The sequence below is a fragment of the Peromyscus leucopus genome, chromosome 5, assembly GCF_004664715.2.
Source record: "Peromyscus leucopus breed LL Stock chromosome 5, UCI_PerLeu_2.1, whole genome shotgun sequence".
Lineage (NCBI taxonomy): Eukaryota > Metazoa > Chordata > Mammalia > Rodentia > Cricetidae > Peromyscus > Peromyscus leucopus.
Window position 1 is genome coordinate 124,577,246 of NC_051067.1, and position 142,625 is coordinate 124,719,870.

Here is a 142,625-nt window from a genome sequence, read left to right on the forward strand (position 1 = left end):
ACTTTTGAGACAAAGTAGCCCAGGACCAGCCCCAGAGAGACAGAGCGCAGTGGTCTAGAAGCACTCAGTAGGGTCGCCCAAGGTCGCTCAGCTGGTGGCTGCACTGAGTCATGGCTTTATTATTGGCACAGAGGAGGGAGCAGGAAAGTTAAGGTAAAGTATTTTCTTTCCAAGTGAAAATAGCTCCCGGATCCTGGTTTGGCGGATTGCTCACTGCGAACATGCGGAAGGAACGAGCCCGGAGAGGAAGGTGAATGAGAGACTAAGTGCAGAAACAGCCACTAGTGGCATTTCTGGGAACAAGCACACATCGATGCCGCAGGAGCGCCTATTCCAGGATACATAAGCATGTCACATATAATCGCTATCACCGTGACAGTGTCCGCTCCAACTGCTTGCTCACATGGGAGTCGGACAACTTTTGCGACATCACTAAACGATCCCGGAACGTCCGAGACCGATCCACGGCGCGAGTAGGTAGGAGCGGTTTGGATGAGCACACCCTATCTGAGTTGCTGTCACTACAAGTCCCAGCAGCCCTCAGGGCAGGTGAGGGACGCGGCTGCCAGAATCCGGGTGAACTACAAATCCCAGCACGCAAATCACAACCGTCGAGACTACCAATCCCAGAAGGCATCGCGCGACACACAGCATACCCTGGGATTTGTAGTCATCAGAGCAGCATTAGCATCTATTCACCCCCCTCTCAGAAAGGACATACATTCCTCAGATTGCCCACGGGAGGATTTACCGCGTTAGCAAAAATCACGGACGTGAGAGGGGAAATTAGGGTCCCAGGAGTCAACTCTCGGAGTACAGGAAGACAACTGCGCATGTTCGCCAGAGTCCGTCGGCGAAAGCGCGCGCTACAGGCGCCCGGAGCAAGCCCCACCCCCTGTCCGCCTGGCTCCGCCCTCGAGCCCGGAGCCCAGGGAGCCTGCGCTGAGGGCGGGGCGCAGGGCGCGGGGAGGTGCTCGCAGCGCCTGCGCAGAGCGGCTGCTTCTCTCGCGAGGACGGACGCCATTATCGCATCTCCCCGACAAACACCACGAGAATTCCGCAGCCCACACGGTAATTGCAGCTCCCGCAGCCGGTCGCGCCTCCACTCCCCCTTCCCGCGGGGCGAGAGCGAGAGCGAGAGCGAGATCTCCGTCCGCCCCCGCCCCGCCCCGCCGCCAACCGTCGCCAACGGCCGCGGGCCGCACGCCCGGCTGGGTGGGGGCCAGTGGGCCGCGGAATGTCCGTGCGCCGCCTCCGCGCCTCCACCCGCCCGGGCTGCAGGCTCCGGCTGGGCGTGCGGGGCACCGGGAGCGAGCGGGCGAGGCCCGGCGGCCGTGCTCACGTTCGGCTCCGGAGCCTCGGCGCCGCCCAGGCCCGCGCCCGGCGGCCCTGTCACGGCCTCGGCGCGCGGACGCGGTCTCCCGCGCTCGGCCACCCTAGTCTGTCAGGGCAGAGCCTCGCGCGGTGCTCCCGGGCCCTGCGCACCGCCCTACCGCCCCAGGCGGCCCCTTCTCCCGGTAGTTCTTGGCTCTCTGCCTCGCTGGCGCATCCGCCTCCGTTCTGCACTCTGTTTACATCGGGGCTGATAGTGGAGCTCTCTTCCCCACCTAGCGTCACGTCCCTATCCCCCCCAGTCTTGTTTTCTTCCTGTTGTTTGCTAGCGGCCTTTGTTTTTCTGCTCCTGGTGACATTGTAACTTCTCGAGGATAGTGTTAAATCTTCGGCTTCCTCCACCTCTGCTTTGTCCTTTTCTAATCTGGGTCAGTGACTCTTAAGGCCCGCTCAGGTAGGTCCTGATGTCTTCCCTGCACGCCTGGTTAGTTCAGGACACAGTGTTTCAGTCTTCGCTTTCTTCAGTCCACAGGGAGTCTCTGCCAAGTCCTTCCTTTCTGGTAACTCTTTCCTCCCTGGACGAATTTAAGGTCTTCTTGGCATTTGAACGTCTTTCAGTTTGCAGGTATGCTCAGTAGGCGTGCCCTTGTTGAGCCTGGGAAATTCTTTTGAGTCATTAGAGAATTTATTTCTCTGATTTTTATTCTTCTAGGGATTCCTGCTATGTGTGACACACATTTTGAGTAGACTACTTGAATCTCTTCATCTTTGTTTCTAATCCCTTTTATTCTCATTCCAAGAGAGCTTCAATTTATCTTCAGCTCTCATTTTTTTATTTTGCTGGGTACAGTGGTTCAAAGACTTGATTCCAGCACTTAGGAGACAGAGGCAAGTGCATCTTTGAGTTTGAGGCCCATCTGGGCTACATAGTGAGATCCTATCTTTGGGGGGGAGGAAAATCCAAATTGTAGTTTGAGTGTATTTGTCCTTTTCCTTTTGTCCAATAGTTTGTTTTATGAATATATTTTCTCCTTCAGGCTGAGGAAACTGTATTAGGGGTTCTTTTCAGTTCTTTTTATCTGACTTCTTGTTTAGTGCCACTTTTTTGGGGGGTGGGTGGTAAATGTTAGCTTCTTGCTTTGCATGGCAGGTCTACCTCCTTAGGCAGGTAATTATTATTGCCTAAGCCTTAGGCCTTAAGGCAAGAGGAAACTGGCAGAGGTCCCTGGGCCTATGGAGAGGGTTTTAAAAAATGGTTTTCCCCTCTAGTGACTTGGCAAGCTTGTTTCCTTGTTGCTGACACCTTTTATCTGGGCTGTTTATCTTCAAGGGTTTCCCTTTGCTTGGAAGATGTTCTACCTGCCTGTGAGGTGGCTGTGAAGACTGCTGAGGCCCTTGGTGAGGCCTAGAGCCCCACTCCTGTGTGCTCCAGGCCTGCTGTTTCTCTTATCTAGATTAGACCCTCTGTCAGAAATTGATGACGTCTTACTGTGTTCTATTTTCTTGTGGGTTTATTGTACTCTTTATATTAAAAAGTATTTTAGTGGGATAAGGAGAGATTATTTACAAGGCCACTCACCTTGAACAGGAATTCCAAAGCCTGTTGTCTTCAAAGCATTTCCCTCCCTCCCTCCCTCCCTCCCTCCCTCCCTCCCTCCCTCCCTCCCTCCCATCCTTCCATCTTTGTGATGTGTGCCAGAGCATGGTCTCTGTGGTTGCCTCCAGTTGAATGGATGATTCTGGCTCTGCTGTATCGGCAGTGCAGCAGGATGCAGGCGCCTGGTCAGACACTGAGTGTAGGTACTTCATTTCACTTGTTCTGTAGTGAGCACTCAGGTTAGCCACTTCACTTTTTTGCTGGTTCACTGACCCAGAAGTGCACGATGCAGTGTGTGTTGTACCCGTAGCACAGGGGTAGCAAGGCAATGCATTGGGCTGGCATACTTGCAAGCTGTACTTAATGAAATAGGCTGCATCTGCTAGAGTCTTATAGCAGAGTTTAACAACCCATGCACTCATGAGCACTCTTAGGCCCACCTGCAGATTCAGTCTGCCATTAAGAATTTGAGAGAAACTATTAGTGAGCTTTCTCCCCTTCATTTCCTCTCCTGATGTTGACATCTTATACAAGGAACTATCCACAGAAAGCCAGAAATGTATCTAACAGCAAGGATACCTGGATTATAGACCTTACACAAGTTGTAGTATTCCACTGACATCTTTTTTTGTTGTTTGTTTCAGGATCTAATTCAGCACCTCATACTCTATTTAGTTGTCATATCTCCTCCAGTCTGATATTTCCGTCATCCCAGAGTATTCTCCAGTGTTTATAAGTCTTGACAGGAAGAAAAGTACTATCTCTGGAAAAAGCCCAGCAAATAACTGTACCTCCAAAGCAAATGATTGAGGCTAATGTGGCCAGTAGAGACAGTGATGTCAAATACCCCAAAAGATAAACTAAGGACACGTCAGTTCTCTACTAGAGATGCAATATATTCATGAGAAAATGGTAGATGCATATGGGGAGGGGGGGGGATGTTCACTGGAACTCTGACCAGTACTTCTCCAGGTGAGGGACTCAGAATCTACATGTGGTCAGGGTGTGTGTGTGCACACACACTGACACACTGAAGAGCCACAAGCTTTGCTCCATGAGTAGTTAATAGGTGCCTAAGGGAAGTGGAGGCTCCAGGTACAGATTTCTAGATGAGTCCACAACAATAGTTTTATTAATGCCACCCCATGTAGCTTAGCCTGTATTCTCAGAATCAGTTATGCTATAGAATCCTAAGGTGCATAGTTGAATTCCATGATGCAAGGCTGACTGTAATACCCATATAACTTAAAGGGCCATTGTGGTGATATTGTGTTCCCCAATATATTGTGCACCCTAATTTATCTGGGGTCAGAGAACAGAACAGCCACCAGACAGACATAGAGACCAGAAAATGGTGGCACTCACACCTTTAATCCTATCACTTGGGAGGCAGAGATCCATCCGGGTCTCTGTGAGTTTAAAGCCACATTGGAAACAGCCAGGCATGGTGACTCACGCCTTTATCCCAGGAAGTGATGGCAGAAAGCAGAAAGGTATATAGGGTGTGCAGACCAGGAACTAGAACTGGTTAAGCTTTCAGGCTTTTGAGAAGCAGTTCAGCTAAGATTCATTTGGCTAAGGACACAGAGGCTTCCAGTCTAAGGAAACAGGATCAGCTGAGGAATTGAGAGGTGAGGAAGCTGTGGCTTGTTCTGCTTCTCTGATCTTCCAGCATTCACCCCAATACCTGGCTCCAGGTTTGTTTTTTATTAATAAGACCTGTTAAAATTCATGGTACAGGCCATCTCATTTATTACTAGGGAAAAAAAAAAACATTTCCCTTGGAATAAAAAGATTAGACAGATGGATGTATTGAGGGCCCCAACAGGAATGTGTTAGGCTGAAGTTATATCTGTAGTAAATGTTACAGTTTCTCTTCATAAAATCCCTCCCAGGGAATTGGTCAGTGGAAGTGCTCCTAACCACCCTGCACTGTTGGTTAGCAAGGAAGAGAGTTAGGCCAGCTTGGCACTTAGAACTCACTTCATCATCCCAGGCAGAAACTTGCAGTGAGATCTGGTAGCTATCTGCCTTGAAATACAGGTGGGAGGTGTTGCTCCCTTGTCCTTAGTTCTCAAGGGCAGATCTAGAAACTCCAATGGACACTGCCCTGCATGCATGGATGTAGTCTTCAAAGGAGTGGGGCTTGGAATTGACACTGGAACCTGGTGGAGCTGGTGCCTCCAGAGCATGGAACCACCATCAAGGAGGGTGAAACATTGCTGAAATAGAGTGGATTTGATGCCTCTCTTGAATTAACTTCTTCAGCTTTTTTTCATGCCTTACATAGTCAAGAACTGTCCGGTTTGATTACATCTATATTAGCCTATGGTGGAACAAACATCTGCTTACCCCAAAGGAACCTCATACTGGTGAAGGTTCTCTAGAGTCTCAATGGTAGGGTTCTCTAGAGGAAGCACCTAAATGGTTGATTGCATATAATAGTGAGCTTTGGAAGAATTAAGTCTGGCAAGAGACGCTAGAAAGGGTGAAAAGATAGGAAGAGGTTTTGGCATGTCACTGAAAAAGTTGAAAAGATGTGATGGAGCACATATGTGATATTGACTACCATTGCCTTTCTCTCAGGTCCTAAGGAGCATTAAAAGTTAAGGATCAGTGGGGCATGGTGGTGCACACCTTTGATCGGAGCACTCGTGAGGTAGAGGCAGGTGGATGATTTCTGTAATTTGGAGGCCAGCCTGGTCTACATAGTTCCAAGACAGCCAGAGCTACGTAGAAGGATCCTGTCTCAAAATAGAAACAACAACAACAAAAAAAAGTTGAGGATAAACAGTGCATAGAAAGTAAGTGTGAACTGGTGGTGGCATACGCCTTTTATCCCAGCACTGGGGAGGCAGAGGCAGCTGGATCTCTGAGTTCAAGGTCAGCCTGGTCTACAGAGTGAGGTCAAGGACAACCAGGGCTACAAAGAGAAACCCTGTCTTGAAAAACAAAAAACACAACAAAAAAATTAGTGTGTGGGAGGAGCTAGTAGAGTGTGAGGAGGGCAGATAAAATCTGGACAGGTCCTGTGCTGATAGACCTGTCAGAACAAATGCCATTTCTGTAAGAAGCTGCTGTGACCTGTTTTCCTTTGCCTCAAGATAGAAAGTTAGTTTAGTCCTGTGGAAGCTGGAAATAGGTTTGGATTGAACTGAAGTGAAACTGGTGTGTGTATACACCCTGCTGCTACAAACTGGGTTTCCTTTGAACGTAGACAAAACCCAAAGCCATCTTGCCAACAGATCCAGGGAAGGAATTCAGCTGTCTTGCAGTTCCCAAGGGCTATAGGTTTCCAGGATGGGGACAGTCCCCTTCAGAACTCAGCTTATGCATTGACCAGAGCTAGGGATGGCTTGGAATGAAGATCATTGCTGCAGACCACATTCTGTGCTTTGGATGCATCTCTGAAGACATCATATAACTTCCTTCATGGGATCAGAATGGATCTCAGGCTGTGTGACCAGTTTACCAGCCGAACATTATTGGTCAGTGTGAAGTCATGCTCATGTGCCACGTTTCAGCCAATGACAGGGCAATATCACTCCTGACCTCAGAGTATCTTAAGTTCTGTAAACACCCTGTGATGTCTGTAAAACCAGCAAAATCAAGAACAGTAGCTCCCAGAGCCTGTCCTTCTGAAATGACGTGACTGACCACCCTTCCAGGTTTGATATTCCATGGGTTTTAAAGATTTGTAGGATTCAGATTATTCACATTTTTGCAAAGTAATGGTTTAATGTTTACATATATTTACAATGTGTTTCAGAATTCTATAATTTAGATTTGTCTAAAATGCAGCTCTGCCTTGTAAAGAAGGAAACAGGAAGAGAAAGGAGATCAAGGATGACCACTGCTGCTGGGCTCACAGGTTGATATCAGTAACCCATTCAGCTCCACCTGCTTCTGAGTGCTCCCAAGATCACAGGAGTGCTATTGCTTGGCTCCTTTGCCTCGTGGAGATACATCATTTCTTCTCTCATCCCCATAGGGATCCCTCCAATAGGAAGTAGAGGAGGAGCTGAAAGAGCCCTGCCTCTTTAGAGGTTCACAGTTTTAGAGGTGTGCCAGCACCTGTCCTGCTATTTCTCAGGCTCCTAGTGGTTTGAAGTGTCATTAAATACTGGTGGAACCCCAACTCAAAGCCTGGGATCTTTCTGTTATAGGCAGATAAGAATTTATGTCTGGCTTTGTTGTCTCTCTTCACTGGTCAACTCCATCTTGCACATCAGAAGTTGAGTGTATATGTTTCCCAGGAAATTATCTACACTCCAGAGGCAGACAGTGGTTGCCTTTGGTCTGGGGTTGTGGTTTGTGAGGCCTATGTCATCCACAAAATGTTGATACAAGTTGGACACAGGCTAGGGTGGGAATGGATTGGCAGTGGGGACATTTGGGGTATAGGTGTCCTCTAATGTGCTGATCAGTATTACACTCAGGCTTTGGCTATGTGCCACCTGTTGCAATGGCTCTTTGGGGTGCATCTGGGTCCAGGCTCTCACCTGCTGACTTGAGCAGCAAGTATAAGGAGGAAGCTACTGTCTATTTGGCCCTGGCACTGTCAAGTTCTTCAAGGATTAGAGTTTATTCTGGAAAGATGAATACATCAGGGATAGCTTTTCAGAATGTGACTTACAGTCACCTTCAGACCCAGGGACCACCCTTTCCTATCACTTCAGATCTGGAGACCACATTTTCCTATCATTTCAAACCTGGAGGGCCACCCTTTTCCATCACAGCTTTTGTAGTTTGAAAAGCCCGAGGTCTTTTGAACAGGAACAGCGTTGGGATATTTGCTTTAACTAGTCCCAGGAAAGGGCTGTGTAGTTTCCACCTGTGTTTTCAGGTGTCCACTCTCAGAGAAGACAAGTTTACTTGCATCATGGGGTCCCTTGAGCTTTCTATACTTAAATAACAACTTTTAAAAACATGGGAATTCTCTTCTACAACTTCAGTGCAGTTATCACATCAGGGGTTTTCATTTCTGCTGCTTAAACACTAGATCTTACATTTGACTGATTATCCCAGTAATGTCTTTAATTGCAAAAAGATTCCTGTGTGTTGATGTGGATGTGAATGGCTCCTGTGTTGGATGTGGTTTTCCTGGGTTTTTGCTAAACCTTGTATAATCCTACACTGGGGCCTTCATTCTACAGAGTATAAGCTCAGAAAAATACAGAGTCTATACATTCATTGCTGACTTGGAATGGCCATTTCCTTTTGAGACCTGGGAAGATTCAGGGGAGCCTGGTGGCAGAGGCCACAGGGTTGAAGTCTGCCTAATCTGACTGTTAAGTACAAATGCAGGGTGACTTTCATGAACTGAGAGCATGGCCTTTCCATGTCTTCTGTTTCATTAATTGAAAGGTGAAGGAGCCTGGACTCTAGTGCCCATATATCCTCTTAGGCTGGGTAGCGTGGTTTCTGGAAAGTCCCTGCAGCTCAGAGCTGGACTGTTCATTGGTGTATGCAGTCTCTTCATCCTGAAGATTATGGTAAAGAAAAGAAAATGTCCCAAAGGCAGAAAGATGAGTGGATTTGGGTTTTTAAGGTTTTTTTTAAATTTTTTTTAATTTTGTTTATTAGAAGAAAGTCTTTCTGTCTGTATCCCTGCCTGGCTTGGAACTCTGTATAGACCAAATTGGCCTCCGTATAGACCAACTTGCCACAGCCCCCTCTTTAGCCTCAGTGCTGGGGTTATAGGCATGCACCACATACATGATTCTGAGTAACTTGTTTTTCAAATTTTAACTCTGTGTGTGCACATGTGTGTGTAGATACACGTCAAAGAACAACTTTCAGGAGCTTCTTCCATCGTGTGGAATTCAAGTATGGGAACTCAGGCTTTGTGGCAAGTACTTACCTGCTGAGCTGTCTTGCTAACCCTAAGTAATTCTTTTTACTGCAACAAGTTTTCTTGTGAGGCAAACAGATTCTTGCTGTATGTTGCTACCATAGCTGAAATTGATGAAAAGCGTTCTAGTCACCTTCCTTTACTCATGGTCACTGGAGCACTCCATCCAGATACCTGGTAGCTTTTGGTGGGGTTGGGACCTGTGAGAGCCTTGTAGGTAAGATGCCCTGGAGTGTACTTGGTCCAGGATACCCTGCTCTGTTGTAAAGCAGGGAAAAGCTGTGTCCTGGTTCACCATCTTTGGCCATTGCCATGTGTTTGGAGTGATCAGTCAGTGGCATATTATATACAGGTTCTGGCATGGGACATGTTCTGGTTTAATAAAGACACTACTATTGAGATGGGGTCTCCAAGCTAGAGTATCTTGGTTTTTTAGTTGTTTTTGTTTTGTTTGTTTTTTTGAGACAGGGTTTCTCTGTAGGCCTGGCTGTCTTAGAACTTGCTCTGTAGACCAGGTTGGCCTTGAACTCAGAGTTGTTTATCTGCCTCTGCCTCCCAAGTGCTGGGATTAAAGGCATGAGCCGCCGCCGCCACCACCACCACCACCACCACCACCACCACCACCACCACCACCACCACCCATTGAGTGTCTTATTCTTACACGTGCTGTGTGTGTACATCCTGCTTGCTCATTTGAGCTTCTCAGATCTGATCCTGTTTTTTTTTTTCTTTTTTTTTTGGGGGGCGGGGCAATGTTCTCACTATGTAGCCTTAGCTGGCCTGGAACTCATGGAACTCACCATATAGACCAGGCTAGCCTTAAAATTCCAGAGATCTGCCTGCCTCTGCCTCTAGAGTACTGGGACTAAAGGTGTAGTCCACCATGTCTGGCCAGATATATGAGTGTTTGCTTTGGTCTAGCTTCAACTCAGTGCACTAGCATTATAGAGCATACAGCAGAAGAATACAGTTGCTGTGGCTCAGGTTGGTATTAATGCCTGGAGTGTAGGCTTATGTAGTAGAGATGAACGTGTACGTTGGGCCCTGTAGTCAAAGTTTGAAGTATGTGGAGGTGGTTCTGTTGGTTAAGTAGGTGCAGATAATAGCCATCAAGTAGCATCTCTTTGGTCCAGGTCACTGATTCTAAAAGCCATGGTTCAAGGTAACAGTATGAACTGTGGTCTGTTCTTCTCTAATCCAGGCTGTTCATAATTTGTGGAAATGTGACTAATAACCTTGCAGTAGGCCCCCCTGTTGGTGAGCCCAGTGTGCAAACACCCCTGCCTATTGCAGGTTAGATGCTGGAGAGCAGGGTGCCAGCGGTTGGGCGCAGCCCAGCAGCTCTTGGATGTGCTGTATGGCAGAAGCAGCAGATAGCATAAACACAATGGGTACTGTGTGCTCCAGTGAAACCATATATGGGGGCTGAAATTTGAATTTCATCTAATTTTTATATCCCAAACTACAGTAGTTATTTAAATTTTTCCCCTTAATTGTTTTAAATGTAAGATAACTTTTGGCTCATGGGTTACACAGAAACCGGTAGGAGCTGGACCTGCTCTGTGGGCCTTGGTTTGCCACTGTGTGGCCTCTATGAAGTTTGTGAGTGAGGAATAGGCTGAGGTCATAGGTAGGCCAACTGGAAGGGCTGGAGCCACTCAGAGCTATGGAAAGCTAATGATGTGGGTGAATGGAGCCTTTGAAGGAGCTGGTATGGGCTTGTGGGACAAGCAGCGATCAGAAGCTGCCGACAGGTACAGTTCCTGTTCAGTCATGCATGGTTTGGGAGGCACACCAAGTCTGCCATCAAGGTATGCCATGGAGGTGTGACTTGTGTTGGAACCAGGGCCCTTGGCAGTTGATGACCTTGGGTAGCGTGTGAGCAGAGAAGGGATGCTGAGAAGAACCATAAGGAGGGTACCTTAGGCTGTTGAAGGGAGCATGCCCAGAATGTCCAGCTCCTGCAGGCTTCCTTCCCAAGGAGCTGTGGGATGGTGGTCCCCCTTGAGCAGCAAAGTTGGGAAGAGCTAGTGGTAATTGAGGAGAACTTGACTCGAAGTTCTGGAATGGACACTCTGAGTACTGCAGCCTGGATCAGATGAAATGCTGGGTAAAGAAGGCACAGGGGAAGAGATAGGCAGAGATGGAGGTTGATTCAGTGTCCGTGCCTTCAAGTGCTGTGGTTATCAGGATGGCCTACAGCCTCCGGGACAGCTGTGAGGCCAAGAGAATGATGAGAAGTTGTTTATCTTTTTCTGTGTCAACATTTGGACTGATGGTGCAGAATTGGTGGTGGGGAAGATGGCTGGTGCTTGAACACAAGTCAGGCCTGTGGCACCATGCTGTGTTCTTGTGTTCTCTGCAAGACAGTGGAACATCAAATGTCATATTTTTACCCAAGAATGTCCTTGATGGGCTAGAGAGATGGCTTAATGGTTAAGAGCACTTGCTGATGTTCCAGAGATCCCAAGTCAGTTCTCATTACCCCCGTCAGGCGGCTGACAACTGTCAGTAACTCCAGTTCTAGGAGATCTGATGCCTCTAGTCTTTGAGGGCACCTGCACTCATGTGCATATTCCCACAGGAAGGGCATGCACACACACAATTAAAAGGAATAGAAATATATGTTTTTAAATGATTGTTCTAATGTTGCAGTAAAGCCGTTAGTACTCACTTCATCTTAACACTGATGACATGGACAGATGAGAGCATTTGCATACTGGGATTGTTCCCAGGATACCCCCTGTAGTAATGGAAGCTGTAAGCTGAACAAGCTGCTTTCTCATGGACCACCACAAAAGAAAGCCTGACCAACATGGTTTTCTTACAAAATGTACAAAGCCTGTCACTCCTAAGGAGGCTGTTATCAGTGATACAAATTGAGTTGTCAAGTGGGATTGGAAGTTTTAGGAAGCTGTATTTACTGCTGTGAGCCCAACAGTTCCTTCCAAGAGGAGTCAGTGCTAATGTTAACACACAAGAGGTTTTGTTTATTTATTTGGAGATAGGGTTTCAAAACATAGCCCAAGCTAACCTTGGGATCTTCCTGCTCAGTCATCTGAGTGCTAGGATTATGAGCCTGCTTGACCATGCCTGGCACAATGCTTTTAGTATCGTTGTATATCATGAATAGCATCTATAGGCTGCGTATACCTTAGGGAGTAGGTAGGACTTTCTGAATGAAAAATGGAAGCTTACACTTGCCTCTGAAACCCACTTGGCAAGCAGAACAGATTAGTGGGTTTTGAGGATATCAGGTGCAAAGTTTCCAGGGGTGGCAGGTTGCAGTTAGACTTAAGAACTAAAGCAAGCTGGGCGGTGGTGGCACACTCCTTTAATCCCAGCACTCGGGAGGCAGAGCCAGGCGGATCTCTGTGAGTTCGAGGCCAGCCTGGGCTACAGAGTGAGTTCCAGGAAAGGCACAAAACTACACAGAGAAACCCTGTCTTGAAAAACAAACAAACAAACAAACAAACAAACAAACAAAAGAACTAAAGCAAATGCTGAGTTTTAGGGTCACTGCAAAGGAGTATATCCACAGCTGTGTGCAAAAGCTGTTAAATTTCTCTCCCATTTCTAGCTGCATCTCCCTATTAGGCTGGCTGAAGTTCTGCCAGGCTACGAGTAGGATCTGTAGAATGCAGCTGTAGCCTGGAGGTTAGCAAGTCTATAAAAGGGCAAGACATTGTCACTTCTCATGACGCCTTTGTTATTTTGGAAATTGTAGTTCTTTTTCATTAAAATGTTAATAAGTATATAAAAAATAAATTTTCAGTTGGGTGGTGGTGGTGCATGCATTTAATTCCAACTCTCAGGAGGAAGAGGCAAGCAAACCTCAGAGTTTGAGGCCAGGCTGGTCTATAGAGTGAGTTCCAGGACAGCCAGGGCTATACAGAGAAACTTTGCCTTGAAAGAGGAAAGATAAATTTTCAATGACTTATTTTAAAAGAAATAACACAATATCCAAACATATTCTGATATGGTAGCAAATGTGGTGTTGCAGGAGGTCCTAAACCCAAAGGTCAGAGCTGCTGCCGCCTCCCAGCACACCAGCCGTTTCACCCTTCAGTGGGGTTGTGCCCATGAGTGTAGTGTTTAGGACCTGACTGGCCACACACTTAAGTGGAACCTTCCATCTCCTAGGTACTTGGGTTTCTTTCTCTCTTTTTCCTGAATATTTATGTATTGAGACAAAGTCTCATTATGTAGCTCTGGATGGCCTGGAACTTGCTATGTAGGCCTGACTGGTCTTAAACTCACAGAGGTCTGCTTGCCTCTGCTGCCTGATTGCTGTGATTAAAGGCTGAACCACTATGTCTGCCCTGGTATTTGGCTTTCTTTTTTTTTTTTTTTTTGGTTTTTCGAGACAGGGTTTCTCTGTGTAGCTTTGCACCTTTCCTGGGACTCACTTGGTAGCCCAGGCTGGCCTCGAACTCACAGAGATCCGCCTGGCTCTGCCTCCCGAGTGCTGGGATTAAAGGCGTGCGCCACCACCGCCGGCTTGGCTTTCTTAAGATCATCTTTAGCTATGCCTTTGTGTCCAGAAGACTGTCTGGCACCGTCACACATCTAGCCTGTAGTCCACTGCCTCGGAGAAAACCATCGAGACAGAAATCATTTTCTGGTTGAGGCTTGTTGTCCGCTTGTGTTTTGGCTGGGCAGGTCTGTGGGTGGTATAGTGTTTGTGGGCCTTCCTCAGCCAGCTATCTCTCCGGCTCCTATGGACTTGTTTGATGAGGTATTTGTGTGGGGGCAAGTGTGAGAAAGTGACACATTGAACCAGTCATTATCAACCTAGGAAAGACGTGACCTGACTCAGGTCTATTTGTTCTTTCCTAGTTTTAACTTGAAACATTTTTTAGAGGCTCTATCTCAAAAACAGTGCTGCCTATATTTTTCCAAGGGTAGGGCAGGACCCCTGGAAGAAGTAGTTCTTGCCTTCTCTGTTTTCCTCACAACTGACCATCACTTGTAGTCTGACTGCTATTTTCTAACTCAGTTTCAACTCCCTTATTCTGTCTGTGGCGTGCGTGCATGCATGTGAATGGCAGAGATAACTACTGGGTGTCCTCCCTCGGTCTGTCTTGTGTTCTGAGTCGGTGTTTCTCACTGAACCTGGAGCTTATTACTTTGGTTAGACTGACTGGCCAGGTAAGCTCTGGAGATCTGCCCCTGCCTCACCAGCCCTAGGGGCCTTTCTGTGGGTGCTGAGGATCTAAACCCAGGTCCTCATGTATGTACGACAAGCACTTTACCACCTGAGACATCTCCTCAGCCCTCATCTCCTCTTTTTATACTCCAGGTCAGATGTGTTTTGGGGAAGAAGCAAGCTGAACCTTCCCATGTGCTTTAGTTAATAAAATGAATCCTGTTGCTAACCTCCTGGCTTTTGGATTTTTTTGTTTTGTGTTTTTGTTAGTGCTCCTGTGTCTTGAAAAGACAGGGGTAATCATTGATGCCTCAGTAGTTTCCATGTTCCTGTAGACTTGGCTGCCTGAGTACCACTTTGCTACTTCTTTAAGGGGACAAGAAGTGACACTTGCTGTCCTAATTTAATTAGTTTAGTTTTTGAGACAGTCACTGTGTAGCCTAGGCAACCTAGAATTTGCTATGTATGTTGACCAGTCTGGCCTTGACTCACAGACATCCACCTGCCTCTGCATCCCAAGTGATGTAATTGAAAGTGTGTATCACTGTCTGTCTGTATCCTGATTTTTATGGCACTGTGGACTTGGCATTCCAACTCTCATGGACTCTGAAGTCTCCTAGCGCAAAGCAGTACATTGGGAACACTGTGGGACTTGGGGCCTAGAATCCGTTCTTTCCACACCTGCAGTAGTTCTGAGTACCTTTTCCACACACACTGTGTCCTGTCTACATCTGCTCTTCACTTGTACTTGCTAAGGGCTGCTCCTGGCCTTATGGCTTTTTGCCAACAGTGAAGCATACTTTTTCTTCTATAAAGTGAGGCCAGACAAGCCGTAGATGCGTTCCACAGCCCCTTCAGACACATCAGGAACACGCTAGGCTTTTCACTGGTGGCATGAGCAGTGGGCTTGGTAGACACACTGCTGGACAGGCATCTGGTGACTGGCGTGTCTTTCCAGTGCAGGGCTGTGTGTCTGGCTCTCTGTCCTGCTTCCTGTGGAAATAACCACACCAAGCCAGATGTGGCGTGAGGGCTCCTAGAGAGGCTTGATGTAAGAAACAGCTCTGAGATGCCTGTCCTCGAGGCTGACAGGAAAGAGGCCATTTGGACATCCTGTATGATGTGGTTCATGCCTTGACCAAGCATCGCAGTGGGGAGTGTGCTGGAGTGCAGTGAGTCTTTGCTGTCCTTTTTTCTTGCTGCCTTCATTATTTTTTCATGTCACGAGAGCTGATACTCGGTAGTGTTTCCTTTTTTAACCTTTCCCCCTAAAATGAAGCTTTATACTTTTTTTTTTTTTTTTTTTTTTTTTTTGGTTTTTCGAGACAGGGTTTCTCTGCGTAGCTTTGCGCCTTTCCTGGAGCTCACTTGGTAGCCCAGGCTGGCCTCGAACTCACAGAGATCCGCCTGGCTCTGCCTCCCGAGTGCTGGGATTAAAGGCGTGCGCCACCAACGCCCGGCTGAAGCTTTATACTTGTAAGTAGTGTTGTGTACCCCCCTCACCCCATCCTGTGCTGGTGATTAAACCCACACCTCACCACTGAGCTATAACCCCAGTCCTCTATATTTTAGACAGTTTTTTTTTTAATTAGCTATTTTTTTTATATTTAATGAACATTTTTTTCCTTTTATTTTATTTTACAATACCATTCAGTTCTACATAACAGCCATGGATTCCCTTGTTCTCCCTCTTCCTGCCCCCTCCCCTTCCCCCCAGCCTACCCCCCATTTCCACCTCTTCCAGGGCAAAGCCTTCCCCGAGGACTGAGATCAACCTGGTAGACTCAGTCCACGCAGGTCCAGTCCCCTCTTCCCAGATTGAGCCAAGCGTCCCTGCATAAGTCCCAGGTTTCAAACAGCCAACTCATGCAATGAGCACAGGACCTGGTACCACTGCCTAGATGCCTCCCAAACAGATCAAGCCATTAATTAGCTATTTTTTTAAAAAATTAATTTTTGGTTTTTCGAGACAAGTTTTTCAGTGTAGTTTTGGTTCCTGTCCTGGATCTCACTCTGTAGACCAGGCTGGCCTAAATTCACAGAGATCCACCTGGTTCTGCCTCTTGAGTGGTTTTAAAGTTGTGCACCACCACTGCCCAGCAAGACAGGGTTTTAGCCCAGTAGACCTTGAATTTATTCTTCCATCTCAGCTTCCCCGAAATAGATTTTAAAAATTCTTGTTTTAATACTTATAGTTTTCTTTTATGGATGCTGCAAATATTTGAAAATTTAAAAATGTTTGTAGTTAAATAATCAGTCACTATTCTTCATTGCTGACTGTGGCAGGCACTGACTGGTCCATTGACAGTCAGTTTGTCCCTCACATATAGCTAAGCAGTTGAGTTTATGTAGTTAACTGTAGTGCAGTCCTGTGGAGACCAGAACACAGGCACGACAGAACACAGAAGACCTTAGTCCATCATTTTTAATTTAATTTAATTTTGTGTGTGTGTGTGTGTGTGTGTGTGTGTGTGTGTGTGGTGTATTTGAAACATAACTCCATAATGCAGCCCTGGCTTGCCTGGAACTTGTCATGTAGACCAGGGTGGACTTGAATTCATGCATCTGCCTACCTCTGCCTCCCAAGTGCTGGGATTACAGGTGTGTGCCACCATGCCTGGCTTTAGTTTTTACTGAAATGTGATAAACTTAATTTTTATGGTGCTGACACAATTGTATGTATTAATGAGACACAGTGTGACATCTCTACAGTGTCGCGTCTGCACTGGCCAGCTCAGGGTAAATGGGGTTCTTACCAGTGGCTTCTCAGTGGCAATGCTGATGTCATTGGGATCTGTGTCTGGCATGAGCACAGTGCCTTCCATTGGGCCCTTTGCAGGCATATATACTGGGTGCAGCATGGGCCAGGCTGTGTGCAGGCTGCTCAAATGCTCCACTGGGGCTCAGCTTTCAGCAGGGCATGGGAGGCAGATGCTTAAGCAAAACAGATATTTAAGAAATATAGTAAGCCAGAGGAAAATGCTCATCCACAAGGCAGGATGGGACTGAAAAGGTGGGTGCTGGTCCTTTAGGAATGACTTAGTGTCACTGAGGAACCCGTGAGAACATGTGGGAAAGGGGCAAGGGGCCACTAGAATTCTGGCTGGAAGGGCCTAGACTGGGGCTGTTCCTTATGAGCTGGGGGTGGAGGTGGGTGACTGGATAGGTCCAGTGAGTGAGCCAGGAAGAGAGCCCAATAGGGATGCTGCTGGTGTGTAGCTATCTGCCGAGGGCACACAAGCTGTCCTCATGCCTTTGCAGCATGTTAATGAGCCAGGGAAATCTTGTCTGTGATGTGGCCCTTGAGTTGCTGTTAAGAGCTCTGGAGCAGAAGGTGGAGAACCCTGGGGAACTAACTGCACATGAATCCAGGTGTTAGGTGATGCCTCAGTGCATGCAAAGCTGGAGCCAGAATCTATAGGATGGCATGGAAGAACCACCCAGGCATGAGGCTTTGGTCCAAGCAGCTGGATAACATGGGCTACTGCTGACAGTTGAGACATTGGGAAGACTGTGATCGGTACCTGGAGTTAATATCCTAAAAGAGATGTCCAACGGCCTGTGCTGGTGCTTCGTGAGGCCGAGCTGGGAGAGTGCTGCAGCGTCAGCTAGATGTGTGAGACTTTTGGCTGAGTACCAGGCCTGCAGTGCCCATTGAGCAGAAGGCCCTGCCCTGGGTGTCCTGGCAGCGAGTTGATAGGGAGCGGGCTGAGATGGAAGAACAGTGGCCCAGGGGGAAGAGTTCTGCAGGAAGTGGGGTAGTCCTTGGGAGGCTGGTGTGTGGCATGTGGAGAGCCTTGTGGGAGAGAAGCCAGAGCCCTGGAGCTGGAGCAGCCTGGTAGGAAGGAGGACCGTGAAACTCGGAGGAGAGGAGCTCAGAAACAGTGCAAGGAGGCAGGAAGTAGAGCGACTTCACTGAGTGCCCTAGAGCACTTGGCACCCTGGAGGGGCCCTGGGAGTGGGGCAGGAAAGCAAGGTTGTCTGTGGAGCTCTGGCTGGAGGGAGTGAAGGAAGTGTGACTTGCTAGTCCAGGAGTTCTGAGGAGTTCAATCAAGGTGCAGAGAGGAGGTCTGAGGAGTCGGGGGTGGGGGAGGATAAGGTAGAGGGCTAAGTGGGATGGATTAAAGAAGGCCTCGCTGGATTGCTAGATTAGTGGCTTGGGGCTCTGGGTTTAAGACCCAGCATTGGGGAAGAATGTCTCAGGTGTCGTTGTGATTTGATGCTTGTGTTAATTCTGTGCACCGAATTACTCTGACCTAGAAAAACTGTGTCACTGGCAAGCAGTAAATAATACAAATAAGTCATGTGGAAAGTAAACAATTTAGAGTGCAGAATCCAAGGGGAAGGAGACCCTGGATCTCTGCCTCCCCTTAGGTTTGAAATGTCCTATCTCAAAGCCCCGTGTACTGCTGTGTGCCTCCCATAGGCGTAGAAAGACGTACACATGCAGTTCCAGTGGAGGGAACGGCTGTCCTCCTACACGCTGACCTGGAACTTTCCACTGGTGTTCCTTCCTGTGGTGTATTGGGGTGGCATGATTAAATCCTTCTTCCATGTTAACATGTGGCTGAGCCACCCCTCATCTTCCTGTACCCCTGCTGAGCGCTTGGGTTGTGTCTTTGGTGGACTGCCCTCTTTCCACGTGCACCATGGGAGCTCCAGGACTCTAACTGGTAATTGCATTCTGAGTCTTTATTGAACATTAGTCTTAGTCCAGCTGCTTTATTACATTAGGACTGGATACTCCCCAGGCCTTCTGAGAAACGGCAAAGCTAATTTGCCAAAATGGCAACTGCACGTACCACTCTCTGTTCCAGTTTTCTTGGGCTTCTTGCCCTAGTTTTTTCTATCAAAACTTTCCCTGTTAGCAGAATTTTAAATGTTTTTATCCTGGCAACAGAAGCATTTGGATTAGCAGCTAAGTGGGCAGTGGTGTCCTCATTTGGAGGAGGTCAGGGTTCAGGGTTTTATGGCCAGTTCAGAGTGTTTCTTAAGCCACTCGCAGAGCTTTTAAAAGCACGAAGATGCTGCCATTGGCCCCTTAGGAGAGGCAGGGACTGCTTATGGAATCTGTGAGGTGGGGCCGTTGTGAGTAGGCTACAGGGCCAGAGTAAGCAGGTTTAGACCAGGCGGTTATCTTACTTTCTCACAAGGTTGTCCATAGCAGGTGGCTTAGGAACGGGGGGAGCTCCACATATGTCGGGAGCTGGCTCCTCCCTTCTAGCTCTTTGCTCTTCCTGGGTTTCCATGTTTGGGCCTGGAGAAGGCCAAGGCTGTAGGCCAGTTCTCTCTTGAGGGTTCCCAGAGGCTTCCACACCTGTGTTTCCTTGGGTGGACTTGTAGGAGTGTCCAGTCTTTTGACATTGTGACAGACATTGTCATCTATGAAGTTTATACACCAAAGCCATGTAGTCAAGTAAACCTCCCCCAAACAAAACCTTGCTGTGTTAAGTAGACTAATGATTTTGTATTGGGCAGCATTATTGCTCTCCTGGGGTGGATGTGGCTTGTGGGCCATGGGTTGGAGAGGCCTTGTAACTGCACTTGCTGCAGGTGAAGCTGGGAAGGTGAGTCTGTCCGGTGGCCATCTGCCCTGAGATACTAAGGTAGGCGTACTGGTGATTCTAGTATCTGTGCAGCCTTGAAAATGGCAAAGATTTGCCTGTGTGTGTGTGCATTTTCCTGGAAAAGGCTCTATGGTGCATTTCCAGTTCTTTGGGTTTGCTAGAACCTGGACTGTGTTCAATCTAGTGCTGAATTTGGCTGGTCGCCTTTAGGACTGTTGCCTGTGCCCAGAGCTAATGCTTACCCCTTCAATAGTCTTTGCTTCTCAATTTGGAAGCGAGAAGACAGGCTTTCTGTATGGCATGAGGTACATTATCTCTCAGCCATTGCCGCTCTATACTTCCAGTTCCTCCTTAGAAACCTTGGGAAGCTGTGGGCACAGAGTTCCAGGGCTATTCTACCTCACCTAGGGGAGCTGCACCTGACCCCAGGCTCTGGGACAGTCCTCAGGCTGACATCGAAGACAGCAGAACTGATTGGAGTTGGGATAGTGATGTCCTGGTGTTACCCCGATGCTGTCAATGTGTGTATCTGATCACTTTTTTTTTTTTTTTTTGGTTTTTCGAGACAGGGTTTCTCTGTGTAGCTTTGCGCCTTTCCTGGAGCTCACTTGGTAGCCCAGGCTGGCCTCGAACTCACAGAGATCCGCCTGGCTCTGCCTCCCGAGTGCTGGGATTAAAGGCGAATCTGATCACTTTTTAGAAACATATTTTAGAGGCAGAATACGGCAGGAAGAGGAGAAATAGAGTGGTCTTTCCTCCCATCTATCTCAGGCCATTGAGTCTCTAGACTGCATATGCTGTGCATTTCTATTCTGTCCCCTTCCCTTCTGTTTCTGCTCCCAGAGAGCAATGCTCAGAGCCACTCCTTGCACAGTGCATGGTATCCCACTGCTGCTGCTAAAGACTCCAGCTTGGGTTCCACTGTGGTTCTTTTTGAGTGCATCTTCACACGGTATGTGTACTTCACACAGTATGGAAGGTTCCTGTGTCCAAGGAGATTACTCAAGGCCCCTGCAAGCTATTGGGCTCAAAGCCTTGTCAGATGATGTGTATGTTTTCAGTTACCCAGCAGGTGGAGCATCTGTCCATGTTTTGGCTTTTTTTTTTTTTTGTGACACTGATTTCTTATGCTCAGTTTCAGATTTCCTAGTCTTTGCTATTGCTGTGTAAGAAAGAATTGGCCTATGTGTAGCAAGTATTATTTTTCCTAGTTTCAGTTTTCCCTTAAAGAACCCTTTTGATGAAATCAAATGCAAACAAAATGGCATGTTAGGGTGTGGTGACTTGTGCTGATGGTTGTTGCATCAGTGTTCTGCGGGTGTCACTCACACATCTCGCCATTGCACGGCCAGACTTTAACTGTTGTTTAGTTTCTGCCCAGTCCTTAGTTTTGTCAACTTTTAAAGTCTACTTTAATTTCCTACAGACACCTCGCCCCCCATGATCCCTCCTGTTACTGTGTTAATTAGATGTGTCAGCAGTGGTGCAGGACAACACAACTTTCTTCTTTCTCTCTTTCTCTCTTTCTCTCTTTCTCTCTTTCTCTCTCTCTCTCTCTCTCTCTCTCTCTCTCTCTCTCTCTCTCTCTCCCTCCCTCCCTCCCTCCCTCCCTCCCTCCCTCCCTCCCTCCCTCCCTCCTTCCTTCCTCTCTCTCTTTCTTTCTTTTTTTCTTTTGTCTATCTCATTTCTAGCAAGGTGAGACCCTGGCACCCAAAGTACTGGTGAGGAACAAAGGTCATGAATTTCAAGGGTCTCTTCAACTCACTGCAACTGTTACACTTAGTGACTGCCAGCTTTTTCTTGTTTGCCCAGAGTAGCTCCTTGGTCCGGGTGTCCTGGAGATTGAGCCTAGCAGTGTTTGTGGTGTCCTTACTAGAAGTCTTGATGGCTGCCTCCTTAAGATGGGAGCCCAGTGCTTTTCACAGTCTTACATGTGGTCTGACAAGTCCAGGCTCAGCTTGTGTGGTTCTTGCCTGGAATATGTACTGACCCGTTTCTTCAAAGAGTCTGGTTTCCTTCTGCTGAGGACTGGATCTTCAGCAGCACAGCCAGGCTCCAGAGACACACACTGCTGCAGGGCCCACTGCCACCACTGCCCTGCCTATCCCTGGACAGGGCAGAGTGTGGCAACATATACCCCATCCACGTTTGCCCTTCCTGTTCAGACGGTACCCAGACATAAACTGGATCACCACTGTGTCTGCTTCTCCACTCTCAGGAATGTGCAGCAGGATTGGAGTGCTGTAAGTAGTTAGTGTTGACCAAGACATCCTCAGCTATCTGCAGGGGACTCCAGTGCCCCTTGCAACAGTTACTGAAGACAGTTATCATGTATTTTGTAGTTGTGTTCTCCTGTTTGAAACAGTTGTTATTAGTGGGGGTGGGGCGCAAAGGGCCCTCCTCCCTCTCCCAGTCTTCCTCACAGTGCCCAGTACCCTCAGCTGACTGTCTCTTCTACTGATTTTGGTTTTCTGAAGTTTTTTTTTTTTTTTTTTTTTTTTTAATAGATTCTCTATTTATTTGTTTTTGTTTTTTTGAGACAGGGTTTCTCTGTATAGCCCTGGCTGTCCTGGAACTCACTCTGTAGACCAGGCTGATCTCAAACTCTCAGAGATCCGCCTGCCTCTGCCTCCCAGCCCTGGGATTAAAGCACACGCCACCTCTGCCTGGCCTTTTGCAGATTCTTTACAATGGGTTTGTGTATAGGGGTGCTGTTCCAAGATACTTTATGTGAATCAAATTTGCTGCCTTTATTTAGACTTGATGGTGATTTTTGTTTAGATATAAAATTCTTGGCTCACATTTCTTTCTCATAGTATCATTTTATTATTTGATTGTATGTATGAGTATTTTGTCTGCATGTATGCCTGTCTGTTATGTGCACGCAGTGCCATGAGAGGCCAGAAGTTGGTGTCAGACCCCCTAGAGTTGAAGCTGAAGATGGTTAGGAGTTGCCATGTAGGTACTGGGGATGGAACTGGGGTTCTCTGGAGGAGCAGTACTTTTAACTGCTCAGCCCCTCTCATGGTGTCTTAAATATTTTGATCCATTTTCTTTTGCCTGGTTTGATTGAATTCTCTTTGTGTTGTAAGCCATTTAGTCTTTTGCTTGGATGTATAAGGGAAAATTCTTTTCCCTCTAGGTGTCTGGTGTACCTCTTTTTTTTTTTTTTTTAATGTACCCTTTTTAATAAGTGGTTTCAGCAATGCCTAGCCCCACTTCCACTTTCAGGAGCCCCTCCCATTCTTCCTGTCCTGGCTGTGGAACCTAAGGCTGTGTGCTTGTTATTGCTTAGCTGTGCCCCACCCCCAGGAGACTCTGGGGTAACAGTCCTGAGATCTGTTTCATTGCCCTGGCTTGCTCCTGTTGTTTCCCAGTACACTTTTGGGTCTTCTTCACCTGCTTTCTGTATTGCAGTTTTGAATATCCCTGTACTTTTTTTACTCCCTGTGTTCCTATTTATTTTCCTGTTGTTGTTTGGACTCTACCTGTCATATTTGTTTACTTTTGAGTTCTGTCTATTGTGGTAATATTTTGTGGGACTGGCAGGTGAGAGAGTGAGAGAGATTTGTTGTGACTGCGAGCTGGGCAGTACCAGGAAAACTTTTAACTACAGTCTATCTTGGTCTTTCTGTAACTTGTTCATTTGCAGCTGTGTATTTAGCTCTGTGTTGATGGACCTGGCCTCAGTTTCATGTTGGAGAGTACGTTTTCTGGCGGCTTAATCAAAGCATCACAGGAGCTAGAAGAAAGTCACAGATGGATCTGCTAGGAGTTCTTGCGGGCGGGGTGTCTGGAGGGCCATGCAGCTATGACACTGGTTGGTTCACTGGGATGTGATAGTCACCGAGGAGGCTGAGGAACCATGGGTCACAGGTCGTGATTGACAGAGTGCTCCTGTAGGCAGCTGAGGCCCACTGGAGATGCTAGGCTTGACGCGAGGGCTCCAGACCTGCTTAGGAAGGGGTGCTTGGAGGTGACATGAGGAGTGAGTGGGGAAGCGAGGCTCAGCTGGGGCCATCTCTTCACTTTGTTCTTTAAAGGAAATAAAACCAGCTAGCTATTTGTGTTTCTGAGCATTTCTGAGTGCGCAGGAAACATGTGGAGCCCTGTAGTGAGGCACCTGCAGACTTCTGAGACCCCTGGCTGCACAGGGCTAGGGATCTATCTGTTCTGCACTGTGACCACTAATCTTCCCTTGTGGTTCTTGGCATTTGTTTTGCAGGTGACAGAAAGCCCATACCTCGCGACCTTTGGATTCTTGCTTATTGGTGTACCCCTCTTCTTGTGTTCTGGATGATGTCAGAACAGGACCTGGCGGATGTGGTTCAGATTGCAGTGGAAGACCTGAGTCCTGACCACCCAGGTAGAGCTGTGAGACAGAAGATGAACTGTTGCTCTCTCTGTTTTTCCAGTATCAAAAACCACTCTGCTGGACTTTGTTCCCTCAGTAAAGCAGACGTAACAGTGATGTTAGCTCTGTGTGAAAACTCAAATCATGGGATGTAAGCAGTGCTGTGAACACACACACACCCACACACACACACATACACATACACACATACACACATACACACACACATACATACACCACCTTCTTGCTCCTCCATCCTGGCCCCCAGGTCTGCTTCAGCAGTGCAGCACCCTTTTCCCTTGAGAACTTGTCACCTATTCCATGATGCCATCTGATGTTCCTGCCATGTGTGGCACCTTGGCCCTTACTTCATTCACCACACCTCCTGTGTGCAACTTGATGCTGCAGTGGGCCATGCAGATTTACTCTGGAGGGCTGGTAAACACAGTTCTTCAGTGACTGTGGCATTCTCTCCACAGGCTTACCCTAGTTTATTACCTCCCCAGATGCTGTTTGACGTGCTGTGCACTGCTTCTCTTCTTTGTGGAGTCTGGTGGGGAAGATCTTTCTTGCACATGCATCTGGGTGAATATTTTTGCAGGGTTAGGTCCCAGAGTAGAGCTGCTGTGTGCATGTAACATTTTGGTAAGACACTAACAGGTTTTCCAGAAAAACCATATTACCTCATTCCTATACTGACTGCTTGAAAACAGATACCCCTAACTTCAGCTAAGGCCAGCTGTTTTCTTTATGATAGTAAAAGCATAACCGTTTTGAAACCTTAGCCAAGTCTCTATTTTAAGGAGACTCTACAAGAGTGATAATCTGAATTTAAGACTTATGGGGAGCATCATCTGTAAAAAACCTTTGTGCGCGCGCGCGCGCACACACTCATTTCTGCAAAAAGGAATTCAGGCCATCGCTCTAGAGGCATGCAGTGTGTTGCTAAGAGAGATCTGTAGATGGTAGAATCGTGTCCTCTCCAGTGTGAGTGAGCACACAGAGTCTGGAGAAATGCACAGGCAGTCAGTGTCACCTACCTGTTTTAGGCAAGGAGGTGTGAGAAAAACTAAAGCAGTGAAATGAAAACATTCATGCATAAAAGGTCAGTAAAATATTGACCTCGGAATTCTGTAATCATAGATTAGTAGATCTATGAAGGTCATCTGTGACAGACCAGAGCAGTTGCTCAGAGATTGAGAGCTCTTCCTCTTCCAGAGGACCTGAGTTCTGTTCTCATGTTAGACAGCTTATGACCACCTGTAACTCAAGCTCCAGGGGATCTGATGCCCTTTTCTGGCTTTTGAGGGTACTTCCACACATGTGGCATAATCCACATAGATGTATACACATAAATAAAAATAAATAATAAAATATAATATACACATAAATAAATAAATAAATAAATAAAAATTTTCTTAAGAAAAATGATTGTTAGCTGGGCAGTGGTGGCACACACTTTTAATCCCAACATTCCGGAGGCAGAGGCAGGCGGATCTCTGTGAGTTTGAGGCCAGCCTGGTTTACAGAGCAAGTTCTGGGACAGCCAGGGATACACAGAGAAACCCTGTCTTGAAAAACCAAAAAACTTAGATACAGAGAGGGAGGGAAGGAGGGAGGGGAGGGAGGGAGGGAGGCTGAGAGGGAGAGAGGGAGGGAGAGAAGAAGGGAGGGAGAGGGAGAGAGAGAGAGAAGAAGAAGAAGAAGAGAGGGGGAGAGAGAGAGAGAGAGAGAGAGAGAGAGAGAGAGAGAGAGAGAGAGAGAACGATTGCTCCTGTGTAGAGAAAAGGACTAGATGGCACAGGTCAGTAGAAGTGCAGTTTGCAGAGATCATGTCACAGTGAGCACGGCTCCTCTTTGAGCTTGTTTTGTACTTCATTTCGATGAGATTAGGAAGTTGGGGTGGTACTGCAGAGGCTGAAATTGGGGTTACCTTGCTTATCTGACAGCAGGCCTGAAAGGTCAGCAGGAGCTGCTGGTGGGCAACTCTTGCGTGGCTGCAGCTTCCACACAACTCACCATGTTGGCTATGCTAGTTTGGGGCATATATGACATGCAGCGAACATTGTGACTGTTGGTACATATGTGCCTCTCAGCCCCATGTTGGGAGTGGGCCTGGGACCAAAGGCTAGGTGAGGTTGCTTTTGATTTTGCAATAGGTTAGCCAGCAGACACACTAAATAAAAGCTGGGAAGAAGTCATGGATGAAGGTTTAGTGTGGGGTTGTCTCCTGGACTCTGGAGAGCATGGATTGGGTGGTCTGATGTTTTTGTGGGGTGAGGGAGGGCCTTGTTTCTGCCAGCACTGTGCTTGGCTGTGGTGGTAAAGAGCCCTGACAATCTCGCCATGTTCACTCTAGTTTCTGTCTCTGTGGTTGCTTTTCAGTTGTTTTGGAGAATCATGTCGTGACAGATGATGATGAACCTGCCTTGAAGCGCCAGCGACTAGAGATCAATTGCCAGGATCCCTCTATAAAGGTACCATCTGGGTCCTGTGTGCATTGTGTCAATTTTCTACCGTCGCCTTGGGCTTAGAAGAGCAGAACTGACCCTCTTGCAGTCCTAGAGTGGCAGGGCCATGCCTTCTGGAATTCCAGGGGAGGCTCTTCCTGCCTCTTCTGTGCTGTGACCTCTAGGTAGTACCAGCCTTGTCACTAAAGTCTATGTCTGAGGCCTATCCTCACCCAAGCCTGGATGATCTCATTTATTTAAATACATCTGCAAAGACCCTTTTTCCAGATGACGCCACAGTCAGGACCTGGGCTTGTAGCATGGAGATGCCACCGAAAGGCTATATAAAAGCACAGGCCAGGTTCCTGGCAAGAGGAGAGGAGGAAGCATTAGATTGGAGGGCAAATGAGATGTCTTCCTCTGTGTGCTGAGGGTCGCTGTGGCCCCCCGAGTTCTGAGGTTTGCTGGCTGGGGTTGGAGGCCCCTCGGTCAGTCAGTGAATTGCTTCTGGATTTGCTTATTTGGGACTCAGTGTCTGCAGAACTGGAGGTAAGTTATTAGCACAGGAGAAGTTACAACAGCAACTTGGTGATAGCAGTCCTGTCCACATGCTTCCTCTGTGTCGAGGGCATCTGCTTGAGATGCTCAGTTCACTCTGGTAACCAGGAGAAGCAGTGCCAGTTGCAGTGGGGTACTGAAAAATCTGCTCAGACCAGGAGTGATGATGCACACCTTTAATCCCAGCACTCAGAAGGCAGAAGCAGGTGGATTTCTATGAGTTCAAGACCAGCCTGGTCTACAGAGTGAGTTCCAGAACAGCCAGGACTACACAGAGAAACCCTGTCTCCAAAAAAAAAAAAAAATCTGTTTAGTGAAATCCAACTTCAGACCAGTGGACAGAAGGACGGCAATATATTTCAAAGTAAAGTGTGACCCTAGTTGTATCACATTTGTAAACAGAGAAACAGACCAAGTGGAAAGGGAACTAGCTGTCTGGGTTCTGGTGGTGCTGTTAACTGCACACTTCACATGCATGCTGTCACATGTAACTATGTGTTGTCATGGGATTGGAAGACATTCACATGCCACTTTGGCAGCTGTAACTCAACAGACAGGTCGGAGCTGTTTGTGGTCATCCTCACTTGTGGAGCAGTGTTAGGAAAACATATTATTTCCCCTCTTTCTTTGTAGATTTGCTAGAGACATTAGTTAGTCTGTAATAGTGATTTTTTTTTCACCCAAACTCTAGACAGAACATTTCTCATTCAGAGTTAAAATAATGTTTTAACTATTAAAAGAACTTGGAAGGCAAATAGTTGATGTTGTCCAGTTATAAAGAATAGTGGTCCACGGTCTTGTCTCAAGAACTGTCCACCACTTAGTGCTCATGATGCATCTATCTCCCTGCACTGTTGACGTTGCCTCCAGTGATGACCAGGACCCTTGGAGATGAGTCCAGTGCTGCTGCTTGTTTCCTCCGGCACACAGCCCTGGTGTTTGCTTCTGTGGAGAGTGGTTAGCAGGGGAGGGTCCTCTCTTGAACCTTTTCCTTACTGGTGGTGCTGTGCTGCCATGAGCAGAGGTAGATGTAAGGGTTTGGGGTATGTAGGACATTTCTGTGGCTGCTCCTAATTGCTGCACAGAGCAGGGGATAAAGCAAGCTCAGAGTTCTTGCGAGCCAAGGTTGGCTGGTCAGAGTGCTCTGGACCCACGCATTCATGCTTTTCTGCACCTAGACTTTGGTGATGTGCTATATGCCACTGTAACTGTTGTGATTTGATAGTATTCTGTAGTTCCCTTTCAAATGAGAAGAGACTGGCCCTCATGAGCTCGGACTAGGTGCTAAGAGGCAGGCTGTTCTGACTGCCTGTGTTCTGAGGTCCAGGGTCAGCCTGAGCTGGAGCCTCTACTCTTGCCAGCTTGCACCTTCCTTCTTATGTGTCCCAAAGGCTACACATCTCCTCCAGTCGACTCCTTCTCATTCTGTTTTCTTCAGATGTTGCTGGCCGTATTCCTACATTTCCTGTCATTAATCAGCACCCTGAATGCTGGCCTAGAGGTCTCTTTCACAGTAGAATTCCTATGTGTGTCATGCATCTGGGGGCTCCAGACAGGACTGGCAGTTGAGGGAGTGAATGAAGCCTTTCCCTCTGGTCTGCATGTTCTTGTGTTTAAACATGGCTGCTTGCCGGCTTATTTCAACTTGGTAGTTGCTCCTTTTGTGGGCCACTAGGTGGCATGCTTGCTATTTAGAAGGTCCTTGGAAGGGGTCATTGCCAGATTTCAGTGGCGTATACCTGTGTCGAGCCATTTTTTTTGTCGTGGCTGGATACAATGTGAGAGTGTGCAGAGTTTTCCAGGCTGTTTGGATGTTAGGTATAATCTGTCATCATAAGAAAGATTTTGTAGTTTTAGCGTGTGAATCTACTGATGAACACAGTGACAAGCTTATTACTTCATGACCTTAATGCAGGTGAGATTGCAAAAGGGTCTTGTTTGATTCAGAGGGCTGGGCTTCTCACTGAATACCTAGGCACTGCTCAGGGCTTCTCACTGAATACCTGGGCCTAACCCAGGGCTAAATTGGGTGGAGTGAGGAGCCAGCTGTTTAGGGTCCATGGACTTGCCCCTTGCAGTGTGAGACACCCTCTCTGAAGCTTTTCTGTTTTCACTTCCAGTCTTTCCTGTACTCTATTAACCAGACGATATGTTTGCGGTTGGATAGCATCGAGGCCAAACTGCAAGCTCTGGAGGCCACTTGCAAATCTCTGGAAGAGAAGCTAGACCTGGTCACCAACAAACAGCACAGTCCCATCCAGGTCCCCATGGTGGCTGGTTCCCCACTTGGTGCCACCCAGACCTGCAACAAAGTACGATGGTAAGTATGGAAGAGCCAAGGCTCCCCAGGCCATCCTGGGAAAAATGCTCCTGTGCCAACCCAGGCGCCACTGTTACTGATCTGCCCTGGCCCCGGATATCTGCCCTGGTGGTTCCATGGTACTGGTTTCACTTAGACCGAAACCAAACACAGGCTCTGTGCTGGAATGACCTCAGTCGCTCCAACTTTCTTCTTGGCTTAAGCAGATGGACTCATCTTTCCTTACACCTGGCCGTGAACTTGGCCCATGTGTGTTGCTTCTTTTCTTTTCCTACCTCTGGCTGGTCATTGCCTACGTTTTCTTCAGTGGTGGTGTTTATGAAATTTACTTGATCATAGCAAACTTTCTGCTAAGTCTGATACTTACATTGTGCCTAATTTTAAAATAGAAGATTTGTAGTCTCCTAGAGAGCTTTGTGTGGTTTGTACTCTGCTGGCATGAAAGGTTCATGCTTGGCTTGGTGGGATGGAAAGGTGCCTCAGAAGGTGTCCTTCCAAAACCTGGGTCCATATGCAGTGTGGCATGAGATCCTTCAGGACAGCAACACCCACCCAGTACTCCTGCTATTTTTATTCTTTTCTACAGTGTCTAGGAGGAAGTCTGCTTGTGGTAGTGGGCACAGTGTTATCTTTGTGCTCCAAGGCCTACAGCCTCTTACTGTTGGGTTCGGGAAGAACAGAACAGTAGGGTGGCAGTGGGAGCCACAGCAAGGCTAGCGGGGCACCAGTGGCTTTGCCGCAGTGTGGGCCTTTGCTGGATGCCACCTTGCCCATGGGTGCTGGTAACTAGAGCAGCAGTAGGTGCCTTGTGGATTTTAAGGACTATGGGAAGGGAGAGTAGGGGTTACTTTGGATGGTTTTGAGGTACTCGAGAGTAGAAGTATGACTGCTTGTCCTTTTCTGAGATGGTTCCTAATGAGGCGTGCTGGGCTCTCAAGAGCACCCAGCTTCACCCTTCGCCCCCTCTGTCGTGAGGAATTTGGGTGTCTAGCTTCTCAGAGGAGGCAGGGTTGTTCTTGTGACTGAAGTGGGCTGCACAGCTCACCATGTCTCTCCCCACAGACACTTGCCAGTGTCTGTGCAGGCTTCCTGTTAAGCTCGCAGAAAGACCGATTGCCTCTTAAGGCAGTTGTTTTTGAAATGCCTCTTTGTCCCCAAACATAATGTTCAGAAATACAGTTTTAAGTATGGAGTGGCCTACCCTACAAGAGGGAGGTGTGGAAGGACAGCAGCACGGGGTAAAATCTGTGCTTCAGCATGCAATGGATGGCAGAGATAAGCCTCACGTGTCTTCTGGTGTGAGGCTTGGTTGTAGGCACCAACCAGCTGGCAGTGAAATGTTCAGAATGGCGAATTCTTTGTGCCATTTCCAATGATGCTAAGTGTAATTCTTTCTAGACTGACAATTAGTTGAGTTCCTAGAAAGTTCAAGTTCTATAAAAACTGTGCAAGGATATCTTTTGTCTGAAGTCCACATGGGACATATGGTCCTCATGTGAATGCTCAAGACCTAGGCCTTTGTGTGGGAGGGTTTCGTGTTAGAGGAGATTGTTTCAGGCACTGAAGGCCACCTTAGCCTCTTTGCCCACAGTCAGACTCTGGTAGGTGGCATCTTCCACGGTAACCAGGTCTGTCATACTGACTCCAGCGCTTCTGAGCCTGCGCCAGACAGCACCGATGTTGTCAGAGGGAGACAAAGGGCAGTGGTCCCCTTCTCTCATAAGGTAATGCCTATCTGGGGGATAACACCTCAGTCTTATCACTCCTGGAACAGGCTGTCTTCAGGACTGGGGAAGTGTTGACACCATCTTTTTCTCTGTTCTCGTTCTGCCAGGTTATGGGAGGACCTGGAGTGGAAGAGGGTGTGCCCTTGTGGCCTGGCCTCAAGGGCATATGTTTTGGAATTCTGTCTGTTTGGGAGCGCCGGGTGTCAGGGTCACCTGGTTGGATGTTCCCAGGTACCAGACATTTCCAAGACCTAGTTTTGTCATTAGAAAGATAGAGAGCTGGGACACTACTACTTGGGTGTAGTGGTGACAGGGACCATGTTCTCTAGAAAGCTGTTAACAGGAAACCTGAGAGCAGCCTGGAAGATGAGAGCTGAATCCCAGGATTTCAGTGAAGGATGGTTGAAGTCATTGATGAGAAGAAATGAGAATTGTTCCCACAGAACCTGGGCAGTGGGCCACAGACTGGTTTCTAGAAACAGCTAAAAGGCAGTATCATACTGGATAATAAGGTACTGTGCTCTGTTTACCTGGGGCTTTGGATACTTAAGAGAAGTGCATAAGCCGAATGATCTTATGTCCAGATCATATACTTTTAACTTAGTCACCTGGGACCACTACTCACTGGCTGTGAGTGTAACTCACAGGACTAACATAGGTGTCTTCCTCAAAGTCTTTCAGCTCTAAGGAGGCCTCCAGAGAGCACATAGAGCCAGTCCCTGAAGGACAGACACTGCCTCCCATTTGGAGAGACTGCAGAGGTCTAGATCTAGCAGGAGGTGGTTCCTAAGGCCCTCTCTCTGCTCTGGAAATCTATGCCCCCTGCTGGTCATAGCCCACCTGGTTGGACAGGCTGAGGCTGCTGTGGGCTCCAAGGGGGTGCTCATCTAATTGTTTGTGCTCCTTGGCAGACAGAAGGCCATGGAACACTGCCAGCCACAGCTGGCATTGGGTCCAGATTTTCAGATTCTGCACCTGAATGAGTAAATTCAAGGAAAAAAAAAAAAAAAAAAAGAAGGCCTGTTTTCTTTGATGCCGAAGCTTAATCATGATAAAAATATTTGTAAGGTTCCAGGGATGGGGTTTCATCCTGCAGTGGCAGTTGGCTTCCAGAGATGGAAATGGACTTTAATTCTCTTGCACCTGGCTTGAGTCTCTCCTGCAGGTATACCATTTGACTTTGAATAGTTGTACTTGTAGGGGTGGCAATGAGGTATGTTAATGTTGAGGATGTTTGGAGAAGCTATAGGTGTTGAAGCATCTACATTGTTGTGGAAAGCCTGTGATTTGATTAGCCAGTCTTTTTTAATGCTGGGCTTGAAGCATTCCAATAAGGCCAGTAATGTGTTACCTGACCAGAAGGCAACACCTTACCGGGTCCGGGGCCAGCACTGGCATCTTTTTTCCTTTTTTCTTTTTTTTGTTTTTTGAGACAGGGTTTCTCTATGTAGCTTTGCACCTTTCCTGGAACTCACTCTGTAGCCCAGACTGGTCTCAGAACACACAGAGATCTGCCTACCTCTTTCTCCCTAGTGCTGGGATTAAAGGCCTGCGCCACCACCCTCCGGCTCAGCACTGGCATCTTTATACAGATGGCACACAAGTTACCTTCCTGCTCTTCTCTGCAGCTAGACACAGACTGGTGAAGGAAGCCTGTGGTGTATAGCATAGCTGAGCAGAGAGTGTTGGTACAGCTGCAGGTCAGGAGCCAATGCAGGCAGTAACCAGAGTGATAGCATGATGCCTCCAGGGTTGTCTTCTAGAACCATATTACTTGATAACAACTTTTAAAACCAGGCATTTCTGTTTGTTTTTGACTAAGACTATTAACTAGGACAAAGTTTGTTTCTTACTTTTAAAAGCAATAGATCTACAGAGCGAGATCCAGGAAAGGCACAAAGCTACACAGAGAAACCCTGTCTCGAAAAACAAAAAACAAAACAAAACAAAAAAACCCCAAAAGCAATAGATTTTTTGCTTTTAAAGGTTTAAAAATATTTTAGGACTGGAGAGGTGGTTTAGTGAGTAAGGGTTCAGTCGCCAGCACTGTGTAAACCCAACGTGGTAGCATATGCCTGTCATCCCCACACTCAGGAGGTACAAAGCAGACCAGAGTTTAAGGTTGTCTTTAGCTACACAATGAGCTTGAGGTCTACATGAGACTATGTCTCAAAAGCAAAACCAAACAAAACACACATGGAGGGGGAAAAAACAGTTGTGATTGAATGAAAGGTTTTTTGTATAATAGTGGTTTTCAAAAAAATTTTTTTTTCTTTTTCGTTTTTCGAGACAGGGTTTCTCTGTGTAGTTTTGGTGCCTGTTCTGGATCTCGCTCTTGTAGACCAGGCTGGCCTCAAACTCACAGAAATCTGCCTGGCTCTGCCTCCCAGGTGCTGGGACTAAAGGCATGTGCTACTATCGCCCAGCTGGTTTTCAAAATTTAAAAAAAAAAAAAAAAAAAGTGATTTAAAACTTCCCTCAGGGCAGTTGCACAAAACTTAACTCTTTTCTTTTCTCTTTAGACTTTAGAAAACTTTAGAAACTTTAGAAGTGTGTGATGGAGAATGGTTTAAACTCCCTCTGCCAATCCAACTACATATATTAGTTCCTAGGGATCTTTCTTAGTTCCCAGGGATCTTTTGTTTCCTATTGAAGGAAGCTCATGGGGAAGCTGATCTGGCTCCTATCTTACCTGCTTCTTGGAGAGCTGGTCTCCTGCTGAGCATGTCTTCTGTGAGTGCTGTGGGAACTTTATGTTTCCTGCTTCTGTTTGGGGCCATCTGCATTCTCAGAAGCCTCTACTCAGGCTCAGAGTGTGGTAGGATCAAGATAGTGTCTGGTCTCTCGGCAGTGATGGGCTTGTTTACTTCTTATCTAATTTTGAGTTGTGGATGTTTCTGTTTAATGTCATGCCTGATCTTCCTGCCTGGCCTGTGCTGCCTTGCACAGCCATACACGTTCCTCTGTGCATGTCAGGGCTGAGTATTAACCAGTGGGGCACCGGTTCACACACATGAAGCTTAAGGAGTCCTTAGCAAACCCTGCTAACTCAGAGAAACGCTCCTTTCCCCAAAGCCAACACAGCAAAGTGAACTGTCCTGATAGATTGTGAATGTTCTGACAGCTCAGAGGACTTCTCCAGAACCTGCAGAACCATGTTCTTTGAAGGGAACTGTGCCGGCTCCAGGTTGCTCTGGGAAGAGTTGTCATCATGACCATCATGGGTGGTTTGAGTAACAAAGTGAATCTCTTCATCTATGTGTCATGTTTTTATTTCTCCTAGTACAACTCTTGTACATTTCTTATTGTTTCTAAGTATTTCATAATTATATGTGTAGTCCAAACCCCTTTGCTGAGACACGGTCTCATGTATCCTAGACTGGCCTCTGACTGCCTCTGCCCCCACCTTATGAGTGTTGAGGTTTATGAGGTGTTGGGGCTCAAACCCAGGGCTGTGTACATGCTAGGCAAGCTCTCTACTGACTGAACTGAATCCCCAGCTCCCATAAATCTTAAAAAAATTATTTACATGTATGTCTGTGGTCTGTGTATGAGTGTGTGTGCCCTTCTAAAGCCAGAAGGGGGTGTTGGTTCCTCTGAAGCTGGAGTTACAGACAGTTGGGAGCCACTTGATGTGCTGGGAACTAATCTTGTGTCCTGAAAGAACCATGACTCCATCCCCTCCCATGAATCTTTTACATTTCACTTTCCAGTTGTTTGCTCGTTTCTCCATTCACCTCCAACATTGGCATGAAATCTGGCACATACTAGGTAGGCATTCTATCTTTGTGGCATATCTCCAGCCCCTAAGTACATTTGTTTAGTAGTTTTTCTTTAGGTTTTGAAAAGAATTGAGTCTGGTATGCGGTACACATTTTTTTGGCCAGTTGTGTTTGTTTTTATACTGTCTCTGGGTCTCTGGGCTATCCTGCTTCTGGTTCCTGGCCATCCGGGCAGTGTCAGGTGTGGTCTTCCTCTCATGGTACACAGTTTTAATCCCAACATTTAGGAGGCTGAGGCTAGAGGATGCTGTGAATTGGAGGCTAACCTGGCCTATGTAACAAGACCCTGTTGACTGGAGTTTTCCTTCTCCTCTTGGATTTCTCTGTCTTTACTGTGTCTGCTGTGTGCTCATTTCCATATGTTCTGTCCTGTGTTTGCCTCACTCCTGATTTTTGTTTTCTGAAGATGCTTCATAGGGTTAGTTCTGGTTCACCTTCAGAAGATCTGTCCCCTACCCTTTCCAACATACCCTTTATTCTGATGTCATACTGCTAGTACCATGCATTATAAGTATTAAAGATAGAAATTTGCCAGTGCAGCCACCTGGATCAGTATTTCTCATTCAGAAGGCCTCAACTCACATCAATCTTCTGCTTAGTCTCGCCATTCTGGGATTACAGACACGAGCTGTTGTAATTGGCTTAGTGGGAGACTTTTCTGACATTAGTGTCTCCATCAAAAGATGGGGATAAAGAGGAAGGCTGGAGTGCTGTGACTGGGGTGTTTCATGGTCAGTGCTCAGGGTTCTGCAAGCCTCAGTGACCCTGAACTGTAAAAAATCATGTTACTTGTTCACTAAGTGCCCACTGGCATGCTGGCCACACCCAGGAAACCCGCTGGATTTCAAATCTCCTTCATCTGCAGTGCTTGAGGTTGACTTCTGACTGGTGGGTGAAGCGGCTCTGGACATCCTTTGCTTGTTGGGTGCATAGTGCTGCATGCAGGCTCTGATGCTCCAGCTTCCTGTCTTCCTTGGGGTGTTGGCCAGCAGCATGAAGACCCCAGAACCCCAAGACACTTGGCTCAATATGAGCCCAGTCTTGAATTCATGTGGGCCTGAACCGAGCAGACTTGTGGCTTGAGGTCTTGAGGTGCTGGCAATGCATTCTTGTACAAAGTAGACAGAAGGCTCCTGTGGGGGGGGGGGAGACACCACCGTAAACTGGGCAGTGCATCAGGAAAGGAACAGGTGTGAAAGGAGGCGATCCAGCAGAACTGCGTCTCCCAGGTGTGTTCTGGGGGTGTGTGTAACTTGGAGGTTGTTGTATAGTTTTTGTCTTGTTTTGATTTTAAGCCAGAGGTCTCATGAGAATTACACAAAGAAATTGTAAAAGTAAAAATAGGTCCTAGGTTCTCTTACTGGGGCTCTGGCTTCCTCTCTCAGAAAATTCTGATTTGTGAGAAGTAGTGTAAACTTAGCTTCTTATTTTGTTTTAGAAAGTTGCTGTTATAAGAGAGTGTTGGGTTCATATCTGACTTGTGCCTTGCCAACTCTGTGGTCTCAGGCAGGTAAGTTGTCTTTCTGAGCTGCTGTCTGTGGCAGAGGCATTAAGGTGCCCTGCCCTGTCTCTATTTTGGGTTGTAGCATCTATGGAAGATACTGCAGCGCTCCATCTCATACTCTATGTGTGTTTGCCTGTATAAGTTTGTGTGTGAGTGTAAGGCACTGTGGTGCCCCATCTCATGGTGTGTGTGTGTGTGTGTGTGTGTGCGCGCGCGCGCGTGTGTTTTACTCAGTGTCCCATCTCATGCTGTCTGTGTGGAAGGCACCATGGAGTTTTTGTCTCACAGTACTAGGAATGAGCAATACGCTTCTCTTGAAGCCTTTGCAGTCAATGCTTGTCATCTTTCTAGACCCCAGAAGGCAGGCCAGACACTGATTGTTGACACTCCCCTGACCACAGTAGGGGAAAGGGACTTGTTCACAACCTGTCCCATAGCTGCTGCTTTGCCACTGTATAGCGCATGTTTTACTACTGAATATTATTATGTGAAGGCAAGAATATTCAGCTTGTGTAATCTCCGTTACAAATTAACATCACTTGAGAATTGAACAGTTAGGCCATGTGTGACTGTACTTGTCTGTAATTCCAGCAGTTGGGAGGTGGAGGCTGGAGAGTGGAAGCTTGAGAGTTTGAGGCTCACCTTGGATACATCATAGCAAGATGCTGTCTCAGACCAAATCCCACCTCCAAAAGTCCCAACAGTCTATGGGTCATACTGTTTTCCTTTTTCTTGATTTTCATTAAGTCTTATAAAAAGACATATTTGTTCTGAGTGTTTTTCCTGCATGTTTGTAAGTGTACCACATGCCTGTAGCACCCATGGCTAGGATAGGGCATCAAACCTCCAGGAATTGGAGTTATAGGTGATTATTACCCACCATGTAGATGCTGGAAACTGATCCTAGGTCCTCTCAAGAGCAGCCAGTGCTCTTAACTCTTAAACCATCTCTTCAGCCTTTATTTCACTGTTTTTATTTAATAGAAAAAATAGCAGCTATGGTAGACATATAAATAGTTAATTCAGGATTGTAAAAGAATGGGTGGAGATCGTAAAGAGAATTTAAAAAGAACAAACCAAGGGTGGGGGGTAGACAGCTGGCTCCTGGAGCAGAATAGAGGAAAGAGAAAGTCATACTGTGGGACAGCGCAGGTAGTAACAAGGGCAGAAGCCACTCTGTGCACAGTTTATCCTTTCTACAGTTGGCACTGGAGCAGAAGCGGACCTGGACAGGATCCCCCTTGTAGATCTACTGTCAGATCTAAGCTCTAAGGTCACAGGAGGTCTTTGGGGCCTAGAACTAGGCAAAGGATCCTTCAGTTTGATGAAGGAAGGAAGGAAGGAAGGAAGGAAGGAAGGAAGGAGGGAGGGAGGGAGGGAGGGAGGGAGGGAGGGAGGGAGGGAGGGAAAGCAGGCAGGCAGGTTGACCTGGGAAAGCTGAGAAGAGCATGAAAAGAATAGCATAGACAGGTAAAGATGTTCTGAAGCCAGAATGCTCTAAACTCAGCAGTAAATGAACCACTGTGTTACTGTGAGGAGACTGGCCTGAGGGTACCTGCAAGTCCTCAGCTTCTTGGCCACCAGGATATACCAGTCAGAGCAAAGGGGGACCTTGTGCCCTGTTAGATGTGGAGAGGCAGGAGCTCCCAGGTGGGCAGCAGCAAGGCCAGGTCTCTGGAAGCTGGGTGTCCTTCCTGTGTGGCGAAGCAGCTGTGCTCAGGACCATTTATGCTCAGGACCAAGGCACAGGAGTTTGTGGTCATGCAGAAACCTACAAACACTCTTACTACTTTTCAGTGGGCAAGACTGATTAACAGTGTCATGCTGTGGAACAGTCTTCAGCCATAAGCAACAGCTGTGGATGGCCTGCAAGTCCATTTACATAACATTCTTCAGGATCAAACACAGATGGTTCTCTAGAGAGATCCCAGGAGGTGTCAGCAAAGTTCTGTTCTGTGAAGGGACATGATTTGGACCTGTGCAGGAGACCACACTGCCCTGAGCCACACAGGTGCACATGTGGAAAGTGCTGACATCTGAAGGAGACAAAGTTTTACTCATGCATTGTTTCAGGGTTATTTGTTACTGTTGCTTTGGCTGTGGGCTGCACAGGTTTCACAGCTGGGGGCAGTGTTTACAAGCCTCTGTGAACCTCTAATTACTTCATAACATGAGTGTATGGGGCTTCTGTGTACACATGGCTGTTTGTTTAAATGTATATGTGTCAGATCCCACGTGGTTTATTTTATTTTAGAAGTGTGAATGCTGGAGGCTTCACAGGACCATAGCAGCAGGCAGAGATCTCCAGGGTTACTTTGGATCCCTGTGGATACTTCATCATGGTTTAGTGGACAACTGTAGGTGCTACCAGAAAATAAGTAGAATGACTGAGAAACAAAATTGAATGGCATGTAGGTACTTAACACTTGCATTTTGGAAAATCTGCTTTGGTTCTGGGCATGTGTTGATACTACATGGTGCTGCTGTTGTGCCTATTGATGTGGGTACAATGGTATGTGGGGATGCCGGTGACCATGGCAGGTGGCTGGTTTTCATGTGTATGGAGCACCCTTTCCTCTGGACAAGGACACTGGACTTCCAGCTAACACAACTGGCTGCATCAAGTGGCAGTTCTTCAGTCCTGGCTCTTTAGAGCAGAACACACTTTAGACATCTCTGTGCCATGAAATGCTAAGAGTTGACACTGTGACTGCAGTGTGAAAAAGTCTCTTGAGAGCCAGCTGCTTGTCCTGCTCATTTGCACCCTCATGCTGCCTTCAGGGTGTTGCTGGGCCTGGTGGTTCGTTGGGCCGTGTTCTATTCTCTCCTAGAATTTTTTTCTTAAAGCCAAGCCTCAAGGCCTCTTGTTTCGGTCCTGCACTTTGCCGAGGGCTGCAGGTGGCATGTGTGCATGTTTTCCTTTGCTGCCCAGGGGCTGCCTGCTCCACTCTAGAGTGCAGTTGTAGAACAGCACTGAGAAGGGCAGCTGTGAGACCCTCATCCCTTATTGTTTGGGAGGGACGCGGTTGAAAGAGGTTGAACTAGGCTGGGGGCTGGTTCAGTGGGTAAGAACTCACGCTTCTACAAGCATGAAGTCTGAGTTTAAATCCCTAACACCTATGTACAAAGCCAGACATGGCTGTACATATCTTGTAACCTCAGCACTGCGGGGTTGAGGGCAGGCAGATCTCTGAGCTTGCTGACCTGCCAGCCTAGCTGAACAGACTAGCTTACCAGCTTGTTGTTCAGTGATAGACCCTGTTTCAAAAGAATAAGACAGAGAGCAGTAGAGGAAGATTCCTGATGTCCTGCTCTGGCCTCTGCATGCAACTCACATCCCTGTTGTGTACACACACACACACACACACACACACACACACACACACGCGCGCAAAGAAAAAAGAAAAGGAAGCTGGTTTTCATGTAAACCTGTTGCTGATATGGCTTGCAGGTGCATAGGGCAGGAGAGTGCCTTAGCCTGGCCTACCCATTCTGTTAAACATCCACAGCCCAGCCTGCCCATATTATGCATTTGTGTCAACCAAGAATACTAACCAACAGGAAACGGAAGAGTCCAATCTCCAGTTTACTTGTCCCTGACTAGACCCCTGCTCTCTGATGCAGGCCCTGGATCTGACCATGTTGAATGACGATGTGCTCTGACAATGAATGTTGTTGTTTTAAGGTCTTCTTTTTCTTGTGATTCTTTTGTTCCATAGCGTCGTCCCCCAGACTACAGTAATACTCAACAATGATCGGCAGAACGCCATTGTAGCCAAGATGGAAGACCCATTGAGCAACAGGGCACCGGATTCCCTGGAAAATATCATTAGCAAGTCAGTAGCCACCACCCCCCACCTTCCCCTGCCACTGTCATAAGTGAGCATTCCTGAGCCAGGGCACAGTCGGAACCCATGTCCATGTCCGTGATCACAGGGTTGACTCTGTTAGCCGCCGCCACCACCACCACCACCACCACCACAGTTCACAGGTCAGGGAGGGCCAGCCTGGTGCTTAGTGATGGTGGGTGAGAGAGCAGAAGGGGCGGCAGCTGTGAGGACTCTGGGCTGGATCTGCTGTGTGAAGATGCCAGAGTATTGCACGTGCTCAACTTGCTCCTTCCATCCATTTGTCCTGCAGTGGTCCTCTTCTGAGTTTGGTAAATGATGTAGATGTGATGAGTTTGTGAACTTTAGTCAGAGATGAAAGTGTACGATGGCCATGTCCTGTGGGGGCCATTGGTGTGGGGGGCCTCTGCCCATTGGCTCTGGCTCTGTGCCTCAGGAGGTTTGTCACCTTTTGGTTACCAGCAGTGTTCTCACAGATTCCTGTCATGCTTTTTTTTTTGTCTGTGGGATGTGGCTCTTTCCAGTTTTTTTTTTTTTTTTTTTTTTTTTCCGGCTTCTTGTCCTGGTCCAGTTCTCTAGGAAACAGGTCTGGGGTGTGATGTGGGGGTGCTGGAGGCCAGCCAGGCTGCTGGGGAGAATATGGGTTTCCAGGCTTGCACTGAGGTCATGGGTGTGGAGTGTTGAGGAGCCAGTTCACTGTGGATAGTTGTATGGGGTCAAGTCCAGGAAGGACCTGGTGTGGCCCCTGCCTCTGGGGATGACTAGAGTTTTAAGCCCCCTGTGACTTTGCTGGTGGGAAATAGAGCTTCGTTTCCTCTGTAGTGTGTAATAGGTCACAGTCCAAAATGTTGACAGGTCATTCAGAAGACAAATCAGGCTTGGGTCTCTTTTGAGTACTTTCTGCTGCTAGCTGTTGGCTGCTGCTGCACTTCCGGGCCCGGTACCAAGAATGGCTCCCAGGGGACTCCTAGCGTTCTTGATGGCCTTGGAAGCTGCTCCTAGGATTTGTTTTTGGGAGTCCTGGGGAGTGTGGAGGTGTTTTGGAGGCTGAGTCATCTTGGGTGTCTGGCAGCAGGGATGGTGGATGGATGGGGGCCTCTCTAACACACGATGGCCATTGTGCATATCAGCCTGGTTAGGATGGCCTCTGAGATCTGAAAGCGGGATTCTAGGCTGAGTCTCAGTGAGTTATGATTTTATTTATTTTGTGCTGTTCATATGTTTTAAGCAGTTGCTTTATATTCTGTGTCTTCTCGGCCTCAGGCTGTCTCTGTGTTATGTTGCAGCTCATCTCCATGGAGGGTGCGTGTGGGGACACACCGCATGTTGGGGGACCCACCTTGTGCGTTGGTCTGTGCTCACCTAGGCATTGGGATAAGTCCACACAGCACAGTGAGTCAGGGCTAGTCTCAGTGTGCCACTCATGTCCCTCTCACAGCGTGGGCTGCTGTGTTTGTTTCCCGCCAGCGCTGTTCCTGGGCGTCGGCAGAACACAATCGTGGTGAAGGTGCCAGGCCAGGATGACAGCCATAATGAAGACGGGGAGAGCGGGTCAGAGGCCAGTGACTCTGTGTCTAACTGTGGTCAGCCAGGAAGCCAGAACATTGGAAGCAACGTCACGCTCATCACCCTGAACTCCGAAGGTACGTTACCAGGGCTGCTCTGCTTGTCAGCGCGGCCATAGTTGTCCCTTTGTGCCGTTACTTTGGAAGAACCCGTAGCTTATGGTTGCTAAGGAGTGATACAGAAGTGATGAAGTTAACGCAACTGGGATCCCACAGTGGCTTCAGCGCCTGTGTCTTTCTCACGTTCTGTTGGCTTTATGCTCACTTTCCCTTGATCGCACAGAAGTCGATTTCTTCCATGTCAGTTGGGGTTTCAGAGTGATTTCAGTGTCACTTATGGAGCTGCCTTTTTAGATGGCCTACTTCCTGAGGAGGAATAGCTTTCATGACCATGTACCGCTAGCCACTCACTGTCCTTGGCATTTCTCTGCAGGTTTCCAGAGGCTGTTGCCAGGCTTAGGGAGTACAGTCTCCTTGGGCTGGTTTGCCTTTTGCACTGGTGATCTGTAAGGCGCCAGGAGGAGCCAGTGCTGGGGTCTGTCTTCCCCAGACTCCTGCTCATGATTTCTTGGGGTCCTCATGGTGGGACAAGCTCTTCTTCCCTGATGAGTCTAACGTGCCCCCTTGCCTATTCCTTGGCCTGTGGTCAGCCTATGTGCATTTCAAAGACTTTGTGACACTTGGAGCCCTTGAATGCACTTGGCTTCTAAGTGACTGTAATGTGGAGAGAAAGGAAGGAAGGAACTCTGACAGACTTAGCTCTGTGTGAGAATCCTAAGCTTATACTTTGTTTACCCATGAGACTGTGTGAGGCTTTGCTTCCACATCCAAATTATTGGTTTTTTCCTGCAAGCACATTTTTTTTTTCTACTTTACAATAATTTACTCTTTGTTACTTTATCTGAAATACTAGAAATAATGTCTTTCAAAATTGCAGTGTTGGGGTTGGGGAGTAAGGACAATACTTTCTATGAAGCTAGATACCACCCAGTTGATCATTTTACAGCACACATTTTAGCAGTTGCTAAAATTCGGATGTGACTCTTTTCAAATGCTTGTACTGAGAGCTTGATCCCTACCCATGGCTCTATTGTTCAGAAATAGAACTTACAGGGGGTGGGCCTAGGGGAGGAGTTGGGCCATTGCGGGTGTGTCCTGAAGGAGAGAGTGGGGTCCCGGCCCCATGTGGCCTTTCCTTTGGTGTCCTAGCTTTCATGGGATGAGCAGCTTCTTCTGCCACATGTTTCCACCATGATAACTGGCTACCACGGGCCCAGTGGTGTGAACTGAATCCTCTGAAAGCTTTCCGTCTTAGAAACTGTTTCTGTTACAGTGACAGAGGCTGGTTTAGTGTATCCACATGTTTATACATTGCCACCTCTATCTGAATCCAGAGTTTTTTTTATCATCTCCTCAAAGAAACCTCAAACTGTCCTCCTCATCCTCCCACCCAGCCCTTTTAGCTGCTGATCCTCTTGTGTGTAATGAGAGTTCCTGTGAGCACTGAATGTGACTGGGTCATGGCATCCAGGTTGCAGGCCATAAATGTTCCTGTCCTCCCTCTGTAGGGAAAGGGGCTGCATTCCCTGTGCCCTGGTCTTTTCCTTAGACACACAGGGGCTGTATTAGCAGTGCTTCTCCCTTATATGGCAGGAACTGTATTCCCCATACCCTGGCTCCCCCCACATAGGACAAAGATTGCATTCTGTGTACTTTGCCCCCTCCCTTTGTATGACAGGGACTGCATGGTCCAGGCTCCAGGCTTGCCCTCATGTGACATTGTTGGTTGACAGGCATTTGGATCATTTCTGCTTTTGGCTGTTGTATGTTTTGAAGTGTGAACACTTGTGTGTAAGTTTTGGCATCCATGTGGACTCAAGGCTAGGACAGCTGGCTACTTTAACACTAACTGAGAAGAAAGGTACCAATCATTCCTTCGTCAAGGAAGCTGCATAAGGACCATGCCTGTAATAGCCAAAGAAGCCTGGCTGATCTCCCTCCTTTCCTGTGGGAGCTGTGCAAGCTCTGGTTGGTCTGACCAGCTTCTTAGGCCTGGTATAGACCGCTAAGGAATATAACCTTGATAATCCAGGGAGTCTGGATTATCATAAGAATATAATTTTCCCTTTTGAATCTGACTTGGTGATGTGATGGGTGTGACATACACTTGGGGAGATAGCAGATTGTGTTGAAATGAACTCAGGAAAAGGAACCATGCTAGGCACATTTCCTTTGTTACTGGTGTCCTAAGGAGGAACAGAAACAGGTGTCGGAGTTCAGGTTCTCTAAATAGAGGCTGCATCTCTTAGTAAGATGTGTTGTTAGAAGAGACTTTGAGCAGTGTCCTAACCATACTAAAAGCTGCCTGTGTCCACAGTCGTGATGCTGGTGGGCAGCACTAGGAATCTCCATTTTCCAGTGCTAGGACTCGATATTCCCCAACTCATGATTTACTTTTGAAGAAGAGGTCATGGTTCAGAACCATCTGGCTTTCTTGTTCTTTGGGAGAGGTAGATCACATTGTCTTATTAGCAGTGTAAATGATCCTGCTGATCCATGTGCTGGCACAGTGGTTTTCTAAAGAGTGTCTATAGACAGGTGGCATCATTATTGATTGTTGCTCGTGAAGGTACTAGGAAGACTACCAAGCAGGACAGGGTCTCACTTCAGACTCATTGCTCTCTAGTCCTGACAGTACTGGCCTCTAACCTGTGGGACTCAGAGTCATGATCTTGTCTCCTTGCTCATCAGGGAGTGTTAGGCCATCTGGCTCATGCCATAGAAGCATTATTGATATGGGGTGCTTGGATAAGCTTGTAGGATTTATTTAGTCTTTTTGTCCCCTATGAAGAGCCAAGAATTGCAAGCTGACAGATGCTTTTTCTTATCTGAGTATCTGTGTGCCTGAGGTCTGAGAACCAGACCTTGAAGTGGTTATTACTTAAGAATTCCAAATGTTTTATATAAAATTTGAAATCAGTTGGTTATAGCACAAAGGCACCATTTACTGGTTTGTTTTGTTTTTAGGGTACTGGGGATTGGACCTAGGGCCTTTGGTAAGTTCTCTACCACTGAGCTATATCCCAGCCCTCTTTTCATTCTTTATTTTGAGACAGTATCTCATTAAGTTGTCTAGGCTGACCTTGAATTTGCTCTGCATCCAGGAATGATAGGCCTTGAAATTTGAGTCCTATGCCTTAGCTTTTGAAGTAGCTGGGATGACAGGCCTGTGCCATTTCATTGTAGTTTAGTGTTTTACTTAGGTAATTTTTAAGTGATGTAAACTAAGTTTGGGTGAGGTAGACGGTGCCTTCTAATTGGAGCAGTACTTGTTAAACCTAGTTTTTTGCCCATGTCTTCTGTGGTAGTCAGGTCCTCCTATATCTCATTCTTGAACACTGAGAATGTGAGGGGCATAGTCATTCAGAGGCTAAGTTGGCTGTGTGACATACAAATTAGCTAAATGAATCAAAACAGATCTGTTAATTAAGGGATTTAGTTGGGTTTCCTTTCCCACAGTGCGGGCATTTGATAATTCCTAGAGGATGGGCTAATCCTCCATGTAAAATGCTGAACACTTAATTACATTGAGGAAGTATTGTGTTTCAGTTATCACTGATTCAGAATGCTCCTTCTTCAGCCCATGGTTTCTGCAAGTGTAGTTCCATGCCACATTCTGCTGATCAGTCAGGACTTACTGACAACCTCCTGTGACAAATGCCCTTTAGGTCCTGCACTGTGAAACTAATGGTAGCCTGGACAAGCTCCAAATGGCCTGCAGCTTAGTTTTTGCTGTTTTCCTTTATTGTGACCAACCTCTGAGATGCCCAACCATAGAGAAATGAGCTGATGGCAGATACATGGATCTTGCTTTTGGAATAACCACATGGTATAGGGTAACAGAGCCCTTCTTGGTTGTGGTTAGTTTTCATATGCTAAGAAATATTTGTGCATTATTGGTTAGAAACCACAACTATATAATAGAATTGTTGATCTAAAATAGCTTACTAAAAAAAGAAAAATTAAACAAAAATCATATATATACCAAAAAACCCCTTTGAAAAGAAAATGGTGGAGTATGGCATTTCTGAATTGAATTTGTAGTTTATGGAATGAATTTCAAAAATTCTCCACTTCGCCGTAGAAGTAGCCTCTGGTTGTTATACTTGTACTCTCGTGCGTGGTTGGCCTTCCCGTGGTTCAAGGCATATGCCACCTTCCAGCCTTTTGCTCTCTTTCCCATGTGGAACATTGGTTAGATACCTAGCCATCCATGTGTGGATGGAGATTATGTCAGAAAATCTCAAAGTCTAGCTGCAGCTATCAAGAATGGGTATGTGGACACAGATGTGGCCTCATATTCTATGGGTGCTCCTGGACCCCTTTGAACAGCAGATACTTATAAATGCACAAGAATAAGGTGTTTTCTGGACTACAAAGAGGCTCTTCTTGCCCACTTGCTGGAAGAACTGGGTTAAATAAGTATGATCAGCCCTTGGCTGGGTCTGAGAACATTCTGGGCTTTGTGTGGCAGTGTGGCCTGGAAGGCAGTGGATGCTGACTCTTGTTTCTTGTCTGGTAAGTTCCAGGGGACTTCATTCTGGTTATATTCATTTTCAGAACAAGTATCTCATGGAGCATGTGCCTTAATTTGGTAAATTGTTTAGGTTGGCTTTACAAATGCCACATGAGAATTAATTTTTTGTATAGATGGAAAAATACATTTAACACTAGTTCATGACTATAAGTCTGTTGTCTAAAAACTTGTATGTAGGAGGCTGAGGCTGACCTCAGGTAGCTAATTCGACCTGAGGTCTGTAGTATTTGAACAGCCCTGAAGCCTCCACGGATCACACCTTCTCTAGGTTTTTATTTATTTATTTATTTTTTTAATTACCCTTCTGCTGGAGAATGGCATATGCCATTGGCCTCCAGGACTTCAGCAAGAATGGCTTAGGAAACCCACAGGTGTGACTGGTGCTCTTGACTAGGGACAGGGGCGTCGGTGAGACAGGACTGTCACAGAGCCCAGTGTGTCCAGCGAGGTATGCAAAGGTAGGAACGACTCCCTTGCTCTTGTTCATCTGAGCTGCCCCCAGGGACCTTCCTCTCTTGCTTCATGTAGCTGATGCCTTGGGCCTTGGATGTGAGGGAAATGACAGAGGTGAGGCTGTGGTGGTTATTGCTGGGGGGGAGGTGGGGGAGGTGAGGACTCATCTTGAGGCGGCCCACACTGTTGAGGAGTGGCGCAGTGGTAGTTGTTGCACAGCAGATGTGGAACAGAGTGTCTTTCTATGCTCCACGTGACCTCAAACTCAGCCTAGGCAAAGACTTGCCCAGGCCAAGGCCCTGGAGATAATACAGGATCTGTACCCCGGTTGCTTGGACTCAGGAAGGAGTTACTCCATGGTCTGCTTTCCTTCTAGAGCGAAGTGGAAGCATAGACCCGGACTGGCTCTGCACTGGGGCTTGGTGGGTATGGTGGGGGGCGGGGATAGAGATGTTCCTCTAGGTATTCCTCGTGAATTTTATTTTTCTGGAACTTAAGACACACTAAGAGTAGCTGCTTGTACTCTGACCTGATTTAAAGAAGAGCAAAAAAAAATCCAAATTGCTGGTGGAAGCTTTTCATTTTAACAGTTTTCAAAAGTGGTGATGTCATTGAAGATTTATATGACTGGAAGAGAAAGCATGTTTATTTTGCTTGTACTATAAAGTAAAACTACAAGAATGCATTGTTCAGATGCTAAAATTGGATTAGCATTTTAGTAAAGTAAGTATACTCCTCCTGAATTTACAAAAGGTGTGTTTCAGATAGCGATGTGAGTGGACACTGTGTCTTGTTCGGTGTAGAGACATGATTCAGTGTTACCAGTGGGCACCTGGGTGGACTCTATGGTAGTCTGCCCAAGGTCAGAGGGCACCAGATCTTTGTGTTAGTGGAAGTTAATGCAGGTAGCTTCTGTGGCAGTTCTCTCTCCTGTTCACTGTCCCCCGTATCACTGAATGACAACAGACCTAGGCCTCTCTTGACTTGAGGTGATTTTCCTGTCCCCACAGGGGACACTTGCTGCCATACTTGCTGCCACTAGTTTTCTTGCTTAGCTCACTTAAGCTTCTTGCTTAAGAGGGGACTGTACACCCACAATTCATGGTTCGTTTAGTGATGTGTCTTTAGATCATCTTCACTTTTGCTTTGTTTTGTTGTTTGTTGAGATCAGGTTTCCTTATGTAGCCTCTGCTGGTCTGGATCTCATAACCCGCCCTGCCTCAGCCCTCCAAGTTCTGGGATTACAGGCATGTGCCACTATGCCCAGCTCCACTGGATTTTTTTTTTATATGCATGCTGGATATAGTGGTGACTGGGTGACTTCCAGAACAGGATCTGTCTCCAAGAACCATCTCTCCACTTATATTCCATTGATACCATTGAGAAAGAGATTATTTATTCATCTGGTTCTGAGTTCCAAAGTTCAGTTCTTTCCATCCTTAGCTATAGCTGAGAGGTCATGCCCATGCTCCACCCCGCTAAGGTGTCTCTCCATAATGTTCTGTCTCCTCCACATGGATCCTCCTGCCCCATTCTCTTTCTTACAGGGTTTCTCTGTATAACAGCCCTGGCCAGCCTGGAACTCGCTCTGTAGAACAGGCTGGCCTCAAATTCACAGAGATCCTCCTGCCTCTGCCTCCTGAGTACTGGGATTAAAGGTTTGTGCCACCATGCCCAGCTATCCCCGTGATGTTGTAAGACAGTATTGTGATAAAGGGACCTGACAGAGGCTGTCTGGGAGAGGTGCACACGACACTGACCTCAGTGTGGTCAAAGATGTTGGGCCTGTAGATCCTGGAGACTGGCAGTGCTTGGACTCTGCGGCACCAGCACACTTATCCCCCTTTAAGATTTCATTTTCAGTTCTGTAATCCCAAGGGGCTCCTGGTATTTGGGCCCATATCTTGTTTGATGTATTCTTCTACAATCAGGGTGGCTTGGGCCTGCTGCTGGCTACCACCAGTGGCTATATCTCAGCTCTGGTGTTCCTGGCAACCAGATGGAGGCTGGGAGCTTGGCTTAGGAGCCCCAGGGAGCTTATATTTGAGCTGTGTGCTGTGCTGTCTTAACATGCTTCTGAGCTTTGCTGAGACTTGTCTCTTCTTTCAGAGGACTATCCCAATGGCACCTGGCTGGGCGATGAAAATAACCCTGAGATGCGGGTACGATGTGCCATCATCCCCTCCGACATGCTGCACATCAGCACTAACTGTCGCACAGCCGAGAAGATGGCACTAACGCTGCTGGACTACCTGTTCCATCGAGAGGTGCAGGCTGTGTCCAACTTGTCGGGCCAGGGCAAGCATGGGAAGAAGCAGTTGGACCCCCTCACTATCTACGGTATCCGGTGTAAGTTCACACAGCTGATAATAGCTGAGGTGGTCAGGGAGCCGAATTTAGACCATATTTCCAGTGCTGGGGGTGATGCCAAGCTCAGTGGTCATCACAGAGATGGGAATCTGGACTTAGGATTTGCTTGGCAAGATGTTGTGTGGTGCCCTGTGCTGAGAGGGACACTTGGGAATGTGCTTCTCCAGGGAGTTGCAGATTCCAGTGTCAGTCATCCTTAGGCTGCTCTTGAAGAAGAGAGAACAGAGGTGGGATTCCCTCCTGCCCACCGGCCACAGTGCTCCTGAGTTGCCCATTGGCATGAGTGGAGTCTGTTCAGGGAGGTCTTGGCCTTGGCACTGTGATGTGCTCATGGGCTGATCTGGCTGTGTTGGAGGCTAGTAGCACTCTAGGACCGATTTTAGTGCCCAACATGATCTTGGTGTTGTCCTCCTGTTTGAAGAATACTACTTGCTCAAGCTGGTTCTCTCTCTGTCTCCCTGGTGATACTTGGAAAGCATGTAAGGAGCCCAGGCCTCTTACCAGTGACCCAGCCTGATGCCCGACCTCCTAGACTGTTCATTCCAGAGCTCCCATGCAGGATGATTCCTGGGCTGGTCGTGTGTTTAGTTTTACTGGGGCCACACCTTTGGCTTTTCCATCATCCCAGAAGGGGCAGCTACTTTGTCCTTACTGAGGAGACAGCCACATGGGGAAGTACTGGGGCTGGAAGGTAGGTATTTAACACTTTCCTTAGAAAGAGACTGGTCTTGGGGCTTCAGAGTGTTGGACCAGTGTGCCCCATATTTAGACACCCTGGCCTAGCTGCAGGGGCGTGTAGTGGGTTGGGGAGAAAAGGACACGAAGGCTATGAGCATCTGCAGAAGAGTCTGCCTGTCTTCCCCAAACCATGGTCTGCACTTGTGTTCACTTGGCAGCTGAATTTGTGGGTTGTGTGCGAGGGAAGCAGTGCAGGCTGTTAATAAGGACGTACCACACGGACTCCTTCCTCCCTTGGGTGTGTCCCACCCCTCAGAGGCTACTGATGGGGCTAAACCTACCCAGCCTCCTACCCCAGCCCATCTATCACCAGTACTGTGTTAGTGCTCACATGGAACCATTGAGTGTTAAAAAAAAGGATTGTTCACCTTTGACCTCCAGGTCTTAACTTGGCTAGTATTACCTCAGACTTTGTCTCTATCCCTCCTTCAGAGTCTCATGGTAATGCCTGCTGTTGGCCTTATTCAGCTAGTCCTGTTAGCTGTGGTCTTGTCTCTAAGTGCCGTCTTCACAGTGGAAGATGGGGAAAGAAATAAGCTGTCCTGTTGAGTTTGCTAAGGATTGGTTAGCTCCCCAGGCTTTGAGTCATCAGTGAAAGTGTGTGCAGGAAGAGCAGTAGTATGCCTTTGAATGGCTTTGAGTGTCTTCCTTGGGAGTGCACTAGGCATGGAAGTGGTGCTCTTTCAAGTGAGCATATAGGCTGAGTTGTTGAGAGTTTTGCTAGTGGATCATCCAAGCTTCTGCTTGAACTATGCAGATGAGCATGCTCCAGTCTGCCAGGTGCCAGAAATTAATTCACTCACACACACACACACACACACACACACACACACACACACACACACACACACACAGTCTGATTTCTGTATATCTGTAAAGAGTGCTGGTGTGGATGAGAGACCCTGAGGACTCCTAGGCTCTTTGAAAGTGCTTTGAATGAAGGCTCTTAATTTGTACAAAACTACATACATGCCTACAGATAACCAGCAGATATAGATGAATGCAGTGACTCTTCTTTTTTCCTTGTTATTGAGACAGTCTTACTATGTAGATCAGACTGGCCTCTAACTCATAGAGATCCACCTATCTTTGCCTCCCAAGTGCAGGGATTAAAGGTTTGCGCCACCACCATCCATGCAGTGGCTCTTCCTAAGCCACCCTTACCTAGAGCAGGCAGTTTCTTGGTCATAAGTTGGAGGTAACACATTCTGTGCGAGCCAGAGAACTCTCCTGGTTTGGTGCATCATGGGCTCCTGGGGTGCTCTAACAGAGTCCATGGACTGAGCATTCAAACACAGGCCCAGATGCAAGGTCTAGCTGTTGCCAGGGGAGCTCCTCCTCCTTTAAAAGGGGTTTTGCCTCTACCTCTGGTGGTGGTGGCTAGCAGTTTTGGTGCTTGCTAGTACTGCCTCTATTGACCATCTCCTCTTTGGGTGTCTGTGTCTGTCTCTCCCCTCTCAGTATAAGCACACCACTTGTACTGAAGTGAGATCCATTAATATAACCTCATCCTCAATCATACCTGCAAAGATCCTGGTTCCAAGCGAGGTCTCATTTGGAGGTCCTGAGAAAGACATGAATTTTGAGGGACACTGTTCCCATCAATGCACAGGGATGTGGGTTTTTCTGAGCTTCAATAATCAGATATTGTCTCCTCTCAGGTCCTGAAGGGTAGATTGGGAAAACTGCTCATATGCTTTGGACACAGCCCATGCATAGGTGTGGCAATGGTCTGCCATGGCCTGGCAGGGGTCTTGGGATATACTAAGAACACCAGTTTGACCAGAGAGCCAGAGAAGAGTTTGGGTAATTTGAGCTGGTAGCCAAGGAGCTTGTGAATCCTGGAGACAGGTGGAAGACCTCTTCTCAGGGGGATTGAACCCTGCTGGGGACCTAGCCTAGAATGGCCATCAGAGACTACAGACTAAGAGGAGGAGGAGTTGTAAGGAAGTATGTATGGGCCAGGATGAGTTGGGGAAAGCCCAACAGGCTTTCCTTGGGAGGCTTGGATGGGCGTAGGCCTGTTCAGAGTGCCCCTCGCCCAGTGCTCCTTCCCGTGCATGGGTGGGGTCTGTTGTCTTCCTGGGGGGCTGCTATTATGTCAGGTCTGTAATATGAAAAGTGAGCTCTTGGCAGGCAGTTCCCTGCGTGGTTTTCTCCGTGGACTTGAGATTGCTTCAGCAGTAATAGTGTCCTCCTTCCTTTGTGACTGATAATGTAATGTGCCCCCTACTGAGGGGCTCTGTTTGTTTCCTCTAGTCTGTTGCCTTTCCCACAGCTCCTGGCAGTCTCCTGTGTAGGCTCATTAAGTGAGAGCTGGGAAGCTGCTTTTCTGATTTGAAGAGTCAGCAGTGGAATTCTGGAGGGTGGGAAAGCTGCTAGCAATGATGGGAGATGCTTCCTGGCTCTGCTACAAGTGGGTGAGAGCAAGCTGGGCCACCTTCCACAGCTTGAAATACAGGTGTGCCCTTGACCTTAGTCTTCCTGTGAGCTAAATACTTCACTCCTTGGGCAACAGGTGACCCACAGGCCAGCAAGTGGAGGCTTCTGTTCTTTTGAGGGTTTCTGGTTTTAAGCCTGATTCTACTGCGTGACCTCAGAGCAGCCGTCTGAGTAAGATGTGGCAGCAGGCCTTTTCTTGTCTGTCTCCCTGAAGCTTTCACCTGAGGTCCTCAGCTATGATGAAGGTAGATGCATAGGAGGAGAGCCAGAAACTATAGTGAGGCTGGTCTTACAGAATGTGTCTCTTGTCCCTGGTTTTTGCCTCAAAATGGTAACAAGGGTGATAACATTCTTATTCTATAAGGTTTTCAAATGTGCATCAGATAAGGTAATTGGTCAGTAGTGGGTTCTGTATAATTGCTCAGTGGTTTATTGAATAATAACTCCGTGTTTATTTTAGGTGACCAGAGATTCTAGCTCACACTCAGATTTCCTTTCATGAGGGAGGGTGAAAAATGCTGCTGGGCTCCATGTGGTATTCTCAGGGGCCAGCATATGCTCACAGAAAAGTCAAGACATTTCCTAATGCCTGAGACTTAACACAGCATTTAAAGGCTTTGTTTTCATTATTTCTTGTATTTGGTATCAACAGAAGCAGTTTTAGAGTTTAGGTGGTAACTTAGCTCTCAGTATATGATCCAAACTCAATGGCCTTAATAGTCAAAACAGGAAGTTTTCCAACTTAGGCTTTTGATTATTATAGTTTGAATTTCTTCCACTTACTTTCCTGTTAATCAGTAAAGTTACATGAGCCAGCTACAAAAGTCACTGTGTTGAAGAGAATGTTTTGTGGTATCATTCACCACCATCTTTCTTGCTGCCGTTGGATATAACAAAGGACCATGGGCTGGAAACATGGTCTAGTGGTTAAGAGCACTTACTGCTCTTCCAGGAGACCTCAGTTTGGTTCCCAGCTCCCACATCAATAGCTCACAACTGTCTGTAGCTCCAGCTCTAGGAGACCCAATGACTCTGACCTCTCTGTGGGCATCTGCACTTATGTGCACATGCACAAAAACAAGGTGCACATGCATGCATACACATGCGCGCACACACACACACACACACACACACACACACACACACACACACACACGCACACACCAATACATGTTTTAGTAAAAATATTTTTTAATTGGCAAAGTCAAATGGCAACACAAAAATGTAAGTTCTAAAAAGAAAAAAGGGAGGGGTATCACATGGGCTAGTGAGATGTGGGGCCAGACTTAGAATAGTCTGACACCTCTAGTCTGTCGTCTGTCTCTGGTGGCCTTCTGTATCTTTGATTTCCTTATTATTGAGTGATAGTATCTGCATGCTGTTCAGTGATGCTCCTGGCATGCTCTGTACACATAGGATTATCAGTTTGTGTCCCAGTGGGTGCTCTGCCATGTGCATGGCTTTCGGCTCCATCCTCCAGTGGTGGGGTGTGGGTTCTGTTCCACCCCAGGCCATCAAGCAACTCCAGGGAGTAGTCCCTTTGCTCAGGGAACTTGCTTTCTAGGAGATAGCTTGCAAGAACACAGGAGCAAGCATCTGACAAGGAGCACTGGCCCGATAGTGTCAGATAACTGCTGCTCACTGAGAGGTTAGCCAGTGTTTACTGAGTGCTGGCACAGCGCGCACAACCCAGTTTCCTGCATTTGCAAGGAAGAAGGGTGTATAAATACTTTGTGAGAATCCTATACATTTAGGGAAGTAATGGGTGTTCTAGAAAGCAGGTGTGCTGTGCTGAGGGGAGGTTTGGATGAGGAGGGAGGGCAAAGTACTAGTCTGGGCAGAGGTGGGTGGGTGGGCCTAGCAGAGCAGAGGGTAATGGACTGGAGCTCTAGCAGGACCTGCATGAGTACAGTGTAAAGTCTCCATTTGATTCCCCAGGCAGTCAGAATGGCATGTGCTGTCTTGTGAGTTTAGGGCAAGAGAAGTTGGAGGCTGGGGAGTCTGGAGCATGTGAGAAATGGAGTCCCTTTGGTGTTGGGGTGAAGTCAGCTTATTTAAAGGCTAAATAGACAAGAAGAGTGGTAAGTATTTGCATCTGATCCTGCTAACCTAGTGACCTGAATGACTCTTTTCCCTGATGCAGTTAGATTTTCTGGCTTGTTTTCTGGAAGATGAATCAGCCCTCCAGGAGTAGGGCAACAAGTCAGCTAGGTCTCTTAGCGGCATTCAGCTTCTGTGTTTGTTGCTCTCAACAGTGGGGTCCAGGTCAAGGCCTGCATCTGATAGCTTTTATCTGGGACATGTTTTTTCAGGTCACCTCTTCTATAAATTTGGAATCACGGAATCCGACTGGTATCGGATCAAGCAGAGTATTGACTCCAAGTGCCGTACAGCATGGCGGCGGAAGCAGCGAGGCCAGAGCCTGGCAGTCAAGAGCTTCTCCCGGAGAACACCATCCTCATCCTCATACAGTGCCTCAGGTATGCTCAGGAGAAGATTGCCCTAAAGCCTTTGTTCACATGCAGAGTACACCCCAGGAGCTCGTCAGTTCTGGCCCCACCCAGTGGGAGGCTGGCATTTTGGGAGCTCCCTAGGCAGTGGCAAGAGCATGAGGCCTGCTTCTCTTACCCTGGAGCTCCAACAGGAAGAATTGGTGCAGGACCTTCCTTGTGCTGCCTGGGTTCTCATTTCCTGAGTGAGTGTCTTGCAGCTTAACAGTAGTTACTGTTACTTGCAGAGTGGCTGGAGGGCCCACATCGTGTTCTTTAGTCTTAGTTTGAGGTTGTGGACTCAGGCTTGTCCTCAAGATCACCAAGACAAACTCCTGGAGCTCTACCCCGGACCTGGCCTCCTCTTTCCACTCCAGTGCTAGGGCTTGTGCCCCAGGGTCCTGGGCAGTCTTGGCTGATTTTCTGTACTGAGCTGTGTTCTCAATCCTGAAATAGTCTTTTAAACTCTTTTTCATCGCTTTCTTGGCAATAGCAGTAGCTCCTGAAAGTTGAGTCCTGTTTGGGGGTCAGCTCAGGACCCAGAGCAGGAGTGGGCAGAGGGCTGCCAGGGCTCCCTCTCAGTACAGGCTTTGTCTAGGGACTTTGTTTTGGAAGCTGCAAAGCTTGGCACCTGGAGCCCTCCCTGACCATCTTCAGAAAGTGCTCTTCCTCCCTTATTTTGGTGGTTATCAGGTACTTAGCTCTAGTTATTACAAAGTGGCAGCTGTGTGGGTCACACTCATTGTTCTCTGTAGTGTGGATCACATGTAGAATGAGAAGTTTAGGTTCTGTCCTGGAAACCTGAGGGAGCCTCTAGGCATGTGTTTGGTGAAGTTATATTTGATTGAGGGGTGTGTGTGTGTGTGCGCATGCGTGCAGCTGTTGAATGAGTCAAACATGACTTGTGACTAACCTTAGATGTGCTCTTGAGTGCTGTCAACCCACATAGGTTGTGGTTTGCTCCTTTCTTGCTTGAGCAATGGTAGCAGCTCTCTGGCAGTGGATCATCAGTTCCATCTGTCTTACTGTGGCTCCCATGTTATTGTCCATGAGCTCTGCATCCATGTGATAGTTTAAAGTTTAGGAAGATACTGCTTTCATCGGGTTCCAGAATTGGGCACTGGAGTGAACCTGGCTGTAGAAAGCACCTGTGTAGACAAGTGCAGACCTAGGTCTGTGGCCCCGAGAACAGGAAGCTGGTGTGCCTGTTCTCGCTCAGCATGCCTCCCAAGGCACAGTTTGGAACCTGGAACAGCAAGGAGCCTTCTGGTAGGAGTTGAGGACCCCACCTGGTGCTGTGAGAGCCCAAGTAGTGAACCTGGTGAACTAGAAGTGAGGTCCCAAGTCACACAGAGTCCCCTAGGATTCTTGCTGATTTCCAAGCTGAGCATGCCTGCAGTGAATATCAGTAGGACATCCTAGTCAGTGTACCCAAGCATACTCACATTTGGCTGAAGAGGTGCCCAATATCTGCCAGCCAGAGAAAAAAACCGTGGATTCAGGTCCAACTTTTGGGAGAGAACTAGAGGGCCATGGCTGAGCTCTCCCCAGAGTAAAGACAGAACATTAAAAAAAAAATATTTATGTGTGCACACACGCATGTGTGCGTGTGTGCATGCGTGCAGGCATGCATATGTGTGTATTGTCTCTTGCCTGCATGTAAGTCTATGCAACATATACATACCTGATGTTGGAGAAGGTCAGAAGAGTGCATCAGACTCCCTGGAATGAGTTATTAATGGTTGTGAGCCACTATTTGGGTGATGGAACTGAACCCAGGTCCTTTGAAAGAGCAGCCAGTGCTCTTAACCACTGAGCCATCTCTCTAGCCATGTAAAGCCAGAACTTAAAGACAGCCTGAGAAGATCACACTGGGCCACCAGTTTCAGCTGGTATAGGAAGACAACAAAATCCAGACACCTAGTCTGGGAACATTCACACGGTCTTGGATCTAATACCAAGAAAAAGGACAATGTAACCTATGACCAAAATAGACAACAGCCAAAACCCAAATCCAACCAACCAACCAACCAACCAACCAACCAAAAAACCTAGTGACTAAGGAGGCCCAGTCTGGAATTAACAGCCCATCGCACTAAAATGTTATTAAAGTTATGTTCAAGGACTTAAAAGAGGAATAGAAATGTAGTAGCAAGGAAAGAAATTAGATTTTCAAAAAATTGCCAAGCAGAGTTAGAGATGAAACATGCTGTAGGTTCCTACATTTCATGTAGTTGAAGCTGGTTGTTTATTTAGGAATTGTAATAATTACAGTCAGAGTTTTTTGGACAGGGTTTTGATGAACCAGGTCTTACCGCAGATCTGACACACTGAGGTGTTGTAGCCTGTATTGCTACCTTGATGACGAGCGCAGGGTGAATGGAGACAGGGCTCTGGAGCTGTAGAGGTGCCCAGAGCGCCTGCCTTGGTACATGTAGAGCCCAGAAGTATGCATCTGTAGACTCCACTGCTGCACTCAGATGCATGCTGAGCTCTTGCACATATCTGTGCAGGGGGCACATTGCCCAAGCCACCACAGTCATGGTCTGACCCATGGTCACAGGGCAGTGTTTAACAGCCATTGAGAGGGCTGTCCAGAGTCAGGTTTTTTGGTGACAGTGGAATTTGAGCAAAAGGATGAGACACTCCAACTGTACGGGATTTGGTAGTGTACATGAAGGACCTGAGGAGTGGTGGTATTGGTGAGTTAGACTGCCTGCAGAGGTGCGGGTACCAAGAGATCGGCGTAGAAAAAGCAGATCATCAGTTCTCCATATATATCCCAAACAATCAATGGACCATTCCCTCCACAGGTGGATTGCTTACAGACACATGCATCTAGGCCTGAAGGTGCTCAGGTTGTCAGGTGGAGGTGTGCTACTTTGGAATCATGGTCAGTTTATATTCTAATTTAGGTAGAGTGGAGTGGCCTGAATCTGCATTTTCTAGCCCGCACCCACCGGCACCCACTTTGCTGGCCCTTTAAACTCACCCTTTAAGCAGTTGAGTCTTCTGGGTCTTTAAGCCAACAGCAACTTTGCAGGTGGAGACTCAGGTGCTTGTGCCTGTTTCTGTGGCTCCTGCTCTAGTCAGCGTCAGGCTTGCTTGCTTATTAGTGGTTGGGCTCTTCTAGTTATTTGTGTTTCTTTCCACTGCTTGACAGTAGCTTAGCGTGATGATATTTGTATTCCGTTTTTTAATTTTCAACTTTTTTCTTTTTTATTAGTAGCTAGTCACAGTACTTGATTGATTGATTGCTGCTTTGTTTATAACCATATTGGCAGTTTCTCTAAGATGCCATAGATGCTGGCTTCTTGTGTAGGCAGCTAGCCACTGTGCATTGTATTAAGTGCCCAGGTTCTGGGCAGGTTCCCAGGAATGGCGTGTCTGAGAAGCCCTGGCAGCTGTCAGCCCCTGGGGTGACTGTTGGGGAATGGACAAGCCCTGTAGTATGTGTGCTGGTCTGACCGAGACATCATTCACAGAAGGCACTGCCAGGTGGCTGTTGTTCTGCTTGACCTGTGGTCTCTGTCCTCCTGCCAGTGACATCATTAGGGGGAGAAGAGTGCTGACCCCATTCTATGCTCTTTGGTTTGGAGTAGAAGAGAACCTGGGGCTGAGAGGGTGCTGTTCATGGGGATGGGGGTGGGGAGGCTCCACAACGCCATGAGGCATGATTATTATAACCCTCTTCTGGTGGCTTTGGATGTGTGCTGTTTGGGACTAGCCTCAGAGCTGCCACTGAGCTAGTAGATATAGTTTTGGGCCATGGCTGAGGAGGCAGACAGGCACTTGCTTTCAGAAAAGGGCCTGGGCTTGGGGCAGTCCTTGCCACTCGACATCCACAGGGTCTTGTGACAGCGCACAGCTTTGTAAACTGATGAGGAGACATTTGTCTGTTTTAACATGCCACATTCTTGGCAAAGATCTGATTAAGCGGAGTGGGTGGTTAGGCTAAGGGACTTCTGGAATCTTTGTCATTGTTTTGTCTGCATCTGCTGTTGCCTTAGCAAACCTATTCTGGTATTCAAGGCTATTTTGGTGATGGTAAATGTAATTAGGCCAGAATTCTGTTAATTTGGAATTGGTATTGATTCCAGCTGGGTTGACTTGTTACCTTAGAATTGTTAGCAGAGAGACAAGGGACCACCACACAATACTGCAAAGGATTTTTTTTTCTTTACAAATATTTATATAGATAAGTATTCATCTTTTATTCTATTTTATTTGTTTTGTATGTGTATTTTCATGTACATGCCCCGTGTGTGTGTGTGTGTGTGTGTGTGTGTGTGTGTGTGTGTGTGTGTATGGGTCTATGTGTCGGTTAGGCATGGTAGTGAGAGTGCATGTGGTATGCACGTGAGTGGAGGTCAGAGAACATCTTGCAAGAGTAGGTTCTCTCCTTCTGTGTGAATTTTGGGGATCAAACTCAGATTGGTAGGCTTGGTGACAAGTACCTTTACCTACTAAGCTTTCTCACTGGCCTGTATATGAGTTTTGTGCCAAGGATATGTGGTCGTTTGAGAATGGCCCCCATAGGATCATATATTTGAATGCTTGGTTTCTAGTTGGTCCACTTTTTTGAGAAGGATTAGAAATTGTGGCCTTGTTGGAGAAGATGTGTCACTTGGGGTGGGCTTTGAGGTTTCAGAAGCTCATGCCAGGCCCAGTCTCTTTCTCTCTGCCTTGTGCTTGTGGATCAGATGTAAGCTCTCATCTACTGCTCCAGTACCATGCTTGCCTGCTTGCTCTCTTGCTCCCCACCGTGATGGTCATGGACTCACCCTCTGAAACTGTAAGCAAGCCCCCAATAAAATGTTTCCTCTTACAAGTTGCTTTAGTTATGGTGTCTCTTCAGCAATAGAAAAGTAACCCAGACAGCTAGCTAGTTTGTTTGTTTGGTGGTGCTAGGGGATGGAACCTTGGACCTCATGCATGCAGGCTAGTGCTCTACCATTGAGCTATGTCTTCATCCCTTGTTTATTTTTTTGAGACAAGGTCTTGCAGTATAGCCCAGGCTGACCTCCAGCTTGTGACCCTCCTCCTCAGCTTCTTGAGTGCTGGGGTTACAGGTGTGCCATGATGTCCAGCAAAGCTAGTTTATTAAATGATGGATTAGTCCCTGTTAGTTTGGACACCAACCACGAATAGTTTCATGTAAGCTTCTGAAAGGCAGCACTGTGTAAACATTCATACATGCTGTGCTTTACTGTGCTGGACACAGGAAGCAGCAGCGTCTGTGCGGTGGCTACTAGTTTCGAGTGGCAGAGGGACCAGCTCTTCCATCTTCTGCCTGTACATGTGTGTGACTCCACAGTTTAGTTGTTGTCATGGTGCTTTTATTTATTTTTATTAATTAATTAACTAATTAACTAATTAATTAATTTGTCATGGTGCTTTTAAAACCACAGCACTCTGATGCTGCTGTGGAAAGGACATGGAGCTTTTCTTTAGAGTCAGCTTCGCATCCACACATAACGACAGTCCACTTTCTCAAGGATTGCCCAGCAGGTTTGTTCTGACCAGTTAGTACAACTCTCTGCCATGGAACTGCATAATATACATTGAAAATGGAAGAAAATAAATCTAAGCCCTAATAGCCTGTTTCAGAAAATTCTGCTTGTGATGTCATTACAGTTAGAGGCCAAGATGTGCTCAGTGTCAGAACACACGTCTAGTGTGCTGGAGGCTTTAGACCCAGTCTCCAGTACTGGAAGAAAATTCATTATAGTTTGTATTACAATTAAAATTAGCATACCAGATATCAAACCAAATGTACCTTACTTTAATTAAACATAGGAAATAAAATGTGTTATAGATGTAGTTTGATTTCAGAATAGCCCTGTGTGTCATATCTGTGGACAAACCCGCAGTAGGTCAGTAGTTTGCCTAGGTGTTTGCAGGAAAAAGAGTTGGTTACAACAGTGTCATTGAATCTTAACAATGCTTGCCTCTGTCGTCACAAATCCCTGACTTGCTGTTAATAACTCTCAGAGCAGAGATGTACTGACCTGAGTTTAGGAACAAGATGCCTTCTTCCCTCTTCTTCAGGAATTGAGAGGGGAGACATGAGGGAGCTAAGATGACTGAGTGTCACCCTGTATGTGGGACCTGAGGATCCTAACACTTATCCTGTGTTCCACAGAGACCATGATTGGTACCCCTCCACCCGCCAGTGAGCTACAGCAGTCGCAGCCACAGGCCCTACACTACGCGTTGGCCAACGCACAGCAAGTGCAGATCCACCAGATTGGAGAGGATGGCCAGGTGCAAGTAGTACGTACCTTCTTACTCACATGTCTCGGGAGGTGGGGGGAGGGATCTGGGGGAATGTTGACGGCGCAGGGAGAGAAAGCAGCACACTGATAGTTTGAGGTGAGGTGAAAGTGCTCCATTTAGAGAAGCAGTATGACAACCTTGCACATGGCTGTTGGCTGCTGCTGAACAGCCTAGTGATAGAAATCCCCGCAGGACCTTGACTAGTCCCTGTGGTTCATCTCTTGGTCCTGTACTAATTAATGTTGAGGTCACCCATATGTGTGCAGCCTGTCTGAAGGAATCTGTTTCGGCTTGTCTCCCTGGAAGCATAATTCTTGGTTCATGATCTCAGGCAGCCTTTCATAATGGAAAAGGTCTAAGCTGATGGCCTTGGATTCTGCAGCATTTCTTTAACATGTGCTGGGTTACTACAGGCATTGCACAGTAAAGAGGCAAGCCTCAGCCAGGGTGCTATGTTCTGAGCCATAGGCAGCAAAAAGGCAAGGCAGAGTCTGCTGTATACTCTAAGCAGACAGGCAGTGGCAGATGGGAGTATGTACCTCAGAAACTGCTGGAGGGCAAGGAGCTTTGAGGGCAGCTCTAGGATCGTGCTGGTGCTTTTTGTCCACTGGCTGCGGGGCTGTTTGAAAGGAAACAGTGGCTGTAGGTGATGGATTTCATGGGCTTGTCGATTAGTGTAACTGACCAGACAGCAGGTTTTTTCACCTGGTTAGTGGGGAAGTCTGGGAAAGCAGTGGGAAGAGATAGATCCCTTTGGCACAGGTTTTTGTGCACAGTAAAGCAGAAGCAGCCCAACACCTGCAGCAGGTTGTTTGCTATAAGATCTTATTTGGGCTAAGATAGGATTTCAAAAATAAAAAGATTTATTTTTATTTTTAGTTATGTGTATGCATGTGTCTGTCTGTGTGGGGTTTGTGCATGTGAGTGCAGGTGTCCACAGAGGCCAGAAGAGGGCTTCAGATCCCCTGGAGCTGGAGTTATGGGGTGTTGTGAGCCGTCCTACATTGGTGCTGGGAACTGAACTCAGGTTTTCTGCAAGAACAACAAGTGCTGTTAACCTCAGCCATCTCTCCAGCCCCAGATAGGGTTTTGATAGGAGTCGGGCCCTGGGCTTCTGTGGAGCCACATTTACTAGTGTTTCCACTTCAGTGCAGTGCACACGAATGACTCCTCCCGTCTGCCACCCTTACCAGTATTCCCCCTGTGACTGCACATGCTTACTTAGTTGTTAAGTAACATTTAAAAGTTCAGCAGCATAAATCATGTGATGAACATTTACTTATGAGGCTGTGGGATGAGCTCAGGCAGTACACACATTGCACCAAGCTAATCAGACCCTGCCCTCTCTTGGGCTGAGAGCAGATAGGCATGAAGTTGGCAGAGGGTGCTTGTTGTTTCTTTTGGTTTGTTTTTCTCTGATGCTTCTTGGTGTCTTCTCTTGCTGTGGATTCCACAGGGCCACCTCCACATTGCCCAGGTGCCTCAAGGGGAGCAGGTGCAGATCACACAGGACAGTGAGGTGAGTCAGGTGTCACCCTGCAAGCTCACAAGGCCACACAGTCATGTACTCAGTTTGTGGAACCAATGCTATTCCAGAAGAACCTGGGGAGTGCTCTAAGAGAGAGTCTGCCTGGCTCAGTGGGGTGACTGGGATGCTTTTCTGGTGTTTTTTATAATTGATGATGGCGTAATGAGATCTGTGAAGAGACACTGTAGACTCAGACTGGTGGGAGTAACTTCCTACCTATTGTGGGCCATATTGTGCTACTGTGTATGTACATGCCTTGTGAATCTGCAATTGTTTAAAAAGGAAAAGGAAAGACATTTTCATTTGTGGGTCAGAGTTGAGGGAACAGGTTTAAAGTTTTGTGCTTTTAATACAAGAGAAAAAAAGGTTCATCTTATAATACTTGTTTTATTTTTGTGGGTTTTATTGCTAAAAGGGGTTGGATTTTTGTAGAGTTAGTGGTTTCCTGGTTATTTCTCAATAGTGTAGGGAAGTTCTCACTCTGTCTCCTTTTGTCCCTGTGCAGGGCAATCTGCAGATCCATCATGTTGGCCAGGATGGACAGGTAAGTGCTCACCTGTCCCCCATCCATACCCTTCTCACACAGCCTGAGACACTGGTGTGGGGGTGGGGTGGGGTTGCCTGCAGCAGGAGGGGCTGGGATGAAGTGTCCAGGTTGGGGCTCTGGCCTGCATTTATGCTTTGTGGGCTCTCACATTAGTTTTTGCACCAGAGAAGAAACTCTCCCCAAGTTCATTGCTTTCTGCAACTTTCCATGGAAGTTTGATGACATTTGCTCAGGTGGGACAAGGTAGGCTTGGTTCTTGCTTATTGCTGTCAAACCTAAACACCTTCCTGTTCTTCTGAGATAAGGAGAACGGTTCTTTATTGGCTATACCTGGAAGGACTTCTGTGCTTAGTGAAGTATCCCAGGCTCCTCAGGAGAGAAGTGAGTGCTACAGGGTGGAGGGAAGCTCGTGGTAGCAGTTGGGATTTGCACTTCTGTGGCCTTTAAGGAGTTTTTGTGAAGGTTGGTGTCAGCTCTAGGTCATGAATAGTCAGGACAGGCTTCTGTTTGCATAATACAGCTTAAGAAGTTGTGGCAACACATAGAGTTCACTCACCATACAGGAGGCTCTGCTCCTTGTTTTCCAAAACTAACACTCTCTGTGCTGGAAGACCCATGTTGTTCCCTGTGCTACCCATTTTGGGAAAGAGTCAGAGCTAAAGAGAAACCCTAGTCATTTCTGCAAAGCTTGTGCAGTTGGGACCAAACGGCAGAAATTGGTTCTCATAGCCTTCCTCTTGGGGAGTTTCAGCCTTGAGTTGGTTCCTCTCTCTGCTTTTTATGACATTGTGGTCTGTGTTTGTTATGTTGGTGTGTCCCCATAACACGAAAGGATGCACCTTTTCATAGATAAGAAAGCAAAGCCTGTTACCTCAGTTTCCCACTGTTTCTATCATGAATAAAGTTTCACCTGGAATTGGAAAAAACAACAACACAGCAGACTTTTCACAGTTTGAGTGTGATACTTGTGCTTGATTGTAGGCACAAGTGCCTGCCTGATGCTTGGCTCTGACTGCTGACCTGAGGGCAGACAGCCCAACGTCTAGCCGGACCGGCAGCTTCTATCAGGCCACAGCCACCAGCTTCTTTTGGGTAGAGAGGCTACGAAAGAGCCAGTGCTTGAGCTTCCAAGGCGGACACCTGGTTCTGCCTCTGGGCCCAGTGCCTCAGAAGCCTGTCACTGCTGCCAGCCATGATCCTACCCACTCTGCTCTAAGCAGCCTCCCTGCAAGAAGCTATAACACTGGTCACTTTTCACACTGAGAAGTAACTTGTACATCTCTGATTCTTTCCACCTGTGAACCCCATACTTTGTTTCCAATCCCGCTTCCCGGTGTCACTGTATCTGGGACCACACATCCAAGGGTACTGCTGGCATCCTCTTCTCTCCTGGAGGCAGCTTGTCTTCGGATGGAAACGGACAGCATGTGCTCACGAAGCAACTGTTTTCTGCAGGCCCATTAGCCAGTTGTCTTTGCTTCCCACTTGTAGAGATTCTGTCCTCATTTTATCATCTGGCCAGTTCTCCAGTCTGTTCAGTAACCTTACTCAGCATGGCTTCATTTATGGTTCAGAAGGCACAAATGTTCCATTTACTTGGGTGTTTGTTCTCAGTGGAGCTAAAGTCACCAGACCTGTGCAGGGGACAGTTAGCCCTGTCACCTGTCCTCTTCCTGGGTCCACAAGAAGATTGTGCCTATGGGTCTTAGATTCTTTATCCTGAGTTGGTCTTAGGTCTTCCTTCATCCTGGTGTGAATGCTGGAATGTTTTCCTGAAGACTGCCTTCATGCGCTGGCTGTAGGTTTATGGAAAGGGTGTTGAACAGAACATTATCCTTAGTTGTAAAAGCTCTGGAGGACATTTATGTGACGGACTTTTTTTTTTTTTGGAGACAGGGTTTCTTCTTTAGCCCTGGCTATACTGGAACTTGCTCTGTAGATCAGGCTGGCCTCAAACTCATAGAAATCTGCCTGCCTCTTTAATCCAAGTGCTGGGATTAAAGGTGTGCGCCCACCACCTCCCGGCTGTGACTGACATTTTTAAGTTCATAACTTCATCCTTACTTTGTCCATCTGGTTTGGGACGGTAATGGCCTTGCTGCATTAAGGTTGCGGGAGGACAGCAGGACAGCTGTATCCCCAGAGGAAGACTGTCTGTCACAGGAGGACGTGGGCTCCAGAGAGTCAGTGTTAATGATGTCAGAGCCATCTGAACTTGGCCTCTGGGGGACAGGTGCACAGCTGCTCCCAGCCACTTTGGACAAGCACAGTCAGGAAGAGTCAGTCGCCAGCCCTAGAGGTTCTCTGCTTGCTCTTGGCTTTTCCAGCCCTAATGGTCAGTGCTGTTTCCAGTTGTACTTCCCACTTGAGGTTTCTAGGCTTATGCTACAATGGCCAGTGTTCAGTATCTCTGGTCAGTAGAGGGAGGAGGCAGGGGATTCCCTGGGTACTGGAATGTAAACTGCAGCAGAATCTTTTAAAACACAACTTGGAGGGCCTTTGGCTGGGTTCTCAAAGCTGGGCTTTGTCTTGGCTCCTGAGGCTTCCCTGGTGTGGCTCAGTTCTCCGAGTTTGCGCTCAGACTGCAGCACCCACACACATAGGCCGGTACACAAGTCTCCCCTCAGCTTCTGGCCAGTGTGTCTTCTTGTGGTAATGGCTTCCCATTCTTTATGTGACCTTAGGTTTCGAGAGGAAGCTGGCTGCCGTGTATATTGGCTTTAGATTTAATGTGCTCACTGGTTCTAGCTGCAGCTGTAGGAAGAACAGCTTGGTGGAGTAAGGTGTGGGGCTGAGCCTGGACCTCTGGCTGTTCACTGCATTGGAGCTTGGTTTCTGATGGTTCTTGTTGAGAGCTGACTCTGGGAGATTGGCAGATTATTTAAGATGATTAAAGCTGGTGGTTTTTCTCTTCTCAAGTGAAGCCATAGGTACCGTTGGAAGGTGGGTGACACACTGCTACCCTCGCTCCTGTCTTTGTAGCTGTGAGCATGTTCAGGGCTAGGACCATTTGGAGTGGTGTGGATAGGGTTGTTATGGTCTGATGGAATTGGTTAGGTGGAGCTTTGGTGGGAAGTCAAAGCAGGGTCAGGGAAATCTAGGCTCCTCATGTAAGGGGTTACAACAGGGTAGGGCTCCAGAGTGGGGACTGTGGGTGTGACAAATGTGTTGATACAGTACTAACTTCTTGTCAGAGGGATTTCAGTTTTCACAATGTCAGTATAGTGGAGTCTTTAATTTATGTGGGTTGTCAGAAGTTTCTGGAAAATAAAAGTCCTTAAATGCGAAGAGCCATAGGATTGAAGGTTGCAGTACAGTGGATGGGTGCATTGAAAATGGTGAACAGGGGCTGGAGAGATGGCTCAGAGGTTAAGAGCACTGGCTACTCTTTCAGAGGTCCTGAGTTCAATTCCCAGCAACCACGTGGTGGCTCACAACCATCTGTAATGAGATCTGGTGCCCTCTTCTGGTCATACATGCTGTATACATAATAAATAAATAAATCTAAAAAAAAAGAAGAAGAAGAAAATGGTGAACAGTGAGGTTGAGGTCAGAGGACTTCTTGAGGCCAGTAAACTAGTGGCTACCTTAAGAAGGCCCCTGGGGGCTGGCCTTGACTCTGGTCTTGGATAGTCGCTTTGCCCACAGACCTGAGCTCTGATGTGAGCCATTGCTGCCCCTTGAGCTTCCTCTCTGTGGGCTGTTGACATTGACAGCTACCCAGGACGGGTAGTTTGGTTCTGTAGTGGAGAGCAGCGTGCCTAGACAGCGGTGATGCGCCTTTGAAGCTGCTTGTGTTTGGGTTTCCAGCCTCAGTGAAAGTGATTTCACACGTGGCTCCAGGATCTTTCTCTCGTGAGTGTGTGCAGTCAGACTAGCTCTTCAAGGCAGCGTGGGCTCCGCTCTAGCTTCTGTAGCTACTGTAGCAATGTTCACTTTCTTTTCTAGCCCCGTGCATTAGCTCCTGAATACTGGTTATGACATAGCACGTGGATTGTGAACACAGTGTGGTAGATGACTACTGTAGTCAGCTTAGCCTAGTAGTCTTAAGATGTTCCAGCTTTTCAGACTGATGACACTTGTACTGTAAATATCAGTACATTTTCCTTCATTTTGACAAGTCAGCAGGTAATTCTTGAAATATATTAGAACCTTGTTTAAACATTATTGGGCCTGGCTAAGAGCACTTGCTGCTTTGCGGAGTACCCGGGTTCAGTTCCCAGCTTTATGTCAGGTGACTGGCTGACATTTGCCTGTAACTACATCACTAGAGGATCTGATGCCCACTTCTGGCTTCTGGGCACCTGTATTTATATGTTCATACTCACAAACAGATACACAGGCCTACACATAATTTTTTAAAGGTTAAAAATCAACTTTATAAAAACTTGTGTGTGCTAGGTCTGGTGGCACAGGCCTCTTTCTAATTGTAGGTAGTCAGGAATACTGCAGTAGTTTCATTCCCGGTGATCTTCAAACTTTTAAACATTTCTGAAGTGCCTGCCTTCAGGTAAACTGAGCTGAGCAAACTTGAGGTGCCTTGGACAGCCATCTCCACAGCTCCATGTCCTCTGGAGCAGCCGAGCTCCAGCAGGATGGGTGGCTGGATGCTTCCAGACAGAGGCTTGTTGTGTTAATTGGATGAATGTAGTCAGATTTTTCTTTGGGCTGCCAGCTCACAAATGAGGACACGGAGACTTATTGTTATGAGAGCTCAGCCTTAGCTTAGGCCTGTCCCAGGAAATCTTACAACTTCTTGGTGGCATGATTTGCTGAGCCGTCACTCTCCTTGCTCTTCCTAATAAACCTGTCATAGGCAAGTGGTGGTTCCAGTCATGGAGGACAGAAGGCTGGGACACTGCCCTAAAGGCTGCCTCTGTCCATTGGTTTTATTGGCCCTATGAACTTGGACAAATGAGTCAGTGTCCCATGCTGTGTTTCCTGACAGGCAGAATGCAGCTCGGGATAACAGAAAAGGTAACGTCTGTGCCAAGTACCCAGAACCATGGCTGGGGCCAACCTAGGGAGCCCCAGGTACTATTAGACTGGGGCCCCAAACTCCCTGACTGCTTCTCACACAGGCCTAGTCTGTGTCTCTCCTGTCCCAGGTATCCTGATTCTTGCTGTTTTGATTAGGCTAAATGACAGGACCTAATTTTTTAATTTTTGTTTTTGGTGTTTAATTATAGCAATAGTAACCTTAACTAGAACAGAGACCAAAAAATTAGTAGCTGGGGTATGGCTCATTTTGTAAAGTGCTTGCCACATAAGCATGAGGGCCTAGGTTCCAATCCTCAGCACCCACATAAATAAGCCTGGTGTGGCAGTGTACATCTGTAATTCCAGCCCTGGGGAGGTAGATAGAAGAGGTTTCCTGGAGCTTACTGGCCAGCTGGGCTTGCCAAATTAGCAGTTTCCAGATTCAATGAGAGATCTCATCTCAGTATAGTAAGGTGGAGAACAATTTACACTGATCTTTTGATGGAAATGTATGTGAGTGTGGGCGAGCATGTATGTGCACACAGACATACACACAGGAGAGGGACAGCAATGCATGAGTTTGTCTTTGTCATAGGAGTATGTGTGTGTGTGTGTGAAAAGTTTGTGGATGGTCACTGTCTGGGCCAGTCATTGGTTGGATAGTTGCCTTTCTAGCACCTCACTGTTCTTCTGGAGAAAACTCCCCTTTGAGGTTGGGGAAAGACCCTTGTTCAGCTGGATCAAGTGAGTAAGAGAAAGAAGTGGAAAATTCTTGGACTTTTCCCACAGCTGTGGGTCGGGCTGGCCACACACTCATCAACACAAGTGAGTGTCTACCCCGAGCACAAGTGTTGCCCTTTGTTTTGTTTTGGTTTTGCCTCCTAGTAGATTGTTGGTGGGACTCAGTTTCATATGCAGATACTGCTGAAAGGTCCTGGGCTTCTTGCGTTTATTTTTAGGGTTTGCACCAGTTTTGCATTATCTCAGTTGGGTTTTAAGTAGAGCTTCAGAATTGGCAGTGGATGGAGGAAAACCAGATGGTGTGTGCTCCAAAGCACAGTGCTCCCAGGTTCTCTTCGTGCCCTGCTCTGAATTCTTGCCCTCTGCTATTTTTTCGTATGTCTGAAAAATAGGCACTGCTTCAAAAATGTGTTAGGGGAACTGCTACCAATGAAGCTGAGAATATAGCACACGCCTGCTCCCTGTCCTTGTCTCTGGCCTGTCAGTGCTGTGCTGTCCCTTGGGAAGTCCACTGGAGGTCAGCTACAGGCTAGCTGGAGTTGGCTGCCTGGAGGTGATGGGTCTGGCTGTTGGCCTGGGCACCAGCACTCACTTCAGTGCCGTCAGACATTTCCACACTGCAGAGCCTGTTTGGAGAACTGCAGATCAGGGCTCTCTTCCAGATGCAGAGTGAGCAGAAGGAGTGAAGGAACTGAAAGTTCGTTACTGGGAGATAATGGGAAACTTGCCCCTGTGTGCCATGCCATGGTGGCCTGCAGGGCTGCACTCCTTGTGTAGCCGAGGGCTCCTGTCTGCCAGACTCTTACTTACTGCAGCAGGGATCCCCTGAACAGACTGACCAGTCAGTCTTCTTGGGCGGCCAGAATGTACCCTGGGCACCCAACTCAAGCTCATCTTTGCTATCCTGCAGCTGGGATTTGACTTTCGTTTTTTTATTCACCACCAACTTAACGTTAAAGTCAAACCTCAACCTGCAGTGGTCTCTCAAATCACTACCAGGACATGCCAGAGACTGGGATGCAGTTGATTCAGGGAGTACAGGGGGCCTTCCCTGTGCTCACTGCAGTATGCCTGTGCTATTCTTACACAGTGCTGTGACGGGGATGCTCTAAACAAGGCAGAGCATATGCACCATCTGTTTCCAACATTTGTCGTAGATACCTGCTGGGTGCTCGAGTCAACTGTTACTGTGTCAGTCCCAAAACAAGTTCTGGTGTTGCTGGGACCTTCCTCAGCCTTGTTTGTAAGGATAGATGCCAGGTGTCATCTTCCCTGCCCTGGCTGCTCTCCCAGGCTGCAGTGTTTCAAAGAAGCTCTTGGGGTGAACAGGTCATACCCACCCAGCTGGCTTTTCCTGCATCAGTCCTCCTCATGGCTGTCATCCTTCACCAGGAGTAGCATTTCCAGTGAAACCATACTTGGGTTGTTGTGGTCTCATATAGCTCTGGCTGGTCTCCAACTCACTTAAGTAGCCAAGGCTGGCTTTGAACTACTGATCTCCTGCTTCTCCCTACCAACTGCTAGGATTATTAGCCATCATGCTAATAATGCTAAAAGGTATTTGTTTTGGTAAGTGCCTTGGAGCGTTCTCTCTTCTGGTGCTAGAAGCAGGTTCAGAAATGGCCCACACAGCAGAACAGGTTTGTGTCCGCCCCTGTTGTTAGAGAAAGACTGGTCACTAGGATGATAAATCCTGAGTGTGGACCAGAGACACACAGGGGCAGGCCCAAGAAGCATGGCCAGAACTGGACAGTTCAGATATGGCCAGGCCTTCCCAGGCAAGTGTCCTCCCTGTGAGCATGGTGATAGCACCCTTGACATGATCTTGGTCTTCAAGTTTCTTCTTCACAGCAGCCAGCCGAGGTGACAGCTCACCATTTCTTTCCCACAGTTGAAATGAATGTGGTCAGATCCCATAGCCAGGGTCCAGGCCCTACAGCTTCCTCACTGGGAGACAGTTTGCAAGCCAGGCCTGGTAGCTCTAGTCTTTGAAAGCCATGACTTTCTGAGCTTTTCCCAGATGAGAATTTTGCTTCCATTCATTGATTGTTTGGTCAAGTTACACCTTTGTCTTAACATTGCAAATTGAGGTTTTCTTACAGCACCGCACCGCACCGCAGATTTTACCAGCTTCGTGTTTCATATAGGGAGTGGTTTACTGGCGGTGCTGGCGGGACAGCACTGTCGGGGTGCTGAGCAGGGAGGCTGCTGCTTTGCTGCAATCATCACAGGCAGAGGTTTCTGGGAAACAGGTTCCATGATTGCAGAAGCTTCTTAAAAGCAGTTACAGTTATCTTAGACTCATGAAGGAATCTGTAAAAGTGTAAGATGATTGGGGAACTGTGGTTATGTTACAGCTCCTAACTTGGGGTTTCCAAAGGTGGCCTGGCTTCTGAGTTCCCAGGAGATAGCAAACCAGGCAGCCCCAGTGTGCCAGCACCTCCCCTTTCCTACCTCTTCCCCACAAGGTGGGATCTGTGGCTTGACAAGTCACTGCCAAGCCTATAGCCCCCATTCTGATCTCTTCCAGTCGTGGGGCCTGTGCCAGAATCCCATTCCTGTCAGCGGTGACTCAGTGGCCCAGGCTAATCCCTCCCAGCTTTGGCCTCTGGGAGGAGACACACTTGATCTGCCTGCTGGAAATGAGATGATCCAGGTTTGTAAGTGTTTCTTGTTGGGAGATGTGGGTGGCCTGACTAGTGTTTTCCAGGGACCATGAGAAGAAGTATCAGGTTAGAGCCCTGGAGAGCAGGCAGGGCCTGCTTTCCATAGGTATCTGGCTCTTTCAGAACCTACAGCAAGTTAAACAGTGCCTTACATTGTGAGCCCAGGCTTACAAGGCTGCCACATAACTGCTAGTGTCCATGCTCAGATACCTACAGAGATCTGATAAGAGCTTGCTTTGGTAGCCAGAAATACCAGAGACACCATAGGAGAGGGGCATGTTAGGAGTTTAGCAGAGCTGAAGAGGTGTCTGTAAACAGGTGTGTGCCTTATATGCACATTCATGCATGTACACACATATGATCACATGTGTCTGAAGACGTGTACAGGCATACTTGAAACTACTGATGGCATATAAAAGCATATGGTTTGATGAGTGGCTAGTAACACGGGCCCATCTGACAAGCTCAGATCCCTCACACCACAGAGCCTTTTGTTCATGGAGGCAGGATCATGCTGCCATTGCAGCAGTTCTGCTGTTAGTGTTCTTTCCTTCCTTCTGAAGCCTGCTGCTTCTGCTGTTCAAGGAGCACATGGGGAGCCACCCTTTGCTTCCTGCTAGGTTACCCTGGTAGACGACCCAGGACAGGTCAGGGGAGACAGCCAGGCACAAGTGGGCCGTAGATATTGTCCTGTCTGTTTGCCCCATGTTCCTGCAGTCAGACCAGGAAGCTCCTGTGACTCACATCCTGGGTGGGAATAGTCCATTCCTCTGCAGAGCATGGTTTTGATAGGGTGCAGGGTTGGCACAGGAGCATGTGGAACCCACTGAGCAGCTGAGTGGGAGGGCAGGAGGTACTATGGGTGAGTAAATGCAGGGGAGGAGAGCTCCCAAGCTACCCTGGCTGCCCATGAGAGGTCAAGGACAGCTCACACAGTGGGAGAGTCTAGAAGAGCCAAGGCTCCAATCCAGTCTGCCACCAAAGGCTGTGCCCAAAACAAGAGCTCTATCTGCTCTTTCCCTGAATATGAAGTTCTTGGTTTTGTTTGAAGCTGGACTGCTTAGTCAGAGGAAGCAAAGCACAATGCCTGGAAAAATGTAGTTCTGAGCAAAAATAATGAACCTGACTACAAGTCAGAGTGGAAGGAGGAAGCCAGAGGCTTCTGTCAATGCCTCTTGACAAGCCAGATCATTTTACTCTATTCAGGCTTCCCCCCCGAGAGGGGCTAACCTTTGTCTAAAACAGGGTGTTTACTGTCAGCCAACTGTTGGACAGCTTAGCATCTGTTGCCCTGCTTTGCTCAGAAGAGGGCAGGATTGGCCAGTGGCATTGTTCAGTAGCTGTCTCAGAGCAGGTGTGAGGTAGTGGCAGTGCTGAGGTATTTTTGGGTAGAAGTACCAGGCAAGTATTTATGTTGAGTTTTGAACTTGCCTGGAAACCAGTTACACGGATACGTGTTTGCACACCCTTTTCCTTTTAATTAACTTGAACTTGAGCACCTGGAGATGGGTGAAGTCCAGCTTCTCCCTGATTTTGCACAGCCTGCTGCCTGTCACTGTGGCCCATGGAGTGGCTGACCAGGATGTGTGGCTCCTGTGAGGCCAAGGAAACTGTCCTCTTAGCCCCACATGTTGACATAAAGACAAGCAGCAATAAGCAGGTCCAGAGAGGTAGGTCATGAGGTCAGATATGTGCAGAGACAGGCTAGACATTAGGTTGTCACTGTTTGTGTTGTCTCTTGGCTTCTTCCTGAGCAGAGTCTGTCAAGGCCTCCATAGGTGAACAGAATCAAACTGGAAGTGAGACTGACCCAGCAACCATTGCACTCTCCAAGAAGGAGGTAGACCACTTCCCAAAGGAATCCTAGGCAGTCCCTTATGAAAGACCCACTTCCTGACATTGCCACTATGGCATCCAGCAGGAGTTTCTGAGGGGACAGCTATATTCAGTCTGTTGGCATTCATATCCCCAAGTAGTTGTCTCACTTTTTTCTAGTTACTCAAAAAAATGAAAAAGGGTTTTCAAGTCATTAAAAAATCTTTCCCACTGCCTGAGAACCTGAGTCTGTTTTGGTTTGGCAGACCCTCATTAGCATGAAAGACACTGTTCTTATTTGGAGTGTGTCCTTTAAAAAGGCACATGTTATCTGACAGACAAGCCAGCACTATTTACAAGTTCTTAGAAGTTCACTGGGTGAGTTTGTACTGCTGTCTCTGGTTGTGGGGACCATGCCACATGCTGTCTTCTTTGTACCGCAGGATGGGTGTGCCATCCTGCCAAAGGTGTCTCAGATATGGGCAGTTCTGTTCATTGTTGGAGTTCCTTGTCTGGGACTCCTGGCCTTCCCTCCTAGAATAGTACACAGCCCCAATGAAGGAAGGGCTCCTTGGTGCCTAGCAACTATGACAGAGGCTCTGTATTGTCTGCCTAGAGACACCTGACCAGTTGTGTGAGCACCAAGTGGACTTTGTGGGAAGTAAGGCAGTAGGAAGGATACCCAGAGGTGGGGTCACCCCAGACCTATGCTCCTGGGTGTCACACCCTCCCCTAGGAGCCTGTTCACTCCTCCAGTCTCTCTGCCATAGTGTAGCTCTTCTCTTCTTTTTTCTTTGTGTGTGCCTGTGTTTGCATGCAGAGGTGGATGTTGGTGTCCTCATCTATCTTGAACTTATTTTTTCTGAGATGAGGTTTCTCACTGAACCTGGAACTCACTGTATTGGCTAGGCTGGCTGGTGAGTTAGCTCCAGCAGTCTTCCTGCTGGGGTTACAGGTATACACAGCTATTCCTGACTTGTGTGTGGATGCTCACGATCCAAACTCGAGTCCTTGTGCTTGCACACAGGCAGTGTACCCACTGAGCTATCCCTACAGCCCTCCCTCTGCTTTTGTTTTCCTCTCTACAGCTACTGGCTCCACGTGGGCTCTGCCCAGGGGTTTGTTAAGCTCTCCTGCTGTGTCTTCAGTGTGCCTGTGCATTTTTCTGTGGGCAGCTCTTTTCAAGTTCTAGCTTTTTTGTTTTTATACAGGCTTTAAAAGACTAATGTCTATGTGTAACAAGGATGTTTCGAGAAGGCTATATGTGGATGTGGCAGATTTCATGGCAGTCAACAACTCAGCACTCACTTAACCAGGTGTCTCTCTGCAGTGGGCTACATTGCACTTGCTGTGGGCCTGCTGCTTCTGGACCAGAAGAGGATGGGGATCGATTGACCCAAGCTCCACTGACCATCCTGGCTTTGTCCCTAACCCCAGGTACTGCAGGGTGCTCAGCTCATAGCCGTGGCCTCTTCAGACCCTGCTGCTACGGGAGTAGATGGGTCGCCTCTCCAGGGCAGTGACATTCAGGTTCAGTACGTCCAACTGGCACCTGTGAGTGACCACACAGCTGCAGCCCAGGTGAGTCCTCGGCCCCTCCAGCCTCCCCAGTAGATACTGAACTTGGGGCTGAGTCTGACATTCCTCTAGAGCTAGGAACCTTGTAGAGAGGACACAGATCCAGCCCTGGAGTGGCTCTTCTGTTAGCTCCTCACTCCGGAAATCATGGTGTCAAGGCAGTTCTGGCAGTTTGCAGTGTGAGCTGTACTTGAGAACCTGTCTGGAAATGTTTATCTAGATCTAAAACTAGACCAAAGCTCTGCCCTGCCCCCCTCTCCTGAGAGTCGCTCCTGGAGGTGCCCAGAGTCAGGGCCTCTGTTTCCTGAGAACTCATTGCCCGTTCTGTTGAAGGTCACAGGCCAGAAGCTGTGAGCTCGTGTGATCTCAGCCCAACCAGAGTAGGTGACCATGGTAGGGAGGCAGAAGACCCAAGACAGTTTGAGTCTGCATCATGTGGACAAGTCTCCTCCCTCCCTCTGCATACCTCTAGCTGGCTCCGGCAGGAGCTCCTTCCTTGGTGTGCTGTGGGCCTGGTATAGTGAGCAGTGCAGCTTCCCTCAGAAGTTTCTGGTCTCCTGAGCCTGAGAACCAGGCCTTGGCCCTCGGCTGGTCATGGTTTTACTTCTCCCAGAAGTTGCTGAGGCCTGTCTGCCTCAGGAATTGGAAGGGCTTATGGAGCTGCCAGGCCAGGTGTCCTAGGAGAGGGTACTGTGAGATCTCTTCCCTGAAGACTAGGAATGACTCTTCCAGGTCCTCAGGGAAGGAACTTGGGCTAAGGTGAAGGCCTTCCAATCTGCAGGCCTCAGCCATAATCCCTGTCAAGCCGCAAGAGGTTGCTCCCTTCAAAGCCTGCCACACAGCTGCCCACTCGATCTCACTTTTGCAAACTTTTGATAAAGCTGTAGGGTCGCTTTCCTGCCTGCTGAGCACAGAGCTTCATAGAAAGCACCTGCAGGCTACACCTTCCAACTGAACGGTAATCCTCTTCTTCTCTTCCCTTCTTTTTCTTTTTGTAAATGAGTTGAACACAGCCTCAGCCATGCTGTCCCCACTGGAGAGAGAGGAAACAAGCCTCCACCAACACCTCCCCCACCCCCCTACCCCCGCGCGCACACACACACACACACACACACACACACACACACACACACAGTCTCACTATGTAGCTCTGACTGTCCTGGAACTCACTGTGTAGACCAGGCTGGCTTTGAACTCACAGATCCACCTGCCTCTGCCTCCCAGGTACAGGAACTAAAGGTGTGTGGCACTACGCACTATGCCCAGTTCCTCTCCTCCTTCCTTTCTTTCTTTTTTTTCTTTTGGTTTTTTTCGAGACAGGGTTTCTGTGTGTAACTTTGTGCCTTTCCTGGAACTCACTTGGTAGCCCAGGCTGACCTCGAACTCACAGAGATCCGCCTGCCTCTGCCTCCTGAGTGCTGGGAATAAAGGCGTGCGCCACCACCGCCCGGCTCCTCTCCTCCTTTCTTAAAGGAGACAGTATGTCAAGTTTTTTGTCTTTAAAGAGCAGAGACTTAGATGTACATTAAGAGCTGTCAGGTGCCAGTGCTGTGGGGATGTGGCTATGAGTCTTCTGCCTCATGTGGTGCAGGCCCTGTTCCTGACTCGGCACCAAAGCCCGGGCAACTTATCCTTTGGTGCCCCTGCAGTACAGCTGAGATGCAAGATTGGTGACTCATTCCAAGGTTGCAAGTTCACACCTTGAAACAGTGACTGCATACTCTTTCTGAAGTACATCGCTGACAGGCGCCGTGTCTTTAAGCTGTCTCAAGATGCCACTTTAGAACATGGGACAGTTTCTGTAGGAAGTCAGCGTGACCCTGAGATTCTAAGCAAATATTTCAGGTTAAGAACATGGCATGGCTAATCTGCATTGTTTCTCAGGATGCCTCGAGTGAGGATGGAGAACTGGCAGCGGTCTGGCCCCAGTAGCCCAAGTTCTCCTGGGCAAGTGTGAGGTCTGCTTGTTTCCCATCCAGGCAGGGGTAGCCTGGTACACACTGAGCCTCTGAGGCTGGCGTGTGTTTTCTCCGTGTGTGGGAAAGTTGTGGCTCTGTATAACACACAGGTGGCTTGCTGACACAAACGTGCTGCTGTGTTTTTCTAGAACAGCTCTCTTTTCTCCTCCACCTTGCAGACGGCTGAGGCGTTGCAGCCCACTCTGCAGCCCGAAATGCAGCTTGAACACGGAGCCATCCAGATCCAGTGAGATAAGCACTGTAGGAGTACACACCACAGCTGTTCACTGACCCTGCCCTGTGCCCTGCTCTCCTGCTTCAGCAGGGCAACTGTGGATTCTGCAGGGCACATGAGAGCTCCTCCTCCTGGGGAAGGGTCCTGGCCATCCCCTGCTGGAAGGCACCTCAGGATTGAGTCCCACTGCTGGTCTCCGGAGAAGCATAGTGCAGAGCGTGTTGAGTACATTCAGAAAAACAAGAACTACGATATTTTGTTTAACAGCTTTTTTTAATTTGCTATGGTGTTTATAACAAAAAAGAAAATGGAAAAAAAAAAAAACCCACACACAACAGAAACACAACTGTGGAGTAGCAGAAGCCTTGGCCGTGTGCTCTCTTGAGGGTCCTGACGTAGGTGTTGGAGCCAGCTGACGATGCTGGAGCACTGTGGACCCGCTGCTGGGGTAGGGAGTGCTCCACAGTGTAATTATGCATTTCTAATGAAATAAAGTGTATTTATGGCCACAGAGGCTCAGTGTTGTTGCACCATGAGAGGACTTCCCCAGGGCGCCCATTCCCAGCATGGGTGCTGAGAAGCATACTCACTCCTAGGTCCATGCCACCAGGGAATCCCTGCTCTAGCCCTTCCTTGATGCTGGTCAGCAGGAGCTAGGGGTCACCCTTGGGGCAGCTGGCTCCCATTTCATCATGGTGGAGCTCTCAAAGGCAAGAACACTCCAGCCCATCCTCTTCTGAATGCTTAGGCTCCATAAGGTGCAGCCCCAGGGGTCCTTGGAGAATGCCCTGTGGAAAAGGCCATGCCTCTGCAGAGAAAGCAGTTTCAATAGTCACATCAGTGGCTTATGAAATGCCAGTAAAGTTGTCCTTACTGACTGATAATGCCATGCTCAAGACCTTTCCTAGGAAGACTTCGAAGTTTCTGCCCCAAATTATCATGCCTCCGTCTCACACCACCACATTCTGAATTCTTGGGTTGGTTAATCATGCTGAGGTGGCAGAGGAGAGCAGCTCTCTGGAATAGACAATTTGACATGGTTTGTGACTCTCCTCATAGGAGACTGGCCACTGCTGAAGATGGCCCTGAGTAGGGAAAATAGGGAAAGGCATGGAGGCTGGGGGTTACAAGCCTATATAATACGTCTGGGCAGGATCCCAGGCAAGAATGGAGGACAGAAGAATGATTCCAGAAGGATCCAGAAAGGAAAGCACCCCATGAGAACGAATCCTTGAAACCGGAGTGCTGGGAGCTAATTACTTTTGACAGAGTCAGGTCTCCAGAAAACGTGTTCTGAAAGCTAGTGACAATGTACCATATGACCCCATAATTATAATCTCAGGAATACCCTCTGTTTTCATATATACACCTGTGTGCGCACATTCACAACAGCCCTGTTCATAGCAACCTGAAGTGGAAATAGCCCAAAGGTCCAGCACATGAACAGGTGAGCAAAGGCATGCCTCTGGATACAGAGGATTATTCAGCTGCCACAGGATTGACACTCTGGCTCACACCATGGCATGATGAACTTGAAAACATTAGTGAGTGAAAGAAACCAGAGGTAAAAGACTACTTCTGGAAGATTATATGAATGGACAGATTAAGAGAAACAAAGTATCAAGATCTGAAGAGAGGGATGGTGGGAGTTACACACAGGGGATAGAGTGTCTTTGTGGGGGTGGTGAAAATGGTCTGGTTTGGATAACAGTTATTCTTGTCCTGTACACCAGGTCACTCAAAAAGGTGAAACGTTTGGTGTTCATTAGATCTCAAGATTATTTTTGATAAATAGATTACATTTGGCAAAAACATGAAAATTGAGGCCCTGTCCTGGAGATGCCCCCTGAGAAGACGGTTCTAGGGGATTGTCAAGACTAGAGAGATGGACCCTGATGGAGGTTCGCAGTGAGAGACCACTGGACCACACGGGATAGAAACAGATCTGAAGTGGTCTATATAAAATGGACTCTTTGAGAGTAAAGAAATCAAATAGTGGAAAACCTGACTACCTCAGGACAAGCAAGAGGATAAATGAATTATTTTAAAGCACTTGGACCACCTTGAAGAAAGAATGGGAGTGGTGTGCAACTTTGAGCCTTCAGAATCTGAAGACCACATAGAAACAATCTGTAAAGATAGAACGCGTGCTCAAGTGGTTAAAGCCCTGGCCTTGTCCCCTGTAGAGCATCAGCCGGCAGCTTGAGAAAGGTGTGTTCTTTACGTGTTCTCTGGAACGTTGCTAGAGAACCCAGTCTGTCACAGGCTCTGAGTGGTGTGTGTTCTCTGGCCAGATGGAACTAAGGTAAATTTTAATGAGGAAAAAAACACCCATAGGTCAAATAAATAAAGATGGACTCAAGAGGACAGTCTTCATTGAATGACTGAGATGTCAAAACATGTGGAATATATCAGGCGTGCTGAGAAAAGTCTAAAGACAAACTAGGCATGGAGAACTAAATCTAGATTCAGATGAGAAAACCAATGTTGGTGCTATGGGAAGATTACACTTGGAGGATTCTATTTACAGAAATGTTCAAGCAGCTGATAAACTGGTACAACCAGTCAAGAAGGATGATAGACACTAGTTATCTCTGGGAGGGGTCTCCACAGACCCCTCAGGCACTGGAAGATGAGGCTGTCCCGGAACTGTATCGATGGATTGGGAAAAGGCAGATGGGATGACATCTAAGACTTTGATACCAGGTTGGGGTGAGGTAGAAGAGAAGGAGGAAGGAAGGAGAAGAAAAAAAAAAACGTTGCTTGTGAGTGTCTGAGCTACCCCAAAGCATGTACAGGCTGTGCTTAGTGACATCAAGTGATGTGTCACCACACCCCAGATTGAGTTGGATTCGTGTATGCATGCTTGATATAATGTTTTGAAAGTCATTGTGACTTACTATGGTAATACAACCATCTGGTTATCTTAAGCAGAAAAATGCTACGTAAAATTCACTCATTTATGGTTAAGGGGACTTTCAGGAAAGTTGCAGTTGATCTGATCAAAGGCATCTATAAGAAACCTGTGACACATATCCCCTGAACTTGGATTTGGAAAGCTTCTTTGACAATTGGCAGATAAGGATGCCTGAAACCTTGGTTACTTGGCATAACGGCAAGGATTGGTTAGCACTGAATAGTCAGATGAGATTAGAAAGCCAGACATGAAATTCCTCTGTCTATAGATACCTTGGATGTGTACACCTGACGGACATCACAGAGCTGACCAAGAAAGCTGTGAGTGGGCTTTTCCTGGGTGCTAGTCACAGGCCACTTAGAAATCAACTCGCATCTCATACAGAAATAGCGCAGGTGCTCTTTAATGCTGTTTATTAGACTCCTAAAGCTTCAACCCACAGAAATCAATCTCAACAGAGAAGCTGAGGTAGAAGTTACTGAACTAGGGAAGAGCCAAGGAAACACAGGGCGGGCTGCTCAGGAATCAAAGCTTCATTCGTGAAGGTGTGAGTTCTCTGAATGGTGCAGCAAGGGACGGTCCAGGCAGAAGCCAAGCAGGAGCTTCTGTGGCAGCAGACTAGAGTGATGTCTGGAGAGATGGCTCTGTGGTTGACAACTCTCCACACTCCCTCATTCCCATGGCAGGCACACACACATACACAAAGAACAACAGTCTGTCTGGATGGACCTGTGTGTGGCCCAGCAGCAGATAGTGTGACATAATATGAAACCTGAGACAGAGACTCACAATGAGGACATGAGGCTGCTGGGACAAGGGACACAAGTTCCACAATGAAGCTGGTGGCAGCTGGAATTTCACAAGCCAAATGTGAGGAGTGTCGTATACTAGGTGGTGAACTCTGACCTTGGCTTGGTCAAAGGTGACTTGCTGGATATAAAAGTCTGGAGTAAAGGAAAAGCTGGCAACGCTGAGCTCACACCAGAAGACACTGCTTAGGTGCACACAGTGGCACAAGCCTGTAATTCCAACACTTGGGAGATGGGAGCAGCAGGGGCGGGAGTTCTGCGTCATCCTCACCTACAAGAGACCCTGTCTTTAAAACAACAAAACCGCTAAAGGCTATCCCAGGACCTAGGAGAGACTGGCTCCCCTTCCTTAGGACACGTGAGACTCAGCCGATCTTCCAAGAGTCTGAGTGATAAAAACAGCTCCAGGATTCAAGAGGACCTGAGGGGCAGAGGAGGCCTGGCCTTACTCAGAGACAGTGAGACTGTCATTTACTGCTGAGAGTCTGTTCTGCCAAAACAACAAAAACACAAAAGACTGAAACATATCCACCAGATCTCTGTGTGTCTAATAAACAAAGAGGATCGGCCTCACTGCACCGAGATACTTTTTAAACCTCTATAGTTTATAAGTCTGCAGAAGGAAGCGTGGGAACAGATGGCTTATTCAGTCTCCGTAGAGGGTGAACTGGTGATTTCGGGGGAGCACAGGTGCATGGCCAGATCCCAGAGCTCTGCTGGCACAGGGATGATCCGTCCCTAGCCTGTGATTACCTGCAGACAGACAGCACTACACTGCCCCTAGGAGACCTGGGCAGAGAGGAGGAGCAGGTAACTCCACATGTAGTGTGGACTGAGGCGCTTTGCCTCATCTGCCTTATGAACTGCGGTCATTGCCGGTGGGAGGAACTCCACAGATGAGACTACCAGACACGTCCTGTTCTGGTGTGCTCACTAGACACTCGAGACAGAAGCTGTTCGCTAGCAGCTCTGCACCACAGGGGCTCCTGGGACAGAAGGAGCGGGATGGCAGACATGGGAAGAGCAAAGTGACGCCCTAGTGGGTAGGATGACAAAGTGGTGGCCGGGAAGATACCTGTGTCTTTTGTCCAAACAGCACAGGACACAGACAATATGAGGAAGTCTGAACAGGACACACACGATGGGACATTCCTTAGTCATTGGAGCCGTCACTACGATATGAGAGTGTTACTTTCAAACTAATAGGGTGGAGAAAACAGGAAAAATACCCAGCCAGTCCAAAGAAGGGACAGGGCACAGGGAGTGTTATGGTGATAGTGGAGCCATTGAAGGGACATTTGAAGTACTGAAGAAAGGGAGGCTCCGGTGAGGAATTGGGGGTGATTGGGGACACTTTTCTTTCAGGCTGGGTGGCCTATCAGGCCTTGGTGGAATGTGCTTGGCTTCACCACCCTTACAGCTAGTTGGACAAGCATTGAGACCAGAGAGCAAAACTTGCAGGCACCAATGGACCCCTTTTCTTTGGGTGGGTTCTGGTAGGGTCCACCTGGCTGTCAGGGCAGCCAGCCCCTTAGCTAACTTGTATTGTCTCGGTTGCTGATAATAGCCTGGCCCGCATGGCTGAGACTGCTGGTGTCCCCAGCAGCCTGGTGGGAACAAGTGCCAATCCTTGGGAGGAGGAGGATATCAGATTATATCTACAGGCACTTTTGCAGACAGAAGTAATGAAGCGCAAATGAAAACCCCAGGCAGCAGCAGACAACAGAAACAGACCAGAGAGGCAGATGCTGCTGTCACCCCAGGCGGGCTTAAAAATAGCTCTGCTGCCACTGCAGAGATCAAGGACCTGTGGAGAATTTAAGCAATGAACTAAATAGTGATTCTGCAGCTAGACAACAGAACAGAAGCACAGATAACTGCTGTACCAGCAGGGGAGCCTGTCAGGAAGGGATCGGTGAATGGGAAGTAGAAAATACCCAGGATGAAATGTGTTCTCCCGACCCTCAGGGACAGGGGTTGGGGGATGTCCTGTTCTGTCTGTCTTCCAGAAAGTAGGACACAGTGCACTCCCCACACTTAGGAGGCAGGTATGTCTTTGACTTGAAGACCTGAGGTCAGCAGAGAAGGAGGCTTTACAGTGATCTTCCTCAGACACACTGAAGACACGGCCAAAGGTTAGCAAATCAAATCCCGCCAGGTGGAGAACACGGAAGGGGTTTTGTGTATTTTGTTGCCAGTGTCCTGAGGAGCTCTCTAAGTCACAGTCAGATGAGCACAGTGACTCACCTGTCCAGGTGCTCCTCACAGCCGCATGGTGTGCAGTGTACAAGTGTGCTTTGATTTGATTTGGCGTGATATCCAGCATTAAACATATGGACAGGTCATGAACCATCTCAGCAAGAACTGCTTTAAAAAAAAATCAGCATCCACTTGAAACACTAGAGAAACCTAGACATTCTAGAGGCAGAAAGAACTCAATTCTTTTCACTGAGGGTTTTCACCAAAACCCGGAACCCACAGAATGTGGACCTTAACTCTGTGATCAGAAACAGGCCAGGTGAGACCTGTGTGCAGGTGTGCACAGGAGAAGAAAACAAACAGGAGGCCCAGGAAAAAGCAGAACTCCTTTGCAGACAGTTCTAGAAAATCCCAGGTAGCTGCCAAAGATGAAATCTAGAGTATCAGTAACTCCCAGAGATAAATTATTAGGTCAGAAATCAGCATTCAAAATATTACTGTTTCCACCTTTTGTCAGCAACCATTTAAAAATAAAAGCCATCATTAAAATAGCTTTAGCTGCTGTGGTGGTGCTTGCCTGCTATCACAAGCTCTCGGGAGACTGAGGCAGGGGGATTGGGCATTTGAGGCTCACCTGGGCTACATAGCAAGACCCAGTCTAGAAAACATAAAGTAGCTTTAAATCATAGTGCCAAGAAATGAACGCAACTGAAGGCACGTAAGGTGCTATGGGAAATTCTTGGCATAGCTTTGAGGTACAGACCTAAGCACAGGCTAGCCTGTTCCTGCACTGTACATCGGCGGCGGAGGCGGCGGCGGCAGCACAGTGACCTCCAGCCACGTGTAACCTTGATCCTAGGCCCTTTGTTACACCGTCCACTGCTCATACCTTAAAGTTAGAGGAAGCAAACTTACCTACCCTGTCCCTGTGGGCTTGGAGGGAAACACACTAACTGGCTGCGTGTCTGCCTCTGCTCTCTTGTCTTGGTCCCACCATCTCCCACCTCACTCCACCACCACTGTGCCAACCGTTCTACTGAATCAGAAAGAAAATGCCACAGTTCTGCTGCTTCACCGTGCGACCCCTCCCCCTTTGCTCCCACAGCTGCCTGCCCACCACTGTTCCCTCTAGCAGACGCCAGGCATGGCCACAGCCTGGCCATGGGTCAACCGGGCAAGGGGAATGGGGAGGGCATTGAGCTGAGGGCCCAGCACTGGGTGGGGAGAAGGTGGGGTGCTGGCCAGTAGAAGCTTGAGGGCTGCAGCAGCACCCATCTTGATCTCTTGTCCCTTAGAGTCAGACCAGACTGTCAACATACATCTGGCACCCAGGAGGATAGGATGGATGATGGATTGCTGGCAATGTATCCCCATCGAGTTTTATCTGAGACCATCACGCCCAGCAGACAGGAGATGATGGATGGGCCATGATAGCAGCCGAGAAAGCAAGTGAGCCAAGGTCATGATTACCCAGGAGGAACACTGCTGCATGGCGGGAGGAAAACTGCCCGACTTCATACTTTCAAGACTGAGGTCACAAACCCTAGGTGCAGTGGGGCCTCCTTGTCCACAAGTGTCTCCAGAAGAGCTGGAGCTGAGGTCCTGGGCCCAAGCATCACATGGTGAATGTGATGCACCTTCCCAGGAGAGTCGGGCATTCACTGCTTTTCCTGTCCTTTCTGTGGGCCTCACCTCACAGCCTGGCTATGGCAGGTCCTGGCCCAGGACTGTTGTCCCTTGCTGTCTCTAGGCTCCTTCAGGTTGCTGCTCATTCATATATCTGCAGGGACATGTGAGTTCAATGGCACTTTAAAGTCTTCCTGAGCTGCATGTAGGTCCCGTGCATGTCCCTTGTGCATGGTGGTGTGATGGATAACCAGAAAGGCTTGTGGTCCCTGCATTTCCTTAGACAACATTTAAAATCTAAGCAGATCCTTATGTTGGGTTGCAATTGACGAAATAGGATGAGATGAACCCCACAAAGAATACCTATAGGTCAGTCAGTAAAATGTATTCCATACAAGGACTTGAGTTTGGTCCCAGCAGCTATATTAAAAGCGAGGCATGGCAGCACATGTCTGCAACCCCTGAGCTGGGGTAGTAAAGACAGAAGGATTCTTGAAACCTGCTGGCCACCATCTAGCTGAATCAGTGAGTTCCAGGTTTAGTAAGAGACTCTGTCTCAAAAGAGAAGATGCCCAGTGTCCACCTCTAGTGTCCATATACATACATACATACATACATGTGAACACAGACACATGCAGAACAGCAGCAGCAGCTGTAGGCAAGTAGACAGAACTGAGTACTTAGAGAAAGGGCTCGGAAAACATGGCTGATGAGCTTACAGGTTGGGCTGACACAGGAAGAGGAGACTGCTCCACAGCCCCAGGGTATGTGATAGCCCTGCTGTGGTTTCTGAGTCAACCTCTGATGTCACAGCTCTGTGCCTTGGATCCCAGAGCCTTAGATAGGTGCCTTCTCTAGTCACATGTGAAGTCTCTTCTAGTTGCCAGCTCTGCTTGCCTAGAAAGGCCATTTGGCTTGGATACCCAAGGACCCACTCTGCTTCTGGAATCTGGAACTCTCTTGAATGTCAGCACGGTGACAGGCCAGCAGCACCCCCTGAAAGTACCCAGGAAGCAGAGGGTCAGAGAAGAGTTAGAATAGAGACAGACAGACAGACAGAGATGCAGCGATAGATACATAAAGAGACAGAGACATACAGAGGGAGTTAGAGACTCCATCTTTAAAAAAAAAAAATCAGGGGGAAACAGACATCAAGACAGAGGCAGGGACAGAGAGACAGTGAAGGAGCATCTCTTAGCTCTCCCTTCGGGCCATCACGGGTAAAACTGGAATTGACAGCTCTAGAACGCTCACGGCCAGTGGGGCCATGGACCTGGCTGACCTCTGGGACTCACAGAGTTTTGCCATCGGGAGGGCGCATCCTCACAGATGCCATCCTCTCCTGGCCCTGCATCGCCTGCTTGGCGTGGCTCCTCCTGCACTTACAGCCAGGTATTTTGTAAGATACCAACTTTAGTTGACTTTGACACCTCACCTGATACCTGGCCTGGTAAGAGAGCCATTCTCAGTGGGAATGTTTCACGTGTGCACCACTCATTTCAGCTGTAACAGAACCAAAGTGACATCAGATGCAGCCTAGCCACCTTGACCGACACCTACCCACAGGAAGCCTCTGCCTGCCAGGTGGCCAGGGGATTGTGCGTGCCTGTGTCCCTGCACTTTACCGTACCCCGGGACAGAGGAAACGCTTTGAGGGAGGGCAGTTGCCTTGTCAGCTGCGTCAGTTGCCACCTGCTGGAACATGGCAGTACATGGGTTGTTCATGGCTGGGGTTTATGATGGGTCTGGTGGTGTCTTTGCTTGCTGGGAAATGTGCCTCAAGCCTAATGTTTTCAGGTACATCTGTTTTATGTCCAGAATGCTGACACCCCTCCCCCAGACCCTGCTTACCTCCCTAGGGTCCTTCCCAAGTCTCAGGTGGCCCTAAGTCTGGCTGCCTCACTAGAAGGCAAATGGGCAAAGTCAAAGTCCCACCTGGGTCAGAGAGGCCGGTCGCTGTCACTACCCCGTCATGCCTGGCTCAGAACTGGGAACTGTGCTGGTCTTCAGCGCCAAACCTCTCTAATCCCCTGTTCATTGAAACCCCATCTTAACAGCTGGGGGAGGAGAGGGAGGCACAGAGAGGCCAGGAGATGTGTGCAAACCCCCCCCACACACACACACCACCACCTTCAACCCTGTGCTTTGTAACCCATCCTGTAGAGGTGCTCACAGCTGACATCCCCAGTCAGCTCCCCAGGAAGTGCTACCAGGTCCCAGAGGGGTTAATTCTCAGGCAGACACTTGCTACCAATCAGCTGAAGCACTTTTGCAGATGGTCTCAGTGCGCCCGATTGGCCCTCTGACTCAGGAGGAAAACCACTTAATAATCTTCATTTCTTTCGGACTCTTCACCCTCCACCATTGCAACACCAGTGAACAGATGCCAGGAAATTCTGAGGCTGCCTCTCAGTCCGGCGGATGCTCAGAGCTAAGCCGCCTCGTCTGTGTGAGACTTCTGTCTTTTCTTTGAGCCTCATGTTTGGTAAGACTTCATTCCTGTTAGAGTCTGTAGCTCAGAGAAATACCACTTGTGGAAGTGACAGGCCTTCCTCCTGGATATGTGGAGGTGGCAAGATAATCATGCACTTCATGCCTCTGCCAAGGAGTGGGCTGCCTGCCACAGAGGCCACACGCTTGGCATGGGAGTGTCTAGCTTCTGCTGGTCTGTTTGGTTATGGTTCTTTTTCTTGCCCCCACCAGAAACAAAAACAAACAAACAACAAAAAAAAACTGGCTGCATGTACAGATCTTAGAGAGAGTTCAGAAGGCCTTAGCTTCTGAGGAGGGCTGGCACAGGCTGGACCAGTAGTTAGTGAGCAGGAAGGAGATGTCACCTTGCAAAGCCAGATAGGCTGATGTTTTCCAAAGCAGCAGGAAGTGAGCAGGGCTCAGGAAGGTTCCAGCCCCAGGGTCTGGGGGCCCCAACTGTCCTCAGATCCCTTTTCTGCAGGCTTCAGAGGTGGAGCCCCGGGCCTAGCACTGGAGGACCCTTGTGTCCACTTCCTCCTAGCCAGCATGGCTGAGCTCAGGGCCAGGAGGCAGCCCTGCCCCAGCGTCAGGAATCACGTGACACTCCCTGGAGGTCTCCCTGTGGGCCACCTGCTCAGGCAAGCTTCCTCCTCTGTCCCCCATCCCCCTTGCCTTCCCATTCCTGGCATAGCTGTGGCTGCAGTATGTCTGGAATTTGCCAGGGTAGCGAGCTGGGGACACGTGTGGTTGGGTTGGTGGGTGTGCCTCGGGGTTTGCAGCCTCTTCCAGCTTGAAGGCTGCTGCTCAAGTATGGAAACAGCTTCTGGCAGCTTCCAGCTCTCCACAGCTGACGTCCTTGACAGAGTACTGGGTTGATGTCCAGAGCACTGACAGTGGCCGAGGGTGGCTTCATACTCACCCTAGTTGAGGGTGCTGTTCATGGTTTGGGTGCTCATGTTGGAGAAAAGCCCCAAATCCCTGAAGCCCACAGAATCGGGTTGTCTCAGTCTGAACCAGCCCTGGAGTTCTCAGATCAGGAGCTTCTGGAAGTTCAGCCCTGCTGCGCTTTCAGACACAGGGGTTAAGACAAGCAGATGTTGGATCATGGATCCTGAGCCTGATGAGGAGGACAGCACACCCCCTGTTTGATGACCATGGGGCCCTTCTGGCTACCGAGCCTCAGATTAGCAGCACTGGACTTACCTCAGAGCTGGGTGGGCTTTATGACCTTCTGAGCCACACTGTGCCCGAGTGGTGGGACAAATCTACCCTAGACCTGCCTATCTCAGGAACTGGGCCCAGATCCCCAGAGCTTCTACCAGGAACACACCTACTCAACAGGGTTTCTCTGCTCAGACCCCACATGAGCGCTCTCTCTCTCTCTCTCTCTCTCTCTCTCTCTCTCTCTCTCTCTCTCTCTCTCTCTCTCTCTCTCTCCCCTGCCTGAGGCAGCCAGGCCGTAGGCTGAGGGGCTCACAGGGGCTGGTCCTCTGGCCACCCTGTGAAGACCTCCGGGTGTGAACATACAGACCTACTAGCTCCCACTCAGGCTGAGTGGGCACATCATCTCTGTGGTCTCAGGGGCCAGAGAAGCTGCTTATGCCTGCTAAACTCTATGTGGGGGCGGGGGACAGCTTGGGGGAGCGGCAGCTTGAGGGAGCAGCATCTTGGGAGGCCAGAAGTTCCAGAAGTCCCTGAGGGCACCCAGCTCCCACCTCTGCCTTCTCCCTGTCTAGAGGGGGATTTTAAAGAATGATCTCAGCTTGGTGGGCGTGAGTACAGGACAGACCCTGTACTCTGCTCTTCACTGAACTTTATGGCAAGCCCTGAAAGGGCCTTTTTCTCATGCTTCTCCCCAGCCAGAGGCTACTCTTCCCTCTGACCCCCAGGCCAAGCCATAGAGTTCTGGGTGTTGTCTTGTTAACCACCCATGAGTACCAGAGCTAGTGAGACCAAGGCAAAGGACCAGTCCTTGCCCTTGGGTGAGGGGCACAAAGAGATCTTGTACTTGACCAGGACCAGGGTGACAGTGGCCTGTGTCTAAAGATGGTTCCACTTGTCATAGCTGGAGAGGTGTTGCTGCAAGCATCTAGTGTGGGAGGGACGTGGAAGTCTGAGTGTAGGAGTTATGGGGGAAGAGAGAAGCAAGGAGTGAGGAGGAAAAGAAAAAACTAGACTCCCAGTTTCCTCAAAGAAGCTGGGGCTTCCCGTTCACATGGTACCCATTTCCTCCTTAGTGGAGATTTGAGATAAGAGGGCTATAAGAGCCCAGGGGATGCCCAGCTGGGTCCTTCTAAATACCCTAGTCCAAGGAGCGTTTGTCCTGCCCTGGGTCCACAGGAACAGCTCAGTTCAGGGGCCTAACATGAAGGCCCAGAATGCAGAGGACCTGCCCATCCTTTGGAAACCATGGCCCTGAGAGGCCCTTCCTCAATAGCTGGGTTTGGTACTGGTTGCTAGGCACAGCTTGATAGTACCTCAGGAGGGTCTGTGGCAGATCAGCCTCTCCAGATTGCCAGTTGCCCAGGCTAGGCCAAGACACCTAGAGGGAACGCTGACCTTGTGGTGGGCAAAGGATTCGTGGAATGGCCGCTCGGCAGAGGTGGGACCAGTGGCCAGTGGTTGCCCGCCAGGCTGAGACGGGCACAGACAGCTGTGACACTTTCGTCCACAGAGCCAGGGCTGTCGTGGGTGTCCTGCTCAAACTTGGCACCATCTGCTGAGTGTTACTTTTCTCCTTGCTCTGATAAAATCGTTGTCTAAAGCAACTGAAGGAAGGAAGGGTTCTTACTCACAGTTCACGGTTACGTAATGGTAGTGGAAGCACGCGGCAGGAACTTGAAGGTGAGTGGTCACATTGTTAGGCAGAGAAAGGCAAATATATGCTGGTGTTTAGCTGTTTTTTCCACCTTACACAGTCCAGGGTCCCCTGCCCAGGGAATGGTCCCAGTTACAAGAGTCTTCTCACACCTCTTAACACAATTTCTGATGAGCATGCCCAGAGGCCTGTCTCCTAGGGACGGCGGCACTCATATTTGGGTTATGCCTTCCCTTTGCGGTTAAATCTTTCAAGTTACGCCCTCCTGGACAGGTGTGTTTCTATGTTGATTCCAAATCCAGTGACGTAGACAATGAAGAGTATCCATCCCAGCCAGGGAATCAACGCAGTCCAGTGGGGCCCATTAGAGCCCTGGAGGCCTGGGGGCCCAGAGTCAATCACTGCACCGATTGTCTTGTTCCTCGTCTCTATCGGGGCAAGTGATACTGAGGCTGGTGTCTCCTCTCTGGATGAACTGGGGAGTAAAGCTCTCTCCCTGTATCTGCGGGCAGGGAAAGCTTTAACCCATTACTGGCAGACGAAATGCTGGGCTGAATTGCTCTGCTGTCTGGCGGCCCCTCATCCACCAATAACCTCTCTTTTCTTTTTACTGATTAGCATCTGGTGAAATACTTTGAGGACCTGCTGCCCAGCTCCCAAATAAATACACGGAGACTTATTCTTACTTGTGAATGCCCAGCCTTAGCTTGGCTTGTTTCTAGCCAGCTTTTCTGACTTAAATTATCCCATTTCTCTTCACCTGTGTTTGCCTCTGGACTTTTACCTTTCTTTATTCTATGTGTCTTTCTTTACTTCTTACTGAGTGGTTGGCTGGGTGGCTGGGTGGTGGCCCCTGGCGTCCTCCTCACCTCCTTTTCTCGCTTCTCCCTCTTCTCTCTTCTTCTTAAGCCTAGATCTCTCCTCCTGTTTATTCGCTCTGCTTGGCAGCCCCGCCCATCCCTCTCCTGCCTAGCTGTTGGCCGTTCAGCTCTTTGTTAGACCATCAGGTGTTTTAGACAGGAAAAGTAACACAGCTTCACAGAGTTAAACAAATGCAACATAAAATAACATAAATGCAACACCTCTTTGCATCGTTAAACACAGGTTCCACAGCAGAAATGGATGTAACACATCTTAAATATTCCACAACACACCTCCATGTCATTTTGCAGACCTCCTTCCAGATTCCACAAAGCCTGCCCCTCTTCATACTCCACAGTACCGGTGACCATCGAGACTGCATGTCAGACCGAGCCTGAATGTAGCCGATGGAGGTAGGTGTGACCCACACATATGTGAGTACTCATGCATGGATATGTCCATGGTTACCCACTAAGGGGTATCCACTAGGACCTGGGCTGGCTTTTCTCTTTCCAGTTGTCACATTTCAGCTGTTGGATGTACAGGGTCCTTACCAGGTGCCATAGTCCTGGCCCTGGAGGCAGCCACTTTTAGCCTGCAGTGTATGGGAAAGGGCGTGGCCTGCTGAAGCCCCAGGCAGGACCAGATAGAGCCCTTCCACCCAGGGGCTCCTGTTGGGCTGCCTTCTGGTGTTTGCCATGATGTTTAGAACAAGAAGCTAGAAATCCACAAGACTAAGCAGAGTCACTACGGTGGCTCACAATGTCAGAGGTTCTCCATTAACTAGCTTTCAGACAGTGGTGGGCACAGTGGCTGGGAGTCTTGGGCTGAAGTGGAGGGGGAAGGGAAGGCTATTTTGGCAAAACATCTGAGAGCGCCTGGGGCCTCTGTGTGAGAGCAGCCAGCGCATCCTGATATCCAGGGTCCCAGTCATCGCCACCTCTCCACCCTTGTGCCTTTCTAAGAGGTCAGCAATGCTCTCTGCTGGTGAGGTCTGCTGTGGGTTGAGGAAGGGGTGAGACGGTTGCATTCCAGAGAGAGCAGACTCACATCTGAACAGTCAAGTGAGCAGCAGCTGGCAGCCTGGCCCTCCCTCGGCGGCACAGGAACACCCTGCTGTCCTTTCCAATCAGAGCAAAGCCCACAGGTCTCTGTCCCACCAACTGAAGAGTAGAGACACCTAGGAGATGAGTACGGCACCCCTCTGGGCTGTGTTTATGTAGATGGGGCCAGAGAGCATTAGCTAACCTGGGAAGACCGTCCCTGAAGACCAGGATGGAGTAAGAGGGGACATAGAGGCAAGAGGTTGTGGTGGCCATGCCTGTCGTCCTGGCATTTGGGACATAGCGGTAGATCAGAAGTTAGGCTGAGCTGCACAAGTCTAACAAAAGGGGGTTGGGGAGGGGCAGTCTAAGAGCACAGGCAGGTTGCCGCCCCATCCTGGACACCATGCTGTGAGCAGCACTGCTTCCCGTAGTGACTGAAGCCGTGACACCAAAGGCCTCTCTTGTGATAGTAGGTATCGATTGTCAACCTGACGGGATCTAGAGTCATGCAGAAGCCTGAGGCCACAGCTGTAAGGGATTCCCGAGGTTAGATCCGCTGGGGCTGGAAGACCCACCTAGTGTGAAGAGCGCCATTCACTGGACTGACTCAAAAAGAGAGAGGGGGTTGAGCACCAGCATCTGTTGTTCTCTGCTTCCTAACTTTGGACGTAATGTGACCAGCTGCCTCAAGTTTCTGCCGCTGTGATATCCTAGCCTTGGTGGACCGTACCTTGAGCTGTGAGCCACAGTAAATATTCGGTCACAGCAATGAGAAAAGTAACTCATACAGACCCTTAAGTTGTTTAGTGAGGTGTTTGTCACAGTGATGACCTATGAGTGTGGCTTTATCTGGAAGTGGTCTACGCAGATGTGACCAAAATTGGAGGAGGGCATCTGGATTGGGCAGCTCTAAATGCTAGGATTGGGGTGGGCCTAATGAGGGCGGGGCTGGAGACAGCAATGGAGAGAAGCTCTATCAAGACAGAAACAGAGGTTAGAGGGACCCAGTCATAAGCTAAGGGACATTGGTGCCCCCAGGAACTGGAAGGAGGCTCTGTGTAAGCTGTGGAGGGGGGCGGGGGCTGACACACAGATTTAGGAATTCCAGCCCGCAGAACTGGAGGAGAAGGCAGTTGGTTCTTTTGCTTTGTCCCTGGGATCCCAAGGCATGGACAAAGCGGAGAGTAGACGTGTGTTCCTCCCTCTGTGTGCCACGGTTCCAGGAGAGAAACTCTCAGCTCCCCCTGGCCTCCCTTAGGTTGCTAAGGTATAGGACTCACAGCTCCCCCCTGGCCTCCCTTAGGTTGCTAAGGTATAGGACTCTCAGCTCCCCCCTGGCCTCTCTTGGGTTGCTAAGGTATAGGACTCTCAGCTCCCCCCTGGCCTCTCTTGGGTTGCTAAGGTATAGGACTCACATGCCCAGCCTGTTGTTACTTTAGCTCCCAGTTTTGCTGTCTTCAAACATCTCTGATGACCCAGAAGTACAAGGGCAGGACTCCTGTCTCTGTGTCCCCGCCTGTAGTCCTAGCATTTGGGACATAGCAGTAGATCAGAAGCTGCCCCAGGGATGGAGAGGAGAGGGTATGGGCCCTGCTGCTACCATCACTGGGAGGCAGCCACGTGGTACTGAAGAATAACTTGGTGGTCACTTCTGTGGGCACTGAGGGAGATAGCACTGTGGCCACTGAAGATGGATGGTAGGTAGCATGGTCCTTGTAGGAATCCTAGCCATTAGTATCACTGAGAAATAGGGCAGATCCTACCTCCCTCCAAGTTGCAGCCCGTGCCAGCTGGGCCCACCACTCCCTGTAGACAGGAATCTACAAAGTGTCTGTGTTGAGCAGGAGGGCATGTGGGCAGCATGGAGCCAGCCCATGTTGTGCTGTTTCTCATCCGCCTTGTGATGGTTTGAACAAGCATGCCCCCATCAGCTCATATATTCAAATGTTTGGTCCCCAGTTGGTGGCCCATTTAAGAAGGTTTAAGAGGTATGGCCTTGTTGGGGGGAGGTATGTTACTGGGGGTGGGCTTTGAGGTTTGAAAACCCCATGCCTGGCCCAGTCTCCCTCTTTCTGCCTCCTGCTTGTGGATCAGATGTGAGCTCTCAGTTGCTTCTCCGGCACCATGCCTGCCTGCCTGCCTCTTGCCGTGCTCTTTGCTGTGATGGCCATGGACGCACTGGAACTGTAAGCAAGTCCCCACTAAGCACTTTCTTCCATATGTTGCCTTGGTTATGGTGTCTCTTCACAGCAATAGAAAAGTAACTAAGACACCCTTTGGGGATCACACATGGAAATGTCGGCCACACCACATGAGTCCATTTGCCCTGGTGGGTGAGCACTCCAGGTCGTCTGTCTGGCTGCTTCCATGTCCTATAGGCTTTTCTTCACAAACTTTGGTGGGTGTCCACATGATGAGAGGGAGGCTCCTGAAACACCCTGCAATGCCCTGGCCTCATGAGGGTCACAGAAGGCAGCCTGAGGACATGTCGTTACCCGAGGACATGAACCACTGAGGCTCTGAATCCATAATGTCCTGTTTCTCAGCATGAGGAGGACCCATGTTTTGAGTGCCAGGGCAACTCAGCTTCTGGAAGGGCAGTGTTTGGATCCTTCTCACACAATTTCCCCCGTAAGCAGTGTGCGCAGACGGTCTAGGTTCACCTTTCCCTCAACTCCTAGGGCCAGAGATAAGGGGGGCCAGAGAATTCTCTTAGGAACCATCAAGATGGAAGTGTTGGGTGAATGGAACCATTAAGAATGTACCAAAGAGCAGGCCAGCTTGAGCTGGACCTTAAGGGGACTGCAGCACAGAGCTGAGGAGGGACTTCGGAAGGCCAGCGCTACAGAGCACCACAGAGGTTGGGAGCATTCTGGGATTGCCAGCTGTGCCAACAGTAGGTAAACAGATTGTGGCCTAGCTACAGTGTGGAACATGACTCAGCTATGGAAAGGGGTGAAGCACTGACCCGTACCTCACACAGGTAGACCCCGAAAACTTGGTGCAGAGGGACGGAAGCTAGCCATTGCATATGTGACCCGTTAACCACACAGGACATTCCACATAGATGGAGAACAGATTGTTGGATGCCAGGGTTGGAGGAGCTTAGAGGATATGGAATCTTTGAGGAGACAAAAATACTTTGGAGCCGTTAAAAGGTTATGGGCTAAATGCCAATGATTATACTTTTGAGAAGTCAATTTTATGCTAAATTTCACCTAAAAAAATGAGAAGAGACATGTCAGGGGATGAGTAGTACATGTGTGTCACACGCATATTTTGTGTGTGTGCATTTGCCTTGGCTATGGCTGATCCTACCCTTGTTGGGGGCTGATGTCAGACGGTTGGTGCCTGAAGCATGAGATTCAAGTGAGTGGGTCCCAGTCCACAGTCCACATGCCAGGTATGGCCTACTGCTCCCTAAAGAACTCCCCTCCATCCCATATCTTTCCTTTTGGCTGGCTGGTGGTTGATTTTTGTCCCTAAGCACAGGTTACTTTCTTACAGACTTCTAGAATGCAAAGCATTTTTGCATTAACAAAATGTGGTTTCTTAGCTCTGACTATGGCAAGCTCTCCCCAGGCTGTGGTTGCACCTGTGTAGAGCATGAACCTTGCAGAGCTCACGCATGTTGCACACCTAGGGTTGCTGTGCTCCAGGCTGCAGCCCCGGGGCCACAGGAGTTGTTGGGAAGCAGCAGGCCGATGGAGGGGGCTTGGAATAAAGCCCCAATAGGAAGATAAGGCTTGCGACAGAAAAGTGGAAACTACGGATGGAATTTCAGAGGAATAACTACCACAAGAAGCCAGAAGAAGCAGGGGGGAGTACGGGGGTGGGTGGGGGAGGAGCCAGGGCCAGCGTTTCTCTTCCCAGACTGTAAAGCCTTAACTGCTCTCTAGAGAAGACTTCAAAAGCAGTAAAAGGTAAAGACATGGCTCTGCCCTTGAGATGCGGCAGAAGGTTAGTAGCCTGAGGGCTGCCTTCCTCCTTCTTAGCCTACCCTAACCTGTGGCAGAAGCTTGGTAGATATGTATGATCCAGATGAATTAAAGCTACTGACTCGATTTCCCTAGTAGTTCATGAGCACCAGAGAAGCTGTAAGCAGACAGAATGGGCCACTCAGAAACCAGTGTGGCCTCTGTCTCATGCATGGGTAGTCAGCGGCCAGTACAGTTTCACCTCAGATGGGTACCGTTTCTATATGGCAGTCTCTGGAACTGTCAAGGTAGGCTGAGGTCCTCAGGAAGAAGTAAGGAGTAGGCTGGGATCCCTCACAGCTTTCCTGAGCCTGAGGTGGGGTCTGAGCTTTACCCTCCCCCAGGAACACCCCCTTTAGCTGAGGGATGTCCAGACACAAGTGCAGCCCCCTTGCCTCCCAGGGAGGGCCTTTCAACTTCTCTGCCAGCAGGTGCGTACCCCCCTGCTTCCCTGGAAAGGAGAGCCGGTCTTTGTGAAGCCACCCACTCTCGAGCAGCGCCTCCCAGCCTCCTAGCCACGTGTTCGAGTTCCTGAGGAGAGAGCAAGAAGGAAAGCCAGACGGATGCTTAGCCTATGAGGGCAGCAGACTTTGAGTCCGAACGGAGAAGATAGCTCAGTCCAAACCCCTTCCCCCAGGCACAGCAGGGTTAAGTGTCTGTGAGCAGAGAGGGAATCCCAGGCCGCCTGGAACTTGAGACTTCCCAGCTGAGAGCCAGCTCAAGTGAGCGAGATGCAGACCCAGACATGCTCCAGCGGGCACCGAGGTTGTGAATGCAGCCCTTGAGCATAGCTACCACCACAGCCCCACGGCGGCCACGCCACGGCTCCAACTCTGGTAAGCGGAACGCCGCCGGGCACCAGCTTCAGGGGCAGCAGGGATCGTGGGCTGCCGTTTGTTAGGAGTTCGGATCTGGTGCGGGCAGGGCAATCTGTGTTTCTTATTATTAATACATTCAGACTTACAAGCCAGTCATGTGAGCTCGAAATCTGGAAACATCTTCAAGGCAAAACAAAGTGTTTTGTTTTCCTGCTGAAGATTCCAGTTACTGGATCAAAGTCTGGGGACTCAGAAGGCAGATTTGCTCGATAGGAAGAGAGTTCTTGGCACACCTTGTGCCTGGCATTGCGAGGGCCGCACCAATGGCTATTTTGAGTCTTCTGTGATGCTTTCCAGGTATCAGGATTATCTGTCAGTATTGAGTATTGATGCCACAAACAGACTTGGTTAACTAGACATTATATTCCATGTGCCTGTCGTCACAGGGTTTTTTTTTTTTTTTTTTGACAAAGTAGGGGGGCAGGAGGGCTGGACTCTTGCAACCCGCTAACCTGCCAGCCAGACCAGACAGTTTACAACCACATACGATCTACTTTAGGTATACACTCCTGTTAAGCACCCATTTTTACAATATGTCTAAGTCCTGGTTTCTTCATGACCCCTTCCCTTGGACGGGACTCAAAGCAGGCCCCTTCTGGTAGTTATTTGATGGGTCTGCTTCCCATTAAGAAGTTGGGCCGTGAACGAAAGTGACAATCGCGGTTTCCAAGCGTAAACTTCCTGGAACTCTCTCGGAAGGCTCTTCCATGGGCACAGCTGGAGCCAGAGCCCCCGCCTGGGGTCTGCCTCAGTATTTCTGAGCAGGGTGAGGGTAGCAGTGAGGGGTAGGACCCTGGCTTGTTGCTGGAAATTCATAGAGGGAGGAAAACGGATGGGGCTCACCCCAGGCCACCCTCGGCACCAGCCTTGTATTCCCCTAAAGTGTGATCTCACTTTGTACAGAAACCTGGGGTGAATGCGTGTGTGAGTGATGCCCATGTGCCCATGGTTCCACATGTCCTCCGGTATCCCCAGGGCATAGGTTTTTTTTTGTTGTTGTTGTTTGTTTGTTTTTTTTAAAAACAGGCCCAGATCAACAGTTTCCACTCCAGTGCGGTTGTGTTAAGAATGTCCGGCTGAGTGCCCTTCGGCCTGCATGATGAGCATGTCAGATGCCAGGCTAGAAGGTGTTGATTGTCCTGTGTCATTTCCCAGCATCCAGCTGCTATGGGGCTCCCTCCAGACCTGGTCCTCCATCATTCTGGCAAGGACAAGCACCCCCTCAGATGGGTGTGGAAGCTGCAGGCCCTGGACCTTGTTTGTCTCCTGTCCCCTGCTGCCACCCTGTCCCCTCAGCTTTGTGTCTGTGGGGCTTTTCTGTGTGCACATGTAGGTTTTCACAGCTCTTCCTTCTTGAGAAGTGGTGTCCTAATCTGAAGAGTTCCAAGGCTGTCCGGAGCCAGGAACTGCTCTTCTCCATTCTCCAGCCCCTGATGGAGGGTTACTCTGAGCGTCTCACACTGCTCCTGCCTCCACTTCCATGGTTCCCCTGCTTGGAGTGGATCGCTATCAGGTGCTAGCACTGTTCTCCCTGTAGCACAGACCCCCCTCCCCCCCAACCTCCCACCCCCCATCCTCCCACCCACACCCCACCACCAGGTATAGGAGGAACAAGGCAGTCTGCTCAGAAGCTGTACACTAGATGCATTCCTCTGTGGCTTGAGCTCTGCACTGGCCAAGCTGGGGTACTACCTCTGCTTAGGGCTGCACCTCTCTCAGGACCAGCTTGGAGACCCCACAATAAGGTCTCTCACTGCCCTCTTTGTCCTCAAAGCCCTCACTTATCTGGAGCAACTATTTCTATGTGTGTAGGCTTTTTTTTTTGTTTGTTTGTTTGTTTTGTTTTGTTTTTCGAGACAATGTTTCTCTGTGTAGCTTTGGTGCCTGTCCTGGAACTCATTGTGTAGACCAGGCTGGCCTTGAACTCACAGAGATCTGCCTGCCTTTGCCTCTCGAGTGCTAGGATTAAAGGCGTGTGCCACCACCGCTCAGCGTGTGTAGGCATTTTCTTGCTGATGGTTCTGGGGCATCATCCTCTGTGAGTGGTTCAGCTGTTTCCAGCTGATGACAACAGCTGGTCTCGGCTCCAATGGCAGGGACGCAGATCACTCGTGAGGTTCTCAGCTTCAGTGCGTTTGACGGTACCAGGGCTGATCTTTGAGGTTACCCAGCCTTGCTATCTCCTGTATGCTGGCCAGTTTGAGTGGTGCCTTCCCATCCGCACAGAGTCCCAAACAACTGAGCAAGGCAAACAGTTGTAACCTCGGTTTATGGTCAGTGAAATCTGGACCTCAGAGAGGTGTGGATACTGGCCAGAGCCACCTGGCCAGGAAGCTGCCGAGCCCTGCCTGCAGCTCAGGGCTGTCCCACTGTGAAGCATCTGCCTTCCAGATGGGATCTTCAAAAAAAGATTTATTGAGATCCACCCCACGTAGTGTACAGTTCTCCCTGTTGACGTGTATAGACCTCTGGGTTTCTGTGTCCTCGCAGAGCGGGCCACCCGTCACCACTTTCATTTTAGAGTGTTTTCCTCACTCCAAACAGAATCCCATCTTTAAAGCAGTCAGCCCATGTCTCCAGCCCTGGCCATCCCTTCCCTATCTGTTATTTGTGTCTGTCTGGACACATCAAGAGTCACATGGCATTCTGCCTGCATGCCTGGCTGTTCTCATGGTGTCAGACTCTGAGGTTCATCCAGATAGCCTCCATCACTGCAGATGAGAGCGGAACATTCTGCTCGAAGCCCACTAGACTTGAGGATTGTCTCTAAGGAATGTCAGCTTCAATGGTTTTGACTTGTGTGGCCAGCTCCGTGCTCAAGTAGGCGACCCCAATGTCTGCCATGTACACCTTGCTCTATCAGGATGCTCCAGTTCACGCCTCACCAGGTAATCAGAGGACTGTGCCCACCTGGAAGCTTGTATTTTTCCAGGCCTGTGATGCTGATTGTGTTCAATGTGTGGCTTCTCCCTGGTTTTCTTCCAGAGAGGATCCACTTGGTCATTAAGAGGGATTTGAAACTTATATAAAAGGTCTCTGTCACCATACATATTCTGGGGGCATTTTTATTTCTGGTGACATGTATCTCATGTAGCCTATTCTGGACAAACCCATGGTGTAGTTGAGTATGGCCTTAAACCTTTTGTGATCTCCCTGCACCTACCTCCTGAGCACTCGGATTACAGGCATGGGGCATCACACCAAGTGTGTGGGGTTCTGGGGAGAAACCATGGCTTCTTGAATGGTAGCTGAACATTCTATGAACTGAGCCCCAGTCCTAGCCTGGGAGCATTTAAAAATAGTGCCTGAGCCCCCCCCCACACACACACACAAAGAAAAAAATAGTGCCTGAGGTGAGCATCTCAGGCAAGTTTGGCAGATGGTATCAGTAGACCGAGAAAGAGTGCTGGAGATGCTGAGGAAAGTCCTGAGGCCCTGCCTGTGCTTCAGTGACTGGGTACTGAAGCCTGCCACGGGATGTGACAAGGGCCACAGCAAGTGTGCAGACACGATCAGCAAGACAAGTCATCGGACCAGACATGGTAGCACACGCTTTTAATCCTAGCACACAAGAGGCAGAGATCTCTATGAGTGTGAGGCCAGGCTGGTCTACATTGTAAGTTCTGGGCCAGCCAGGAACACATAGTGAGACCCTGTCTTAATAAAACGAAAAGAAAAGTCACTGGACCCCAGAAGCCATGGCTGGCTGGGCTACCCCCTGAAGCCAGTGTTCACACCAGCTCGTGAGTGGGGACAGAAAGATATCTTCTTGGACACACTATACCACCAGGCCCCAGCAGCTCCCTGGAATTGGAGGTCACCGTCTTGGCAAGATCCAGGGTCCTGCTTCTAGGGAGCTGAGAGGCCGTTCTCCCTCCGGTCAGCTACCCCCTAGTAATCGAGGATCTAACCCACTCCCCTGCCAGCAGCATCTGACCACCTTGGCAGGCACAGTGTGTTTTCTTCTTGCTGGCTGGGTCCCTGTGGAGGGAGACAGAATGGATGGGAGCCAGTGTCCAGCAGGCTTGTCCCTGGCCCCTCCTCTGCAGCAGGGCAGCAGAGGACCTGTGTCTTCTCCTTCCTGCACACCCCACCTCTGTATCCCACTGTGGACAATTGCTGCACTGTGCTTGGCAGGCCTTAGAGGGGCTCCCAGGGAAAGAGTGCTCAGAGGAACCCCACAGCTGCAATTGGCTACTTAATGGGGGGAAAATCTGTGTGCTTTCGAGGGAGCAGAGAGTCCTCCTGACATTGCCTGTGTTCTAGAACTTTCAGTGCTATTTTTCTTCTGTCTTTGTTTGTAGTCTTCTAATCCATTTCTTTGGGAAGGCCAGGTTTTCAATTCAGCAGGAACAAATACCAGATCAAACAGAAGAACAGAAAAAGCTCCATGGTGAAGAGATTTACTGCTCTTCTATAGGACCAGTGTTGGGGTCCTAGCACCCATATTGTGTGGTTCCCAACTGCCTGTAATCCAGTACCAGAGGATCCAATGTCCTCTTCTGGCCTCTGGGTATGCACTCACCATGCACATACCTTCATGCAGACAAACACCTACACATGCACTAAAAAAATAAATCTCTTTTTAAAGGCAATTCAGGAAGCACATGACCACATAAGGGCTAGAAGACCAGTCCCTTCCCATGGACTCTTCTAACAGTGTTGCCTCTAAAGGTCATCGGCCCTCACTTCCACCCCCACCTCTGGCCTCAGTGGTCTTGGCTTCCTTGTGAAGGCACAGTTGGGCTGGCCTGTCCCTGGTTGCTCTTATTTCCAAGAGACAGATACCGAGGTGCGCTGTGCGATGGGTGGGGTGCTGGGGAGTGTGAGTCTTGGCAGGTCTTTGTTCTCGGCGCGGCAGTGGTTGAGCAGAGCTATATCGCCACAGATGACCTTATTGACCCCGAGAGGCATCTGGCCAGAGCCACTGTGTCCAGAAAGGAACCCCATTAACTTCTGGGGTGATATAGTCGGAGTTCCTCTCCCAGTGAGAGACACTAAGTAGTTTGATGACTCTAGAACCTCTAGATTTCAGAGCAGAACTGACCTAGTCAGTAGCACAATGCATAGTAGGGGCAGTAACCCCATCTCAGCATCAGCTGGCACAGCTTGGCTTCATTTCCACCTCTGCCAGGCATGGGGACTGCTCTGTCCACTTACAAGGTTGGATGCTTTTCTCAAAACCTCCCTGTTTTGAGAAAAGACAATGATGGTAAACTGCCCATGGAGCCCCAAGATGCCCTGTGACCCTCAGCCAGTAACTCCCCCTTTTGTAGCAAATGGCTTTGCAGGTGGGATTCAGGCTAGATGGAGATCTTTCTGGAAGGTCCAGGCCACCCCACATAACAGCAAGTGTCCTTACCAAAGGGCATTTGAGGCAAAAGTGTAGGGAGTGGCCATGCAGCAGCAGGACGAGGTTGAGTGACGTGACCACAGGCCAAGGGATGCCAGAGCTGCCTGGAAGAGGCAGAACAGAGCCTCCCGGAGCCTCGGAGGAGCCCAGTATTTACCACACCTTGTCTTATGTCCATGGGGCCTGTGTGGAGTCTCAACTAGTTTCTGATGCTTTGAGCAGCTGCAACAGCCTTGGAATCCCAGTGACTCAGGCTGAGGTTGAAGTGACCATCTGAGATCTACACAAAGGCCAGGCATGTCACTGCAGACGCCAAGGTCCCTTGGTGTTCTGCATCCTTTGTCTCTTAAGAGAATCCGAACTGGTTCTTTTTGTTTGTTTGTTTTGTTTTTTGAGACAGGGTTTCTCTGTGTAGTTTTGGTGCCTGTCCTGGATCTCATGCTGTAGACCAGGCTGGCCTTGAACTCACAGAGATCCGGAGCCTGGCTCTGCCTCCCAAGTGCTGGGTTTAAAGGCGTGCGCCACCACCTCCCAGCCCAGGGCTGTTTCTTTAGCCTAAGGCTGCTTCCTCCACTCACCTCCTTTGACAGATCATTTCCTTCATGTGTGGGGTGAGGCTCCCCTGTGCCCACTGGCCAGCATGACAGCTCAGGCAGCCCTGGCTTCCATGTCCTCTTCATCTGCTTGTTTGGCACACTGGTGACTGCTGGCTGTCACAGGAGACTGAGGAGCCCCAGCCAGCCCCATGTACACTGAAGGGGAGCCCGTTACCTCCCGTACCACACCAGGGTTTATGATTCTAATTAGGAAAAGAGAAAGCCCAGAATAGAAAACTGGGAGACATCACTGGGTGGCCCCTCTGATTCTTTCTTAAGATGGGAAAATAAATAACCATGAGGCCCGGGCACCTGTGAATGCATGAACAATGAGCTGGGCAGACATTGCCAGAGTCAGGGGGCCCTATGGGGTGCAGGTTCGGCTGTGGCTGGCCGACTGCATGGCTGTCAGGCCTGGAGGGTGTATTATTTTCTGTCACCGTGACAAAATATCCAAGAAAAATCAACATAAAAAGGAAAGGTTTCTTTTGGATCAGGGCTTCAGAGGTTTCCATCCATGGCTGAGGCTCCATGGCTTCTAGGTCTGTGGAAAGACTGAAGCATGGTAGAAGTGTGTGGCCCTGGAGATTGTTTACCTCAGGGTTGCCAGGAAGCTGAGAAAGAGAACAGAAGGGAGGGTCCAGGGACAAGATAGTACCTTCAGTGACCCACTTCCTCCACCCAGGCTTTACCTCCTAATGGAGAGTCCCCTGTAGGAAATCACCAGTGGATTGGCTGGTGATGAACGGCATTCTCATAATCCAGTTACCATTCATCAGCACCCCAGCTGGGGACCAACCCTCACTACGGAGCCCATGAGACTCTCGGAGTACTTCATACCTAAACCAAGGCGGGCGGCGATCTCTCACCTCAGGTCTTTGGGACTCCAAGCATTTTAGGAAGGGGCTGAAACATCCTGGGGTCGTCTCCTCCCTGGGCTGGAGGTGGTGCGTGCTCTGTTTACCCAAGGTCTCTGTTGTTTTGACGCAAGGTCCCGAGACTCTGAATGACAGTCTGCCCTGGTGCTGCTGTGTGCCTTTGCGTGAGGGGCTCTGTGCCCTGAGCTTCCTTCTGTTCAACTTTGAAATAGGGCAACATTCATATATATATATATATATATATATATATATATATATATATATATATATATGAATATCTGTAACCTGCCAAGTGCTTCCAAAGCAGAACCCATGGACAGAAGCCCTCAGCTCCTCCCCTTGGCCACAGCAGGTTGATGATGGGCTGTTGGGGTTTGGCCCATGCCTGCATGGGTTTGGCCGTGCCGTGAAACCTGGGGCTCTCGATCTGGTAGCACTTGTTTCTCATAGTGGCCGTGTCTGTGGAATCAGCCCAAGATGCAGGGTTGGGGACAACCCCTGCTATGATAGGAGCGCTCTCGTGCTGGGATCTGGCACTCTCCTGTTCCACAGTCAGCAGTGCTTGACTCTCCGGGTGGGCCTGGCACCCCTGGGACTGACTGTTGATGGATCTCTGTACAGTTCTGGAGTGCATTTCACACAGGTCTGCCAGACATGACCCCGGGAGGAGGACAGAGCAGTTGTGTCCTGTGTGGTCATGGCTGAACTCCAGGCACAGAAGACATAGACTAAGGGACAGAGGACCACAGCAAAAGGTTTCTCCGTGCTAGGGTCATGAGCACATGTCTGGTCCAGAGATGTTCTGGGATTATCCCTTCATAAGCTCCCTAGGGCTCTCAGTTTGTGTGTGGAATTGGTGGCACTTTTATAGTTGGAAGTGGGTTTAGTTAGACCCACATCCCTTCAGCAAATCTTTGTCTGAGCTCACTCAGAGTCCCCTGGAATGTGGGGTGCTGAGTGTAGATCCATCAAAGAGGGGAGTGGGTTGAAGATTCAATAGCTGTGGATGTCTGCTTGTCTATGGAGGGACACTTGTGTTGCTCTGATTGGTCAATAAAAAAACACTGATTGGCCAGTGGCTAGGCAGGAAGTATAGGCGGGACTAACAGAGAGGAGAAAAGAAAGAACAGGAAGGCAGAAGGAGTCACTGCCAGTCGCTGCCAGGACAAGCAGCATGTGAAGATGCTGGTAAGCCACGAGCCACGTGGCAAGGTATAGATTTATGGAAATGGATTAATTTAAGCTATAAGAACAATTAGCAAGAAGCCTGCCACAGCCATACAGTTTGTAAGCAATATAAGTCTCTGTGTTTACTTGGTTGGGTCTGAGAGGCTGTGGGACTGGCAGGTGACAAAGATTTGTCCTGACTGTGGGCAAGGCAGGAAAACTCTAGCTACACACTTCATTTTGGGGCTTGTGATGGTTTATATCGATTGTCACCTTGACAGGCTCTAGAATCATCTAAGAGACAGACTTCTGGGAATATCTCTAAACGAGTTTAGATTGGTTTACTTAAGATGGGAAAACCCACTGTAATTGTGGGTGGCACCATTTCATTGTAGGGGTCTCAGACTAAATACAAAGGATGAGGCAAGCTCATCATCAGTGTTCATCTCTCTCTGCTTCCTGACTGTGGATGCAGTGTGAGCAACTACCTTGTGCTCCTGCTGGCATGCATTCCCCACCAAGATGGACTGCACCCTCAAACTGTGAGCCAAATGAAACCCTCCCTTCCATGAGTAGCTTCTTGTCTGGGACTTTGTCATAGCAACAAGAAGAGTAACTAAAATGGGAACACTCCCGTAGTTTTTATGTGAAGACGGGTCTGTCTTTCTTTGGGATAAACTCCCCATGTGTACACATGCTGGGCTTGGCGCCAGCGGTGCATGTAGTTTTAGGAGACATGGTAGCACTGTCCTGTGATGGCTGCTCCATCAGTGTCCCTAGAAATGGAGAGGACAGCACCTCCTAGTCCCTGCCAGCATTGATGGTCACCATCTCGTTTCAGCTGCTCTGATTGCTGAGCAGTGATGACCTGATGTGGCTATAATTTGCACTTCCCCCACAGCCTAGACATCATTCATGCCCCGCTCATCGCCAGCTTCCACCCTCTTCAGGGAAGGGCTGATCACACCCTTTGCCCCTTTCCAGTTGGCTTATCCATTGTTTTTGCTCTTGAGTTTTGAGACTTCTCGGTATGTTCTAGATTGGGAGGTCCTCAGAGGGACCTCTGTCCTCTCCCACTGTGCCCTCTTGTCATCCTTCTAACTGGGTCACCTGTGGAGCAAGTCTTGTTTTAATGAAGCCCAACCCACCAGTTTCCCTTTCGATGAGCCATGGCATGATCTAGCAAGAGACTCTTCGTGTGACCCCAGGTCCGAGTACTCTCTCCTGACCCCCAGGTTCTAAAATTTCAGTTATGTGCTGGCCTCTCCTGTGTTGATACCTGTCTGCGCTGGGAGTCGGATGGAGGACTGTTTTTCTGTTTTGTCTTCCTGTCTGCTCCACTCTGGTGGCTGGACTTTCCTTCCTGTTCTATCGGTCTCCATGCTGTGTTCATGGGTAGCAGACTGGCGATGCTGGTCGTGCCTGTGTGATTGTGCTGGACAGATGCTGTCAGACATCCTCCCAGGACCATTTGCCCTTTAACACCCACTATCCTCTGGAACAACCCCAGTATATCGAATCTGTAACAAATCAAATGTTTGCTGAATGATAAATCATAATTTTTTATATTTTATGTATGTATGTATGTATATATGTATGTGTGTGTATGTATGTATGTGTGTGTATGTATGTGTATGTATGTATGTATTGTGTGTATGTATGTATATATGTATGTGTGTGTATGTATGTATGTATGTGTGTATATGTATGTATATATGTATTGTGTGTATGTATGTATGTATGTGTGTATGTATGTATTATATATGTATGTATGTGTGTGTATATGTATGTGTGTGTATGTATGTATGTATTATATATGTATGTATGTGTGTGTATATGTATGTGTGTATGTATGTATGTATGTGTGTGTGTATGTATGTGTGTATGTATGTATGTGTGTATGTATGTGTGTGTATGTATGTATGTATTATATATGTATGTATGTGTGTATGTATGTATGTGTGTATGTATGTGTGTATGTATATATGTGTGTATGTATGTGTGTATGTATGTATGTATGTGTGTGTATATGTATGTGTGTGTATGTATGTATGTGTGTGTATGTATGTATGTATGTGTGTGTATGTATGTGTGTATGTATGTATGAATTGTGTATGTATGTATTATATATGTATGTATGTGTGTATGTATGTATTGTGTATGTGTGTATTATATATGTATGTATGTGTGTGTATGTATGGTCTATGTATGTATTATATATGTATGTGTGTATGTATTATATATGTATGTGTATGTATGTATGTATGTGTGTATGTATGTATGTATTGTGGGGGGGGGTGCACACATGCCACAGTACCTGCCTGGAGGTCAGATGACAACTTGTGCAGGTCTCCTCTCTCCTTCCACCGTGTGGGTCCCAGGGCTTGAACCCGGGTCTTCAGACTTGTTGGCAGGTACCTTTGCCCACTGCACGTCTCACTGGCTCACAAGTTTATCTTAAAATTCTTTGGTGGTTGTAAACCTACCACTCATTAAAGATGAAAAAACAATTTGCATACTAATGAGATTCATATGCTTGTTCAGTTTTACCGAAAGGATTAAATCTTGGCTGAATATTTGATACTACAGGACACAGAGATCTCTGATGGTTTTTCATAGTTGATTAATATTTTGAATTGTAATCACCATCACTGAGCTACCTCTTAAAAAGCACATTGTACAAAATGGTAGAAGCATATCTGTAGACACTTGGGGAAATTGTTGGAAAGTCTGTTCTAATCCCAAGCCAAAATTCATTTAACGATTATTTTATTATGAAACCCAAGTCAGTAACTTAAACAATAGTTTTTAAAATGAAACATTTTAGTGCAATGCAATTAAAAGATAGACTAGATTATGCTCACATGCTGAGGAATGACACTAGAAAATATTCAGTCTTTGCTTTCTGTATGCCTTTATGTCTCTGTAAGAGCAGAAAACTTTGAATGTATGGTTAAAAACACCGCTGTTCATAACATGATAATCTGGGCAGGGTTCCTCAACAGCCTTTGTTGGCATTGGGTGATGGCATTCACAGGGCAAAATGCACATGTGTGTTCAGAACTCAGCCTGCCATGAAGTCTCATGACACATGGTGAGCACTGCCAGAAGCACCTCAGATTCCCTGTGTGTTTAATTTTGAGTTAATTTCTTTATCATTGTCTGTTCAGAAGCCTTTAACTGTTGCCAAATTTTTCATGATCCCACATTCACTTGCATGATGGAATAAGGGATCGCGACCCACAGCTTAAGGGAGTGCTTAGAGCAAGCGTGTCTGTGTCTGTAGAATTCTCAGATTTCCACTTTTAAAATAAGCATTTGAGGAGTTGAGGAGATGACTCAGATGAGGACCTGTGTGGATTCCCAGCACCCATGTGAAAGCTGGGGACGGTGGTACACACCTTGAACCCCAGTGCTGAAGAGGCAGAGACAGGTGGATCCCCAGGTGGTCCCTGGATGGCCAGTCTAGCTGAAATGGCAAGCTCCAGACTCAGTGAGAGAATGCATCTCAGAGCTTAAGGTAGAGAGAAATTGAGGGAATACCCAGCATTATGACCTCTGACCTATGCACGTGTTCACACAGGCATACACACACACACACACACACACACACACACACACACACACACACACACAAGCATTTGAAGTGAGCTGTGTTGCATGTGATCCCAGACTAACAGCTTCCAGGAGCTCTGGGTGAGTAAGAGCTTTCATAGGCCAACTTGTCTCCTTCTTAACCAGTCTCCTAGTGCAGGGTTGACTGTGTTTGGGAAATATGACTGACTGTATTTAAGTACAGGGCTGATGGTATGTTTGGGGTGTAGGGCTGACTGCATGTTTAAGGGACAGGACTTACTATGTTTGGGGTACAGCACTATATTTGAGGTACAGAGCTGTGTCTTGGGGGTACAGGGCTGACTGTGTGTTTGGGGTATAGTACTGCCTTCTTGTTCAGTATACATACGCTGACCGTGTTTGAGGTATAGTAGCACCGATCATGTTTAGGGTACAGGGCTGTGTGTTTGGGTGCAGTGTTGACTGCATGTTTAGGATACAAGGCTGTATATTTGGGGTCCAGGGCCAACTGTGTGTTTTGGATACAGGGCTGTAGGCTTCAGGCCTCTGTGTTCTTGTTGCCTGCTTGGGTTTATTGCTTCCAGCCGTGGACAGTGAGTTCATCTCTCACCACTTGGAGTAGCTTGAGGCTTCTGGAGGAGTCTCGGAGTTCCCATGGTCAACTCTCACTGCCCCATGACTGAGTGAGGACAGCCAGGCTGGAGGAAAGCCCGTGGCGGCCCTGCTGGGCTTCAGAGTTTGCGCCCCCTGGGCTTCTGCCCACATGTGTGTTTATCAGGGTGAGGGACTCACCCTGCTGGAACTGTGGACGTGGAAATGGATAGAATGGTCCATTTTAAAGGTTGGGCTCACTTCAAACAGGGGCCAGAGCTGTGCCCTCACTGCCACCCAGGAGGGTGATGCATGGGAGCAATTTCTTCACCCTTGCAGTGTCCTGCTGGGGTCAGGCCGAGAAGGCAGCTGCCAGAGGCTGGGGTGCTGTGGCCCCCAGATGGCTTGGTGAAGCCTGTGATGTTTCTGAGAGTTCCATCCTTCCAGACCTCCACAGGAGTCTGTGCCGTGAGAATACGGAGCAGAATGGACCAGAGATCCACTGGGCAGCTCGACACCCGGCCAACCTCTGTGTCGCCACATAGCGGAGGGTGTGAAGAAATGCTGTGTTTTGGTGAGAAGCTGTGAAATGAAAGAGTAACTAGTTTTCCCCTTCAAGTTCAATGACCTTCTGAGATTCTTAAGACCTTGGTTGAGACACATAGTCAGATCCCAGCTTAAGCAGGGACAGCAGTCAGAAACTTGTCATTGTGGGTACAGACTGCCAGAGTCTGGAATGCTCAAATCCAGGATCTTTGGGGGAAGAACCTGGACACTTGTGTTTTAAAGGGCTACCTAGGTGATGTTCCATGCAGGTTTAGGGGTATTTTGAGGGCATGGGGAGTAATCATCGTTATTCACAAACCAGGACAGGATGGAGGAAGGACAGAACTGTTCAGAACTTTGGACACATAGGGAGCCTTCTTCTGTTTCAGTGCCCGGCTGTGGGAATCTTTCTCCCAGCACTGCTTAGTGCCCACCTGCTCCTCTGTGCCCAGGCAGTGCCCAGAGCCCCAGCATCAGGCATTCCTTCCCAACCCAAACCTTCTGTAACACTTGCCCCTTCACTGGGGCTTCCTGGACACCAGCACCTCCCTCTCTTGCCCTAAGGTGGTGTCTTCCAGGGGGTCAGCTGCATGCTCCCTGGAAGAGGGCAACAGGATGCAGACAGCACCTGGGGGTGCCTGTTGGTATGGTTGGCTTCTGCTTTCTCTCCCCAAGCTGAACTTGAACTTCCTCCCCCATAGAGCAGAGCAATGCTTCAATGACATGCAGATGTGCGGCTGATTTTCCTTTCTGGGCAGAGTGGGCTGATCTGGCTCAGATTGCTGCTCTGCAGTTTCCTAGCAGTGTGACCCCTGTGCAAAGGGCCAGTTTTAAAAGATGATGTCCTAACACACACATACCAAAGGCATGCATGTCAGCAATCTTAGTGCCTTTGTTTGTGAGGGAGCCGTGAAGATACTGCCAACATTTCAGAGATCCTGAGAGCCGAGCAGACAAGCTGTGGGGAAAGTCCAGTCAGTTTACAAATGGGTACTGACTGGGCAGTAATGGAGCAAGAGACCGGACTCAGTTTCCCTGGCCCTCTGCTCCCAGCATCCCTTCACGGCTCTCATTTTTTCCCTCTGTGATTTACAGAATTGTAAAACCGTCCTGGAGAGGGATAGGCTAGGCAGGGACTAGGCATGGTTGTTTTGCATCCCTTTCCTCTTTTCAGCTTGATGAACTTCTCTGGAGTTTGGACGGAGAAGAGAGTGAGTATTACCTGAGGGGTCATGCAACTGGCCTGGGAATCTGTTCTGAGATTCACCTTGTGGTCTTGGATGGGTTTCTCTCCTTCCCTCATCTCCCCACTGTTCCTTTAAGGGCTGATCCCAGGGCTCAGAGGCCTCGCCCACTGACATCCCTGGAGCATCCTCAGGAGCCCCTTCAGCCTTGCTTGCATCCATCATCATTAGCTGTTTCGATGAGCTTGACCTTGCTCTTCTGGAAGCATTCAGCTGTTCTCTGGGTCACCAATTCCCCTTCCGTCCAGTTGCTTAAAGCAGCCAAACACTGAGGTTTTCATTGGAATCCCTTGCTGCAGGTGTGGCCACAGGCAACACCTGCTATGGGACCCAGGGTCTATGGCTTGGATGCTGTTCCAGAAGGGGGAGGGGATTGAGGCTCTGGTACAGGAAGTTGTTCCTGCTGGGCTTGTGTGTGTGTGTTGGGGGGGCTGGTGATGGATGGGGTGACACTATGGAACCAGCCCTTTGGGCAAGTCTTATGGCAACAGCTGTGGACTGCCTTAATCTTGCAGCTCCCCCCGCCACCTTGCTTTTTGAGTCCTGTCTCAGGGCTGAGAAGGCAGTTGACCGATAGGGAGGGGATCCTCAGCTACTCACCCTGCTCCTGGTAAACTGAGAGAGTTGTACGTATGTGTGTGTAGGGTTGGGGAGGCGGGTCTGGGTTTTGTTCTGACCATGGCCAGCCAAGATTGCAAAGTGAGGCTTTGCATCGTGCTCTTGTGGAAAGAAGAGTTTGGGGGAAGCCAAACTCCATGGAGCAGCTCGGGAACCTACCCAGACACAGGACAGAGAGAATACAGTCCACACGTGCTGGGACAAACCTGTGGCGAGAGAAACCTTTGCCCTGGCTCATTTCCCAACTTGGCCTGTTTGCAGGGGGACACAGAATAGGCTCAGCTCCATCCTAAGCCTGGGTGTGGTCTTCAAAGAGGCCCAGGTGCTGCACACAGCACCAGACAAGAGTTGGTGGGCAGGAAGCTGGCTTCTCCCTACTCCATACAGGACAGAAGGACAGAGCTGACAAGGTGCTCCGTGCGTGCTTTACCTTTGTTTCCTTTCCCCAGAGTGACGTCATCAGGTGTGAGAGGGTAGCGTTGGTACAAGGGCTGGGAAACAAAGCTGTGGCTTTACTTAGAGAGGCTGGAGGAAGTGGCTGTGGCTTGACCCTCAGTGATGAGGAACAGGAGCTGGACACCCTGGGCCTCCAATGGCTGGGCTGTAGCTTGAGCTTGGATGGCAGCAGAAGGGAAGAGAGTCCCCAGCTGGACAAAGAGCCACCAAAGGCCAGAAAGCCTGAGTCACCACACCCCCAGGGAGGGGCTTCTTGAGCAAACAGGGATCTGCTGTTACTCAGCTCCCCACTGGGGAAGGCCAGGAGCACTGGCTGAAAGATGCTTATGGGTGTCCAGCACTGATCCTGGACGGGATAGGTCAGGCTATCACAGCTGGAAGGCCAGTGTGCATATGCTGGATCCTCTGGCTTCCCCTTGGGGGTAGTGCGATCTCTCCCTTGGACTTGGCATTGGGAATGGTTCCAGGGGTTGGAGAAGATGGGCTAGAATTTACTAGAGCATAGAAACTAGGGCAGTGGGGCCCCTACCACATCATGAGCTGAAAATTCATGTTGGTCATGAGCCCTGGTCAGGCTGAGGGATTCAACATCAGAATGTCATCAATTACGAAGCTATAACATTAACTCTGAAGGGGGTTCAGTTTGGCCCACAGCCCTTGAGAGTTTGGCCTTAACACTGGGCTCTTCTTGGCTCCCAAGTTGAAACTCAGCCCTGGGCCTCCGGGAGAGTTGAGTAGGTGAAATGCCATACATACTTGAGTGCATCTATAATTGATTCCAATGACCTAAGGAAGATAAATCACTGCTGGTTTCTCCGTAACCTCCCCGTCCTGTCTTCCTAATCCTGAGTTGGCAAAGCAGTTGCCAGACCACATTGCACGGCTGTGATACGTCCAGGACAGGGCCTCTGCGGGCAGGTTTTCTCTTTAGATCTAAGTCAGTCTGTGCTTTTCTGTTCTCCCGGCCATGGACAGAGCTGTGTCACAGTGTACCTGGGGTGGGAGTGGGGACGTCTCCTCAGAGGAAAAACAGGACAAGTGACTCTGTACTGCCCAGCTGTGCCAGGTGCACTGCCCAGCTGTGCCAGGTGCAGGCCTTCCGGTCCAGGCTCTCTTGCTTCCCACTGTGGCACAGCCAGTAAGCCTTCAAGCCGATTGCCTATGAATGCTGACAGATGACAGCTTAAAACCTGTAGCATCAGGGGTTGGGAATTTATCTCAGTGGTAGAGCGTTTGCCTAGTAAGCGCAAGGCCCTGGGTTCGGTCCTCAGCTCCAAAAAAAAAAAAAAACCTGAAGCATCTCTAATCCAGGCAGGACCAGTCCCTCCCTTCAGCTGACTGTGGGTTCTCCACTACTGGATGTCCCTCAGCTGTACCATGTCCCTCAGACTGTCACATTCTGGATTTAATGAAGGAGCCCACCATCCTTGGTTGGCTGAACAAACCATCTGCAGCCTTTAATGTGGTCCTTGTCCCTGTGTTCCTTCAAACTGCTCAGTAGAGATAGAAGTTGGATTAGAGTCTGGTTCTACCTTTTTAAAAAAATCTGTTTTGGTCAGAAGATGTCACAGGTAGGTGGCTCTGGGTAGCCCAGGCATATCTCTTCAGGATGGCTCTGAAGTCTGAACATCCTGTTTGATCAGCTTGAAAGTTATGACATGCTCTATTTCTACTCTGGGCTAGCTCAACCCTCCTTAGGTAACCCAGTGGTCCCTGGCACCCAGGAGGTCACCGTATTGATGTTTAACTTAGTGTGGACACCAAAGACCTGTCCTTCCTCTGATGCTCTTAGGACGAGCATCTCATTTCCAAAACCTGGTGGATCTGATGGGGGTGAGGCAGGCCCAGGGACCTGTGAGAACTAGGAGCCTCCAAAGACAGACACTCGCATTCCAGAGTCATCAAGGGTTACGTGCGAGGCGGTGCACGTCTTCATGAGCTCACTAAGGTTGTGCTTTTGACATCTTTCCCCTCTGTTGGCCATCATTTTTGTTTGAACTATTTTTTGATGTGAGGCAGGAGTGGCTGTGCACACCTGCCATCCCAGCATTAGGCTGAGGCAGGAAGATCACAAGTTCCGAGCTAGCTCTGGGCTGTATAGGAAGACCCTGCTGCAAAATCTGCCCTACCTGGAGTGTTCATACTAAATATTTATCATCCCTGTATCACTTGGTGTATCACTTGGTGAGCTGGCACACACTAAGTTGGGCTGATCTTTCTTGTCATGGTAGAAACCTCCCGACCCCCTTGACTCTACCTGCCCTTTTTGGCTTTGGTTAGAGAGACTTGCTATAGCTTTGAATAAATTGGCTCATTAAAAAAAAAAAAAAAACAAAAAAAAAACAAAAAAAAAAAAACAACTTTTTATTGACTCTTCATGGATTTCACATCATGCATCCCAATTCCTTTCATTTCCCCATCCCTTCGTACCTACCCTCTGCCCTTTCAATGCCCCGCCTCCCCAAATAAAATTTAAAAGAAAAAAAAAAAAACCGGTGTCATGGCCGCTGTAGTGTGACACAGTGAGTCACACAGTGAGTCACACAGTTTACCCTTCAGTCCCTACATCTTTACTTGCACGTGTTCATTGCCATGAATCATTGGTCTGGTTTGAGGCCTCTGACATTTGCCACACTGTCGATGCTGGGCCCTCACTGGGACGCGTCTGGGATCTTCTATTGCTGCCTTGTGTCGTAGAGACCCTGCAGCTTTAGATCTGCAGGGCAGGCCCCTTCATGTGCTCTAGCAGTTCACTGGGTGGGTGTTGGGGCGGGCCAACTCATAGCCCTGGTTCTGAGCCTGGGTGGTAGCTGGGTTGAGTAGCCTGCCAGCTCTCCTTCATCCTCACCACTGGCGAGTTCTCCAACACTGCCCAGGCTAGCTCACCCAATGCAGCAGGCAGCAAGGGGCGGGGCCAGTTCTCCAAGCCAGCTCACCTGAGCCCATGTCAACAGGGTCAGCTCTACTGTGCTGCCCAGGCGAAGTGCAGGAAGTGGCCTCATCTTGTGTGCACTCTGTGTGTGTCTGGTTTCCCTCTCAGCACAGTGTTACTGAGGCCGACCACATGGTGTTTCTGAGTGGAGCTTACTCCTGTCAGTGTGAGCTCTGCTGGTGTGATCCACTGCGATCTGCTCGTGGTTCACCTGTTGATGTTTGGGTCATTTCCAGTTCGGGCTCCCAGTCACAAGCGTCTATGGATGCTATCATGCAGGTGTGCAGATGTGGGTTGCCTGGTTGTTAAAGTGCTGTTTACTGTCCTGAGCAGCCAACAAAACGCACATTTGGCAGGGGCTTTGCTGCCGCCATGCTGTGCCATGGGGAGTGCCTGGTGCGCTGCGCACACTGTCTCCCTCCAGCTTGGGTGCCAGCAGATGTGAGCTTCGGCTTCCCCTTTGCTGCGGGAATGCCTCCCTGTCCTGCCTGACCATGTGGGTGCTGGCCTCTGGGACTATGCCAGTTGTTGCTACTCCTTAGCCATTCTGATCCGGGTCTAGGGAGGTTTGTTATCATGGTGACTCCTGATCTGAGCATCTGTCTGTCACCTGATGAAGTGTTTTCCTTCCGCATTTTAATTGGGGTGTTTATATTGCCACATTGTCTGTGTGTGTGCCCTCTATCAGATTTATATTGTTAAAATATTTTCTCCCAGTTTGAGGCTTGCTTTTCAGTTTTTGAAATAAATTGGGGGGGGGGGTGTTATAGGGTCTCATGTAGCACAGGTTGGCCTTGACCTTCTAATCTTCCTGCCTCCACTTCCCAAGTGCTGGGATTACAGGAACATACTCCTTATCCAGCTTACTCTTTTGAAGAGTGGTGGGTTTTGATGTTCATTTTATCTGTCTTTTTTGTTAAAGCCTCATGCTTTCTGTACTCTCTCCAAGAAATATTTGTCTCTCCCAAGATCATGAAAAATTTGTCTGTTTTCTTCTAGAAGTTGTATAGATTAGGGTTTGTGTAAATTTGGATCTATAATCCATTTTAGGATAATATGCTGTGATAATATGCTGTGAAGTCAGGGCGGAAATTTCTTTTTCCATACAGATGGGAACTTGTTCAGTGCTGTGTAGAAGAGATAACTACCCTCCCCCAATTTCCTGGGGCCCACTGTGGGTGTCCTCTTTGGCCTCTGTGGCTTGCTCACCATCTCTTTAGAATATGCCTTAAAGTATGTCTTCTAAATTGCTCTTCTTTTTAAAGCCATTTTGGCTTTATGGTCTCCCTTCCTCCTTCCCTCCTGCCTTCCCCTTCTCTCCTTTCTTCTTTGTTTCTGAAGTGCTGGGCATGGAATTCAGGGGTTCGCAAAAGCTAAACAAGCACTCTACACAGAAGACACCCCCAGTTATGGGTTACAGATTTTAATTATTGACTCTTGTTAAGCATGTCCTTGAGTAGTCTGATATAGTAACATTTTTTTTTTAAACCACGCCAGCCAACTTCAGTTTCTAGTTGCTGGTTCTACTGGAGGAAGGCAGTGGATGTTTGTGAATGGACCTTCATCTGGAGCGTCTGCTGTGCACAGCTCTGGTTTTAAAACATTCCTTAGGATTATCTGTGCAGTGCAGACCTCTGCCTTCCAGGCTTGCTTCTGTCCTGCTGTGCTGGCTGGCGCCTCCAGGGTGGTGCTGAGAAAAGCTGGGGGCGCAGACCTTCTGGCTTTGGCCCTGACCTGCTGGGAGAGTCTGGTGTCCAGTGCTGTGAGAACATTAGCTCCACACCTCACAGCCCTCCATCAGACCTTGGGCATTCTCTTCTATGCTGATTTTTTGGACTTTTCTAAAATTATATCGTCAGTGGATGGCATCTGTCAAGAGTGTTCTCACTGTTTCTTTGGTGAGCTGTGTTGGTTGATTTTTGTGTTGAACCAGTTCCTAGTGTGAAACCCTCCCTCATGGCAACAGTGACTCCATTTCTGGACTTCTGGAATGACACGTTGTTAGGGACTGTGCATCTTTCTGTTCAGTAGGGCTACTCTGTTGGTACCGTTCCTCTCCTTGTGATTTTGTTATTCTGGTGAGGTGGCTCGGCAGAGGGTGCTTTTTGCCATGTGTGACAACGTGAGTTTGATTCCTAGGACCCACATGGAGGACAGAGAGAACTATCTCTTCCAAGTTGTCCTTAGACCTCCATACGCATGCCCGTGTGTGTGTGTGTGTGTGTGTGTGTGTGTGTGTGTGTGTGTGTGTGTACGCTCTATCTCTCCTTCTAAAGAAAGAAAGAATGAAAAAGAAGGAAAGAAAGAAATGTAATAAAAATAAATAGGGCCGGGCGTTGGTGGCGCACACCTTTAATCCCAGCACTCGGGAGGCAGAGCCAGGCGGATCTCTGTGAGTTCGAGGCCAGCCTGGGCTACCAAGTGAGCTCCAGGAAAGGCGCAAAGCTACACAGAGAAACCCTGTCTCGAAAAACCAAAAAAAAAAAAAAAAATAAAATAAAATAAAATAAAAATAAATAAATAAATAGGGTTTGGAGAGATGGCTCAGTAGTTAAGAGCACTGGCTGCTCTTCCAGAGGACCTGGGTTCAGTTCTCAGCAACCACATGCCGGCTCATATTTCTCTGGAGTTACAGACTATAGTGAGAAATCCACAGAGTCTGCTTAAAGGGGCTTAAAAACTCACTGTACAGAACAGAATTGTTGCAGATTCTAGAATGCTGTTTCAGCCGCCTGTCTCAGTCTGGCAACCAAACCACAAGAGAATGAAGAGAGAGCACCTACATGCATCCCAGGTCTTAAGGGTCACTGTGAGGCCACGCCCCAGGGGCATGTACTTCAAGGTCATAGGCAGACTGCATTTCTAGGTGTGGTGCTTCAAGGTCATAGACAGAACAGCTACCCACTACATCTCCCCCTTTTGTCTAAATAAGAAAGTTCTAACCTAATACAAAACTATATACAATGATTATCAAGTATTGTCCAGGAGAGGGGAAAGGTAACAACCTAAACAAAATTAGAATTATAACCAGCAAAAACAACATCAAATAAAAAACATATATTAAAATCTAGAGACGTCCAGAACATAGGTAAATGGCGTGTTACAGAGATTACTCCAATAGCTGTCCTATCCTAAAAAATCTAACTTTAGTATCTGAAATATTCCTAGCTAAGATATGAGAGGATCATAACTGTAACTATATAGTCATCAACCGCATCAGAGACTTGAGAAGGAATCTAATAATACCTGAGAAAACAGAAAACACAAGCAAGCAATGACCGAAATTTTGCGAGAATAGACAGAAGACAGTCACCTAAAGCTTTTCAGCACCACTGGGGCATCCAGTTTGGCTACAGGCCTAGAGTATCTGACAGGCCGTTTTCAGAAGCAGGAATTCTGAAAGACCATCTTACCCTGTCTTGACAAGGTTCAATAGTCGCTTTTCCTTGTGTCTTGCTCGTCCAGAAAGGACAGCATTCATACTGTCAGCAGTCAAAGCAAAGGAAGTTCTTTGCCCAGCATGCCATTTTGTGCCAAGAAGACAAACTTCCAGATGGAGTGTCTTTGAGGCCCAACATTCTCACAGGAGTAGTTTGGTGCTGCCAGGAGCAATCATGTCTCATGTCAACAGCATTCTAAGTTAATAATACATTTAAAAATGCCATATTTTCTAGGTCTATGAAGTGTTTGAAGATTACCTATCCATCCGACATATATTTCTGGATATCTAGAAAACCTAACTAACATGACTATAAATATGACAAGCATAGGTGACTATTAACCTGTAATTCTTATCAACCTAAATAACTTAAAAACTAAGGCTTCACATAATAAAATAAACAATCTGTAAACAGATGTACAGTATCGGGACAATGACCTTGAACTTGTGACAATATACAAAAATATCTTAATCAAAGGTAGAAATGTATAGTGCAATATACAATATGACAATGATATCCTTAATATGTATCAGTATACAAAATATCCTAAACAGAAGTAGAACATACATACAGTATGACAAATATAATTTTATATTTGTATCAATATACAAAATATTTCAAACAGGAGTGGGATCATATGTACAATACGACAAATACAGTTTTGCATTTGTATCAATTCTACAAGTTGTAAAAAAAATTCAGCAAACAAGGGTTGGGGCAGGGTTCTGTTTTTTGTCTTTTCAGGATAATAGAAATACCCATCTTCAAGAAATCATAAGGCCTTGGACACCTAAACCTCTACAGCAGAAAGGAAGGACCTGTTGGTACCAATATACTCTATAGGGTATTATCTCACCACCTAACATCAGTATCTCTCTAACTCTAGAATAGTTGTGGTCCCAGGTTTCCAGGCACATTGTCAGGAGAGATGTGTGTGTATAGCTCAAACCAAGTGGAGTCCCACACTGCTAGGCTATTCCAGATGCTTGTCTGCCTCAGTATTTGATTTTGGCATCAGTGGAGGAGGTCTCCTAACAATAAGAAAGACGCCCCATGTTTCCTTTGTTTTCTGCATGAGTTTTGCATAGTTTAGTTTTCCTCCTAAAATGTCTGGTGATATGTGAGCAAGTCTATCTAACGCTAGGATCTGGTTAGAACTTCATAGCACTGCCTTGTATTCTTCATGTGTATTTATTTGCGTATTTTTGGAGATAGGGTAGGGTATCATGTAGTCTAGGCTATGCAGCCAAGGGTGACCTTATCCTGATCCTCCTATCCTGCCTATTAAGTGCCGGGATTACAGGTGTGTGTGGGCCACCAGACCTGGGTTATCTATTTATTTGTTTTGAGACAGGATCTTGTTATGAGCCCAGCTGGGCTTAGACTTGTGGCGTTCTTCCTGTTCTGCCTCCCAGATGCTGGGATTACAAGTGTGTGCCACCAACCCAACTTCTATTTTTAGTCCTATGGTTAATATCTGCCTGTCCATCAATTCTACTTTCTATTCACAGTAGCGAGGCCAAGTTTGACGACTTAATACATGCATTCCAGCTTATACCTGTCTGTTTAAAGATGGATGCTAGTGCAATGGTCTTTGTAATGTAAAACCAGTGCTCCTGAGAATGCCATGGGATGGGGGTCACAGGATCCGGTGACCTTGGAGTAGTGGTACTCAGCAGGAAGGTTGACGGTGAAGCAGCACTCACCCAACATTCCTGTGAGGGTTTGGCTTCTCCCCTCAGGGTGTGTGTGTGTGTGTGTGTGTGTGTGTGTGTGTAGCTTTAAATGGCGAGTGAAGATCAGAGCTCTTATTCCCCAAACATTGCCCACAGAGTGATGCTCCTGAGTCCCAGCCCATAGCTCAACTGTGTGTGCTCAGGACAAAAGCAACAGCACCTTTCAGCTCTGAACTGCCAGCCTGGGACACACTGAGACCAGCAAAAATTCAGTGTCAGTAAAATCATCCCTGTCACTGGAGGAGGATGGGGGGACAGAGGCTGTCAGGTGACCAAATGGCCAATAGGGATATAGACACATTCCTCAGATGCCTGAGTGGTCAGAGCAAGGGTCTCCTTTAGGCATGTTGTCAGTGGCCCCTCAAGAAGTCCGTGGAGGCCATGTTGTGCAGAACACAACTCTTCCTCTGGGACAGCTGGGAGGGGTGGGTGACCTGGGCCACTAAGGAGCACAGGCCAGTGTAGCTACCTACAAGATGACATCTCTCACAGTTTTGCATTTCACTGACTCTGTGCTGCTAGTTTTATGTCAACTTGACACAAGCTGGCTAAAGTTATCAGAGAGGAGCAAGCCTCGGTTGAGAAAAATGCCTCCAAACAGTTGGGCTGCATGCAAGCCTGAAGGGTATTTTCTCAATTAGTGATTTATGGGGGAGGGTCCAGTCCATTGCAGGTGGTGCCATCCCTGGGCTGGTGGTCCTGGGTTCTATAAGAAAGCAGGCAGAGCAAGCCGTGGGGAGCAAGCCAGTAAGTAGCATTCCTCCATGGCCTCTGCATCAGCTCCTGCCTCCAGGTTCCCGCCCTGTTTGAGTTCCTGTCCTGGCTTCCTTCAGTGGTGAACAGTGATGTGGATGCATAAGCCAAACAAACCCTTTCCTCCCCAGCTTGCATTTGGTCTTGGTGTTTCATCACAGCAATAGTAACCCTAACTCGGACAGACATGAAAATGGTTTGAAACTAACTGAACGGTTGGATTTTTTTTCTTTCCTTCTTTAAAACAAAAACAAAAACATTCCCACCCTCCAAACCTTGAATACTGTGTCTACTTCAGGAAATGGTGCCATTATGGCATAGGAAATGTAAGAAGCCAAGCTCCCAGGCCAGGGTGTAAGCATGCCTTGTGGGTCTGGAAGCCACAGTTCAGCAGAGCCTTTCCAGAAGAGACAGGGGTCTAGTTCCACCTGTCGAGGCTGTTTTGGGGCCTCTGCAGCCTGGTGGAAACCCAGTGACTTATGCAAGGGACTCTTAGAGAAGCCGCATGTTGCATGTCATATGTGTATGAATGACTGTTAAAGCATGACATTTGTGTTACATGTGCAGCGGCATGATTAGAGACCACAGGCTCATGGGGGTGGGTAAAGGAAGGGTTGTGGGGTATAAAGCCCCCAAACTTTATCAACTGGCCAGCGAGATTGGACAGTGAGGTAAAAGCACTTGCTGCCGAGCCTGAGACCCAATGTTGAGTTCTAGAATGCACATAGTGGAAGGAAAGAGCAGACTCCTGCAAGTTGTCCTCTGACCTCTACATGTGTGACACGGTGTGTGTGCACACACATACACATGCATATGCACACATGCACACGTACACACAAAGCAGTAAAATTGAAACCAAACCCTTCACCAGTGACTGACGCCCTGAAGAAACATGGCACAGTTTCACCTGTGGCCAAGAAACACCAACATGACCATAAATTAGGCACCTGAAGTTTGCTGTGACTGCTGGTGAGCTGACGTGAAAGGCTGGAGGGCCCGCGAAGATAGGCCGCCAGTTGTGAGTGTACAGAGACAGGCTGGGGCTGCACAGAACTAAAGCGTGACGGGGCGTGTGCGTGTGTCTGCTGTGTGTGTTCCTGCAGGGCCGGAGTCACCCAGTGTCTCTGGGGAATGACATTCCACACTCGGACACATGTTTGTGCTGCATTCAGATTGCTTCTTCATAAGCCTAATGCTCTGGAACCAGAGCAAGTGTGACAGACAGCAGGCTCTGTCCTCAGGTAGAGTGAGGAATTAATACCCCCATCACATCCTGTTAATTTTTTAAAAAATGTCAGCTTTTCTCAGCCAGACATGGTTGAAAATGAAACCCAAAACAAAAGAACACAAAATAAAACAGAGGCCGGTCCATCTGTCTGTGCGTGACCTCAAGGCGAGGCATCCAGGCCAGTCTGGGGACATTGCCTGACTCCCTCCCAAAGGTGAGGATCCCTTTCTCAGCCTCCCTTCTGGGTCTTCCAGCATCCCTGCCTAAGAGGGAATGAATCTGTTTTCCTACAGTTCTAAAGCACATTAAATGCCCTGGGCTCCAGTGTCCCATTGACTGGGGTCCAGTGTGTGTTTATGGGACTTGAGGAGGTGGAGGCAGGAGGCTGGTGTTTTGTGGACGATTCCTCTGGGTGATGGGCATAGGGCCGAGGTTTGGCTGTGTCCTCTCCCGTTCTGCTGACAGTACCTGTCGCCTGGACGTGGCCTCTGTTTAGATTCACCTATACAAAATTTTAGTGGGTGGCTTGGGCCTTTACTGTTCACGTGGGTCACAACCATGTCAGGTAGGATGCACACGCTAGTCCAGAGCAGCTTGTACCCAGCCACACCTTCGGGGGAGCTAAGGACAGGGCCCGTGCTTACCATCGCTGGGAGGCCCATCATCTGTGGGGACACTCCCAGCCTGTCCATCTGCTTTGAATCATGGCCTGGGGTGCTGATGCTCCATAGCTGCTCGTGGCCACATGTTTTGGAAATTACCCTCCACGGCCCAGCCTCACAATGACCTCAGTTGGCTGCCGTTCGCTCTTGGGGCAGGACTGGGTTTCATGGCAGGCCTGTGCTTGCCTGAAGCCTGGGGGCACCTGGACCCATCCCTCTGCACCCAGGCACCAGGGAGCCTGGGGGTCTGTCCCTCCACTCTTGGTTACTGGGTATGTGGCCGTCCTGTGTCACCCAGGACCTCGGCTGGCTGGCTGGCCTTGTCACTCTATCTCCCTGTGACACTGAGTGATTTAGAGCTTTCCCACAGTGGGAAGCACTGCATTCTGGTGTCACATACTCATGGGGACTTGAATGGCCAGAGCCACTATCCAGTTCTGCTATATTGCTGGAGCACTTTGGGAGCTGCTTAAGGAACCTGTGTCTCCCTCTCGTGAATGCTTGCAGTAGCCTCAGACGTAAGACGAAATGAAAACATCCAGAGTGGATGTTATAGGCAGGCTATAAGGACAGCTTGGGTGTCTGTGAGTAGGTGGAAGGTGGCCTGTGAGCCTGGGTTTCGTCTTAAGTCCACTCTGAAGCAATGATCAATGGACATGGAAGCAATGTTAGGTATGCGAAGACACCTGCAGGGGGCGTTGCACTGTAATTGGGTGCAGGGGAAGATGCCTGCAAGTCCCAGGTTCAAGTCCGCCAGGAGGGTCTGGTATGGCCATACCCGGTGTGCTGCAGCTTCACTGAGATGTCACCCTCCCCTGTGGCTGTTCGCAGCCACACAGGAAAGCTTGAACACCAACATAGGCCCCTCCTTTCTGGGTGCAGCTGCTTCATTTCAGGAATCGTTATTGCTAGTGACCTGCCCAGCACCCTACAGGCTTGACCACATCTACAGCATTTATGTTTTTAATCGCAACCTTGAGGGAGAGGGCTGCCAGGTAAGAATGGAGCAGACTGAGGCCAGAGCTGGTGAGGATGCCTGTGTGGCCTCTGTGTCCTCGCAGGAAGGTTTTTTCCAATTGTTCTGGGATATTCAACACAGGACTCAATGCATCTTCAATGTTGGAAATGCTTCCTTTGAGTTCGTGGTGGGTGTTCTTTACAGAAGGGGAGCATCACAGTGGTCTTGGCAAAGTTTTGAGTTCACCGTCTGATATTTGTTGTCATGGAAATAAGCCACTCTTTTTTTTTTTTTTTTTGGTTTTTTGAGACAGGGTTTCTCTGTGTAGCTTTGCGCCTTTCCTGGGACTCACTCTGTAGCCCAGGCTGGCCTTGAACTCACATAGATCCGCCTGGCTCTGCCTCCCGAGTGCTGGGATTAAAGGCGTGCGCCACCACCGCCAGGCTATAAGCCACTCTTCATGGTCCTTCTATTACCTGCTGCCATTCTTGCTTAGCACATACTATGATCGTCCTCCTGTTCAGGACATGTCTGTGTTTCTTCTTCTTTCTCCTCTTTTTAAAAGCTACAAAGTATATAATTTCATTCATTTTCCCCCCTGCAAAGTCTTTGCCATGTGTACTGTGAGCCACATGCTTGTGGGAGCCAGGGACACAGGGAAGGGACAGAGCTTAGGGCAGATACATCAATGCTAATTAAAAGAATGACGAGTTTAGATAATTTAGTTTATTTAAAGCTGATGGGTTTAGATAATTTAGTTTAGTTTTTTCCTACTACAAACCACACGGAAATGGGCAACTCCCAATCACCTGTAACTCTAGCTTTTGCGGGGGTGGGGGGTGGTGGTGGTGGGGGAGAAATCTGATGACCTCTTCTGGCCTTTGAGGGCAACTACATTCATGTGCACATAGACACCGACACACAGGAATAATAATACATTCTTTAAAAATTGCACAGGTATCTGAGACTCCCCTTCGAAGCTTGTGCCAATTTCTTTGTTGGTTACCCTGCTGAACTGACACCTTTTCCAAAAGAGTGTTGCCACCTTAGTAAACTGCCCCATGCCATGTGTGTCTGGTGGTGCCATTGGTTGCCGTGGAGAGATGTCTCTTCTCAGGGTCTTCAGCTCCTAAGCTGCTCCTGCACAGCGGTCAGTGCAGCTGTGCTGTGCCCACTCACACAGCTGGATGGCCCAGGTGGCAGACAGTTTCTGACAACTGAGAGAGAAAGGTTACCTGTATTAGTGACCTTTTTTTTTCATGGCTGTGTCCAAATGCCTCACAAGAAGCGGCTTGAGGAAGAGGGTTATTGTGTGGCTCCTGGTTCGATGTGCAGCCCGTCCTGGAGGGAAAGTGTGGCAGCAGAAATGTGAGGTGCTTGCTCACATTTGGGTAGGTTAAGCACCCCAACACAGTTCTCTTTTTCCTTTCCCCCTTTTTATTCACTTCAGAACCCCTGAACATGGTGTGGCACTGCCCACATTCAGGGCAGGTCTTTCTCAGTTAGTCCTCTCTGGAAAAGCCCTCAGATCACACCCAAAGGTGTTCTTTGTTCATACAGATGCATCTCTTTCTTTTATAAATAATTTTATTTCTTCTTTGAAGATTTAATACTTGTATACAATGTATTTTGATCTTCCTCACTACCTCCTCCCTCTCCATCTCTGCCAGGGCTGTCCATTCTCTTTCTCTCCTGGCTTCATAGACTCTTTGTTACTATTAACAGACCCTTGAGTCCAGTTAGTGCTGCCCACATGTGCAATGTGGCATGGGTAACCTGCCAGCACCCACACCCCCAGAGAAAAGTGCCTTGCCATTCCTCAGAAGCCATCAGTTGCCAATAGCTCCTCAGCTAGAGATGGGGTCTCTGGAACCTCTCCCCATCCATACTGGAATTTCAGCTGGCTTGATCTTGTATAGGTCTTGTGCAGGCAATCCCAGCTGCTGTGAGTTGATGTGTGCATCAACCATGTCATGCCCAGGGAAGAGTTTCATAGCTCTCTTCCCCATCCTCTGACCCTTATATTCTTCTACCTCCTCTTCTTTGATGTTCCCTATACTTTGGAGGTTTATACAAATGACCCACCCACAGCTGGACACTCAGAGTTATTTATACTGAGCTCTTCAGCTGATTATCTGCATTACCACTACTCACCCTAAAAAGTAGCTTCTCTGGACAACATGAAGGACAGTACAGATCTAAGGGTATAAACATAAATATTTAGATGGGAGTCTGACAGTATGACCATTTATCAAAACACCACCACTAATTCCCTCCCTCCCCCAGTGCCTATGAGCTCCCCCAGTCATGGGCTTTTGACCAGGTGTACAGTACCAGTTATGAAATTCCTTCTGTGGAGCAGACCTCAAACCCGTTCAGAGAGTGGTTGGTTACCCCCCGTAACCATTATGCTACAGTTGTATCAGTGGTACATCTTTCCTGACAGGCCAGTGTTGTTTGTTTTTGCTCTTTTTGGGGGCTGGCCACCCAGCTCCCAAATAAATCACTCACAGAGGCTTATTATTACTTATGAATGCCCAGCCTTAGCTTGGCTTAGTTCCTAGCCAGCTTTCCTTAACTTATTCCAACTACCTTTTGCCTCTGGGCTTTTCCCATTTTCTAACTTCTATAAATTTTATTCTTACTCTGTGACTTGTTGTGTAGCTGGGTGGCTGGCCCTTGGAGTCCTCCTGCTTCTCTGGCTCCTAGATCTCTCTCCTCCCAGATTTCTCCATATGTATACCTGCCAGCCCCGCCTATCCTTTCTCCTGCTTTTCCATTGGCCGTTCAGTTCTTTATTAGACCATCAGGTGTTTTCAAAAGGCACAGTAACACAGCTTCACAGAGTTAAACAAATGCAGCATAAACAAAAGTAACACACCTTAAAATATTCTACTACAGGGCAGCATTGTGGCATGCAGGGTCCAGCATCAGGTAAGATGGTTGCTGTCTTTTCTCCTACAAGAGCTTACCTATCACCTTCCAGCACCATGGAAGCTAGCTACGAGGGAGGAAAACTACTGGTCAGTTTGAGCCTGGTTTCTCAAAGTCCTGAAACCAAAGCATGTGGTGTCATCAGCAGTTGGGTCTTACCAGTTAGTTACAGTGGGCAACCAAGAGCAACGGCAGGAGGCTGACTTGTTTTGGGGTGCTTCTGGGGCCTCTCTTAACTCACACAGAGGTGTCCTGTGCCTGGCACTTAGATTTTCATTGAATAACCCATGTCTTCTAGGAACAGTATTGTCCACCTATGTGGGCTATCTCTGATCAATTTCCCTTTTTAATGTAATATTAAAAAAAAATAGAGCTTGCAAACTACTGGATTCCCATAAAGCTTCTTCCTATATCCTTAGTTATGGTTAACCCACCCCCATCCCTGCTCTCCCCTACCTCCCTGACCCCATCTTCACTTAACCTTTAACCCAGATTGTTCCCCTCCTGTTCTTTCATGTCACATATCTTCCACCGTTCCCTGTAATTACATGTTTATGTGGTTTGTAAGCTTGTAGGTTTCGTGTGACTTTTTGTATACCCTCACCTCAACTTCCCTCACTCCTCATTTCCCATCCTCTGTTCCCTTCCAGGTGGTAGGCATGTTTTTCTCTTTTTATGAAACAGGGTCTCACTGTGTAGCCCTGGCTGGCCTGGATGGAACTCACTATATAGACCAGGCTGACCTTGAACTCCCAGAGACCGGCATGCCTCTGCCTGGGGTTAGAGGGATGTGCCAATACATGGTTCAGCAGGTGTTTCTCAATCCAGTCAAGCATGACAGATGAGGCCTGTCTGCCCAGGGACAGAGCATTCTTTGGGGTGGGGCTGCAGGAGACTCTTTCAGCTAGTTCCCAGTGTCCTCCTCGCTCTCCTCCTTTATCTCTGGAAGGCTTCTTATCCTGAGTCCAACATCACTGAAAAGTTTTCTCTGGCGCGGTCATTTGCCATCTGCTTTGTTCTGTTGCTCAATGTCTGGCGTTCAGGCCCTCACAGAGTCATCTGGGGAGGATCTTAAGGCTGGTCTGATTGGGTCATCAGCAACACACCATCAGGGTTCATTCCAGGTGGCACGAGGCTGAGGTTGAATGGAGCCAGCTGGGCCGGCTGAGCCTGGTGGCTGGACAGGGCCGTCCTGGGAGTGTATGAGGGACTCAGCACTTGGGACACCTGCCTTGGGTTGGGGTCTTGTGTTGTCTTGTTAGGCAGCTGCTGGCGAGGCCTGCCCCACCAGGGAACCTTGTTACTGCTTGTGGTAACTCAGTACTAACTGGGCTCTGGGACCCTACGATTAAAGAGATTCAAGGATCTATCTCACTATGGTGGGGGCAGTGGCACATTTTATCGGTTGTTGGTGTTGTGATGGTTAATACTGTCAGCCTGAGAGGCTCTGGAGTCGCTTTAGAGACAAACCTCTGGGCATGTCTCTAAGGGATTATCTAGATTAGGTTAACTGAGGTAGGTGTGTGGCTCTAACTAGCCCATGGATTGGACTCTAAAACTGAATAAAAAGGAGAAAGTGAACTGGGCACCAGCAATCATTGCTCTCTGCTTCACGACTGGGGATGCCAAGTGACCAGCTGCCTCAAGCTCCTATTGCCATGCCTTCCCACCATGAGACTTCTCCAACTGTGAGTCAGAGTAGCCCTCCCTCCTTCCCTCCCTCCCTCCTTCCTTCCTTTCTTTTGTTTTTCGAAATAGGGTTTCTCTGTTTAGCTCTGGCTATTCTGAAATTTGCTCTGTAGTCCAGGCTGGCCTCCGACTTATGAGAGATCTGCCTGCCTCTGCCTCCTGAGTGCTGGGATCAAAGGTGTGCGCCACCATGCCCAGTTTAAACTCTTTCTTAAATTGCTTGGTTAGGTGTTTGTCATAGCTACAAGGAAAGTAACTATTGTAGCATCTTTGTAACTCTTGGAGAGGGCGCCTGGCTGCATCCCTGAGCGTGATGGAAGGTGTCGTTCTGGGGCCTGATGAGCACATCTGCTCTGATTTCTCTTCAGCCTCTATAGCTTACTCTATAGTTATGGGTACCCTACTTTTGCATACTCTTTCTCACTCTAAGAACTTGAATCCAGGGGTAGGCAGAACCATTGTTGAGGTATGCTGCTGTACCGGAGCCCTGGGGATGATGTAAGCCAGGACCAGCTCTGGTTTGGCCTTCAGGCTGGATCCTGATGGACCTTTGTGGGGTCAGTTCTTGGCTTCTCACCTCCTGATCCCAGGTGCTGCATTCAGTTTGGATGGACGGCTAGGTGGGAACCAGTGTGGGGAGGAGGCTGGTTTCTGCCTGTCCATTTTGTAAACCCCATCTGTCCTTCTGGTTCTGGGAAGGGTGAGTTTGTTATGTGCTTGGAAGAGGCTGCAAGTGTTGGGCGTTGTATGACGTGCTCAGCTTCTGGAAGGTCTGTCAGCCAGTCAGTTAAGGATGATCGAGGGCTTGATTTGTGGGAAAGCAATAACTTGATATCCCCCTGAGGGCAGGGAGTGGAGAGGATCCCACCAGACACTCCCTGCCCACTCAGTGGGCTTTCGGAGCTGCTCCATGGGCAGAGGGTCCTGGATGGCTGCCAGACACCCACCGGGGACTGTTTTTGCCAGGCCTTGATCAAGAGTAGACAAGGACATGGGATCACAGGGTCTGGGCATAGGGGGGGGCACCTTGCTGAGGGGCCTCACAGAAGCCTGTCCAGCCTGTGTCCAGTAGGGCTGGAGAACCTGCTTTCCTATCTACAGGAGGATGTCATCTTGACCATCTTCTTCTGGGAAAATCAGAATAATCATCAGGGAACGTTGACAGCGCTCCCTCCCCACTCACTGGCCAGTTCTGTCGGAGCTTTCTCAGCCACTCAGTGACTTGGAACTCATGCCGAGGGCAAAGAACACAGATAGATTGTGCAGCACCGCTGTGCACTGCTCTGAATAAGTCTGCTAGAGCACAGGTGTGGCCACCCACTGGCACCCAGTCACATATTCCTAATGACTCAGGGGGGACCTGTCAGCACTTGACCAATCATCTGCCTGTGAGGTAGTGTGGCACTGTTCAGCTGGACTCTAAAGTGATGGACCCTCCCTGACACCATGCACTTCATCCTGTGTTCCCATGCAGAGGGTTAAACAGTATTAGTGATTCTGCATGCCTCATGCAGAATGGGACCCCAAGTGAGGGCTCGGAGAGTGGTTAGATTGACACAGGTATACGGAGTTTGGTCTGAAGCTTGCCTGTTGGGAAGGGGTGACATGGAAATATGGCCTGTCCTCTGCATCTAAAGATAATCTGGATGGACAGGTATATATGCACCTAGGTATATCATAAGTGTATGTGAGACTATATGAGATGCACACAAGTGTGAACATATGCAGATGTGAATATGTGCTCTTAAATACATGCAATGGTGCTTGCACGTACGCATGCATTCACCTGTATCAGCCTACAGCTGTGAACCTGTGCATGTATATAACTGTGTTTGCTCACAAATGTGTGTACAGGCAGCCGTGTGTGTGTATAGCCATATGTGTGTGCACTATGTGTAGATATTACTCTGTAAGCAGCCGTGCAGAAGCCATGGGGTGGTTCACTGTGAGAGGGTTGCTCGCTGTGAGGGGGGGGACAACGGAGGGGCTCTGCTGGTTGTTAGAGGGAGCGGTTCTTTCCAGCAGAGAGTCGGGAAGAAAGCTCAGTTTGATGAGAGGCAAGGTCATGGCTGCTGGGTTTGCAGTTGCTTGGGAGGCCAAGACTGCTTCAGAAAACAGATAGGAAGAGGAAGATGGGCTGGAAAACTCTGGTGGAGCCAGCTATCTTGCTCAAGACCATGGAGCAGGGCTATGACAGCAACAGCCCAGAGAAGAGACCGCTAGGCTGGCCAGTGTGTTCTCTAGTTCTCACCCATACCATCTCATCCATCTGAGGATGGCAATTACACAGCATTAAGGTATAGTTGACAGCCTAGAATATTCTGTGGACTCTAAGGCCTTTCTGGTGTTCAGGGAGTCCTCACTCACTGGTCAGAGTTGCTGAATTTTCCTTCCTCCCATAAACCTCTGTGACCTCTGTCTTGCTGCAGGGACTGTCTCTCCACCTCAAACCCTTTACAGAATGCAACTGTGAATCTTGGCAGAGGCTGAGTGAGCCAAGAGTGCCTGGGGCTGTTACACATGATGAGAGGAAGCCTCATCCACTCTACTTCCCACATCAACGTCACACAGACTTCTCAATATAACTTTCTTCCATTCTAAGTGTTGAGAATTGACTGGATGGCAGAAAGTTACCTTCACAGTGACTGCCCCAGAGTGCCATGGGCCTTGGGTGAGGACAGCATGCTTTATGCATCTCTACAGAGGCACAACAGCCCCTGCCAGAGGCCCTTGTCAGACCTCAGCTGATTTTACTAAACTAGCAGTAGGAACAAGGTTGTGCACTCAATTCCGACTGGACATGCTCTCGATGCAGCCTCTCTGAGCTCAGGAATGCAATAAGAAGGTCTGCCTTGCCAGGCGGTGGTGGCGCACGCCTTTAATCCCAGCACTTGGGAGGCAGAGCCAGGCGGATCTCCAAAGCGAGTTGCGAGTTCCAGAAAAGGCGCAAAGCTACACAGAGAAACCCTGTCTTGAAAAACCAAAAAAAAAAAAAAAAAAAAAAAAAAAAAAAAAAGGTCTGCCTTGCTTTCCAGCTGAGTGAGATCTGAAGTCTTCACCAAAGGGGCAGAACTGTGTGAAATCCTGCACACTGCCCTCTACCTGAGGCAGTAGGGAGGCACCAAGGGATGGTGGACTGTATCTGGCTGCTTGGCAACTGTGGGTCGTGTGGAGGCCTATAGACAATGGAACACAGATGAGTTGCTACAGCACAGTGCTTTTATTTTTTTTTTATTATTTTTTTATTTTATTTTATTTTTTTTTGAGGAAAGGTCTTACTATGTAGCTCTGGTTGGCCTAGAACTTGCAATATAGACCAAGCTGGTCTCAAACTCACAAACTCACCTGTGTGTGCCTTTGGAGTATTGGGATTAAAAACTTATGCAACCACACTGAGCAAGGCTGCTGTGCATTGAACAGATGTTTAAATTCATAGACAATGTGGAGAGAGGCAGAAAGCCACTTCGGGTCAGAAGTGAGAGGTGAAATGAGGGTGTGTCGGAGCCAGGGAGTGGAGTGCTTTCGTGTTTATTCAAGGCTCTCGGTTCCACTCTTAGCATTACAGATGAAAGGAAAAGAAAAGCTGTGAGGCTCCGGGAGTTGTCCTAAGGGCTTGAGGGGAGGGTCCCCTACATCCCACCAGCTGGAAGGAGGGATTGAGCCTGGCATGGAGCTGAGGACGGAGTATACTGCAAAGGTGGGCGAGAAGCCTTTTTGTGGACTGACCTACAGAAATGACGAACTTGGCTGTCAGGGTTTTGCAGAGAGGCAATGAGTTTGCTGTGAAAATTGAGATGCACAGGCCTTTGCTGTGCTTAATTGGGCTGCATTAAACTGTCTGCCCAGGAGAAGAACCCAAGGATCTGATAAAGAAATGACGCTTTCTTTCTCAGCCCCGGGCTCCAGGGATCTTCTGGGAGCAGTGTCTATGGGACAAGTGCATATGAAAACACATTAGGGAGAACTGTCACCAGGAATAATTACTAAGGGTGACAAACACGGGATTACTTTCTGGGAATAATAGGAACTAATGTGTTTATTTAAATTATTAATCATAAGACAAGCACTCCTCACAGGAGATAATATCAAGACAAATGCGTTTGGAATTGAACTGGCAGAACTTTGAAATGAAAAAATGTGATGGCAAAAAAAAAAAAAAAAATCCCCCACCTCACTGGTCGAGTTAAACCAAGCTCCGACAGAGCCGATGGGAGAAGCAGCCAACTGGAAGGCAGAGATAGGATGTGGAAAGAAGATGGACCCCCTTAGAACTCAGAGGATGGGATGGAACGATGCAGGGACTGCTGTGGGCCACGTCAACAGGAGAGCAGGCTGTAAGAGAGGCCATTCCAAGCTACTAGAGAAGGGGCTGGAGATGTAGCTCAGTTGGTAGAGCTCATGCCTAGCATGCAGGAAACTCTGGGCTCCAACCTCAGCATCATGTAAACTAGGAGAGTGGTTTATGATTATAACTCCAGCTTCAGACCTAGAGATTGTCGATCTACGTGGCTGTTAGTGTGTCCTTGGTTATTTGTTACAGTGGCGTGGGAAAACTCCTGAAGAGTTTTGGGTGAACTCACGAACCTATTTGGGTGGAGCTGGACCTACAGGTAGGTAGTGGACATTCAGCTTCAGAACTATTGTAGAAGATAAGAACATGACCCGTACAACCAGTATGGACAACTGACAGTGTCCCAGGGAAGCAATGCCAGCTGAATGAGAGGAATAGGGAAGAAACGAGCCTGGGGAAGGGGTGTGGGGATGGCAGGAGGCCTCCTCCACTGCAGACTCGGAACAGTCTGGCCCAGTCCTGGCCCCTCTGGATTGTTACCACCAAGCCCATTAGTTCATGTCCCTGGCTGTCTCTGCCTGGGAGGCTGTCCCTGCTTGGGAAACTGTCCTCTGTGGGCTCTGAGACTTGAAGGTGAAGACTGAAGGCAGCATTTTGCAAAGCCCAGAGGTCTGTGTTCCTGTGTGCGCAGCTCAGGGGGAGGCTCCGCCGTGTGCCAGCCGTGGTGTCTCTGGTGTGTACAGTGACGGGCTTCAGCAGGGTGGAGGCTTCTCTCTCCTCCTTTGCCCTGCCCCGTGCATTCTTCACATGCTTGGAACCCCTGCGCTGTGCTAGCTGCTTCGTTCATGGCACTGTGCTCTCGTTACCAGTGGACGTTCCGGAAACCTGTTCCCCTGTGATTGGTCTGTAGGTTAGTCTCATAAGGTCACCTGGTGATGGAAAGCAGGACTGGCCATCTCTCCAGAAGGTTCTGGAACCTGCGTCTTCTCTTGAGGCCCAGGGTATGTTTCCCAGGCAGAGCCTCTGCCTGTTGGAGACAGGTGGGTGGTCACAGCTACTGCTGCAAACAGCCCTGCTCCTCACCACGTGGGCTCTGTTGTCTTTTGAGCCAGGAGAGGCTGGCCTGGAGACACTTGGAGTTTGGTCCCTTTCTGAAACATGCTGGTGTCAGTCCCAGGCTCACATGCAGCCAGGGTCAGTCCCCCAAATGTGAGTGTGGCTTCAGCTGAGAAAACACTCCTGGAAATCGTCTTTGGGCTGGGCCGCCTTTGATCAGGAAGCTCTGTTTATTCTACAGTATAAACATGGAAGAGACCTCTTCTCCAAAGGGGTTGCAAGGCACAGCCAGCGGATATGACTGCTCTGAGCTGCAGGGCTGAGGAGCGGGCAAGAGGCTGAGCTGGTGGCCATCTGGTCTACTCGTGTCTACATGCTGGTGCCTGGTATTGTTGGCATCACGTGGTTTGAAGTCCCTGGTCCCATCCTGATATACAAGCAAGAGCTTAGTTGGCCAGTCATGGTTGGATGATCTCATAGTGTTGGCCTTCGTGCTCATGGGCTGCAAGCTCAGGGAGCTTATAGGAAGAGTCCCAGGGCAGAGTCAGCATTCTGAGAGTAGAGCATCCTCAGTTTCCCCACCTCCAAAAGGTGGGGACCTCATCTTACTCACCAGTCATGGTCAGAATGGGAGGAAGCAGTCTGAGACGGGTGCTGGAGCTGGTGTTTACTGAGCTCCGTAAGCTGAGCAGGGTATACAGTACTGGCCCATACTCCATATGTTGAGTGAATCTGCTTCTGGGAAGGTCAGCCACCCAGGGAAGCCCTGGGGCTCAGAATTCAGAACAGCTTAAGGGACACACTTGGCCTATATGACATCCACCTGTGGGCTCATAAGTCAGAAGACTGTGGACAAGTCCTTAGTCACCCTGAGCCTCGGTTTCCATGTGTGTAAAAATGGGGATTTGACATTTAACAGTTCCTACCCCAGAGGACACTTCAAAGAAGAGAGAGGCTAACAGGAAGGGATTGGAACCTCAGATGGTCCTGGGGCCCCAATAAGCTCTGCCCGAGTGAGGGACATATGGATAAATGAGCCTACATCAGTGGCTGCTGTGTGCATTCGGCAGCTGTGGGAATGAAAGGAGACACCTGGTCCAGCCCAGTGGCCTGAGCAGCAGCAGGGAGGACAGGCTGCTGGCATCAGACACTGGCTGGGGAGGAAGGAAGTGACAACATTTCAGCCTGAGACACAGAGGTGAGAGGTGGAGGGTACAGCCCGGACTGGGGAAACCCTGGGAGGTTGGATGGAAAAGAGTCTTAGCTTGGTACTCTAGCTTCAGGGAGTCTGATGTGGCGTTAAGCGCTGTGGTCTTTGTACCTATGCCAACCAAACACATTGGGCCAGGGTGGGAAGGGAGTTGAAAGCAAGTGGGGTGGCCCGGGCTGGAAGTCCCAGAGGGCTTGGGCCACAGGGCGGACTGTGTAGCTGGGTTTGGACTTTCTGGGAGGACAGACTGGATCTCTTAAATCCCTTTCCAGGTCTGACCCGGAACCCTCTGAACCTGGAATCTGCATGTCCCCAAAATACAGTCAGAACCCCCCTACTCTCCAGCATGTTCTTCGGATTGGTCCAGGATGGATTCCCATTCCCCGGGGAGCCATACTGCTCTGCCAGCTGCAGCCAGGTGTAAATTGGATCACATTTAACTCCAGTAGCTATGCATAGCCTTGGCCATGAGATGCTGTAAGAGGAAAAATATGGCCAAATATTTGTTTGGTGTGGACACAGCTCTCTGATGTCCTACCAGGAGGCAGGCAAGAGATAAGGGGCCATGTATGATTGAAGCCAGCTGCTTCCATGTGGGAGGGAGGAAGGGAGGTGCAGATCATCCCTCCACCACCTCTATGGTTCACACGCCACGTTTAAAGCTCTGACTGGGGTGATAGGATGTGGTGCGTGCTGTGTTTGAAATGTCTCTGGCTGAGCTTGGCCTTCGATCTTGAGGACTCATTAAGAAGCGTGTTTTATGGTTCTCTGTGGTCATCTGCATGGCTGGCAAATGCCTGAAAACCCAAAGACGGCAAAGCTCTGCTGCGTCTTTCAACCTCCAACAAGGAAACAAATCTGTCACGTTAGACCCTTGGCAGACACCTCCCTCATGTCCCTGCTCCAACCTGGAACCTCGTCAGATCCACAGGAAAGGCCAGCACTGCCTTTATGAAGACGAGGGGGGAAAATCTGAAGCCTTAGGTGACCTTGAGTCCTAGGGAGGGAGAGGGAATGAGTCACGCTCCAGAGAGCTTTGTGACTTCGCAGGCAAATCGACTGGGATTCAAAAAACAATTACAGTTATTTTGGAAAGTTCGGACAGGACCACTCGATCAATTTGCATACACAGACACACTCAGTCAGCCCACACGTACCACGGCCTGAAGGTGCAGTCTCCTCTTGCACTGTCATCTGTGTATTGTCCCTGATTTCTCCCATTGGGCCATTTGGAGGCAAATTTATCTACCTGTCTCAAGAGACTCATGGAAACTCTGCAGCATGGCTCTTGGGTGACCCTGGGGATGAGCTGTCCTCAGAGTGCCTCCATCCGTGTGGCACTGCTTAGGACAGGCCCCGTGGTGGCCCAGACTGCAGGAGCTGGGCCCCCAAGTGTCTCAGGTCGGGCCACTATTGCTTCTAATGGGTCCTTACCACAGGGTCCTCAGGACCCAGTGTGGACAGTGTTCCAGAGGTGAGTCCCTGTCCCAGCATCCTCCTGGGGCCCTCATGAACTCTAGCCACTAATTCAGGCAGGTGCTGAACAGCCTCCAGGATCCAAACTGTTCCACCAGAATGCTCGGGAGGCAGAAGTCTCCCTGAGGGCTGGAGGCTGGCACCCATGTAGCCCAGAGACGTTGGAGGACAGCTGCAGATGTGGGGCATTGGGTACCAGGTGTCCTAATGGGGCCTTCAGATCAGCACTTGAGGGGCCTGCTCTCAGAAAATGTGAAGAAGCTGGGATTCTCTTGCTGGCCTTGAAGCTGGAGCCGGGGCTACATGGTATCTGGGCTCATGAACATCAACTACTATTTAGGATTCCCATTCACCCTGAGCCTGGGTTGGGGCTGCCATTTCCCTAATCCTTGTGTGTCATTTATAGATCTGTACTGTGACCAGCACAGGGCCTTGGGAGGCGTGAGACAAAGGGTGTGTGTGTGTGTGTGTGTGTGTGTGTGTGTGTGTGTGTGTGTGTGTATTCCAGCATATGACCAGAGGTCAGAGGACAACCTCAGGGGTCATCCTCACCTACCATCTTTTTTGGAGACAAGGCCTCTTTGCTGTTTTTCTGCAGCATACCAGGCTAGCTGGCCCGAGAGCTCCCAGGGATTTGTCTCTCTCTGTCTCCCATCTTTCCACAGGAGCATTGAGATTACAGATGTTCATGCCACACCTCCAGCTTTAATGTGGGTCCTGAGGGTTCAAACTCAGATCCTCACATTTGTGTGTCAAATTCTTTTATTCATGAAACTGTTTCCTGGGGCCCTGAAGTTTGATTTTAAACAGTGGGTTGGGAGGCGTTAAGGGAGAATGACGGCGTTGTCTAAGCTGCTAAGCGCGGGGTCACGGCACAGCTGATATGAGATGTTCACGTGCTGGGAACTAGTCCTGGCTCCTTTGGCATCAGGTCAGCTGTAAATTTAGGCCAAAGGAACCCTGGGCTCTGGGGGTGAACAGCCTGGAGAAAGAAGGCCAAACAGAAAGACCGTGTATGAACACAGCTGCCTGACCTCTGGAGCTGGGACGTCAGAGGCTCTTCAGGCCCTGAGCACATGAGGACACTGCTCCCTCTAGCTGGAGCCCTCAGGGATCCTGGTTGCCCACAGCTTCCAAACCTCAGTGGTGACCACCACAGACCTGTGGCCTTGAGCAGGTAGAAAAGTACCTCTTTCACTGTGTGCAGGTGGCCAAGGGGACAAGCTCATGGACTCTTCTATACCAAGATAATAGAAATGTTGGGGATTAGCTGCAGACAGGTTCTAGGGCTGCTGTGGCCATGGTTCCCTTCTTGGTCACATGTGATCACACGGTCATTTGCCTTCACTCCTGTAGCATCCACTGTGTGGTGGTGTCTCTCCGTGCACAGGTCTTACCTCGCCATGCTGTCTCCGTGAGGCAGAGTTGGGACTTTCTCTGCTCGTTTTCTCTAGGGTTCCTTGGGGCTTGAGCTTATGGCTTCCCTCAAGGCCTCAGCCCATACCCTTGCCCATTCCAGTCTTTAAATTGTCCCACGGCTGACAGTAAGACTGTCTCCTGTGGGCAAAACCTTTTAGCAAAGAAATTTGGAGGGCTGGTTGTGGTACCCATGTCCCCTCCCTCACCTACAACACCACCTCCTGTGTCTCAGCCTCGGCACTGCTGTCCTGAGGCAGGTGCCCTGTTGCGGAACGGGCCTTTTGCCGCTGGCTCCTGCAGGCTTTGGTCACTTCCGTTCTCTCTGAGATGCAGGCATTGTGTAGGAACCCTCTTCCAGCCTTAGGCTTCATTCCCTCCTTTGTGGGGCTGCTGGAGCTGGGGAGGAATCTCACGTGGGACTCAGCCAGGTCTCCAAGGCTCACACAGTGCCTAGTGCTTGGCAGGTTGTTGCTGGAGGGCTTCTCTCCAGGTTCCCCAAGCCCCGCAGTCTCACAATCCACGTATACAATAATCACTCAGACGCTTATATTATTTATAAACTGTATGGCCGTGGCAGGCTTCTTGCTAACTGTTCTTATATCTTAAATTAACCCATTTCTATAAATCTATACCTTGTCACGTCGCTTGTGGCTTACCAGCGTCTTTACATGTTGCTTGTCCTCGTGGTGGCTACAGTGTCTCTCCCCTCTTCTTCCTGTTTCCCCAATTCTCCTCTCTCCTTTTCCCGCCTATACTTCCTGTCTGGTCACTGGCCATCAGTGTTTTATTTATATAGAGCGATATCCACAGCAGCAGGTTCCCAGGGTTCTGCCCTTGGTGGGTGGGGAACCTTGCTGCCAGGCTCTGAGGTCCCACCAGCAAGGGCAAGCCCTTTCTAGATGCTTCCATGGCTTGCTCAACTCTTAAATCAACCCTGTTGGTTCCTCACCAAGGTCAGAAAGGGCCAGACGTGTTCCTCCTGCCATTTCTCAGAGATGGAAACTGAGATCATCCACAGGGAAGTCCTCCCCGGGTCACCCAAGGCCTCCTGACAGCCACATCTGGACCTCGCTGCTCCTTGTCACCAAAGGCGTCTCCAGCCAGGCTGTATCCCTCAGCTGTTCCTGGAAGGAACCCTGACTGGCCTCTGGACCTCCCTGCAAGTGCCTGCCCTTTGGGCTAGAGATAATCTCATTGGCCTGGGCCGCACCTCCGGGAGTCAAGGGCTCATTTTCGTGGAAAACCTGTGATCTCTGTTCGGTGCGTCTATCTTGGCAGATGTTACTTACCACCCTTGGGCCTCTCTCTTTTTCCCTGTGCCGCTCACTGTCTTCACGCACAGAAGGCCAGGCACCAGCTCCTTCCAGTGCTGGGCTCTGCCCTTTGTGGGCTGCAGTTGGGGTGGTGATGGCGAGAGTCACACGTGTCACTGTCCTGTGCTCGGGCCAACGATACCAAGAAGACAGATTTCCAAATCCTTCTCGCCTCTGGTGGCTCCCCAAATGCCCATAATGCTGGAGTCTTGAGTCTCTGCCCCAGTTTCCGCCTCTGATCTAATATAGTTTGGCAGACCCCTTCCCCTCTCATGGGGCCAAGTTCCTGCTTAGAGGATAGGATGTGGACTTGATCCGAAAATGCCTTCACCTCCTACAGATCCATCTCAGCCCTGCTCACATATCTATTCTCCAGGTGACGAGGGATAGCCACCCACTGGTGGAGGACAAAGGACGGCCAATCTCAGATGTCATTGCTCAGGCTCCGTCCGCGGTGGTGTTTGAAGACAGGACCAGAGGCCAGGCATTTGCCTGTCTCTGCCCACTAGCTGGGATTACAAATGCATGAGGCCTGGCTGGCCGTTTCTGTAAGTGCCGGGGTCTGAACTCTGCTCCTTAGGCTTGCATAGCAAGCTCCCTACTGCCCGAGCCATCTCCTGGCTCCCTGGGGGTCTCTTTTGACCTGGGGGTCCCTTTCTCCTCATCTGCATGCAAAGCAGAGCCAGGAAAGGGGTCTTCTGGAGCACCTCAGGATGTGACATCTGCCCAGTCCTGGCCTCATGTGTGTTTCTGTTTGGTATGATCCAGCGCCCGTCTCTTCACCCACTCATCTGATGTTGAAGGAGGAGCCTGGGCTGCGGCGGACAGGAACTTGGTGACTTGGCTCTGGTTTAGCAGTGTGTTAGAGGTAGAGGTGGTGTCTTATCCTGCTGGAAGCCCGAGTTTTACAACATGGTAGCAACATCCCCGGGAGAGATCCCAATTTTGGGCCTTGGAGGATGGGGAGCCACAGGCATCTGGCAGGGCTGTGACTTGCTGCTCTGGCTAGGTTCTTCCACAGCTGCCTGGGTGGTCATTCCTTCTCAGGTCGTAAAGCAAGGCTGGGTTTATGGCTCTCTTCTGAAACTCAGAGGCTTCTGTAAACTCTCAAGGTTGGGAAGGTTTGGGGTTAAGACGAGATCAACTTTAAGTAGGCTGTGGTGATCTGGGATTTGATAAATTGCATAATGAGCTGGAGACTCTGTCAGGGTGGGTCTCTGACATCCTGGGGCAATTGCAGCCTCTGGAAGAAGGCGCATCCACAGTGGGCTGTTCTGTTTAATGGGACTCAGAGTCAGCTACAGCTTGCAAGATGTAGGTAGCTGAGGCTCTCTTCCCTGAGATGGGTTCTCACACTCAGAGCAGTACCCAGGCCTCTGTGCAGTGGGCTGCCTATGTGGTGGCGGTGCATATGGCATGCATCATTGCATGGAGATAGCTCAGTGGTGGAGCATTTAACTGCATATAAGATTTTATGGATCTGTATACAATCTAGGTCCTGGGCTGAGGAGATGGCTCAGCGGTTAAGAGCATTGGCTGCTCCTTCAGAGGTCCTGAGTTCAATTCCCAGCAACCACATGGTGGCTCATAACCATCTGTAATGAGATCTGGTGCCCTCTTCTAGCCTGCAGGCACACAAGCAGACAGAACATTATATACATAATAAATAAATCTTGGGCTGGGGAGATTGGCTCAGTGGTTAAGAGCACCTACTGCTCTTCGAGAGTTCCTGAGTTCAATTCCCAGCAACCACATGGTGGCTCACAACCACTTGTAATGAGATCTGGTGCCCTTTTCTGGCCTGCAGGGACACATGCAGGCAGAATACTGTATACATAATAAATAAATAAATCTTTAAAAACAAAATAATAAATCTTAAAAAAATAAAATAAAATCTAGGTCTCACAAATGAGAAAAAATGCGACATTTATTTTTCTGTAACTAGCTTAATTTGCTTGACATGACCTTTAAATCCAAAGCTAGCAATGGGCATCTGAAGTGGTCTTTGCCTCCCTTGATTTCCAGGGGACAGTCCCCAAAACTTGACCTGTTTTAAGGATAATCCTCATTCCTCCATGACCAAACTATAAAACACAGGTCACAAGACAATGAAGCTTGAAAACCCTGGTGCTCCTGTGAGAGCGTGGTGTGTGTGTGTGTGTGTGTGTGTTTGTGTGTGTGTGTGTGTGTGTGTGTGTGGTATGTGCATGTGTGCACATGCATGTGTGGGTGTGCTAACCTAGAGCCAGAGGTTGGTGTTGGGTGTCTTCGTTTTGTTTTGTTTTGTGGAGACAGGGTTTCTCTGTTATAGCTCTGGCTGTCCTAGAACAAGCTCTGTAGCCCAGGCTGGCCTTGAACTCATAGATATCGTTTGCCTCTGTCTCCCAAGTTCTGGGATTAAAGGTGTGTGCCACTACACCCAGCGGGGTGTTTTCTTATATTGGTATCCTCCTTATATTTTGGGATAGGATCTCTACTGAACCTGGAGCTCATCCATTCAGCTAGACAGACTGGCTGATATGCTCTGGGTGTCCTCTTATCTCTGCCTCCAAATCCTGGGGTTAGAGACACACACTGTCACACCCAGAACAGGGTGCAGGAGCCCAGCAGATGTTCTGAAGAGCAGGCTCCACACCAGCTGCTCCAGTGCTTCTCTCTCACTTTCATGGGCCCTGTGGAGGTGCCAGGGCTTCATAATGTCCACACGGTGTCCTCCAGCCCTTGCACCCACAAAGCAGGAGGTCATCTGGTTGTATTCTATGATGATATCGTCCTAGAGTGGTGAAGTCACTTGGTGTCCTGGCAGAGAGCAGTGAGTGGGGAGATAAGGCCCGATAGTCTGGTTCCTGGGAGGACTTTTTTCAACTGGAAGAAAGATGTGTTTGTCAGTCATGGGTGAGGCTTACCATTATGTTTTTTGTTTGGGGAATTATACACAGGCACAGGCTTGAAGGTCATTGCCATTGTTAGCAAGTTCAGGAGCCAACACACCCAGATGCTTCCAATCAGACTGCTTGGGCTGCTGTAACAAATCAAACACAACAGATACCTGTCTTTTGCTATTTGGGGGACTGGGAGGTCATGGCCAAGGAATCAGCCACATTAATTTCTCCAGGAACCTCTTCCTAGGATTTTTAGAAAGCCAATGGCTAGCTATTGCTAGAAATCCACAGTCTGTATAACAAGCAAAGGAATTTATTAGAAGATAAAACTCACTACAGCCTGAAAAACCGAGCAATGGTCTACGATGATCTTCTTGGTCCAAGATCTGCCTGGTCCGTTTCAGCATCCAAACCACGAGGCAGCGAAGAGAGCACCACGTATGTGCATCCCAAGTCTTAAGGGTCCTGAGAGGCTACGCCCCAGGGGCATGTACTTCAAGGTCACAGGCAGGTGTAGCAGTCACCTGCTGCTTCACTAGGGGCGGTGCTTCAAGGTCATAATCAGAACAGCTGTCCACTACAGCTGGCGATATTACTCAGTAGAGTGCCTGGCTTGCATGCATGAAGCCCTGGGCCTGGTGGTTTACACCTGTAATCCCAGCACTCAGGAGGTGCAGGTGGGAGATGAGAAGTTCAAGATCATCCTTGGCTACATAGTAAGTTCAAGATCATCCTTGGCTACATAGTAAGTTCAAGGTCAGCCTGGGCTACATGAGACCCTGTCTTTTTTTTTTTTGTTTTTTTTTTTTGGTTTTTTTTTTTGAGACAGGGTTTCTCTGTGTAGCTTTGCGCCTTTCCTGGAACTCACTTGGTAGCCCAGGCTGGCCTCGAACTCACAGAGATCCGCCTGCCTCTGCCTCCCAAGTGCTGGGATTAAAGGCGTGCGCCACCACCGCCCGGCCGAGACCCTGTCTTAAAAATAAAAAAGAAGAGCA

The 142,625-nt window shown here is 48.7% G+C and overlaps 1 protein-coding gene across 8 annotated transcripts; it reads left to right on the forward strand.

Moving 5' to 3' along the window:
• Window positions 1-968: 968 nt before the first annotated feature.
• Window positions 969-77,536, forward strand: LOC114700960 (BTG3 associated nuclear protein). Of its 8 annotated transcripts, none has more exons than XM_028880824.2 (14): window positions 969-1,071; window positions 23,725-23,865; window positions 26,239-26,330; window positions 28,982-29,181; window positions 39,914-40,030; window positions 41,510-41,685; window positions 48,767-49,006; window positions 54,520-54,687; window positions 60,842-60,972; window positions 62,423-62,494; window positions 63,009-63,047; window positions 71,302-71,427; window positions 74,690-74,833; window positions 76,968-77,536. In XM_028880824.2, exons 2-14 carry the CDS (start codon window positions 23,796-23,798, stop codon window positions 77,037-77,039), a joined length of 1,647 nt encoding a protein of 548 aa, XP_028736657.1. In that variant the 5' UTR covers window positions 969-1,071; window positions 23,725-23,795; the 3' UTR covers window positions 77,040-77,536. The 8 variants fall into 8 exon arrangements, with proteins under 8 accessions (XP_028736657.1, XP_028736660.1, XP_028736664.1 ...); XM_028880827.2 differs by having other exon boundaries at window positions 62,432-62,494; XM_028880826.2 differs by lacking the exon at window positions 969-1,071 and adding an exon at window positions 21,214-21,742.
• The last annotated feature ends 65,089 nt before the right edge of the window (window positions 77,537-142,625 follow it).

Bases quoted from the DNA above. Each gene is read 5' to 3' on its own strand.
- LOC114700960 (XM_028880824.2), top strand. From the start codon at position 23,796: ATGATGTCAGAACAGGACCTGGCGGATGTGGTTCAGATTGCAGTGGAA. The intron at 49,007-54,519 runs GTAAGTTCACAC...ATGTTTTTTCAG, and splicing joins CACTATCTACGGTATCCGGT to GTCACCTCTTCTATAAATTT. The intron at 74,834-76,967 runs GTGAGTCCTCGG...TCCACCTTGCAG, and splicing joins ACCACACAGCTGCAGCCCAG to ACGGCTGAGGCGTTGCAGCC.